The sequence below is a fragment of the Bombina bombina genome, chromosome 9 (assembly GCF_027579735.1).
Source record: "Bombina bombina isolate aBomBom1 chromosome 9, aBomBom1.pri, whole genome shotgun sequence".
Classification (NCBI taxonomy): Eukaryota; Metazoa; Chordata; class Amphibia; order Anura; family Bombinatoridae; genus Bombina; species Bombina bombina.
In genome coordinates this window covers 266,266,064-266,403,563 of record NC_069507.1, presented here as the reverse complement: position 1 = coordinate 266,403,563, position 137,500 = coordinate 266,266,064, and the positions used below count along the sequence as shown (strand labels likewise).

Below are 137,500 nucleotides of genomic sequence, written 5' to 3'. Positions count from 1 at the left end.
AGTATGGTAATATCGTACGCTGCTTAAAAGTGCTATATGGCTATTTACATATGAACTATGGTTTAGCGAAAGTGAAGTTAGTGCACGCAAGAAAACAATCTATCTGCATACTATCAGGATTAGTGTGGTTGACAGAGGGATACTATCTAATAACTCAGTATCCTCCTACACTTTTTCCTGCAATATACCAGTATTTCATTCTTTCCACATGCTGCCCACGGAGGCTGTGTTGACTGTTTGAACCGGTCCGGAAAAATGGCTGACTAACTTTCACTAACATTGCTTGTCCATTCTACTGGCCTTGAAGCACTTACTTTGCCTGCTTTACCTGTTTTACAGCTTTCTAATAACTACCGCTGGCATCTGCATATGTGTATACTAACATAAGACTGTTTGACAATACGCTTCACCTGCTCTAAATACAGTCTGTACCCGGATTTAACAATGTTGCAATAACCAACACAGACATGTTACTTATTACAACCGCTCTTGCAAATTTGTATTCATGCATTATTGAATGTTATGTATGTTTTGCTATAAGTTCCGCTAACATTCCAGTTTATATATATATTTTGAAATGATGTGGTAAGTGAGAACTGTTTATTACGACCTCAATAAGTTCAGTTTACACTAAAACTAATATGGTCTGAACATCTTTTTGAGGAACTAATTTCTCACTTATTTCAAAATTTATATCCTGGTAACGAATTTTGAAACAGCCTACGCTGTTTTTACACCGTATAGGTGATTTGTCATAGGGCCGGTCCTATTATTTATTTACTTATTTGTTTAGATGTCTTCTTAGAAGGCATCATATCTTCACTTTTTTGGTTTTGGTTTATTTTTGTTTAATTCTTTATTCTATTTTGCACTGTGTAACGGCTCGGACCCCTGTGGGGGTGGATGTCTAACTTCTACATAAAACATTGATATTTTATCAAATACAAGTGTCTGAGTATTTTGTAAAAGAGTGCTGAAATCCCTGTCTTTTTAAATGACACTATTATGTGCCATTTTCTCTCTTTCCTTAGATAGTATAGAATAATTATAAGGGTCTGCACCAGGACTTTATTTGTCCTTAATATAATTGGTAGTTGAGCATTTTCAATTCCATATATTTACACTTGTTATACTTTAATATCGCAATTTTTTCCATCCACCACCTGTTATAATCTTTATATATATATATATATATATATATATATATATATATATATACATATACTTCATATACTTCAGGTCTCAAGTCGCGCTAATTCTTCTGGTGCTAGTTTGGCTTTCGCTCAAGCGCAACAAATAACTTTAAAATTTTAATCAGCGCTATTTATTGTGTTTGCAATTTCTTTTGAAAGTAGCGCGCGCACTAGTGCGATGTCGGATGCGTTAACCCATTTCTAGTAAATCTGTTTTACCAACTGACTTGTAATATCAAGTTATGCATTAATTTATGCGATTTTCAAACAATACTGCTTATCGCGTCCCACGCTAGCATTAGCGCACCTCTTGTAATCTGGGACAATGTTAGTTTATTGCAAGAATACAATTTTTTTTTATAATTCTTTATTTATAATCCAACAGTGTAGATATGACACAAAAATATCATTGGCTTTTCCATCACACCACATAGGGTGTCTAAAAAAAAACCAAGAACTATACTTACAGAATATATATTCATATCAATGTAAAAACATAATGAAAATTAGTACAAAGCCAACAAGTTCGTATTTGACCATAGTAGAGAGGATAGAAAAGACCAAAGTAAATAATCTGTAAGAAACTAACATATATTGATTATATAAATATACTCTGTTGGTTATTTTTATTTTTTCCCTAAATTTAAATAAACCCAATCAAAAAACAAACCAAACCAAAACAAAACATAACAAAAAGGGAAGAAAAAAAAAAAGGGGGGGGGGGGGAAGACCCCATTTACCCAGTCCCCCTCCTCCCTTCCCTCCAACCTCCTACCAGTTACCTAGTAGGACTGTTTCTGAATTTTGAAATGGAAAAATTATATGATTTATTTCAGTAGTGGGAAATATCTTTAAAAATATTGCCCATTTGTTAAAGAATTTCCTAATATCCTGTTCATTATCTATATTTGTATCCCTTTGCTCAAGTATACACTGTTTCTTCATACAGTTCTTGACTTCGACAATACTTGGAAGCGCTCGACTTTTCCATTTGCAGATTAAGTATCTGGTAGCAAGAATAGAAGAGATTACTACTTTTTCGCTGGTTTGCTTACCAGATGCCTTATTTAGACAAAATACAATCTGGAAAGGTGATAGGGCCACAGGGGCTATCTTTAATACATTTTTAACCAATATTCTAGTTTAAACCAAAGGTTTCTTATTTTTGGGCATGACCAGAACATATGCGTTAGGTCCGCTGCAGGGTATGAACATTTGGGACATTAATTAAATCCAGGATTACCACAAGAATACAATTTTAAACAACTTTCCAATTTACTTCTATCATTTAATTTGCTTCCTTCTCTTGTTATCCTTTAGTGAAAGTTTTATCTTGGAAAGCTCAGAAGCAGCAGAGAACCTAGGTTCTAGCTGTTGATTGGTGGCTGCATATATATAATGATTGTGATTGGCTCACCCATGGGTTCAGTTAGAAACCATTAATATTGCTGCTCCTTCAACAAATAATACCAAGAGAATTAAACAAATTAGATAATAGAAGGGGGGACTTCCGGGCAGCGGCCATGATCGGTCGCACCTCTGCAAGCTGCTCCAGCTTTCTACTGTAATCTTCACAATACCGTTATCTATAGGAAGCACCTAAAACAGAAGTTGATATGAGAGCAACTTACAAACGAAAAGCTACCTAATGAGACTACTCTCAACAAGATCGCTGCTAGCTTCAGAGCCCGGAGCTACTTTTACAGCTGTGGCCTCTAACATCAGCCACGTGAATTACCTCCCGGCAGTACGCTGTTTGGCTCTTGTCGTTAGTCAGCACAGTAAGTGCAATCATAATATAGACCAAGTTGACAGCTACCTACATAAGCTTTCTGAAGATATAACATGGAGGGCATGTTCTTGCTAAACGGTATTAAAGCGTTGCTAGCGGAGCACTTTCAAAAAATGGAGGAACGCCTGATCACAATCCTACATCCGTACCCAGAGATAAGTGAACTAATCCTCTCTCCCGCTATACGAGATGAGGATCCAGTAGCAGATGATGGCTCCTCAGTAGGGGAGAGCGGGTCTTTTTCATCTCTACCACCCAAATCAGCTAAACGAACAGACACAACTACAGCTGCTCCCACGCCAGAGTGTGCGTTTCCGACCATTGCTCCCAGCGTAACATATGGAACCCAGTTACGGCAAGAACAACATCTAACTAGTGTCCATGAGGAGCCTAGCCTGAGTATATCTATGGAACTCGATGTCCCTATACGCCGCCGCTACACTTGGCGCCATTATGCCTCTGGATGCAGCATGGGACACACACTTCATGTTCCGCACAAGCTCTACCTTAAAAGTGAAGCCGGGACCAACAGTTATCCCTTCTCACTCTTTGATTCACACAGACTGCACCACGAGAGGAGGGCTGGGACCATAAGAGACCTGTTAACCCGCAAGAAGATCGGTACCCTCAGGTTCCCATTGATTCACAGAATCGGTGTTGGTTGAGAGGAGAGAGTTGTTGAAGGTGAAGCGGTACTTACAGGATCCTGAGGTTACGCTTGTAGACTTTTTCTTTGTGACTTATTGCCCCAAAAGTATAAACACCATAGACTTGCTCTATGAAGCCCCCGAGCTGATCATCCTTTGTAACTGCAAGTAGTATTACATTATTATAGTTAAGTGTGCACACTCAGGGTTTTAAACGTGTTTGGGATTTCCCTACTGTACTACTTTTAAACATAAGAGCTGGAGTCTGTTGCGCTCTGCTATTTGCACACTACAATATAAGAGTTAGTCTATCAATTATAATGTGTGCATAAACTCTGACACACAGGTCATAATTACCATATCTTTGTAGATGGATTGTTAGCTGTGAGATGCAGCATGTTACAGTGCTAGTTTTTTGTAAACCCCTTGTTTTTTCATAGAGTACTTATTAATAATGCATGTACTATGGCTCCTATAACTAAAAGAACACTTCCCTTGGGGGAATAGAAGTTTTGTATTTTCACCGGTATGCTTTCTCTTAAAGGCACTCCTGGGACAACTATTCACTATGTTACTCTCTAGCATAAGAGTTTATTGTGGGGTTTCATTTCTTTTTTATTTTTTTCTATTTATCTTTTATTCATGTTGTGTCTGTATTCATGTATATGGCATATGATGATTGTTACCTATTTCACATTCATAGCCTCTTTTAGGCACATTGGCTAAATGATATGCTTACCAGTCTGTTTGTTATTGAGTGCACCACCTAGAGCATCAACCAATCATCTTTGCTTAATCCTCTAATACATTTATTCTGTCGTTGGTGAGGGGCTATTTGAGGCCACAAATAATATTTATTGTCTCTTTCTAAAGTGAAGGCTGAGGTGATTGGAGTGGCTGGGCTGTCTGCGGCCGGGACGGTCTGGTATACTCCCTCTCACAGATCCTAAATACTTACAGCTTCTATAGGCAAATGCTCACAAGTTTCATATGGCCCAATTGTCTGCCAGATAAGTACATCAAACAATTAATAGTATCTACACCTATATAACCCACTGACATATAGTGTAAGTCTAATAACTCTTATTTGCTGACTCTTTTTCTAATGCATAGGAGTCCTGAAGTACTAGCTCTGCAAGCTATAAACCACCAGTAGTGCCCTAATGCTAATACATGGAAATAGATGTCAAGTTATTTAGATATACCATATATTACCAGGATACCATTTAGAGGGAATCTGCAAAGGCAATAACATTGTTCTGCTATAGTTACTAGGTGGCTATTGGCGCTTCTATCACCTTTTACACCTATTTCAGTCCTGTTTATAAGTTCTCCCCTACAATATCCCATAAGTCTAATTGAGTCCTGGACTGATCCTTTAAGAAGTTGGGTAGAAACACATTATATAAAGCAAGAGTTCACTACATGAACTCTAAGAAATAAAAACTAAAATGGAAGTTCAGCATTTGGGATCCAAGGGTGGTCTCTTCCAGCCAGAGGGTTCCTCCTGTAGCTTTGCACTCTCTATATTAATAGGAGGTCCAAGAGCGGCCTCAATTATCAACTAGGAGGTAGACAGTTACGCTAGGCAAGCATTATATCTATACTCCCATGATATGTCATTATTATATACTGTTTACTCTTGTATGTTTATTACCAGTTAATCTGTATGTTTATTACCAGTTAATCTATATGTTTATTACCAGTTAATCTGTATGTTTATTACCAGTTAATCTATATGTTTATTACCAGTTAATCTATATGTTTATTACCAGTTAATCTGTATGTTTATTACCAGTTAATCTGTATGTTTATTACCAGTTAATCTGTATTTTTATTACCAGTTAATCTGTATGTTTATTACCAGTTAATCTGTATGTTTATTACCAGTTAATCTATATGTTTATTACCAGTTAATCTGTATGTTTATTACCAGTTAATCTGTATTTTTATTACCAGTTAATCTGTATGTTTATTACCAGTTAATCTATATGTTTATTACCAGTTAATCTGTATGTTTATTACCAGTTAATCTGTATGTTTATTACCAGTTAGTCTGTATGTTTATTACCAGTTAATCTGTATGTTTATTACCAGTTAATCTATATGTTTATTACCAGTTAATCTGTATGTTTATTACCAGTTAATCTATATGTTTATTACCAGTTAATCTGTATGTTTATTACCAGTTAATCTGTATGTTTATTACCAGTTAATCTATATGTTTATTACCAGTTAATCTGTATGTTTATTACCAGTTAATCTGTATGTTTATTACCAGTTAATCTATAGGTTTTCTTTTCATGACAACATATGCATGTAAGCCTTTCATTGAACTTCAATAAAAATATTAAAATAAAAATAAAAATTAGATAATAGAAGTAAATTAGAAAGTTGTTTAAAATTGTATTTTGTATCTTAATCATGAAAGAAAAAAATTGGGTTTCATGTCCCTTTAATAAACTGCAATTAATTACAAAATGCTTTTCACATATGTGGCTTAAAGGGACAGTCTACAACAAATTATGTTATTGTTTAAAAATATAGATAATCCCTTTATTACCCATTCCCCAACACAGTTATATTAATACACTTTTTACCTCTGCAGACTGCCCCTTATCTCAGTTATATTAATATACTTTTTACCTCTGTGATTACCTTGTATCTAAGTCTCTGCAGGCTGCCCCTTATCTCAGTTATATTAATATATGTTTTACCTCTGTGATTACCTTGTATTTAAGCCTCTGCAGACTGCTCCCTTATCTCAGTTATATTAATACACTTTTTACCTCTGTGATTACCTTGTATCTAAGCCTCTGCAGACTGCTCCCTTATCTCAGTTATATTAATACACTTTTTACCTCTGTGATTACCTTGTATTTAAGCCTCTGCAGACTGCCTCCTTATCTCAGTTCTTTTGACAGACTTGCATTTTAGACAATCAGTGCTGACTCATAAATAACTCCACAGCAGTAAGCACAATGTTATCTATATGGCACACATGAACTAGCAGTGCCCAACTGTGAAAAACGGTCAAAATGCCCTGAGATAAGAGGCGGCCTTCAAGGGCTTAGAAATTAGCATTTGAGCCTACCTAGGTTTAGCTTTCAACAAAGAATACTTAGAGAACAAAGCAGATGTGATGATAAAAGTAAATTGGAATGGGAAGTTGTTTAAAATGACATGCCCTACCTGAATCCTGACAGTGTAATTCTGACTAGAGTGTCCCTTTAAGCTTCTCATGTTTATTAACTCTCTATAAGATTCTAAGCAAACTCACTGACAATCCCCAACCTTCTCCAAATCCCTCCCAGTTCCTGTGATCACCAAACCGATAATCCTGCATTTTGTATTTAAAGAGGAAGTGATTCATAAACTGCTTTATTTTCATTTCTATTTTATTAAAAGAATATAGTGACCATTTAAAGGGACGGTGAAGTCAAAATTATCCTAAGTGTGCTCAGGAGTGTGCACGTGTCTTTAACCATCTGGCAGCAGTGTTTGCAATAATGTGTATATCAATGTTATACATAGTTACAAGCACTGCTGCCACAGAATGATACAGGCACTCTACAGCAGCAAAGTTTGCAACAAAGTATAACACTGATATAAACATTATTGCAAACACTGCTGCCAGATGGCTAAAGACACATGCACGCTCCTGAGCTCACCTAAAATTGCACTTTAACAAAGGAAGTCAAGAGAACTAAGGAAATTTGATAATAGAAGTAAACTGGAAAGTTGTGTAAAATTCTATGCTCTATCCAATACATTTACATTTAATTTTGACTTCACTGTCCCTTTAAGTGTCACAGACAACAATGTAATATCACCTGTTATTTTATAAGTAGGTATGAAGCTACTTTATTGTAAAGACAGTACAATATTCTGATTGCAGCCCTGTCTGGGACCAGTGGCTTCCGTTAAACATTCTCTCTCTTATAAAGGAGGGGTTTCCCTGCTCTGTATGAAGTCTGGCCGTTAATGTATGAAGGCTACATGATTTATTGACTCTGGATTTCACAGACTAACAAAGGATCTGGAGACTGCAAGCCACTCCAAAGAAAACTCGTATTTCTGGTTAGAGCCCTAAATGATTGGCGATAACAAAACGCCCCAGATGTTACATCTCAGGTATCTCAGTTTTGGAGGTTTGCAGGTAGCAGTTTCCTTTGTGAAGAAGCCTGATGAAGCTTTGTCTGAGTTTGCTGTTACCATTAACAAGAAACCCAGAGTGTATGGACGGGTAGGCACCAAGGACTACTGCACAGAAGCAACCTGTCCAACTGTCATCTTTTAGTGTCCCTGACATGCGGATATTGATGGCCACCATATACAGCAAATAAAAAAGGAAGAAATGAAACATGGTCTTAATGGCCCCATAGTGAGCTTTCAGTGAAGGTTCCCTGAACCCTGTCCTCTCCTGCGACTTCATCTTTCTAGTGTGCTTCAGCAGTGAATGTATCACCAGCCAAGCGGTTGTGCAGAAGATGACGAATGGTGGAGTGGATCCCAGAATACAAAGTGAAGACCAAATCACTAAGTCTGTCCCAGAAAAGGCGAAGGGATCAGTGTTATTTTTAGATCCATGACTGTTAAAGCTCCAGTTACCAAACATACTTTTATTGGAAGAAAAAAGAGCAGTGGAGAGGTAAGATATCACAAGAGCAGAAACCAGGAGTGCAGGCACCAAGCGATCAAAATGTGTCTTAATAGTGACAAATAATCTCTGCTGGCTGCTGACTATACGGACACAGTAGAACGTGCAGAGCCAAGTAGCAAACCACAGACAGGTGTTATTGAAAAAAAGGTAGGAGTATGTGAAACCATTAGTTACACTGTCTGAAGTAGCATATGTACTAAAGAAGTAGGACAGTATGTATAGTGTCAGCATCATAAACTGCAAGCAAAAGCGAGATATGCCCAGGCAGGTCAGGATGGAATCACAAGAACCCAGATGTCCTTGAACCCTAAGGTCTATCAGATTTACAGCCACCATGAAGCCATTTATCAGGATTCCAATCAAAGCCTCTAAAAACTGGATTGTCAAGGATATAGTTTTATAAACTGACAGGGATTGATCATGATTTGGTTGCGATTCCTCCTTTGTTTGATTATGCATTGCCCCAATTTCAAAAGAGATTTCTTTCAAGATCTTCCAAAGTCAGTTTGTTTTCCTCTTGATGTTTTCTTCTGTTTTTCACTCGTTTTTTAGCTCTCTCAGTATTTTTCTAATGCTTTATGTATCCAAAGCGTAACATACACCATTAATTCAAATTAGAATACATTTTCCAGCATTCAAAAAATAACAGTGAGTTATTACAGGTTATGCAAACCTCAAGGATTAGTCATCTATGTACCGTGCATACTATTTATGCTTTGCATATAGCAATGGATAGAATTATCTGTAAACTGCATGAAAATGTAAAAGACAAAATAGCCTTAAATGCTCACCAGTCTCTGAGACCTGGATAAAGCATCTTCTAGTTACTTCATACCATGTAGTTTTATATACTATACAGAACATCTATTATAAAGTGGTGTAACATTTATAGACATTCTCACGTACCCACCACTACAGAATTAGGTGGTGCTTTATGAATATACCATAATAACAAAGGTTATCTTGCTGACAAATTATGCTATTTGCAACCCGCCTAATTAAGGGGACATAAAACCCATTTTTTCTCTTTCATGATGCAGAGAGAGCGCATGTAATTATATAAACAACCTTCCAATTTACTTCTATTTTTTAATTTGTTTTGTTATCTTGTTATACTTTGTTAAAAACCACATCCATGAGGGCTCATTGGCTGCTGATTGGCGAGGGCACATATATACCTCACGTTATTGGCTCACCCATGTGTATGATGTTTTTTCTACAAAGAATATCAAGAGAGCAAAGCAGAATAGATAATAGAAGTAAATTGGTAAAATTGTTAAAAATGGTATTTTCTATCTAAATGATGAAAGCCCTTCTATTAAAATAAATAACTTGATTTGAGTTGGATGCAGGCAGCTTATGTACCAGTGATGGTGTTACTGGGTATGAAGAGGGAGCGCACTTCTATTGTAACTTCTAGATAACCCAGAGGTCTCCAGATGTGAATGTGGCCAGCAGTTTAATAACAGTGACTAAACAATGATATTAGCAAATGGCGCTTCTTATACAAATGATAAAATACTGGGAGCGCATCTGCAGATTTGTACTATGCGTGCCACTCACTCATCTCTTTTGTGCCTTCAAGTCTAAGGTATTGGCGTGACATTCCTAATGTAATAACTATATAACTTGTACACAACTTAAATATGGACATCGGAATGTGATTATAATGAAGTATTTAAATGTTTAAAATACATTAATTATAAAATGATGCAAAGTGATATGAAACATTAAACATCATCATTTTCATTATCGTCATCCTTGTTATCTCATAAGGGCTAAGCTCCCATTTGTGACATTCTAAACCTTAATAAATAACCCAAACTAAATACCAACTCCCGATTCAAATAAACACAGAGCTGGGTGAAGGACCATCTCATTGTCCTATTATTTTTCGGGCCAGATTACAAGTGGAGAACTAAATATCACTTTCATGAAAGTTTGCGGTAGCAATAACCACCCACTTTGTTGCTCTCCAAACAAATAGACACAGGCGCCCTAAGGGATCTTCAGTCAGTAGGCCTATGGGGCTGGGCACTTCCCAGGGTACGACCTGGGGACATCACCCCACCTATTAGTTCAAATGTCACACCTTATGGACCCTGTACTCGAAATACAAAAATTTGAATAGCCGAGAGTTTACTAAGATTAAGTACATCCCCTCCCACAAACTAGCAACTAAAGAAAAACACAATAACCACACATGTCACACAATGTACAGACAACACAATACCCGCACATGTCACACAATACCCGCACAGGTCACACAACGTACAGACAACACAATAACCGCACATGTCACACAATACCCGCACAGGTCACACAACGTACAGACAACACAATACCCGCACATGTCACACAATGTACAGACAGCACAATACCCGCACAGGTCACACAACGTACAGACAACACAATACCCTCACATGTCACACAATGTACAGACAACACAATACCCGCACATGTCACACAACGTACAGACAAAACAATACCCGCACATGTCACACAACATACAGACAACACAATACCCGCAAATGTCACACAACGTACAGACAACACAATACCCGCACATGTCACACAACATGCAGAGAACACAATACCTGCACATGTCACACAATATGCAGACAACACAATACCCATACACGTGTCACACAACGCGCAGACAACACAATACCCGCACGTGTCACACAATGCACAGACAACACAATACCCGTACATGTCACACAACGTACAGACAACACAATACCCGTACATGTCACACAACGTACAGACAACACAATACCCGCACATGTCACACAATGTACAGACAACACAAAACCCGTACATGTCACACAACGTACAGACAACACAATACCCGCACATGTCACACAATGTACAGACAACACAATACCCGCACATGTCACACAATGTAAAGACAACACAATACCTGCACATGTCACACAATGTACAGACAACACAATACCCGCACATTTCACACAACGTACAGACAACACAATACCCGCACATGTCACACAATGTACAGACAACACACTATCTCGCACAGCTGCTTGTACATTATGCAAACTGAGAGGAAACATGTAAAAATATCTGAGGGCTTCTTTAGAAATTGGAAAAACTGCCATGTCCTGAAAACTATTTTAATAGAACGTCTTTAGTTACAACTAGTGAATTTTACTCTCAAATGCATCACAATCTGCAAGAAAACTGTGAAAACATTAGTCAAATTTGCTAAACTGTGTTCAGCCAGGCAGAGTGCAATATACAGAAACTTTAGGGGTCTCAAAGCTCTGAGCCAGAGGGCTAGGTGACAAATAAGTTGTGTGTGTATTACAAGTTGAAAGTAATCGGGTGCGCTCAAGTACAAAAAACTATTTTACTTGTCTGGTTAGCATGACTGAAGACCTTGCATATTAATATAAATATTAAAAAATATAAGAGTTAAAAAGTATATGGTATATGACAAGGTGATTGGCTGGAAAGGGTTACAATCTATGTATGGGAAGTGTGCAGTTGAGACGTGTCAGGGCATTTCTCAGACAGGGAAGCTGCATTTACTGAGGCAGATGTGGAAAGAAAATTAAACTCAGGTCGAGGAGAGAAGTAAATTAAACTGAGGTAGAGGAAGGAAGTACTTGAATCTGAGGTAGAGGATGAAAGTAAATGAAACTGAGGTAGAGGAGGGAAGTAAATGAAACTGAGGTAGAGGAGGGAAGTAAATGAATCTGAGGTAGAGGAGGGAAGTAAATGAATCTGAGGTAGAGGAGGAAAGTAGATGAAACTGGGGTAGAGGAGGGAAGTAAATTAAACTGAGGTAGAGGAGGGAAGTACATGAAACTGAGGTAGAGGAGGGAAGTACATTAAACTGAGGTAGAGGAGGGAAGAACATGAAACTGAGGTAGAGGGTGGAAGTACATGAAACTGAGGTAGAGGAGGGAAGTACATGAAACTGAGGTAGAGGAGAGAAGTAAATAAAAGTTAGGTAGAGGAGGGAAGTACATGAAACTGAGGTAGAGGAGGGAAGTAAATGAAACTGAGGTAGAGGAAGAAAGTACATTAAACTGAGGTAGAGGAAGGAAGTACATTAAACTGAGATAGAGGAGGGGAGTAAATGAAACTGAGGTAGAGGAGGGAAGTAAATGAAACCGAGGTAGAGGAGGGAAGTACATTAAACTCAGGTAGAGGAGGGAAGAACATTAAACTGAGGTAGAGGAAGGATGTACATGAAACGTAGATAGAGGAAGGAAGTACATGAAACTGAGGTAGAGGAAAGAAGTAAATTAAACTGTGGTAGAGGAAGGTTGTACATGAAACTTAGATAGAGGAAGGAAGTACATGAAACTGAGGTAGAGGAAAGAAGTAAATTAAACTGAGGTAGAGGAGGGAAGTACATGAAACTGAGGTAGAGGAGAGAAGTAAATTAAACTGAGGTCGAGGAGGGAAGGAAATTAAACTGAGATAGAGGGTGGAAGAACATGAAACTGAGGTTGTGGAGGGAAGTACATGAAACTGAGATAGAGAGGGGAAGTAAATGAAACTGAGGTAGAGGAAAGAAGTACATGAAACTGAGGTAGAGGAGGGAAGTACATGAAACTGAGGTAAAGGAGAGAATTAAATGAATGTGAGGTAGAGGAAGGAAGTAAATGAAACTGAGATAGAGGGGGAAGAACATGAAACTGAGGTAGTGGAGGGAAGTACATGAAACTGAGGTAGAGGAGGGAAGTACATAAAACTAGGATAGAGGGGGGAAGTAAATGAATCTGAGGTAGAGGAGGGAAGTACATGAAACTGAGGTAGAGGAAGGAAGTAGATAAAACTGAGGTAAAGGAGAGAAGTAAATGAAACTGAGGTAGAGGAGGGAGGTAAATTAAACTGAGGTAGAGGAAGGAAGTACATTAAACTGAGGTAGAGGAGGGAAGTAAATTAAACTGAGGTAGAGGAGGGAAGTAAATTAAACTGAGGTAGAGGAGGGAAGTACATGAAACTGAGGTAGAGGAGGAAAGTACATGAAATGGAGGTAGAGGAGGGAAGTACATGAAACTGAGGTAGATGAGGAGAGTACATGAAACTGAGATAGAGGGGGGAAGTACATTAAACTGTGGTAGAGAAGAGAAGTATATGAAACTGAGGTAGAGGAAGGAAGTACATTAAACTGAGGTAAAGGAGAGAAGTAAATGAAACTGAGGTAGAGGAGGGAGGTAAATTAAACTGAGGTAGAGGAAGGAAGTACATTAAACTGAGGTAGAGGAGGGAAGTAAATTAAACTGAGGTAGAGGAGGGAAGTACATGAAACTGAGGTAGAGGAGGAAAGTACATGAAATGGAGGTAGAGGAGGGAAGTACATGAAACTGAGGTAGATGAGGAGAGTACATGAAACTGAGATAGAGGGGGAAGTACATTAAACTGTGGTAGAGAAGAGAACTATATGAAACTGAGGTAGAGGAAGGAAGTACATTAAACTGAGGTAGAGGAGGGAAGCAAATTAAACTGAGGTAAAGGAGAGAAGTAAATGAAACTGAGGTAGAGGAGGGAGGTAAATGAAACCGAGGTAGAGGAGGGAAGTACATGAAACTGAGGTAGACAAGGGAAGTACATGAAACTGAGATAGACGGGGGAAGTACATGAAACTGAGGTAGAGAAGAGAAGTATATTAAACTGAGGTAGAAGAAGGAAGGACATTAAACTGAGGTAGAGTAGTGAAGTAAATAAAACTGAGGTAGAGGAGGGAAGTAAATGAAACTGAGGTAAAGGAGAGAAGTAAATGAAACTGAGGTAGAGGAGGGAAGTAAATTAAACTGAGGTAGAGGAGGGAAGAACATTAAACTGAGGTAGAGAAGGGAAGTACATGAAACTGAGGTAGAGGAGGGAAGTACATTAAACTGAGGTAGAGGAGGGAAGTACATGAAACTGAGGTAGAGGAGGGAGGTAAATGAAACTGAGGTAAAGAAGAGAAGTAAATGAAACTGAGGTAGAGGAGGGAAGTAAATGAAACTGAGGTAAAGAAGAGAAGTAAATGAAACTGAGGTAGAGGAGGGAGGTAAATGAAACTGAGGTAGACGAGGGAAGTAAATGAAACTGAGGTAGAGGAGGGAAGTAAATGAAACTGAGGTAAAGAAGAGAAGTAAATGAAACTGAGGTAGAGGAGGGAGGTAAATGAAACTGAGGTAGAGGAGGGAAGTACATGAAACTGAGGTAGAGGAGGGAAGTAAATGAAACTGAGGTAGATTAGGGAAGTAAATGAAACTGAGGTAGATTAGGGAAGTAAATGAAACTGAGGTAGAGGAGGGAGGTAAATTAAACTGAGGCAAAGAAGAGAAGTAAATGAAACTGAGGTAGAGGAGGGAAGTAAATGAAACTGAGGTAAAGAAGAGAAGTAAATGAAACTGAGGTAGTGGAGGGAGGTAAATGAAACTGAGATAGAGGAGGGAAGTACAATAAACTGAGGTAGAGGAAGGCAGTACATGAAACTGAGGTAGAGAAGGGAAGTACATTAAACCGAGGTAGAGGAGGGAAGTACATGAAACTGAGGTAGAGGAGGGAAGAACATTAAACCGAGGTAGAGGAGGGAAGTACATGAAACTGAGGTAGAGGAGGGAACTACAGGAAACTGAGGTAGAGGAGGGAAGTAAATGAAACTGAGGTAGAGAAGGGAAGTACATTAAACTGAGGTAGAGGAAGGAAGTACAGTAAGGGAAAAAATGATTTGATCCCCAGCTTATTTTGTACGTTTGCCCACTGACAAAGAAATGATCAGTCTATAATAATTTTAATGGTAGGTTTATTTGAACAGTGAGAGACAGAATAACAACAACAAAATCCAGAAAAAAACGCACTTCAAAAATGTTATAAATTGATTTGCATTTTAATGAGTGAAATAAGTATTTTATCCCCTATCTATCAGCAAGATTTCTGGCTCCCAGGTGTCTTTTATACAGGTAAGACTAGGAGCACTCTCTTAAAGGGAATGGTCCTAATCTCAGCTTGTTACCTGTATAAAAGACACCTGTCCACAAAAGCAATCAATCAGATTCCAAACTCACCACCATGGCCAAGACCAAAGAGCTGTCTATGGATGTCAGGGACAAGATTGTAGATCTACATAAGGCTGGAATGGACTACAAGACTATCGCCAAGCAGCTTGGTGAGAAGGTGACAACAGTTGGTGCAATTATTCGCAAATGGAAGAAACACAAAATAACTGTCAATCTCCCTCAGTCTGGGGCTTCATGCAAGATCTCACCTCATGGAGTTTCAATGATCATGAGAACTGTGAGGAATTAGCCTAGAACTACAGGGGAGCATCTTGTCAATGATCTAAAGGCAGCTGGGACCATAGTCACCAAGAAAACAACTGGGAACACACTACAACATGAAGGACTGAAATCCTGCAGTGCCCGCAAGGTCACCCTGCTCAAGAAAGCACATGTACAGGCCCGTCTGAAGTTTGCCAATGAACATCTGAATGATTCAGAGGAGTACTCGTGAAAGTGTTATGGTCAGATGAGACCAAAATCAAGCTCTTTGGCATCAACTCAACGTGTTTGAAAGAGGAGGAATGCTGCCTATGACCCCAAGAGCACCAATCCCCACTGTCAAACATGGAGGTGGAAACATTATGCTTTGGGGGTGTTTTTCTGCTAAGAGGACAGGACAAGGCACAAAACCAAAAACAGGAATCAGCAATTAGTCCCCTTTATAAGTGCACATGCAAAACTAGAAACCCACTGCAGGTCTCCACATAGCATAGAAAACACAAAGTTTCACAGCACTTGAAATATAACTCACTTTATTACAAAGTGTAAGTCCACAAAGTAGCGACGTTTCGGGCTCTCAACCCTTATTCATGCTATAGAGGAAAAATTATGCTTTGGGGTGTTTTTCTGCTAAAAGGACAGTACAAATTCACTGCATCAATGGGACGATGGATGGGGCCATGTACTGTCAAATCTTGGGTGAGAACTTCCTTCCCTTGACCCAAAACACATAGCCAAGGCAACAAAGTAGTCGCTCAAGAAGAAGCACATTGAGGTCCTGGAGTGGCCTAGCCAGTCTCCAGGCCTTAAACCCATAGAAAATCTGTGGAGGGAGCTGAAGGTTCGAGTTGCCAAAGTCAGCTTCAAAACCTTAATGATTTGGAGAGAGGATCTGCAAAGAGGAGTGGGACAAAATCCCTCTTGAGATGCGTGCAAACCTGGTGGCCAACTACAAGAAACACCTTACCTCTGTGATTGCCAACAAGGATTTTTCCACCAAGTACTAAGTCATGTTTTGCAAATGGGTCAAATACTTAATTCACTCATTAAAATGCAAATCAATTTATAACTTTTTTTAAATGCATTTTTCTGGATTTTTTCATGTTATTCTGTCTCTTGCTGTTCAAATAAAACTATCATTAAAATTAGAGACTGATCAATTCTTTGTCAGTGGGCAAACGTACAAAATCTGCAGGGGATCAAATAATTTTTTCCCTCACTGTACAATAAACTGAGGTAGAGAAGGGAAATAAATTAAACTAAGGTAGAGGAGGGAATTACATGAAATTGAGATAGAGGAGGGAAATAAATTAAACTAAGGTAAAGGAAGGAAGTACATTAAACTGAGTTAGAGGAGAGAAGTACATGAAACTGAGGATGAGGAGGGAAGTAAATGAAACTGAGGTAGAGGAGGGAAGTAAATAAAATTGAGGTAGAGGAGGTAAGTCAATAATACTGAGGTAGAGGTGGGAACTACATGAAACTGAGGTAGAGGAGGGAAGTAAATGAAACTGAGGTAGAGGAGGGAAGTATATGAAACAGGTAGTGGGGGTAAGTAAATTAAACTGAGGTAGAGGAGGGAAGTACATGAAACTGAGGTAGAGGAGGGAAGTAAATAAACTGAGGTAGAGGAGGGAAGTAAATGAAATTGAGGTAGATTAGGGAAGTAAATGAAACTGAGGTAGAGGAGGATTGCAGGGCCGTCTTTAATATTGACTGGACCCTGGGTAAAGATTTTCTTGCCCCCCCCATCAAAAAAAAAAGGAAATAAATTGCAATATGTGAAACTGGACCTAAGCAGTACTAATAAGCAAATAAATATATAAATTCATTCAGTGTGGATTAATTTAATATATTTATTTAGTAATTAATTAATAAAATGTTGCTTTTTAATTTATTTATATATTATACAGTATATAATTTTTAAGTACATAAAATTTAATATGATGCACGGCATCACATAGTAAAAATCAGTTGCAGACCTAGGGCGCGATCCGATATAGATCGCAGTTTGCGGCGCAAGCGAGGGAACCCGCGTCGCCCGCAGTTTCAGCTCGCAACTCGAGCCATCCAATATGCGGCGCCGTCACTTGCTAAAGTGGCGCAAGTCTCACAAACCAGCGATGTCCAGAAATCTGCGCAAGTACAAATTTCTGGCGTCGCCAGTGACTTGCGGCACGTTAGAAACTGCCGGCGCCTACAAAACCTGCCTAAAGTCTAAATCACCCGCACTGTCTAACACGCCTCCCAAACATAGCCCGACACGTCTAACACGCCTCCCTAACATAGCCCGACACGTCTAATCCGCTATCCCCCCTCACTAGCCTAACAATAAAATATGTATTAACCCCTAAACCGCCGCTACCTAATAAAGTTATTAACCCCTAAACCGCCGCCAGCTATATTAAATCTATAACCCCCTAAAGTGAGCCCCTAACACCGCCGCCATCTACCTTACCTACCCCCTAAAGTGAGCCCCTACCCCGCCGCTATTTTAAAATTATTAACCCCTAATCTAATCCCCCTACCCCGCCGCCATCTATATTAAATTATTTAACCCCTAAAATACTAAACTATCCCTACCACTAAACCTAAGTCTAACCCTACAAATAGCCCTGAAAAGGGCTTTTTGCGTGGCATTGTCCTAAAGTAACAGCTCTTTTGCCAGCCCTTAAAAGGGCTTTTTGCGGGGCATGCCCCAAAGTAACAGCTCTTTTGCCAGCCCTTAAAAGGGCTTTTGGCGGGGCTTTGTCACAAAGTAAACTGCTCTTTTGCCTACAATCTACATCCCCCTACACCGCGGCCACCTATAATAAATGTATTAACCCCTAATCTAATCCCCCTACACCGCCGCCAGCTATATTAACTATATTAACCCTAATTATATTAGGGTTAATATAGTTAATATAGTTATTATATTATATATATTAACTATATTAACCCTAATTATATTAGGGTTAATATAGTTAATATCGTTATTATATTATATATATATTAAGTATAATAACCCTATCTAACTCTAACATCCTAACTAAACTCTTATTAAAATAAATCTAATATTAATATTAGTAATTAAAATATTCCTATTTAAATCTAAATACTTACCTATAAAATAAACCCTAAGATAGCTACAATATAATTAATAATTACATTATAGCTATGTTAGGGTTTATATTTATTTTACAGGTAAATTGTTAATTATTTTAACTAGGTATAATAGCTATTAAATAGTTATTAACTATTTAATAGCTACCTAGTTAAAATAATTACCCAATTACCTGTAAAATAAATCCTAACCTAAGTTACAAATACACCTACACTATCAATAAATTAAATAAACTACAAATATCTATCTAAAAATACAATTAAATAAACTAAACTAAATTACAAAAAAAAACAAACACTAAATTACAAAAAATAAAAAAAGATTACAAGATTTTTAAGCTAATTACACCTATTCTAAGCCCCCTAATAAAATAATAAAGCCCCCCAAAATAAAAAAATTCCCTACCCTATTCTAAATTAAAACAAGTTCAAAGCTCTTTTACCTTACCAGCCCTTAAAAGGGCCTTTTGTGGGGGCATGCCCCAAAGAAAACTGCTCTTTTTCCTGCAAAAAAAAACACAATACCACCCCCCAACATTACAACCCACCACCCACATACCCCTAATCTAACCCAAACCCCCCTTAAATAAACCTAACACTAGCCCCCCTGAAGATCTCCCTACCTTGTATTCACCCCGCCGGGCAGAACTCCTTATCCGATCCGGGCGATGTGTTCCAGCAAGCGGCAGTGAAGTCTTCTTCCATCCGGGCGATGTCTTGAAGCAAGCGGCAGAGAGTCTTCTTCCATCGGCGACGTCTTCAAGCAAATCGGCATCTTCAATCTTCTTACTTCGCTCCTCCGCCGCGGAGCATCCTTCCGGCACAACGACTTTCCGACGAATGAGGTTCCTTTAAATGACGTCATCCAAGATGGCGTCCGCCGAATTCCGATTGGCTGATAGGATTCTATCAGCCAATCGGAATTAAGTTAGAAAAATCTGATTGGCTGATTGAATCAGCCAATCAGATTCAAGTTCAATCCGATTGGCTGAACCAATCAGCCAATCGGATTGAACTTGAATCTGATTGGCTGATTCAATCAGCCAATCAGATTTTTCTAACTTAATTCCGATTGGCTGATAGAATCCTATCAGCCAATCGGAATTCGGCGGACGCCATCTTGGATGACGTCATTTAAAGGTACCTCATTCGTCGTTCAGTCGTCGGCCGGGATGGATGCTCCGCGGCGGCGGAGCCAAGAAAGAAGATTGAAGATGCCGCCGGAAGGATGAAGACTTTGCTGCCGCTTGGAGGAAGACGTCGCCGGAGGAAGAATTCTTCTTTGCCGCTTGGAGGAAGACGTCGCCGGAGGAAGAATTCTTCTTTGCCGCTTGGAGGAAGACGTCGCCCGAGGAAGAATTCTTCTTTGCCGCTTGGAGCAAGACATCGCCCGGATCGGATGAGGAGTTCGGCCCGGTGTGGTGAAGACAAGGTAGGGAGATCTTCAGGGGGGTAGTGTTAGGCTTTTTTAAGGGGGGTTTGGGTGGGTTTAGAATAGGGGTATGTGGGTGGTGGGTTGTAATGGGGGGGGGTATTGTATATGTTTTTAAATGCAAAAGAGCTGAATTCTTTGGGGCATGCCCCACAAAAGGCCCTTTTAAGGGCTGGTAAGGTAAAGAGCTTTGAACTTTTTTTTAATTTAGAATAGGGCAGGGAATTTTTTTATTTTGGGGGGCTTTATTATTTTATTAGGGGGCTTAGAATAGGTGTAATTAGCTTAAAAATCTTGTAATCTTTTTTTTATTTTTTGTAATTTAGTGTTTGTTTGTTTTTGTAATTTAGTTTAGTTAATTTAATTGTATTTTTAGATAGATATTTGTAGTTTATTTAATTTCTTGATAGTGTAGGTGTATTTGTAACTTAGGTTAGGATTTATTTTACAGGTAATTGGGTAATTATTTTAACTAGGTAGCTATTAAATAGTTAATAACTATTTAATAGCTATTAGACCTAGTTAAAATAATTAACAATTTACCTGTAAAATAAATATTAACCCTAACATAGCTACAATGTAATTATTAATTATATTGTAGCTATCTTAGGGTTTATTTTATAGGTAAGTATTTAGATTTAAATAGGAATATTTTAATTTATAATATGAATTAGATTAATTTAATATAAATTTAGTTAGGGGTGTTAGGGTTAGATAGAGTTAATATAGTTAATATAAATACTATAGTAACTATAGTAACTATATTAACCCTAATATAATTAGGGTTAATATAGTTAATATATATAATGTAATAACTATATTAACTATAATATACTTAGGGTTAATATAGATAATATAGCTGGCGGCGGGGTAGGTAGATTAAATTAGGGGTTAATAATATTAATATAGGTGGCGGCGGTATAGGGGGATTAGATTAGGGGTTAATAATTTTCATATAGGTGGCGGCGGTTTTAGGGGTCAGATTAGGGGATAGATAAAGTAGATTGCGGCGGTTTTAGGGGCTCACAGTAGGGGGTTAGTTTATGTAGATGGCGGCGGGGTCCGGGAGCGGCGGTTTAGGGGTTAATAACTTTATTAGGGATTTCGGGGGGGATCGCGGTTGACAGGTAGATAGACATTGCGCATGCGTTAGGTGTTAGGTTTTATTTAGCAGATCGCGGGTGACAGGTAGATAGACATTGCGCATGCGTTAGGTGTTAGGTTTATTTTCTAGCTAGTTTAGGGAGTTACGGGGCTCCAATAGTCAGCGTAAGGCTTCTTACGGCTGCTTTTTGTGGCGAGGTGAAAATGGAGTAAGTTTTCTCCATTTTCGCCACGTAAGTCCTTACGCTGCATATTGGATACCAAACTGCGCTGGTTTGGTATACCTGCCTATAGCCCAAAAAACTACGGGCGACGGCAGAAATATACGGGCGTAACTTCTAGGTTACGCCGTATATGTGATACCAAACCAGCGCAAATATTGGCGTCGCCGGCTTTTGCGGGCGACGATTTTTATCGGATCGACCCCCTAATATCTACTGGGCCCCGGTGCAAAAATTTATTTCGGGCACCCTAAAAGCATCTCACCAGTTTTTGGGATATTCACTACATATTTATTGTTTAGACAGCAACTGTACAGCAAAATCACCACTTTCATGAATACCAAGGGAATACCTAACATAACACACTCCCCTAACCCATCTACACACACACTCTCCAGAGCATACACATGTACACACACACACTACAGAGCATACACATGTACACACAAACACACACTCTCCAGAGCATACACATACACATGTACACACAATGACACACTCTCCAGAGCATACACATACACATGTACACACAAACACACACTCTCCAGAGCATACACATGTACACACAAACACACACTCTCCAGAGCATACACATGTACACACAAACACACACTCTCCAGAGCATACACATGTACACACAAACACACACTCTCCAGAGCATACACATACACACAAACACACACTCCCCAGAGCATACACATGTACACACAAACACACACTCTCCAGAGCATACACATGTACCCACAAACACACACTCTCCAGAGCATACACATACACATGTGCACACAAACACACACTCTCCAGAGTATACACATGTACACACAAACACGCACTCTCCAGAACATACACATGTACACACAAACACACACTCCCCAGAGCATACACATGTACACACAAACACACACTCTTCAGAGCATACACATACACATGTACACACAAACACACACTCTCCAGAGCATACACATACACATGTGCACACAAACACACACTCTCCAGAGTATACACATGTACACACAAACACGCACTCTCCAGAGCATACACATGTACACACAAACACACACTCTTCAGAGCATGCACATACACATGTACACACAAACACACACTCTCCAGAGCATATATATGTACTCACAAACACACACTCTTCAGAGCATATACATAAACACACACTCTCCAGAGCATACACATGTACACACAAACACACACTCTCCAGAGCATACACATGTACACACAAACACACAATCTTCAGAGCATACACATGTACACACAAACACACACTCTCCAGAGTATACACATGTATACACAAACACACACTCTCCAGAGCATATACATGTACACACAAACACACACACTACAGAGCATACACATATACACACAAACACACACTCTCCAGAGTATATGCATGTACTTACAAACACACACTCTCCAGAGCATATACATGTACACACAAACACACACACTACAGAGCATATACATATACACACAAACACACACTCTCCAGAGCATACACATACACATGTACACACAAACACACACTCTCCAGAGTATACACATGTATACACAAACACACACTCTCCAGAGCATATACATGTACACACAAACACACACACTACAGAGCATACACATGTACACACAAACACACACTCTCCAGAGTATACACATGTATACACAAACACACACTCTCCAGAGCATATACATGTACACACAAACACACACACTACAGAGCATATACATATACACACAAACACACACTCTCCAGAGCATACACATACACATGTACACACAAACACACACTCTCTAGAGCATACACATGTACACACAAACACACACTCTCCAGAGCATACACATGTACACACAAACACACACTCTCCAGAGCATACACATACACATGTACACACAAACACACACTACAGAGCATACACATGTACACAAAAACACACACTCTCTAGAGCATACACATGTACACACAAACACACACTCTCCAGAGCATACACATGTACACACAAACACACACTCTCCAGAGCATACACATGTACACACAAACACACACTCTCCAGAGCATACACATACACATGTACACACAAACACACACTACAGAGCATACACATGTACATACAAACACACACTCTCCAGAGCATACACATGTACACACAAACACACACTCTCCAGAGCATACACATGTACACACAAACACACATTCTCCAGAGCATACACATACACATGTACTCACAAACACACACTCTTCAGAGCATATACATGTACTCACAAACACACACACTACAGAGCATACACATGTACACACAAACACACACTCTCCAGAGCATACACATGTACACACAAACACACACTCTCCAGAGCATACACATGTACACACAAACACACACTCCTCAGAGCATACACAAATACATGTACACACAAACACACACTCTCCAGAGCATACACATGTACACACAAACACACACACTACAGAGCATACACATGTACTCACAAACACACACACTACAGAGCATACACATGTACTCACAAACACACACTCTTCAGAGCATACACATGTACACACAAACACACAATCTTCAGAGCATACACATATACACACAAATACACACTCTCCAGAGCATATACATGTACACACAAACACACACTCCTCAGAGCATACACATATACACACAAACACACTACAGAGCATACACATGTACACACAAACACACACTCCCCAGAGCATACACATACACATGTACACACAAACACACACACTACAGAGCATACACATGTACACACAAACACACACACTACAGAGCATACACATACACATGTACACACAAACACACACACTACAGAGCATACACATGTACACACAAACACACACACTACAGAGCATACACATGTACTCACAAACACACACACTACAGAGCATACACATATACACACAAACACACACTCTCCAGAGCATACACATGTACACTCAAACACACACTCTCCAGAGCATATACATGTACACACAAACACACACTCTCCAGAGCATACACATGTACACACAAACACACACTCTCCAGAGCATATACATGTATACACAAACACACACTTTCCAGAGCATACACATGTACACACAAACACACACTCCTCAGAGCATACACATGTACACACAAACACACACTCTCCAGAGCATACACATGCACATGTACACACAAACACATACTACAGAGCGACACATGTACACACAAACACACACTCTCCAGAACATACACATGTACACACAAACACACACTCTCCAGAGCATACACATGTACACACAAACACACACTCTCCAGAGCATACACATGTACACACAAACACACACTCTCCAGAACATACACATGTACACACAAACACACACTCTCCAGAGCATACACATGTACACACAAACACACACTCTCCAGAGCATACACATGTACACACAAACACACACTCCCCAGAGCATACACATACACACAAACACACACTCCCCAGAGCATACACATGTACACACAAACACACACTCCCCAGAGCATACACATACACATGTACACACAAACACACACACTACAGAGCATACACATGTACACACAAACACACACTCTCCAGAGCATACACATGTACACACAAACACACACTCTCCAGAGCATACACATGTACACACAAACACACACTCCCCAGAGCATACACATACACACAAACACACACTCCCCAGAGCATACACATGTACACACAAACACACACTCCCCAGAGCATACACATACACATGTACACACAAACACACACACTACAGAGCATACACATGTACACACAAACACATACTCTCCAGAGCATACACATGTACACACAAACACACACTCTTCAGAGCATACACATGTACACACAAACACACACTCCCCAGAGCATACACATGTACACACAAACACACACTCTCCAGAGCATACACATGTACACACTACACACACTACAGAGCATACACATGTACACACAAACACACACTCTCCAGAGCATACACATGTACACACTACACACACTACAGAGCATACACATGTACACACAAACACACACTCTCCAGAGCATACACATATACACACTACACACACTACAGAGCATACACATGTACACACAAACACACACTCTTCAGAGCATGCACATGTACACACAAACACACACTACAGAGCATACACATGTACACACAAACACACACTCTCCAGAGCATACACATATACATGTACACACAAACACACACTCTCCAGAGCATACACATGTACACACAAACACACACTCTCCAGAGCATACACATGTACACACAAACACACACTCTTCAGAGCATGCACATGTACACACAAACACACACTACAGAGCATACACATGTACACACAAACACACACTCTCCAGAGCATACACATATACACACAAACACACACTCTCCAGAGCATACACATGTACACACAAACACACACTCTCCAGAGCATACACATGTACACACAAACACACACTCTCCAGAGCATACACATGTACACACAAACACACACTCTCCAGAGCATACACATGTACACACAAACACACACTCTCCAGAGCATACACATGTACACACAAACACACACTCTTCAGAGCATACACATGTACACACAAACACACACTACAGAGCATACACATGTACACACAAACACACACTCTCCAGAGCATACACATATACATGTACACACAAACACACACTCTCCATAGCATACACATATACATGTACACACAAACAAACACTACAGAGCATACACATATACATGTACACACAAACACACACTCTCCAGAGCATACACATACACATGTACACACAAACACACACTCTCCAGAGCATACACATACACATGTACACACAAACACACACTACAGAGCATACACATATACATGTACACACAAACACACACTCTCCAGAGCATACACATGTACACACAAACACACACTACAGAGCATACACATACACATGTACACACAAACACACACTCTCCAGAGCATACACATACACATGTACACACAAACACACACTACAGAGCATACACATACACATGTACACACAAACACACACTACAGAGCATACACATACACATGTACACACAAACACACACTACAGAGCATACACATACACATGTACACACAAACACACACTACAGAGCATACACAAATACATGTACACACAAACACACACTACAGAGCATACACAAATACATGTACACACAAACACACACTACAGAGCATACACATATACATGTACACACAAACACACACTACAGAGCATACACATATACATGTACACACAAACACACACTACAGAGCATACACATATACATGTACACACAAACACACACTACAGAGCATACACATACACATGTACACACAAACACACACTCTTCAGAGCATACACATACACATGTACACACAAACACACACTCTTCCGAGCATACACATACACATGTACACACAAACACACACTCTTCAGAGCATACACATACACATGTACACACAAACACACACTCTTCAGAGCATACACATACACATGTACACACAAACACACACTCTTCCGAGCATACACATACACATGTACACACAAACACACACTACAGAGCATACACATGTACACACAAACTCACATTTTCCCTCTTACACACACATATTTTACAGCATACCTAATAATATAACCACACTTGGCATAACAAACAGCACACGTTTAATAAACAACAACATAAATGGCATCTCACAGAATTCATTTAGATGGGGTGTTTTTTTATTTCCAATGAAAGTGGAATAGACTCTAGGGGAGCGATCCGATATACGGCGTAGTTTGCGGCGTAGTTTGCGGCGCAAGCGAGGCAACCCGCGTCGCCCGCAGTTTCAGCTCGCAACTCGAGCTATCCAATATGCGGCGCCGTCAGTTGCTAAAGTGGCGTAAGTCTGACAAAGTAGCGATGTCCAGAAATCTGCGTAAGTACAGATTTTTTGAGTCGCCAGTGACTTGCGCCACGTTAGAAACTGCCGGCGCCTACAAAACCTGACTAAAGTATGAAATCACCCGCACTGTCTAACACGCCTCCTAAACATAGCCCGACACGTCTAACCCTCTATCCGCTATCCCCCCTCACTAGCCTAACAATAAAAAAAGTTATTAACCCCTAAACCGCCGCTCCCGTACCCCGCCGCAACCTAATAAAGTTATTAACCCCTAAACCGCCGCTCCCGTACCCCGCCGCCAGCTATATTAAATCGATAACCCCCTAAAGTGAGCCCCTAACACCGCCGCCATCTACCTTACCTACCACCTAAAGTGAGCCCCTACCCCGCCGCCATCTATTTTAAAATTATTAACCCCTAATTTAATCCCCCTACCCCGCCGCCATCTATATAAAAGTATTTAACCCCTAAAATACTAAACTATCCCTACCACTAAACCTAAGTCTAACCCTACAAATAGCCCTGAAAAGGGCTTTTTGTGTGGCATTACCCCAAAGTAAACTGCTCTTTTGCCAGCCCTTAAAAGGGCTTTTTGCGGGGCATGCCCCAAAGAAAACTGCTCTTTTACCAGCCCTTAAAAGGGCTTTTGGCGGGGCTTTGTCACAAAGTAAACAGCTCTTTTGCATCTAATCTAAATCCCCCTACACCGCCGCCAGCTATAATAAATGTATTAACCCCTAATCTAATCCCCCTACACCGCCGCCAGCTATATTAAATACATTAACCCCTAATCTAATCCCCCTACACCGCCGCCAGCTATATTAACTATATTAACCCTAATTATATTAGGGTTAATATAGTTAATATAATTATTATATTATATATATTAACTATATTAACCCTAATTATATTAGGGTTAATATAGTTAATATCGTTATTATATTATATATAACCCTATCTAACTCTAACATCCCTAACTAAACTCTTATTAAAATAAATCTAATATTAATATTATTAATTAAAATATTCCTATTTAAATCTAAATACTTACCTATAAAATAAACCCTAAGATATCTACAATATAATTAATAATTACATTGTAGCTATGTTAGGGTTTATATTTATTTTACAGGTAAATTGTTAATTATTTTAACTAGGTATAATAGCTATTAAATAGTTATTAACTATTTAATAGCTACCTAGTTAAAAAAATTACCCAATTACCTGTAAAATAAATCCTAACCTAAGTTACAAATACACCTACACTATCAATAAATTAAATAAACTACAAATATCTATCTAAAAATACAATTAAATAAACTAAACTAAATTACAAAAAAAACAAAACACTAAATTACAAAAAATAAAAAAAAGATTACAAGATTTTTAAGCTAATTACACCTATTCTAAGCCCCCTAATAAAATAATAAACCCCCAAAATAAAAAAATGCCCTACCCTATTCTAAATTAAACAAGTTCAAAGCTCTTTTACCTTACCAGCCCTTAAAAGGGCCTTTTGCGGGGCATGCCCCAAAGAAAACTGCTCTTTTGCCTGAAAAAAAAACACAATACCACCCCCCAACATTACAACCCACCACCCACATACCCCTAATCTAAACCCACCCAAACCCCCCTTAAATAAACCTAACACTACCCCCCTGAAGATCTCCCTACCTTGTCTTCACCACGCCGGGCCGAACTCCTCATCCAATCCGGGCGATGTCTATCCAAGCGGCAAAGAAGAATTCTTCATCCCGGCGATGTCTTTCTCCAAGCGGCAAAGAAGAATTCTTCATCCCGGCGATGTCTTTCTCCAAGCGGCAGCAATGTCTTCTTCCATCCGGCAGCATCTTCCATCAAGCGGCATCTTCAATCTTCTTTCTTCGCTCCGCCAACGCGGAGCATCCATCCCGGCCGACGACTGAACGACGAAAGAGGTACCTTTAAATGACGTCATCCAAGATGGCGTCCGTCGAATTCCGATTGGCTGATAGGATTCTATCAGCCAATCGGAATTAAGGTAGAAAAATCTGATTGGCTGATTGAATCAGCCAATCAGATTCAAGTTCAATCCGATTGGCTGATTGGTTCAGCCAATCGGATTGAACTTGAATCTGATTGGCTGATTCAATCAGCCAATCAGATTTTTCTACCTTAATTCCGATTGGCTGATAGAATCCTATCAGCCAATCGGAATTCGACGGACGCCATCTTGGATGACGTCATTTAAAGGTACCTCATTCGTCGTTCAGTCGTCGGCCGGGATGGATGCTCCGTGTTGGCGGAGCGAAGAAAGAAGATTGAAGATGCCGCTTGATGGAAGATGCTGCCGGATGGAAGAAGACTTTGCTACCGCTTGGAGAAAGACATCGCCGGGATGAAGAATTCTTCTTTGCCGCTTGGAGAAAGACATCGCCGGGATGAAGAATTCTTCTTTGCCGCTTGGATAGACATCGCCCGGATCGGATGAGGAGTTCGGCCCGGCGTGGTGAAGACAAGGTAGGGAGATCTTCAGGGGGGTAGTGTTAGGTTTTTTTAAGGGGGGTTTGGGTGGGTTTAGAATAGGGGTATGTGGGTGGTGGGTTGTAATGTTGGGGGGGGTATTGTATATTTATTTAAATGCAAAAGAGCTGAATTCTTTGGGGCATGCCCCGCAAAAGGCCCTTTTAAGGGCTGGTAAGGTAAAGAGCTTTGAACTTTTTTTAATTTAGAATAGGGCAGGGAATTTTTTTTATTTTGGGGGGGCTTTATTATTTTATTAGGGGGCTTAGAATAGGTGTAATTAGCTTAAAATTGCTGTAATCTTTTTTATTTTTTGTAATTTAGTGGGTTTTTTTTTGTAATTTAGTTTAGTTTATTTAATTGTATTTTTAGATAGATATTTGTAGTTTATTTAATTTATTGATAGTGTAGGTGTATTTGTAACTTAGGTTAGGATTTATTTTACAGGTAATTGGGTAATTATTTTAACTAGGTAGATATTAAATAGTTAATAACTATTTAATAGCTATTATACCTAGTTAAAATAATTAACAATTTACCTGTAAAATAAATATAAACCCTAACATAGCTACAATGTAATTATTAATTATATTGTAGCTATCTTAGGGTTTATTTTATAGGTAAGTATTTAGATTTAAATAGGAATATTTTAGTTTATAATATGAATTAGATTTATTTAATAAGAATTTAGTTAGGGTTAGATAGAGTTAATATAGTTAATATAAATACTATAGTAACTATATTAACTATATTAACCCTAATATAATTAGGGTTAATATAGTTAATATATATAATGTAATAACTATATTAACTATAATATACTTAGGGTTAATATAGATAATATAGCTGGCGGCGGGGTAGGTAGATTAAATTAGGGGTTAATAATTTTAATAGAGATGGCAGCGGTGTAAGGGGCTTACATTAGGGGTTAATACTATTAATATAGGTGGCGGCGGTATAGGGAGGGCAGGTTATAGGGCAAAAGAGCTGTTTACTTTGGGGCAAAGCCCCGCAAAAGGCCCTTTTAAGGGCTGGTAATAGAGTTTATTACTTTAGGGGGATTAGATTAGGGGTTAATAATATTAATATAGCTGGCGGCGGTATAGGGGGATTAGGTTAGGGGTTAATAATTTTTATATAGGTGGCGGCGGTGTAAGGGGTCAGATTAGGGGATAGATAAGGTAGATGGCAGCGGTGTAAGGGGTTCACATTAGGGGATAGATAAGGTAGATGGCGGCGGTTTTAGGGGTTCACATTAGACGATAGATAAGGTAGATGGCGGCGGTTTTAGGGGTTCACATTAGGCGATAGATAAGGTAGATGGCGGCGGTTCTAGGGGTTCACATTAGGCGATAGATAAGGTAGATGGCGGCGGTTTTAGGGGCTCACAGTAGGGGGTTAGTTTATGTAGATGGCGGCGGGGTACGGGAGCGGCGGTTTAGAGGTTAATAACTTTATTAGGGATTGCGGCGGGGGATCGCGGTTGACAGGTAGATAGACATTGCGCATGCGTTAGGTGTTAGGTTTTATTTAGCAGATCGCGGGTGACAGCTAGATAGACATTGCGCATGCGTTAGGTGTTAGGTTTATTTTCTAGCTAGTTTAGGGAGTTACGGGGCTCCAATAGACAGCGTAAGGCTTCTTACGGCTGCTTTTTGTGGCGAGGTGAAAATGGAGTAAGATTTCTCCATTTTCGCCACGTAAGTCCTTACGCTGTATATTGGATACCAAACTGCGCTGGTTTGGTATACCTGCCTATGGCCCAAAAAACTACGGGCGACGGCAGAAATATACGGGCGTAACTTCTAAGTTACGCCGTATATAGGATACCAAACCAGCGCAAATATTGGCGTCGCCGGCTTTTGCGGGCGACGATTTTTATCGGATCGACCCCTAGGAATCTGTAATGGGGCCAGTATTAAAATACAAAGTATGTGTGCACTGTGCAGTATACTGAGGTGTGTCCAGGGCTGGCCATAGGTGTTCAGGCACCCTGTGCAGGCTACTCCCATGGTGCCCCCCCCCCACACACACACACACATTTTTAAAATGTGTTGTTTTCATAAAGAATTGCTCAATACACAAAGATTCCCTTTAAATAAAACTACAAGTCATCTATAATTTGCGGCATTGAGATGCAAACTACATGCAGTTTATTTTTGTATATGCTTTGTCATAAAATCTTTTACGATACACTAGTCTTAAAGCCCGTGTACACAGGCCAAAATGTTTAATGAAAGAAATATACCTATCCCTCTATCTCTTTCTTCCTATCCCTCTGTCCCTATCCCTCTGTCCCTCTATCCCTATCCCTCCATCTCTCTCTCCCTATCCCTCTATACCTATCCCTCTATCTCTCTCCCTATCCCTCTGTCTATCTCTCCCTATCCCTCTGTCTCTCTCTCCCTATCCCTCTATCTCTCTCTCCCTATCCCTCTATCTATCTCTCCCTATCTCTCTATCTCTCTCTCCATATCCCTCTATCCCTCCCTCCCTATCCCTCTATTCCTATCCCTCTATCTCTCTCCCTATCCCTCTATCACGCTATCCCTATCCCTCTGTCTCTCTCTCCCTATCCCTCTATCTCCCTATCCCTCTATCTCTCTCTCCCTATCCCTCTATCTCTATCCCTCTATCTCTCTCTCCCTATCCCTCTATCCCTATCCCTCTATCTCTCTCCCTATCCCTCTATCTCTCTCTCCCTATCCCTCTATCTCTCTATTCCTATCCCTCTATCTCTCTCTTCCTATCCCTCTATCTCTCTCTCCCTATCCCTCTATCTCTCTCTTCCTATCCCTTTATCTCTCTCTTCCTATCCCTCTATCTCTCTCTCCCTATCCCTCTATCCCTCTATCTCTCTCTCCCTATCCCTCTATCTCTCTCTCCCTATCCCTCTATCCCTATCCCTCTATCTCTCTCTCTCCCTATCCCTCTATCTCTCTCTCCCTATCCCTCTATCTCTCTCTCTCTCTCTCTATCCCTCTATCCCTATCCCTCTCTATCCCTATCCCTATCTCTCTCTCTCCCTATCCCTCTATCTCTCTCTTCCTCTCCCTCTATCTCTCTCTTCCTATCCCTCTATCTCACTCTTCCTATCCCTCTCTCCCTATCCCTCTTTAATGAAAGAAATATACATATTTCTCTATCCCTATCCCTCTATCTCTTTCTTCCTATCCCTCTGTCCCTATACCTCTGTCCCTCTATCCATATCCCTCCATCTCTCTCTCCCTATCCCTCTATCCCTATCCCTCTGTCTCTCTCTCCCTATCCCTCTGTCTCTCTCTCCCTATCCCTCTATCTCTCTCTTCCTATCCCTCTATCTCTCTCTTCCTATCCCTCTAGCTCTCTCTCCCTATTCCTCTATCTCTCTCTTCCTATCCCTCTATCTCTCTCTCACTATCCCTCTATCTCTCTCTCCCCATCCCTCTATCCCTATCCCTCTATCTCTCTCTTCCTATCCCTCTATCTCTCTCTCTCTATCCCTCTATCCCTATCCCTCTGTCTCTCTCTCTCCCTATCCCTCTATCTCTCTCTCCCTATCCCTCTATCCCTATCCCTCTATCTCTCTCTCTCTATCCCTCTATCCCTATCCCTCTCTATCCCTATCCCTATATCTCTCTTTCCCTATCCCTCTATCTCTCTCTTCCTCTCTCTCTCTCTCTTCCTATCCCTCTATCTCACTCTTCCTATCCCTCTCTCCCTATCCCTCTTTAATGAAAGAAATATACCTATTTCTCTATCCCTATCCCTCTATCTCTTCCTTCCTATCCCTCTGTCCCTATCCCTCTGTCCCTCTATCCCTATCCCTCCATCTCTCTCTCCCTATCCCTCTATCCCTATCCCTCTATCTCTCTCCCTATCCCTCTGTCTCTCTCTCCCTATCCCTCTATCTCTCTCTCCCTATCCCACTATCTCTCTCTCCCTATCCCTCTATCCCTATCGCTCTCTATCTCTCTCTCCCTATCCCTCTATCTCTCTCTCTATCCCTATACCTCTCTCTCTCCCTATCCCTCTATCTCTCTCTTCCTATCCCTCTATCTCTCTCTTCCTATCCCTCTATCTCTCTCTCCCTATCCCTCTATCTCTCTCTTCCTATCCCTCTATCTCTCTCTCCCTATCCCTCTATCCCTATCCCTCTATCTCTCTCTCCCTATCCCTCTATCTCTCTCTCCCTATCCCTCTATCCCTATCTATCTATCTCTCTCTCCCTATCCCTCTCTCCCTATCCCTCTATCTCTCTCTCCCTATCCCTCTATCTCTCTCTCTCTCTCTCTATCCCTCTATCCCTATCCCTCTCTATCCCTATCCCTATCTCTCTCTCTCCCTATCCCTCTATCTCTCTCTTCCTCTCCCTCTATCTCTCTCTTCCTATCCCTCTATCTCACTCTTCCTATCCCTCTCTCCCTATCCCTCTTTAATGAAAGAAATATACATATTTCTCTATCCCTATCCCTCTATCTCTTTCTTCCTATCCCTCTGTCCCTATACCTCTGTCCCTCTATCCCTATCCCTCCATCTCTCTCTCCCTATCCCTCTATCCCTATCCCTCTGTCTCTCTCTCCCTATCCCTCTGTCTCTCTCTCCCTATCCCTCTATCTCTCTCTTCCTATCCCTCTATCTCTCTCTTCCTATCCCTCTAGCTCTCTCTCCCTATTCCTCTATCTCTCTCTTCCTATCCCTCTATCTCTCTCTCACTATCCCTCTATCTCTCTCTCCCCATCCCTCTATCCCTATCCCTCTATCTCTCTCTTCCTATCCCTCTATCTCTCTCTCTCTATCCCTCTATCCCTATCCCTCTGTCTCTCTCTCTCCCTATCCCTCTATCTCTCTCTCCCTATCCCTCTATCCCTATCCCTCTATCTCTCTCTCTCTCTCTATCCCTCTATCCCTATCCCTCTCTATCCCTATCCCTATATCTCTCTTTCCCTATCCCTCTATCTCTCTCTTCCTCTCTCTCTCTCTCTTCCTATCCCTCTATCTCACTCTTCCTATCCCTCTCTCCCTATCCCTCTTTAATGAAAGAAATATACCTATTTCTCTATCCCTATCCCTCTATCTCTTCCTTCCTATCCCTCTGTCCCTATCCCTCTGTCCCTCTATCCCTATCCCTCCATCTCTCTCTCCCTATCCCTCTATCCCTATCCCTCTATCTCTCTCCCTATCCCTCTGTCTCTCTCTCCCTATCCCTCTATCTCTCTCTCCCTATCCCACTATCTCTCTCTCCCTATCCCTCTATCCCTATCGCTCTCTATCTCTCTCTCCCTATCCCTCTATCTCTCTCTCTATCCCTATACCTCTCTCTCTCCCTATCCCTCTATCTCTCTCTTCCTATCCCTCTATCTCTCTCTTCCTATCCCTCTATCTCTCTCTCCCTATCCCTCTATCTCTCTCTTCCTATCCCTCTATCTCTCTCTCCCTATCCCTCTATCCCTATCCCTCTATCTCTCTCTCCCTATCCCTCTATCTCTCTCTCCCTATCCCTCTATCCCTATCTATCTATCTCTCTCTCCCTATCCCTCTATCCCTATCCCTCTATCTCTCTCTCCCTATCCCTCTATCTCTCTCTCTCCCTATCCCTCTATCTCTCTCTCCCTATCCCTCTATCCCTATCCCTCTATCTCTCTCTTCCTATCCCTCTATCTCTCTCTCCCTATCCCTCTATCTCTCTCTCTCTCTCCCTATCTCTCTATCTCTCTCTCCCTATCCCTCTATCCCTATCCCTCTATCTCTCTCTCTCTATCCCTATATCCCTATCCCTCTCTATCCCTATCCCTATATATCTCTCTCCCTATCCCTCTATCTCCCTCTTCCTCTCCCTCTATCTCTCTCTTCCTATCCCTCTATCTCTCTCTTCCTATCCCTCTCTCCCTATCCCTCTTTAATGAAAGAAATATAACTATTTCTCTATCCCTATCCCTCTATCTCTTTCTTCCTATCCCTCTGTCCCTATCCCTCTGTCCCTCTATCCCTATCCCTCCATCTCTCTCTCCCTATCCCTCTATCCCTATCCCTCTATCTCTCTCCCTATCCCTCTGTCTCTCTCTCCCTATCGCTCTATCCCTATCCCTCTATCTCTCTCCCTATCCCTCTATCCCTATCCCTCTATCTCTCTCCCTATCCCTCTGTCTCTCTCTCCCTATCGCTCTATCCCTATCCCTCTATCTCTCTCTCCCTATCCCTCTATCTCTCTATTCCTATCCCTCTATCTCTCTCTTCCTATCCCTCTATCTCTCTCTCCCTATCCCTCTATCTCTCTCTTCCTATCCCTCTATCTCTCTCTCCCTATCCCTCTATCTCTCTCTCCCTATCCCTCTATCCCTATCCCTCTATCTCTCTCTTCCTATCCCTCTATCTTTCTCTCCCTATCCCTCTATCTCTCTCTCTCCCTATCCCTCTATCTCTCTCTCCCTACCCCTCTATCCCTATCCCTCTATCTCTCTCTCTCCATCCCTCTATCCCTATCCCTATATCTCTCTCTCCCTATCCCTCTATCTGTCTCTTCCTCTCCCTCTATCTCTCTCTTCCTATCCCTCTATCTCACTCTTCCTATCCCTCTCTCCCTATCCCTCTTTAATAAAAGAAATATACATATTTCTCTATCCCTATCCCTCTATCTCTTTTTTCCTATCCCTCTGTCCCTATACCTCTGTCCCTCTATCCCTCCATCTCTCTCTCCATATCCCTCTATCCCTATCCCTCTATCTCTCTCCCTATCCCTCTGTCTCTCTCTCCCTATCCCTCTATCTCTCTCTTCCTATCCCTCTATCTCTCTCTTCCTATCCCTCTATCTCTCTCTCCCTATCCCTCTATCGCTCTTTTCCTATCCCTCTATCTCTCTTTCACTATCCCTCTATCTCTCTCTCCCTATCCCTCTATCCCTATCCCTCTATCTCTCTCTTCCTATCCCTCTATCTATCTCTCCCTATCCCTCTATCCCTATCCCTCTATCTCTCTCTCTCCCTATCCCTCTATCTCTCTCTCCCTATCCCTCTATCCCTATCCCTCTATCTCTCTCTCCCTATCCCTCTCTCCGTATCCCTCTGTCCCTCTCTCCCTATCCCTCTCTCCCTCTCTCCCTATCCCTCTATCCCTATCGCTCTATCTCCCTCTCCCTATCCCTCTATCCCTATCCCTCTATATCTCTCTCCTATCCCTCTATATCGCTCTCCCTATCCCTCTGTCCCTATCCCTCTATCTCTCTCTCCCTATCCCTCTCTCCCTATACTTCTATCCCTATCCCTCTGTTCCTCTCTCCCTTTCCCTCTGTCTCTCTCTCACTATCCCTCTGTCCCTCTCTCCTTATCCCTCTGTCCCTCTCTCCCTATCCCTCTGTCCTTCTCTCACTATCCCTCTGTCCCTCTCTCCCTATCCCTCTATCTCTCTCTCCCTATCCCTCTGTCCCTCTCTCACTATCCCTCTGTCCCTCTCTCCCTATCCCTCTATCCCTATCCCTCTATCTCTCTCCCTATCCCTCTGTCCCTCTCTCCTTATCCCTCTCTCCCTATACCTCTATCCCTATCCCTCTGTCCCTATCCCTCTGTCCCTATCCCTCTATCCCTATCCCTCAGTCCCTATCCCTCTGTCCCTATCCCTCTGTCCTCTCCTTATCATTCTGTCCTTATCCTTCTATCCCTATCCCTCTGTCCCAATCCCTCTATCCATATTACTATGTCCTTATCCCTCTGTCTCTATTTATCTGTCCCTGTTTCTCTGTCCCTATCCCTCTATCCCTGTCCTTATCCCTCTGCCCCTATCTCTTTTTCCCTCTCCCTCTGTCCCTATCCCCATCCCCCTGTCCCTATCCCTCTGTCCCTGACCCCCCTCAAACAGCTCTCTAACCCTCCCCCTCTGTCCTCCTCCCTCTGTCCCTATCCCTCTGTCTCTTTTACTCCGTCCCTATCCCCTGTCTTCCTCCCTATGTCCCTGCCCATATCCATCTCTCCCCCTCCCTTAGTCCCTATCCCTCTCCCTCTGTCCCTATCCCTCTGTATGGCGTGATACTGTGCAATGTCTGCTGACTGCTACTATCTCCCACACTGTGTGAGAGATAGTAGCAGACACCAGCAGAGAAATAAAGCAGGGGGATTCAAGACTTCCCTACACAGAGACAATATGAAGGCCCGCCCCCACCCTGTATGTTACACATACTACCATATACTACTAGTACTAACTTACTAGGCTAGCTAATAAAGCTCTTTCCAGTTTCCACTTTCCTGAATCCTCCTGAGCCTCTCCTTCATCACTGACAGAGAGACATTCCCACCACTCACTAGTACCTCTGCCTCTGAGCGCTGGCCGCTGTGTGCTCACACCCCAATCCCTCCAGTGTTACACTGTCAGTGTGTGTGTACTTACAACACACTTGAGTGTGCACCCGCAGCCCTGCCCCGCCACCCTCAGTAATAATAAAATATGTTTTTATTTTTATTTTTAAACTGCCTTCTGCAAATTTGGTGCCCTGTGCAACCGCAAAGGCTGGCCCTGGGTGTATCTGACCTGTAAGGGGGAATCCTGATATTTGGGGAGAACAAGATCAGCTATGGCTCATCTAATCAATCAAGCTGATTTTTTTAATGTGATTCTGGTGTAAGGTTAGCTGGTTAAAGAGATTTAGAGCTGGTTAAAGAGATTTAGGGCAGCCAACAGAAGCAAAGCAAGGTAAAGACTGAGGAGGAAGCATGGAGGTGCAGACAAATATAAGTTTACTGACTGGAACAGCAGAACTACTATGGGAAGCTGTAAAATCTGAGACAGAGAGAAAAAAATCTATAAAAATAAACCTTACCTTAATGTGTGAAGTATCAGCATAACACTATACATCAGCCACAGCAGCACATGCCACGTTTCTGTTAGGTACAAGTTCCCTCTCACTTACCTTAATGTGTGAAGTATCAGCATGACACTATACATCAGCCACAACAGCACATGCCACTTCTCTGCTAGGTACAAGTTCTCTCTCACCCTGCAGTAGACAATGCTGCATGGGAGAAGGGCGTGTGTGCACTCAATTATTCTTCCCACTGACACCTTTCTACAAAGCACTGTTCCCCTAACAAACTTCAGTTAGTTGATCTGAGGGCCACAGCAGAAAGAGCAGGGCTAAGGGTACAAGCAGACTGGATGATGTTTGTCCAAGGCTGCAGGGATACAGTGTGAGATGAGTCACACAGCCTTAAGACTGAAGAGAGCAGTGTGTGCTGCTGCACAGATGTTCAAATCCTCACGTGCCTGCCGATCCAGCTTTCTGCTGCATGCGCCTACAGTCAGCCCTACCCAGAAACATCCCCACCACCCGAGCAGTTACCTGGTAACAATGGTAACCCCAGCAGGACCTTTTCTGATGCAAAAAAAACAGCACATGATACCGGCACGGTCTGGCACAGTTTCTCACAAACAAATATAAGCAGAAAACTTTTGACTGTGACAGTATTAGGACTGACTGTGTGTGCCCCCCATGTCACATGACATCAGCAGCAGCATTCTTTGTTGGGCCCCACAACAAAGAATGGGCCCTGGGCAGCTGTCCCTTTTGCCCTGTGTTAAAGATGGCACTGTGCGAGTGGGAGCGCTAAATAGCACTAAATAGTGCTCCACTCGTAAACTAGCCTTTAGGGAGCACAAGTAGTGAGTAGTGAATTGTAGTGGGACCTTTTGATATGGCTACTAAATTGGCATTGCTACTTTTTTGTATATTAGCTTATTGCATGTGATCTAACCCCAAGTGCTGTCAGATACCAAAACAAAATGACCACAGAATTGCACATGTAATGAACTGAGACAATCACCAGCAATGACAAATTCATTTTCATGATGTTCTGCCTTCCCATTTTGTACCTTGTGTTCTGTATTGTCATGTAAATATTCCCAATATTCTCAGCTTATCGCTGGCAGACCTAGCGCTTTAAATGATTACACCCCTCCTTAATGACCTGACATTCTGCCACTAAAGACCAAATGACAATATATTTACATTTTCTAATATTTTCTTTCTTTCTGAGTATTTAGTAGAAGACTTCCCACCCCAGACAACTATTCCATGTGCAGCTAGTTGCTATGTCATGTGCAGCTATATCATGTGCAGCTAGTTGCTATGTCATGTGCAGCTAGTTGCTATGTCATGTGCAGCTAGTTGCTATGTCATGTGCAGCTAGTTGCTATGTCATGTGCAGCTAGTTGCTATGTCATGTGCAGCTAGTTGCTATGTCATGTGCAGCTAGTTGCTATGTCATGTGCAGCTAGTTGTTATGTCATGTGCAGCTAGTTGCTATGTCATGTGCAGCTAGTTGCTATGTCATGCACAGGTAGTTGCTATGTCATGTGCAGCTAGTTGCTATGTCATGTGCAGCTAGTTGCTATGTCATGTGCAGCTAGTTGCTATGTCATGCACAGGTAGTTGCTATGTCATGCACAGGTAGTTGCTATGTCATGCGCAGCTAGTTGCTATGTCATGCACAGCTAGTTGCTATGTCATGCACAGCTAGTTGCTATGTCATGCACAGGTAGTTGCTATGTCATGTGCAGCTAGTTGCTATGTCATGCACAGCTAGTTGCTATGTCATGCACAGCTAGTTGCTATGTCATGCACAGCTAGTTGCTATGTCATGCACAGCTAGTTGCTATGTCATGCGCAGCTAGTTGCTATGTCATGCACAGCTAGTTGCTATGTCATGCACAGCTAGTTGCTATGTCATGCACAGGTAGTTGCTATGTCATGTGCAGCTAGTTGCTATGTCATGCACAGCTAGTTGCTATGTCATGCACAGCTAGTTGCTATGTCATGCACAGCTAGTTGCTATGTCATGCACAGCTAGTTGCTATGTCATGCACAGCTAGTTGCTATGTCATGCACAGCTAGTTGCTATGTCATGCACAGCTAGTTGCTATGTCATGCACAGCTAGTTGCTATGTCATGCACAGCTAGTTGCTATGTCATGCACAGCTAGTTGCTATGTCATGCACAGCTAGTTGCTATGTCATGTGCAGCTAGTTGCTATGTCATGCACAGCTAGTTGCTATGTCATGCACAGCTAGTTGCTATGTCATGCACAGGTAGTTGCTATGTCATGTGCAGCTAGTTGCTATGTCATGCACAGCTAGTTGCTATGTCATGCACAGCTAGTTGCTATGTCATGCACAGCTAGTTGCTATGTCATGCACAGCTAGTTGTTATGTCATGTGCAGCTAGTTGTTATGTCATGTGCAGCTAGTTGCTATGTCATGTGCAGCTAGTTGTTATGTCATGTGCAGCTAGTTGCTATGTCATGCACAGCTAGTTGCTATGTCATGCACAGCTAGTTGCTATGTCATGTGCAGCTAGTTGCTATGTCATGCACAGCTAGTTGCTATGTCATGCACAGCTAGTTGCTATGTCATGTGCAGCTAGTTGCTATGTCATGCACAGCTAGTTGCTATGTCATGCACAGCTAGTTGCTATGTCATGCACAGCTAGTTGCTATGTCATGTGCAGCTAGTTGCTATGTCATGCACAGCTAGTTGCTATGTCATGCACAGCTAGTTGCTATGTCATGTGCAGCTAGTTGCTATGCCATGTGCAGCTAGTTGCTATGTCATGCACAGCTAGTTGCTATGTCATGTGCAGCTAGTTGTTATGTCATGTGCAGCTAGTTGCTATGTCATGTGCAGCTAGTTGTTATGTCATGTGCAGCTAGTTGCTATGTCATGTGCAGCTTGTTGCTATATCATGTGCAGCTAGTTGCTATGTCATGTGCAGCTAGTTGCTATGTCATGTGCAGCTAGTTGTTATGTCATGTGCAGCTAGTTGCTATGTCATGCACAGCTAGTTGCTATGTCATGTGCAGCTAGTTGCTATGTCATGTGCAGCTAGTTGCTATGTCATGTGCAGCTAGTTGCTATGTCATGCACAGCTAGTTGCTATGTCATGCACAGCTAGTTGCTATGTCATGTGCAGCTAGTTGCTATGGCATGCACAGCTAGTTGCTATGTCATGCACAGCTAGTTGCTATGTCATGCACAGCTAGTTGCTATGTCATGTGCAGCTAGTTGCTATGTCATGCGCAGCTAGTTGCTATGTCATGTGCAGCTAGTTGCTATGTCATGTGCAGCTAGTTGCTATGTCATGCGCAGCTAGTTGCTATGTCATTTGCTGTAGCCCTCTCGGGCGGATAAAGGTATTGGTTAATGAGTATGTCCCTCTCGGGGCGGATAAAGGTATTGGTTAATGAGTATGTCCCTCTCGGGGCGGATAAAGATATTGGTTAATGAGTATGTCCCTCTCGGGGCGGATAAAGGTATTGGTTAATGAGTATGTCCCTCTCGGGGCGGATAAAGGTATTGGTTAATGAGTATGTCCCTCTCGGGGCGGATAAAGGTATTGGTTAATGAGTATGTCCCTCTCCGGGTGGATAAAGGTATTGGTTAATGAGTATGTCCCTCTCGGGGTGGATAAAGGTATTGGTTAATGAGTATGTCCCTCTCGGGGTAGATAAAGGTATTGGTTAATGAGTATGTCCCTCTCGGGGCGGATAAAGGTATTGGTTAATGAGTATGTCCCTCTCATGCCTGTTATGCCATAGGGCCACTCACAGCAATGCACATGGGGATAGATTCACTGACTGCCTCTTCTGCCTCTACATTTTATAATTCAAGCGTTGCTGAGACTGGAACGGTTACAGAAGCTGTTAACAAACCTACATCAGTGTGTCCATGACTGCTGGTACACACAAGGATTTACCTCAACCACCAGAGCTGTGACATTTGCATGTTCTGATGTCAGTTATTAGCAGAGACAGGGTTAATGTGTGACCTTCTGCGCACTAGGGTTTGACCTCTGTGGGAATCTCACTTTCCTCATTTCCAGAAGTTCCGCCCAGTTTCACTTTATGTCCTTTTGTAAATATTAACAGGTGTAATGGTCTGTGAGACCCCTGAGGGTTGTAATTACATTACGGAGCAGGTAGAACACTCAGTAACAAGCTCCAGCAAGAAGGAAACATTTAATTACCTTGCACTCACCTGTCCTTACTGACAAAACGTATCACTGATTTAACCCCAAGCGCTGGCCACAGTAATATATCATATTCCTTTTCTACCCATCAGCTGTGCTCACATGAACAGTACAGGGGTTAATGCAATACATGAGGCTAACTCTGGGAAGTGCACCATCCTCAGACACAAAGCCATCAAGTTGTTTGTACCTGATCTCTCCCACAAGCTACTTGTGGGCACCTCAGGATCTGCAAGTACACAGTCTTCCCCTGACTGCCCACTGGCTTCAGATCCCTATGCATCAAATCCAGAAGAAGCAGCCCAGCGAAGGAGGATTCAGCAGCACAGATCTGAGGTGAGGAGATGTTATGGTCACCTACACCTTGTGACATTAACCCAAACATTGTAACTGTCATCCACACCATTTAACTGTCACACCTTGTGACATTAACCTAAACATTGTAACTCACCTACACCTTGTAACTGTCACCTACACCATGTAACTGGCACCTACACTTTGTGACATTAACCTAAACATTGTAACTCAACCACACCTTGTAACTGTTACCTATACCTTGCGACAATAACCTACACATTCTGTCACCCATTTGTCTCCCATACCCTGTGACTGTCATTCACACACCTTGTGACTATAACCTAAACTCTTTAAGTGTGACCTACAACTCAAGTCTGTCACACACATTTTGTAGCTGTCACCTACACCTTGTGACAATAACCCACACTATAACTGTCACACAACATTTTAGAATGTCATCCCCACCCTTTGATAGTCACTGATGTTTTGTGGATATGTGAAATTATATGATAAGATAAGTATTAGAGTATTAGATATGTGTAATGATATTAGTATTAGATATGTGTAACTATATGATTAGATAAGATACGTATTAGATTATTATATGTGTAATGATATTAGTATTAGATATGTGTAATAATATGATAAGATAAGATAAGTATTAGAGTATTAGATATGTGTAATAATATGATAAGATAAGTATTAGATTATTATATATGTGTAATGATATTAGTATTAGATATGTGTAATAATATGATAAGATAAGTATTAGAGTATTATATATGTGTAATGATATTAGTATTAGATATGTGTAATAATATGATAAGATAAGATAAGTATTAGAGTATTAGATATGTGTAATGATATTAGTATTAGATATGTGTAATGATATGATTAGCTAAGATAAGTATTAGAGTATTAGATATGTGTAATGATATTAGTATTAGATATGTGTAATGATATGATTAGCTAAGATAAGTATTAGAGTATTAGATATGTGTAATGATATTAGTATTAGATATGTGTAATGATATGATTAGCTAAGATAAGTATTAGAGTATTAGATATGTGTAATGATAACTGTTTGAGTGTGCTGACCCATAATATCACAAATTTCAGGTTACTTCTTATGTTACCATTTGATTTTATTTATTTTATTTTTTTATTAATGAAGAGAATTCTCATTTTGTTTAAGAATAAATCATTTGAGACATTGTAACTTTTGGATTAATTTTTCACTGTTACAGGGCAAGTAAAGCAGGTATTGTTTGTTTCACAATGATGAGCACTCAGTGATGTTATGCTGTAGAAATAAAAACACATTTGTTGTATTTAATTTGTCCAAGAGAAGAAGAAAATGGAAGTGTTTATTGACATGTTGGGGCAAGTTTCTGATATTGTATGTGCTGGTGGTGGTGGGTCAGAAACTTTCAAATGAATACTTAAAGGGACAGTCTACTCCAATTTTGTTATAGTTTAAAAAGAAAGATAATCCCATAATTACACATTCCCTAGTTTTGCATAACCAACATGATTATATTAACATAATTTTAATCTCTGTAATTACCTTATATCTAAGCCTCTGCAGACTGCCCCCTTAACTCAGTTCTTTTGACAGACTTGCATTTTAGCCAATCAGTGCTGACTAAATTACTCCACAGAAGTGAGCATAATATTAGCTATATGGAACACACAAACTAGCACCGTCTAGCTGTGAAAAACTGTGAAAATGCACTACGATAAGAGGCAGCCTTCAATGGTTTAGAAATTAGCATATGAGCCTATCTAGGTTTAGCTTTCAACTAAGAATACCAAGAGAACAAAGCAAATTTCATAAAAGTAAATTGGAAAGTTGTTTAAAATTGAACACCCTATCTGAATCATGAAAGTTTAATTTTGACTAGACTGTCCCTTTAAGGACAACATTCAGAATTTACTCAACGCACTGGCAAGCACTGGTGTGTGCGTAATATGGTATCAGTCCTGTGTGTGTAATACGTTATCAGCCCCGGTGTGTGTAATACGGAATCAGCCCCAAGGTGTGTAATACAGTATCAGCCCCGGTGTGTGTAATACAGTATCAGCCCTGGTGTGTGTAATACAGTATCAGCCCGGGTGTGTGTAATACAGTATCAGCCCCAGTGTGTGTAATACAGTATCAGCCCCGGTGTGTGTAATAAGGTATCAGCCCGGTGTGTGTAATACAGTATCAGCCCCGGTGTGTGTAATACAGTATCAGCCCCGGTGTGTAATACGGTATCAGCCCCAGTGTGTGTAATACGGTATCAGCCCCGGTGTGTGTAATACAGTATCAGCCGCAGTGTGTGTAATACAGTATCAGCCCCGGTGTGTGTAATACAGTATCAGCCCCAGTGTGTGTAATACAGTATCAGCCCCAGTGTGTGTAATACAGTATCAGCCCGGTGTGTAATACAGTATCAGCCCGGTGTGTGTAATACAGTATCAGCCCGGTGTGTGTAATACAGTATCAGCCCGGTGTGTAATACAGTATCAGCCCGGTGTGTAATACAGTATCAGCCCGGTGTGTGTAATACAGTATCAGCCCGGTGTGTAATACAGTATCAGCCCGGTGTAATACAGTATCAGCCCGGTGTGTGTAATACAGTATCAGCCCCGGAGTGTGTAATACAGTATCAGCCCGGTGTGTAATACAGTATCAGCCCGGTGTGTGTAATACAGTATCAGCCCCGGTGTGTGTAATACAGTATCAGCCCCGATGTGTGTAATACAGTATCAGCCCCGGTGTGTGTAATACGGTATCAGCCCGGTGTGTGTAATACGGTATCAGTCCTGGTGTGTGTAATACAGTATCAGCCCCGGTGTGTGTAATACAGTATCAGCCCCGGTGTGTGTAATACGGTGTTACGGTTGCCTCCAGGCTGGCTGGAAGTTGGACCGTAGAAAAGGATGCTCCTAGCGCTCACCAAAGGATCATCAGCACCGTAGACACCATAAGTAATGCAAACTCTACGAACCACCGCTGCTGGGCTGGTATCTCGCCGTCTGCTCTGCGTCCTGGACCTACGACCAGGCTCCAGTAGGTGAACCTCTTCCTTCTGTACAGCGAAGCAGGATCAGGAACAAGAGCTCTTACAGGAGCTCAGTAGCTAAGGGAGTATATAGAGCATAGCAATCCCTGTAGTGATTATAGCTGTCCCCTACAAACATGAGTCAAGGCTGCAAGTTAGAGGGTCAGAATAGGTCTGATGTGCTGGAACACACAGCCTGCTTTTTATTGAGGTTACATGCAAAAAAAAGACACTCTCAGGGGAGGCATAAAATCCCCAATCACAAATTTGATACATTTAGATAGAGACAACGCCCTTTGACAGGCCACAACAGCAGATAACATTACACACAAGAAAACAATGCAGTCCACCTTATCACTACTAGCAGTCTGATTAGACAATGGGAATGTTTATCACTAAACTTAATTAGAGCTGATCCCAGCAAACTTGTATTTAGAATAGGCTCTTGAAGCTGAACAAAATTTAACTCTTTAGTTCTGACCGAAGGGTCTGTCACATAGCACTTAATGGCACACAATGAAAACGAATGCTTTTGTAACAGTGCTCCCTTTCTGTGGAACACTCTGCCTGTGTGGTACTTGGTTCAGTAAGCCCTATTTACTGAACCAAGTGGGAGAAAGCCAGGGACAAGTTATTTTACAGGTATGGGGACATAGTCTTAAAGGGGCATTGTTCACCAAAGTCACATTATGTCCCCAGACGGTTCTTAAAGGGCCATGCACACCCAATAAAAGTTAATATGTTTTCAGGGGTACAATCTTCCAGGGGCCATAGTTATGAGGAAGGAGGCTGGCAAATAGGCTTCTCCAAAATCCAGGGAAGCAGGGCAATTTTCCATTTAAAGGGCCAGTTACAAATAGCAGTTTGTAACATATCTCCCCTTTTGCAGGGAGACTAACCAGGCACCTGACCTTCTGTCAGTCAGTGCCTAAGTTAGTCTCGCAACCCACCCACAAATAAACATTAGCAGCAAAGTAGCCCCCCCCACAATAAGTAGTACTGGCCTGTAGGTTCCAGGTTGTAGGATGAAAGTGTAGCATCCTCGGCCTTCCTGGCGCAGCTGGGCAAATAGCTGATGGTACTTGGGGGGCAGAGGCCAGCGGCACTCTGCCCTGGTGCCAGCGCTTCTGCTGGGGTGAGGGGTTTGCAGGCCAGTCCTGTAACAAGGGGGTCTGTAGGGCAGAGGCCAGCAGCGCTCTGTCCTGATGCCAGCTCTTCTGCTGGGGGAATTGGGGCATAGTCCTGCCCGGTGGCAAAGGGAACGTGGGGGTCAGTGGGGGTTAACATCTCCACTGTTAACCCTGGGCCCAAGTTAGGAGTTAGCTGGGGAGGGGGAGATTGGCTTACCTCCTCCTCCTGATACTCCGGTGGCCATTGGGAAGGGAGGTTGATGCTCTCCGCTCCCTGTGGAACATGCTGCGGCTGGGGAGAGAGACCGGTTGTCTCCTCTCCCTGGAAGGCACACTCCGGCTGGGGAGGGAGGTCGATGCTCTCCCCTCCCTGTAGCTGGGTCTGTCGCTGGGGATCTGGGCCGCCTGCCCAGCATCCCTGTATTGCCGGTAGAGAGACTGCGGTCCCATCTCCACCTGCCTGCTGGGGGTCCTCCCAGGACCAGTCTATGAGGCCTGCTGCCTCTGGTATCTCTGGTTGGGGTTGGGGAAGGAGACCGGTTGTCTCTTCCCTCTGCACGGTATACTGCCGCTGGGGAGGGAGGTCGCTGCTCTCCTCTCCCTGTAACTCACTTTCTCGCTGGAGACCAGGTGTCCATACCCTCAAACTCCACAGTTGGCGCTCAAAGGCTCATGCCGCTTCGTTTTCAGTATCCAATTCCCGGATGATGCGACTGACTACCTCCTGCGCAGGGTCTGGACCATATCGGACTAGCCGCCTCTTTACCTCTGGAACGAAATCAGCGCCCTCATAGCGACGGATCCGGTTGAGGTGCTCTTCACAGGGTTCTGACCAGTATCTTGCCAGCTCCATGCTTCTGTAGGTAGGGACGCTGCGCAGTGGCTAGCGTTGCCCTCAATAACTCTCCTACGATACCAGTGCTGTTGGGGTGCTGCTCCTTGCGCTAGGACGCCATCCCACCGCTGCTGCCAAATGTTACGGTTGCCTCCAGGCTGGCTGGAAGTTGGACCGTAGAAAAGGATGCTCCTAGCGCTCACCAAAGGATCATCAGCACCGTAGACACCATAAGTAATGCAGACTCTACGAACCACCGCTGCTGGGCTGGTATATCGCCGTCTGCTCTGCGCCCTGGACCTACGACCAGGCTCCAGTAGGTGAACCTCTTCCTTCTGTACAGCGAAGCAGGATCAGGAACAAGAGCTCTTACAGGAGCTCAGTAGCTAAGGGAGTATATAGAGCATAGCAATCCCTGTAGTGATTATAGCTGTCCCCTACAAACATGAGTCAAGGCTGCAAGTTAGAGGGTCAGAATAGGTCTGATGTGCTGGAACACACAGCCTGCTTTTTATTGAGGTTACATGCAAAAAAAAGACACTCTCAGGGGAGGCATAAAATCCCCAATCACACATTTGATACATTTAGATAGAGACAACGCCCTTTGACAGGCCACAACAGCAGATAACATTACACACAAGAAAACAATGCAGTCCACCTTATCACTACTAGCAGTCTGATTAGACAATGGGAATGTTTATCACTAAACTTAATTAGAGCTGATCCCAGCAAACTTGTATTTAGAATAGGCTCTTGAAGCTGAACAAAATTTAACTCTTTAGTTCTGACCGAAGGGTCTGTCACATAGCACTTAATGGCACACAATGAAAACGAATGCTTTTGTAACAGTGCTCCCTTTCTGTGGAACACTCTGCCTGTGTGGTACTTGGTTCAGTAAGCCCTATTTACTGAACCAAGTGGGAGAAAGCCAGGGACAAGTTATTTTACAGGTCTGGGGACATAGTCTTAAAGGGGCATAGTTCACCAAAGTCACATTATGTCCCCAGGCGGTTCTTAAAGGGCCATACACACCCAATAAAAGTTAATATGTTTTCAGGGGCACAATCTTCCAGGGGCCATAGTCATGAGGAAGGAGGCTGGCAAATAGGCTTCTCCAAAATCCAGGGAAGCAGGGCAATTTTCCATTTAAAGGGCCAGTTACAAATAGCAGTTTGTAACATACGGTATCAGCCCCATTGTGTGTAATACGGTATCAGCCCCGGTGTGTGTAATACGGTATCAGCCCCGGTGTGTCTAATACGGTATCAGCCCCGGTGTGTGTAATACGGTATCAGCCCAGGTGTGTGTAATACAGTATCAGCCCCAGTGTGTGTAATACAGTATCAGTCCCAGTGTGTGTAATACAGTATCATCCCCGGTGTGTGTAATACGGTATCATCCCCGGTGTGTGTAATACAGTATCAGCCCCGGTGTGTGTAATACAGTATCAGCCCCGGTGTGTGTAATACAGTATCAGCCCCAGTGTGTGTAATACAGTATCAGCCCCAGTGTGTGTAATACAGTATCAGCCCCGGTGTGTGTAATACAGTATCAGCCCCGGTGTGTGTAATACAGTATCAGCCCCATTGTGTGTAATACAGTATCAGCCCGGTGTGTGTAATACGGTATCAGCCCCAGTGTGTGTAATACGGTATCAGCCCGGTGTGTGTAATACAGTATCAGCCCCGGTGTGTGTAATACAGTATCAGCCCCGGTGTGTGTAATACGGTATCAGCCCGGTGTGTGTAATACGGTATCAGCCCGGTGTGTGTAATACGGTATCAGCCCCGGTGTGTGTAATACGGTATCAGCCCCGGTGTATATAATACGGTATCAGCCCCGGTGTGTGTAATACAGTATCAGCCCCAGAGTGTGTAATACAGTATCAGCCCGAGAGTGTGTAATACAGTATCAGCCCCGGTGTGTATAATACAGTATCAGCCCCAGAGTGTGTAATACAGTATCAGCCCCGGTGTTTGTAATACAGTATCAGCCCCGGTGTTTGTAATACAGTATCAGCCCCAGAGTGTGTAATACAGTATCAGCCCTGGTGTGTGTAATACAGTATCAGCCCAGGTGTGTAATACGGTATCAGCCCCGGTGTGTGTAATACGGTATCAGCCCCGGTGTGTGAAATACGGTATCAGCCCCGGTGTGTGTAATACAGTATCAGCCCCAGTGTGTAATACGGTATCAGCCCCGGTGTGTCTAATACGGTATCAGCCCCGGTGTGTGTAATACGGTATCAGCCCAGGTGTGTGTAATACAGTATCAGCCCCAGTGTGTGTAATACAGTATCAGTCCCAGTGTGTGTAATACAGTATCATCCCCGGTGTGTGTAATACGGTATCATCCCCGGTGTGTGTAATACAGTATCAGCCCCGGTGTGTGTAATACAGTATCAGCCTCGGTGTGTGTAATACAGTATCAGCCCCGGTGTGTGTAATACAGTATCAGCCCCGGTGTGTGTAATACAGTATCAGCCCCAGTGTGTGTAATACAGTATCAGCCCCGGTGTGTGTAATACAGTATCAGCCCCGGTGTGTGTAATACAGTATCAGCCCCATTGTGTGTAATACAGTATCAGCCCGGTGTGTGTAATACGGTATCAGCCCCAGTGTGTGTAATACGGTATCAGCCCGGTGTGTGTAATACAGTATCAGCCCCGGTGTGTGTAATACAGTATCAGCCCCGGTGTGTGTAATACGGTATCAGCCCGGTGTGTGTAATACGGTATCAGCCCGGTGTGTGTAATACGGTATCAGCCCCGGTGTGTGTAATACGGTATCAGCCCCGGTGTGTGTAATACGGTATCAGCCCCGGTGTGTGTAATACAGTATCAGCCCCAGAGTGTGTAATACAGTATCAGCCCGAGAGTGTGTAATACAGTATCAGCCCCGGTGTGTATAATACAGTATCAGCCCCAGAGTGTGTAATACAGTATCAGCCCCGGTGTTTGTAATACAGTATCAGCCCCGGTGTTTGTAATACAGTATCAGCCCCAGAGTGTGTAATACAGTATCAGCCCTGGTGTGTGTAATACAGTATCAGCCCAGGTGTGTAATACGGTATCAGCCCCGGTGTGTGTAATACGGTATCAGCCCCGGTGTGTGAAATACGGTATCAGCCCCGGTGTGTGTAATACAGTATCAGCCCCAGTGTGTAATACGGTATCAGCCCCGGTGTGTGTAATACGGTATCAGCCCCGGTGTGTGTAATACGGTATCAGCCCCGGTGTGTGTAATACGGTATCAGCCCCGGTGTGTGTAATACGGTATCAGCCCCGGTGTGTGTAATACAGTATCAGCCCCGGTGTGTGTAATACGGTATCAGTCCCGGTGTGTGTAATACGGTATAAGCCCCGGTGTGTGTAACACAGTATCAGCCCCGGTGTGTGTAATACAGTATCAGCCCCGGTGTGTGTAATACAGTATCAGCCCCGGTGTGTGTAATACAGTATCTGCCCCGGTGTGCGTAATACGGTATCAGCCCTGGTGTGTGTATGTCATGACCCAGCCTGGAATTGAACCTGGGACCTGTTTCTATTTCTGCTGCTGTTCTTTCCCAGCCTGTTGTCTTGCCTCTCTGCCACCAGATGGCTTGATCACAGGGTAAGAATATTGGGTTTTTCTGTTTGCTGCAACTTTGGCTCTCTGGCTCCACCTGCTTTCCAGCTGAAACAAATCATATAATCAGCAGCCTGCTATATCTGGGAGGTTTGTTTTTAGTTCTGGGCCTTGACATTGAGTGTTATACTCTGAAAGACCCTCTGGTCCTGTTTCCTCAGTGAAATACAGATTTGTTTGGATTTCCTGGTTCCTGATTTCTGATTCATTTCCTGACTACTCTTCTGGATATTCCCTTGGCACTGTGTTTCGTTTTTGGACTGATTTCCTGGCAATTGATCTTGCCTAATTCTCTATTTCCTAAAGACTGACTCAGGTACTTTTGCTTGCTTGTTACCTGATACTATAGAGTTCCAGTTTGCAGTTTATGCAAGTTTCCTGTTTGTTACTACAGTGTTCCAGTCTACAGCATATGCAAGTATCCTGTATGTTATTACAAAGCGCTGCATTCCTGCCTGTTATTACACAGTTCCAGTCTACAGCATATGCAAATATCTTGCCTATTATACAAAGCGCTACATTCCTGCCTGTTATTACAGAGTTCCAGTCTACAGCATATGCAAGTATCCTGCCTATTATTACAAAGCTCTGCATTCCAGCCTGTTATTACAGTTCCAATCTATAGCATATGCAAGTATCCTGCCTGTTATTACAAAGATCTGTATACCTGCCTAATACTACAGCCTATGGACATTGCCTTATCTAATTGCATATCTCTGCATTGCTAATTATCCTATAAATAAAACCATCACCTTTATTTCCTAAAATTTTGTACCTGTTTAATTATGCCAAAAAGGAAAGACACACGCAGACAAAACACAACTTAAACCCCAGAACCTGAGAATTTTGTCTGTGGACTCTCATCTATTACAACTTAACCAAATTCTAAAATCACTTCCGGATACATTGAAGTCACTTATCCAAGATTTCACTGCAGGATTCCAGACTTTACAGGATAGCCTGAAAGACTTTATTAATAAAAAAATGTCTGGGTTGGGCACTCCTACTCCTGTGTCCACTACCCCAAAGGCTGTATCCTTATCAATCCAAAGGAGGATATCAACCCCTCTTACCACTCATGAAATGGCCAGAAGGAGAACTAATGGCTTATGTTTCTATTGTGGAGCTACTGGGCATGTAATATCCTTTTGTCCAGTGAGACCCCCTAAGAAGTCTGTTCCGCGGTCTCCACCTCAAAATCCTGATTCATCAAATGGACGGGCTACAGAAAGGAAGTCAAACTTTAATCCCACTTTGGATTCCTCTGGAGATGAGCTCTGCATGGGTTCTATTTTACTTCCCCAATTTGATCAGCCTAGGACTGCACCTTCCAAAGACTCTGATTCCTGTGAAGTACTAACATGTCATCCACAGAATCCTAGAACTACGAATCCAAAGATTTGCCTACCAAATGCAGCTACATTCTAATCTTTGTGCATTTCAGAAGAAATGTCTAACTATTCAACCATTGAAGATGATACTGATTCTGACACTGAAGGGACAGTGCTTCAAACTGCTGTTCAGTCAAAAGGTCCTTTACCTCCTTTTCCTCAGACCCACCTCTTCAGAACCTACAAGTAGTGATGTCGCAAACCTAAAAATTTGGGTTCGTGAACAGCGAACGCGAACTTCCCCAAAAGTTGGTGAACCGGGCGAATCCCCATAGACTTTAATGGGCAGGCGAATTTCAAAACCCACAGGGACTCTTTCTGGCCACAATATTGATGGAAAAGTTGTTTTAAGGGGACTAACACCTGGACTGTGGCATGCCGGAGGGGGATCCATGGCAAAACTCCCATGGAAAATTACATAGTTGATGCAGAGTCTGGTTTTAAGCAATAAAGGGCATGAATCACCTAACATTCCTAAATTGTTTGGAATAACGTGCTTTAAAACATCATGTATGATGTTGTATCGATCAGGTAGTGTAAGGGTTACGCCCGCTTCACAGTGACAGACCAAACTCCCGCAGCGGGTACAACATCATCATCATCACACCGTACGTCCATGTGTGTAATGCTGCCTGACTGAGACATATCCCTGTTATCTACATCCTCTGGCAATAATGGTTGCGCATCACTCATTTCTTCCAACTGATGTGTAAATAACTCCTCTGACAGATCAAGTGAAGCGGCTGTGGTGCTAGTGTTGGTGGTGGCGGCAGGCGGGCGAGTGGTAACTTGAGAGGTGCCCGAAGCTAAGCTGGAGGAGGATGGTGCATCAAGGTTCCGAGCGGAAGCTGTAGAAGATTGGGTGTCCTGTGTTAGCCAGTCAACTATGTCCTCAGAAATGTTGGAGTTCGGGGTACGTGGCCTCTGAACACTGGGCATTATTCTAGGGCCAAAGGGAATCACAGCACTACGAACACGACGGCCCCTGCGGGGTGGCCTGCCTCTGCCTGTCATTTTTTTTTCGATTGGTGGTACTATGCGTGCAAGCTACTGTGACAACAGATATGAGTAGCACTGTGCACTGGCAGAAGTTGGCAGAGTAGACGCTGTAGGCCTGACACACACGCTTGCAGACAACTAACTGCTATTCAATCTATTACAGTCAAAATTGTATTTTTTTTTTTTTAAATGTACACTACTGTTACACCAGATATGAGTTGCACTGGTGTGACACTGTGCCCTGGCAGGCAGGCACTGAAACGCACACGTGTGAAGGAAACTGACTGCTATTATTTAACACAGTCAAAAAAGTGTTGTTTTTTTTAAATCTACACTACTGTTACACCAGATATGAGTTGCACTGGGGTGACACTGTGCCCTGGCAGGCAGGCCCTGAAACGCACACGTGTGAAGGAAACTGACTGCTATTATTTCACAGTCAAAAAAGTGTTGTTTTTTTTAAAATCTACACTACTGTTACACCAGATATGAGTTGCACTGGGGTGACACTGTGCCCTGGCAGGCAGGCACTGAAACGCACACGTGTGAAGGAAACTGACTGCTATTATTTAACACAGTCAAAAAAGTGTTTTTTTTTTTAAATCTACACTACTGTTACACCAGGGGCGCGATCCGATATACAGCGTAGTTTTCGGCGCAAGCGAGGGAACCCGCTTCGCCCGCAGTTTCAGCTCGCAACTCGAGCTATCCAATATACAGCGCCGTCAGATGCTAAACTGGCGTAAGTCTGACAAACCAGCGATGTCCAGAAATCTGCGTAAGTACAAATTTCTGGAGTCGCCAGTGACTTACGGCACTTTAGAAACTGCCGGCGCCTACAAAACCTGACTAAAGTCTAAATCTCCCGTAACTGTCTAACACGCCTCCCAAACATAACCCGACACGTCTAACCCTCTATTCGCTATCCCCCCTCACTATCCTAACAATAAAAAATGTATTAACCCCTAAACCGCCGCTCTCGGACCCCGCCGCCACCTAATAAAGTTATTAACCCCTAAACCGCCGCTCCCGGACCCCGCCGCCAGCTATATTAAATCTATAACCCCCTAAAGTGAGCCCTAACACCGCCGCCATCTATGTTACCTACCCCCTAATGTGAGCTCCTACCCCGCCGCCAGCTATATTAAACTATATTAACCAGTATCTAATCCCCCTACCCCGCCGCCAGCTATAGTATCTATATTAACCCCTAATCTAATCCCCCTAAAATAATTATCTCTATTACCAGCCCTTAAAAGGGCCTTTTGCGGGGCTTTGCCCCAAAGTAAACAGCTCTTTTGCCCTATAACCTGCCCTCCCTACACCGCCGCCACCTATATTAATAGTATTAACCCCTAATGTAAGCCCCTTACACCGCCGCCATCTATATTAAAATTATTAACCCCTAATTTAATCTACCTACCCCGCCGCCAGCTATATTATCTATATTAACCCTAAGTATATTATAGTTAACATAGTTATTACATTATATATATTAACTATATTAACCCTAATTATATTAGGGTTAATATAGTTAATATAGTTACTATAGTATTTATATTAACTATATTAACTCTATCTAACCCTAACACCCCTAACTAAATTCTTATTAAATAAATCTAATTCATATTATAAACTAAAATATTCCTATTTAAATCTAAATACTTACCTATAAAATAAACCCTAAGATAGCTACAATATAATTAATAATTACATTGTAGCTATGTTAGGGTTTATATTTATTTTACAGGTAAATTGTTAATTATTTTAACTAGGTATAATAGCTATTAAATAGTTATTAACTATTTAATAGCTACCTAGTTAAAATAATTACCCAATTACCTGTAAAATAAATCCTAACCTAAGTTACAAATACACCTACACTATCAATAAATTAAATAAACTACAAATATCTATCTACCCAACTCTGTACCAGCCCTTAAAAGGGCTTTTTGCGGGGTATTTACCCCAAGTTAACAGCTCTTTTGCCTGTAAAAAAAAAAAACACCCCCCCCAACATTACAACCCACCACCCACATACCCCTATTCTAAACCCACCCAAACCCCCCTTAAAAAACCTAACACTACCCCCATGAAGATCTCCCTACCTTGTCTTCACCCAACCGGGCCGAACTCCTCATCCGATCCGGGCGATGTCTTTATCCAAGCGGCAAAGAAGAAGTCTTCATCCCGGCGATGTCTTTATCCAAGCGGCAGCAAAGTCTTCTTCCATCCGGCGACATCTTCCATCAAGCGGCATCTTCAATCTTCTTTCTTTGCTCCTCCGACGCGGAGCATCCATCCTGGCCGACGACTGAACGACGAATGAGGTACCTTTAAATGACGTCATCCAAGATGGCGTCCGTCGAATTCCGATTGGCTGATAGGATTCTATCAGCCAATCGGAATTAAGGTAGGAAAAATCTGATTGGCTGATTGAATCAGCCAATCAGATTCAAGTTCAATCCGATTGGCTAATCCAATCAGCCAATCGGATTGAACTTGAATCTGATTGGCTGATTCAATCAGCCAATCAGATTTTTCCTACCTTAATTCCGATTGGCTGATAGGATTCTAACAGCCAATCGGAATTAAGGTAGGAAAAATCTGATTGGCTGATTGAATCAGCCAATCAGATTCAAGTTCAATCCGATTGGCTGATTGGATCAGCCAATCGGATTGAACTTGAATCTGATTGGCTGATTCAATCAGCCAATCAGATTTTTCTACCTTAATTCCGATTGGCTGACAGAATCCTATCAGCCATCTTGGATGACGTCATTTAAAGGTACCTCATTCGTCGTTCAGTAGTCGGCCGGGATGGATGCTCCGCGTCGGAGGAGCGAAGAAAGAAGATTGAAGATGCCGCTTTGCTTGAAGACATCATCGGATGGAAGAAGACTCTCTGCCGCTTGCTTGAAGACATCACCGGATGGAAGAAGACTCTCTGCCGCTTGCTTGACGACATCACCAGATGGAAGAAGACTTCACTGCAGCTTGCTTGAAGACATCGCCCGGATCGGATGAAGAGTTCTGCCCGGCGGGTGAATACAAGGAGGGAGATCTTCAGGGGGGTAGTGTTAGGTTTATTTAAAGGGGGGTTTGGGTTAGATTAGGGGTATGTGGGTGGTGGGTTGTAATGTTGGGGGGTGGTATTGTGTGTTTTTTTTCAGGCAAAAGAGCAGTTTTCTTTGGGGCATGCCCCGCAAAAGGCCCTTTTAAGGGCTGGTAAGGTAAAAGAGCTAACTTTTTTAATTTAGAATAGGGCAGGGAATTTTTTTTATTTTGGGGGGCTTTATTATTTTATTAGGGGGCTTAGAATAGGTGTAATTAGCTTAAAAATCTTGTAATCTTTTTTTTATTTTTTGTAATTTAGTGTTTGTTTGTTTTTGTAATTTAGTTTAGTTTATTTAATTGTATTTTTAGATAGATATTTGTAGTTTATTTAATTTATTGATAGTGTAGGTGTATTTGTAACTTAGGTTAGGATTTATTTTACAGGTAATTGGGTAATTATTTTAACTAGGTAGCTATTAAATAGTTAATAACTATTTAATAGCTATTATACCTAGTTAAAATAATTAACAATTTACCTGTAAAATAAATATAAACCCTAACAAAGCTACAATGTAATTATTAATTATATTGTAGCTATCTTAGGGTTTATTTTATAGGTAAGTATTTAGATTTAAATAGGAATATTTTAGTTTATAATATGAATTAGATTTATTTAATAAGAATTTAGTTAGGGGTGTTAGGGTTAGATAGAGTTAATATAGTTAATATAAATACTATAGTAACTATATTAACTATATTAACCCTAATATAATTAGGGTTAATATAGTTAATATATATAATGTAATAACTATATTAACTATAATATACTTAGGGTTAATATAGATAATATAGCTGGCAGCGGGGTAGGTAGATTAAATTAGGGGTTAATAATTTTAATATAGATGGCGGCGGTGTAAGGGGCTTACATTAGGGGTTAATACTATTAATATAGGTGGCGGCGGTGTAGGGAGGGCAGGTTATAGGGCAAAAGAGCTGTTTACTTTGGGGCAAAGCCCCGCAAAAGGCCCTTTTAAGGGCTGGTAATAGAGCTTATTACTTTAGGGATATTAGATTAGGGGTTAATAATATTAATATAGCTGGCGGCGGTATAGGGGGATTAGATTAGGGGTTAATAATTTTTATATAGGTGGCGGCGGTGTAAGGGGTCAGATTAGGGGATAGATAAGGTAGATGGCGGCGGATTTAGGGGTTCACATTAGGGGATAGATCAGTTAGATGGTGGCGGTTTTAGGGGCTCACAGTAGGGGGTTAGTTTATGTAGATGGCGGCGGGGTCCGGGAGCAGCGGTTTAGTTGTTAATAACTTTATTAGGGATTGCGGCGGGGGATCGCGGTTGACAGGTAGATAGACATTGCGCATGCGTTAGGTGTTAGGTTTTATTTAGCAGGTAGTTTAGGGAGTTACGGGGCTCCAATAGTCAGCGTAAGGCTTCTTACGGCTGCTTTTTGTGGCGAGGTGAAAATGGAGTAAGATTTCTCCATTTTCGCCACGTAAGTCCTTACGCTGTATATTGGATACCAAACTGCGCTGGTTTGGTATACCTGTCTATGGCCCAAAAAACTACGGGCGACGCTAGAAATATACGCGCGTAACTTCTAAGTTACGCCGTATATAGGATACCAAACCAGCGCAAATATTGGCGTCGCCAGCTTTTGCGGGCCACGATTTTTATCGGATCGGCCCCCATATATGAGTTGCACTGGGGTGACACTGTGCCCTGGCAGGCAGGCCCTGAAACGCACACGTGTGAAGGAAACTGACTGCTATTATTTAACACAGTCAAAAAAGTGTTGTTTTTTTTAAAATCTACACTACTGTTACACCAGATATGAGTTGCACTGGGGTGACACTGTGCCCTGGCAGGCAGGCACTGAAACGCACACGTGTGAAGGAAACTGACTGCTATTATTTAACACAGTCAAAAAAGTGTTGTTTTTTAAAATCTACACTACTATTACACCAGATTTGAGTTGCACTGGGGTGACACTGTGCCCTGGCAGGCAGGCACTGAAACGCACACGTGTGAAGGAAACTGACTGCTATTATTTAACACAGTCAAAAAAGTTTTTTTTTTTAAATCTACACTACTGTTACACCAGATATGAGTTGCACTGGGGTGACACTGTGCCCTGGCAGGCAGGCACTGAAACGCACACGTGTGAAGGAAACTGACTGCTATTATTTAACACAGTCAAAAAAGTGTGTTTTTTTTTAAATCTACACTACTGTTACACCAGATATGAGTTGCACTGGGGTGACACTGTGCTCTGGCAGGCAGGCACTGAAACGCACACGTGTGAAGGAAACTGACTGCTATTATTTAACACAGTCAAAAAAGTGTTGTTTTTTTTAAATCTACACTACTGTTACACCAGATATGAGTTGCACTGGGGTGACACTGTGCCCTGGCAGGCCCTGAAACGCACACGTGTGAAGGAAACTGATTGCTATTATTTAACACAGTCAAAAACGTGTTTTTTTTTTTAAATCTACACTACTGTTACACCAGATATGAGTTGCACTGGGGTGACACTGTGCCCTGGCAGGCAGGCCCTGAAACGCACACGTGTGAAGGAAACTGACTGCTTTTATTTAACACAGTCAAAAAAGTGTTGTTTTTTTAAATCTACACTACTGTTACACCAGATATGAGTTGCACTGGGGTGACACTGTGCCCTGGCAGGCAGGCACTGAAACGCACACGTGTGAAGGAAACTGACTGCTATTATTTAACACAGTCAAAAAAGTGTTGTTTTTTTTAAATCTACACTACTGTTACACCAGATATTAGTTGCACTGGGGTGACACTGTGCCCTGGCAGGCAGGCCCTGAAACGTACACGTGTGAAGGAAACTGACTGCTATTATTTAACACAGTCAAAAAAGTGTTTGTTTTTTTTAAATCTACACTACTGTTACACCAGATATGAGTGGTGGCACTGGGCAAGTGGGCACAGTATACGCTGTGAGCCTGACACACACGCTGGCAGGCAGGCAACTGCGATTAGATTACACAGGGAAAAAAAAAAAAGCAGACTGGTGTTCTAGCCCTAAAAAGGGCTTTTTGGGGTGCTGTCCTTACAGCAGAGATCAGATGAGTCCTTCAGGACTGTAGTGGACACTGAATACACTAGCCTAGCTATCAATTTCCCTATTAAATCAGCAGCAGCTACAATGTCCCTCCTCTCACTAAGAATGCAGCTTCCAAATGAATCTAAAATGGATGCTGTCCAGGAGGTGGGAGGGTCTGGGAGGGAGTGTCTGCCGCTGATTGGCTGTAATGTGTCTTCTGACTGTGAGGTAAAGGGTCAAAGTTTACTCAATGATGAAGAATAGGGGGTGGAACGAACATTGCATATGTTCGCCCGCCGCGGCAACGCGAACATGCTATGTTCGCCGGGAACTATTCGCCGGCGAACTATTCACGACATCACTACCTACAAGCCTAGAACTGCACAGAAACCAAAGATCAGTCCTGTTGGGGCCCTCTATACTAATTCCAGTCCGCAGAATCCTCTTCTGGAGAGCCCTTCAAAAAAGATAATACCCCCTGATTGTACTTATGCCTCTGATGGCACGCTAGTACGCATTAAACATCTGGAGCTATGCAAGAATGCTAAGTCCGCCCAGAGGTCGTCCTTCAGGAGGGGGTACTGTCATGACCCAGCATGGAATTGAACCCGGGACCTGTTTCTATTTCTGCTGCTGTTCTTTCCCAGCCTGTTGTCTTGCCTCTCTACCACCAGATGGCTTGATCACAGGGTAAGAATATTGGGTTTTTCTGTTTGCTGCAACTTTGGCTCTCTGGCTCCACCTGCTTTCCAGCTGAAACAAATCATATAATCAGCAGCCTGCTATATCTGGGAGGTTTGTTTTCAGTTCTGGGCCTTGACATTGAGTGTTATACTCTGAAAGACCCTCTGGTCCTGTTTCCTGAGTGAAATACAGATTTGTTTGGATTTCCTGGTTCCTGATTTCTGATTCATTTCCTGACTACTCTTCTGGATATTCCCTTGGCACTGTGTTTCGTTTTTGGACTGATTTCCTGGCAATTGATCTTGCCTAATTCTCTATTTCCTAAAGACTGACTCAGGTACTTTTGCTTGCTTGTTACCCGATACTATAGAGTTCCAGTTTGCAGTCTATGCAAGTTTCCTGTTTGTTACTACAGTGTTCCAGTCTACAGCATATGCAAGTATCCTGTATGTTATTACAAAGTACTGCATTCCTGCCTGTTATTACACAGTTCCAGTTTACAGCATATGCAAGTATCCTGCCTGTTATTACAAAGCGCTGCATTCCTGCCTGTTATTACACAGTTCCAGTCTACAGCATATGCAAATATCCTGCCTGTTATACAAAGCGCTACATTCCTGCCTGTTATTACAGAGTTCCAGTCTACAGCATATGCAAGTATCCTGCCTATCATTATCAGCCCCGGTGTGTGTAATACGGTATCAGCCCCGGTGTGTGTAATACGGTATCAGCCCCGGTGTGTGTAATACAGTCTTAGCCCCGGTGTGTGTAATACAGTATCAGCCCCGGTGTGTGTAATACAGTCTTAGCCCGGTGTGTGTAATACAGTATCAGCCCCAGAGTGTGTAATACAGTATCAGCCCCAGAGTGTGTAATACAGTATCAGCCCCAGAGTGTAGGGTTGCCACCTCAGCCATGTTTTCCTGGACACTTATGAGTTACACATGCTGCAGAGAGGAACTTGTATTGTGTTTCTGGACAGCACTATTCATATTCCTCCCGGCACACCCTGCAGCATGTGTAACTTATAAGTGTTCTGTATTTTAAGGGACGGGTGGCAACCCTACCAGAGTGTGTAATACGGTATCAGCCACGGTGTGTGTAATACGGTATCAGTCCCGGTGTGTGTAATACGGTATCAGTCCCGGTGTGTGTAACACAGTATCAGTCCCGGTGTGTGTAATATGTATGGTATCATCCCCGGTGTATGTAATACGGTATCAGTCCCGGTTTGTGTAATACAGTATCAGCCCGGTGTGTTATACGGTATCAGCTCCGGTGTGTGTAATACAGTATCAGCCCCGGTGTGTGTAATACAGTATCTGCCCCGGTGTGTGTAATACGGTATCAGCCCTGGTGTGTGTATGTCATGACCCAGCCTGGAATTGAACCTGGGACCTGTTTCTATTTCTGCTGCTGTTCTTTCCCAGCCTGTTGTCTTGCCTCTCTGCCACCAGATGGCTTGATCACAGGGTAAGAATATTGGGTTTTTCTGTTTGCTGCAACTTTGGCTCTCTGGCTCCACCTGCTTTCCAGCTGAAACAAATCATATAATCAGCAGCCTGCTATATCTGGGAGGTTTGTTTTCAGTTCTGGGCCTTGACATTGAGTGTTATACTCTGAAAGACCCTCTGGTCCTGTTTCCTGAGTGAAATACAGATTTGTTTGGATTTCCTGGTTCCTGATTTCTGATTCATTTCCTGACTACTCTTCTGGATATTCCCTTGGCACTGTGTTTTGTTTTTGGACTGATTTCCTGGCAATTGATCTTGCCTAATTCTCTATTTCCTAAAGACTGACTCAGGTACTTTTGCTTGCTTGTTACCCGATACTATAGAGTTCCAGTTTGCAGTCTATGCAAGTTTCCTGTTTGTTACTACAGTGTTCCAGTCTACAGCATATGCAAGTATCCTGTATGTTATTACAAAGCACTGCATTCCTGCCTGTTATTACACAGTTCCAGTCTACAGCATATGCAAGTATCCTGCCTGTTATTACAAAGCGCTGCATTCCTGCCTGTTATTACACAGTTCCAGTCTACAGCATATGCAAATATCCTGCCTGTTATACAAAGCTCTACATTCCTGCCTGTTATTACAGAGTTCCAGTCTACAGCATATGCAAGTATCCTGCCTATTATTATCAGCCCCGGTGTGTGTAATAAGGTATCAGCCCCGGTGTGTGTAATACACAGCCCTGGTAGACTGGTATCAGCCCGGTGTGTAATACGGTATCAGCTCGGTGTGTGTAATACAGTATCATCCCCAGTGTTTGTAATACGGTATCAGTCCCGGTGTGTGTAATACGGTATCAGCCCGGTGTGTAATACGGTATCAGCCCCGGTGTGTGTAATACAGTATCAGCTCGGTGTGTAATACAGTATCAGCTCGGTGTGTAATACGGTATCAGCTCGGTGTGTAATACGGTATCAGCTCGGTGTGTAATACAGTATCAGCTCGGTGTGTAATACGGTATCAGCTCGGTGTGTGTAATACGGTATCAGCTCGGTGTGTAATACGGTATCAGCCCGGTGTGTAATACAGTATCAGCCCAGTGTGTAATACAGTATCATAGGGCCTTAGTGAACTTATGTTTTATATATTTGCATACACAATAGAGTCATTTAAATAATCATGTTATTAGAAACACTTGAATTCATTTTTGGTCCAGAGACAATCCCCTGGGTATGTTTAACTTTTCTCCTCTATTGTGGCCAGCTAGAAACAGATACACAATGAGCTCCTGCACTTGTTGCAGGATCACTTTATTGGAGACAGTGGAAAAAAACATTTTCAGAGTTAAGTTACAGCAAAAACAAGCAAAATATCAATGAATATATTTCAGTTTTTTTACACACTGTAAACTAGAATTCAGTTTTACATTTAATGTCCCTTTAAGTCTGAACCCTTGAGGGACCCGGTATCTCTCGTCTAAATTAATAACCAAACTTGTGTTGCAGGATCACAACAGCAGCTATTAACTACAACAACAAGAAGCCATTTTATTACATTGTTTTTTTCAGGTTTTACTGGAGTGTAAACATGAAAAGTCAAATAACTCTATGTGTGATCACTGGACTCTACCTGGTAATGTTATATACAGAGCCATATACTGCGCTAGACACCAGCACTGACACACACTGCGCTAGACACCAGCACTGACACACACTGCGCTAGACACCAGCACTGACACACACTGCGCTAGACACCAGCACTGACACACACTGCGCTAGACACCAGCACTGACACACACTGCGCTAGACACCAGCACTGACACACACTGCGCTAGACACCAGCACTGACACACACTGCGCTAGACACCAGCACTGACACACACTGCGCTAGACACCAGCACTGACACACACTGCGCTAGACACCAGCACTGACACACACTGCGCTAGACACCAGCACTGACACACACTGCGCTAGACACCAGCACTGACACACACTGTGCAAGGCACCAGCACTGGCACACAGAACAGTAGGCACCAGCATTGGCACACAGAGCAGTAGGCACCAGCATTGGCACACAGAGCAGCAGACACCAGCATTGGCACACAGAGCAGCAGGCACCAGCATTGGCACACAGAGCAGCAGATACCAGTATTGGCACACAGAGCAGTAAGCACTAGTGTTGGCTCACAAAGCACTAGGCACCAGCATTGGCACACAGAGCAGCAGATAGCAGTATTGGCACACAGAGCAGCAAATACCAGTATTGGCACACAGAGCACTAGGCACCAGTATTGGCACACAGAGCACTAGGCACCAGTATTGGCACACAAAGCACTAGGCACCAGTATTGGCACACAGAGCAGTAGACACCAGTATTGGCACACAAAGCAGTAGGCACCAGTATTTGGCACACAGAGCAGTAAACACCAGCATTGGCACACAGAGCAGTAGGCACCAGCTGGCACACAGAGCAGCAGGCACCAGCATACGCACACAGAGCAGCAGACATCAGCATACGCACACAGAGCAGCAGACACCAGTATTGGCACACAGAGCAGCAGAAACCAGTATTGGCACACAGAGCAGCAGGCACCAGCTGGCACACAGAGCAGTAGGCACCAGTATTGGCACACAGAACAGCAGACACCAGTATTGGCAAATGATTTTGTGGTGTTAGTGTTTTACTGTTGTGTATGTTTGTGTGATAATTACATGTGTACTGTGCAGGTCTTACTCACGCTGGTTATGTTACAGGTTTCCCCAGCAAGTTGTGAATCTGACTGTGAAAACTCAAGACAGTGAGTAATGAGACCATCAAACAAAATACTCATGATTACCTAGGGTGGCACAAGGACTACCTGATTATCTGATAAGTTACATGTGTATATATATATGTGTGTGTGTGTATGTGTTTATATGTATGTGTGCAGTATAATATACTGTATAAATGTGTGTGTGTGTTTATATTTATGTGTGCATAATATAGATATATATGTGTGTGTGTGTTTATATGTATGTGTGCATAATATATATATATGCAGTATATACACACACACACACACATATATATCTATATTATGCACACATAAATATAAACACACACACATTTATACAGTATATTATACTGCACACATACATATAAACACATACACACACACACATATATATATACTGTATATATAATAACTAAATTATGGGGAGTTGAAAAGTGAGATTAAAATCCACTATGCACAACATGTAGAGAGAATAAATTATATATATACTAGTGTTAAAGCCTGTGTACACGGCCAAAATGTTTAAGGAAAAAAATATACCTATTTCTCTATCCCTATCTCTCTATCCCTATCTCTCTATCCCTATCTCTCTATCCCTATCTCTCTATCCCTATCTCTCTATCCCTATCTCTCTATCCCTATCTCTCTAACCCTCTCCCTATCCCTTTCCCTCTAAACATCTATCCTTCTCCCTCTATCCCTCTATCCTTTTATCCCGACCTCTCTATCCTTATCTCTCTATCCTTATCTCTCTATCCTTATCTCTCTATCCTTATCTCTCTATCCTTATCTCTCTATCCTTATCTTTCTGCAGTGTAGTATCCCCCTTACCCTCCAACCTCCCTGATCCCCCCCCCCCCCCCCTCTAACTATTGCCACCATCTTAGGTACTGGCAGCTGTCTGCCAGTACCTATAAACCCCTTTTTTTATTTTTTTTCTGTAGTGTAGTGGTCCCACACACTCCCCCTCCCGCGATCTTGATTTAGTACCCCCCCGCACCCGCAAACCCCTTTTCTGTAGTGTAGCTGCCCCATCCCTCCCTGCCCCTTTTTTGTATAGCAACCCCTTTTCTGTAGTGTAGCTGCCCCATCCCTCCCTGCCCCTTTTTTGTGTAGCAACCCTTTACTGTAGTGTAGCTGCCCCATCTCTCCCTGTCCCTTTTTTGTGTAGCAACCTCTTTTCTGTAATGTAGCTGCCCCATCCCTCCCTGTCCCCTTTTTTGTGTAGCAATCCCTTTTCTGTAGTGTAGCTGCCCCATTCTTCCCTATCCCCTTTTTTGTGTAGCAACCCCTTTTCTGTAGTGTAGCTGCCCCATCCCTCCCTGTCCCTTTTTTTGTGTAGCAATCCCTTTACTGTAGTGTAGCTGCCTCATCCCTCCCTGTCCTTTTTTTGTGTAGCAACCTCTTTTCTGTAGTGTAGCTGCCCCATCCCTCCCTGTCCTTTTTTTGTGTAGCAACCTCTTTTCTGTAGTGTAGCTGCCCCATCCCTCCCTGTCCCTTTTTTATGTAGCAACCCCTTTTCTGCAGTGTAGCTGCCTCATCCCTCCCTGTCCCTTTTTTTGTGTAGCAATCCCTTTACTGTAGTGTAGCTGCCCCATCCCTCCCTGTCCCTTTTTTTATGTAGCATCCCCTTTTCTGTAGTGTAGCTGCCCCATCCCTCCCTGTCCCTTTTTTATGTAGCAACCCCTTTTCTGTAGTGTAGCTGCCCCATCCCTCCCTGTCCCTTTTTTTATGTAGCAACCCCTTTTCTGTAGTGTAGCTACCCCATCCCTCCCTGTCCCCTATTTTATGTAGCAACCTCTTTTCTGTAGTGTAGCTGCCCCATCCCTCCCTGTCCCCTATTTTATGTAGCAACCTCTTTTCTGTAGTGTAGCTGCCCCATCCCTCCCTGTCCCTTTTTTGTGTAGCAACCCCTTTTCTGTAGTGTAGCTGCCCCATCCCTCCCTGTCCCTTTTTTATGTAGCAACCCCTTTTCTGTAGTGTAGCTGCCCCATTCCTCTCTGTCCTTTTTTTTTGTGTAGCAACCCCTTTTCTGTAGTGTAGCTGCCCCATCCCTCCCTGTCCCCTTTTTTCTGTAGCAACCCCTTTTCTATAGTGTAGCTGCCCCATCCCTCCCTGTACACGGGCCATTTTCTGCAGTGCAGCAGTCCCATCCACCTGGCCCAGCCCCCGTCACGCCCTCGTCTGCCATGTCCCGCCCACTACCACCCACCATTCTCACGGCAGACAGAGACGCGCTACTGATTGATCCTAACACGCCACTGCCTCACGCACAGTCTATTACGGATCAGGTGCCAGGTGCGTTTTTCTAAGGCCAGGTGTGTTTGTCCTCACGCAGTCTCTACTGTGCATTACAGCTTCAGACAAACACACCTGGCCCTTTATAATATATATATATATATATATATATATATACACATTTAGTTAAATTATGGTGGGAATAAAAGCATGAGATTAAAATCCCCCATTTTTTACAGAATTAATTGTATTGGCAATTAGCACTTTAAACAAGTAAAGGCAAGCAGGAATACTTGCTTAGATGTGCTTTTTGCCTATGCTATAATTTCTATTAATATATATATATATGTGTGTTTCCAACAAAGTGCACTCCAGAACTAAATCCACAACAGCCTTGGGTGCTATTCAAAAGCAATGTATATAGACGAACAGGTAGCACTCCAAAGGTCTTGCATATATTAATCACTTTATTAGTGAACGTTTTCGGGCCCAAAATGACCCGTCCTCAGACTTACAGAGATCTCTAAGTCTGAGGACGGGTCATTTTGGGCCCGAAAACGTTCACTAATAAAGTGATTAATATATGCAAGACCTTTGGAGTGCTTCCTGTACATATATATATATATATATCTATCTATCTCTCTCTCTCTCTCTCTCTCTCTCTCTCTCTCTCTCTCTCTCTCTCTCTCTCTCTCTCTCTCTCTCTCTCTCTCTCTCAAACAACAACTTTTAAAATTATGGGGAGGCGAAAATTAAGATTAATATCCACTATGCACAAAATGTAGCGAGAATAAATCATTATGTATTTGATTAACAAATCTAGATAAGTCCGAAGAATTGTTTTCCTACAGAAAAACTCTAGATGCATTGTTTCCAATGAAGCAAAGGATTCTGGGTAATCTAAGCAAATGAGGTCCACTCACAATGTCTTTCCTTTTACTTCAATCTGCTTATAGACAAATTCCCTTAACCTTAAAAAAAGTTTGCATTAACCAAAATACAAGTGAAATTCCTTAAACTTACAACTGTTCATGGCCGGTTTGTTTCTAACGTTTTCAATCTTCTAGCAACTACTGAAAACTGGCTATCGTCTTCTGACACTGCTTCCATTGCTGATCTCAAGAGGTCACCACTTTAGCCTTACACTTAGGCCAGGTGAGAGACACGGTGGCGGTGTTGGAATCTTAGTCTCCCCCTCCTGCTCTTATCAGCACCTGCCTCCTCATCAATCTCTCTCCTTTTCCTACTTTGTAGTCCGCTGCATTGGCCTGTTCTCCCCCCTCTCCCTCAGAGTGGCACTTATCTATCGCCCCCCTGGACTGACCTCCCAATTCCTTGACAACTTTGCCACCGGGCTTTCTCACTTTCTCTCTACAAATATACCTGGGGGAATTCAACATCCCCATTGATAAGCCATCTAGCCCTGCTGCCTCTAAACTTCTCTCACTCACAAACTCCTTTGGTCTCTCACAATCCACCCTATTCCCTACTCACCAAGATGGACACTATCGATCTGGTATTCTCCTAGCTCTGCTCTCTCTCTGATGTCACCTGTCGCCCATTTCCCATCTCAGACCACCATCTGCTCACCTATAATGTTAATCAGAAATGGAGGCGCTTCATAGGGTGAGTATGTTAGGACAAGTGAAATGCTGCAAGAAACAGACAAATGGCAACTCACGTGTTTGCAGGCACCACCAGTGGTGCGTGAGAGGCGAGCTGGGGCACACCGGTCCCCCCAGCGAGACAAACCCTGGTTATTTCAGGAAGCTTGAGTGGAAACAGATCCCCAACACAGCATCAGCACAGTTCTGTAGAAAGGAGTCCTGCAGGGTGTCAGCTCAATTAGCTGAATGTGCAAACAGTTTAGCCAGACAGGCTGGAAGGCAGTGCAAAAGAGCACTCAGGTTGCCAATTAGGCAATAAAAGGGATAAAAAGTGCTGCTGAGATTGTATATAAAGTATACAATAAAATGATAGTTCCAGTTAACCCCTTAATGACCGCAGCACTTTTCCATTTTCTGTCCGTTTGGGACCAAGGCTATTTTTACATTTTTGCGGTGTTTGTGTTTAGCTGTAATTTTCCTCTTACTCATTTACTGTACCCACACATATTATATACCGTTTTTCTCGCCATTAAATTGACTTTCAAAAGATACCATAATTTTCATCATATCTTATAATTTACTATAAAAAACATTATAAAATATGAGGAAAAAATGGAAAAAAAACACATTTTTTCTAACTTTGACCCCCAAAATCTGTTACACATCTACAACCACCAAAAAACACCCATGCTAAATAGTTTCTAAATTTTGTCCTGAGTTTAGAAATACCCAATGTTTACATGTTCTTTGCTTTTTTTGCAAGTTATAGGGCCATAAATACAAGTAGCACTTTGCTATTTCCAAACCACTTTTTTTCAAAATTAGCGCTAGTTACATTGGAACACTAATATCTTTCAGGAATCCCTGAATATCCATTGACATGTATATATTTTTTTTTAGAAGACATCCCAAAGTATTGATCTAGGCCCATTTTGGTATATTTCATGCCACCATTTCACCGCCAAATGCGATCAAATAAAAAATTTTTTTCACTTTTTCACAAATATTTTCACAAACTTTAGGTTTCTCACTGAAATTATTTACAAACAACTTATGCAATTATAGCATAAATGGTTGTAAATGCTTCTCTGGGATCCCCTTTGTTCAGAAATAGCAGACATATATGGCTTTGGCTTTGCTTTTTGGTAATTAGAAGGCTGCTAAATGCCCCTGCGCAAAATACGCGTATTATGCCCAGCAGTGAAGGGGTTAATTAGGGAGCATGTAGGGAGCTTCTAGGGTTAATTTTAGCTTTAGTGTAGTGTAGTAGACAACCCCAAGTATTGATATAGGCCCATTTTGGTATATTTCATGCCACCATTTCACCGCCAAATGCGATCAAATTAAAAAAAACGTTAATTTTTTCACAATTTTAGGTTTCTCACTGAAATTATTTACAAACAGCTTGTGCAATTATGGCACAAATGGTTGTAAATGCTTCTCTGGGATGCCCTTTGTTCAGAAATAGCAGACATATATGACTTTGGCGTTGCTTTTTGGTAATTAGAAAGTCGCTAAATGCTGCTGCGCATCACACGTGTATTATGGCTAGCAGTGAAGGGGTTAATTAGGTAGTGTGTAGGGAGCTTGCAGGGTTAATTTTAGCTTTAGTGTAGAGTTCAGCCTCCCACCTGACACATCCCACCCCCTGATCCCTCCCAAACAGCTCCCTTCCCTCCCCCACCCCACTATTGTCCCCGCCATCTTAAGTACTGGCAGAAAGTCTGCCAGTACTAAAATAAAAGATTTTTTTTTTTTTAAAAAGAAAAAAAAAAAAGCATATTTACATATGCTGTGTTTAGGATCCCCCTTAGCCCCCAACCTCCCTGATCCCCCCCAAAACAGCTCTCTAAGCCTCCCCCTCTGCCTTATTGGGGGCCATCTTGGGTACTGGCAGCTGTCTGCCAGTACCCATTTTTCACAATCAAATATTTATTTAATTTTTATTTTTTGTTATTTCCCCCCACCCCCCCCCCCCCCCGACCAACCCCCACCACCTAAATACCGAATAAGGTGTTTTTTTTTAAAATTACTTGTCCCACTTTTATTTTGGGACACATTTTTTTCTGTAGTGCAGCGGTCCCCACCCGGTCCCTGCCCCGGCGCGCCCCCGCGCGCGCCCCCTCGTGCACGTGCGCGCGCCCCCGCGCGCGCCCGGACTTGCACGCCCACGATCCCGCCCCCCTCCACATGACAAGGGCCATCGATGGCCGCCACCCACCTCCCACACCGGCTCCCACCCACCAACGATACCGGCCATCGATGTCCGGTGCAGAGAGGGCCACAGAGTGGCTCTCTCTGCATCGGATGGCCATCTAAGGTTATTGCAGGATGCCTCCATATCGAGGCATCACTGCAATAACCGGAAAGCAGCTGGAAGCGAGCAGGATCGCTTCCAGCTGCTTTCCACACCGAGGACGTGCAGGGTACGTTCTCAGGCATTAACTGCCTTTTTTCTGAGGACGTACCCTGCACGTCCTCGGTCATTAAGGGGTTAAAAGGGGTTTATTTAAAAGCAACGCGTTTCTCAGTGGATATACCACTGTTTCATCACCATCTGATTAAAGGAACATTACATTGCACATTTCATTCATATAAGGACATATTTTGTTATTCCCTGATCATGCACTTGTGGACTCTCTTTAACTGTGCCCAATTGTGTTTTTATTTTTATTTTTACACTTTCTAATGTTGTAGTGATTAATTAAACTCTACCTTATTGCTATTAGTTTTATTTTTGATATTTTATTTGTAATTGATTTTGTCACATTTTATCTAATCTATGTTACCTAGATTGGATATTGTTACAGTTACATCATATTCACTACCTGTTGCACTTTTTATTATTGCATCTTACATTGTAGCACTTTCTATTAATACTTCTTGTAGTGTTATTTTATAATTTTTTCACACCATTTTAGCCACATATATTCACATACAGTATGCACATGTATTTTTAGGTATGTATATGTGTATATTTATTTAGCTATACTAGGTTCCTTGTGTGTCTCACATACTGGTATCACTGAATATTGGTGGGCGCCCCCTAATTTGTTGCAGTGCGCCATTGGTACCCCATCTGGTGCACTTACATACAATTGTTTTCGCTATAATCTTAATGTACAGGCTAAACCTTCTTCTTGTCCTTGCACTTGTAGAAATCTGCACTCTGTGGATCATCTTTAACTGTCCAACCTTATTAAAAACTCCCCTCTACACTTCCACAATATCCTGCCCTGACCTTGCTACAGCCACTATAACAATACTCTCTCCTCTGCACTTGACACTCTTGCTTCTCCACAACTACGCAAAGCCCCACGTCGTCAGCTCCAGCCCTGGCACTCTCAGCAAACACGCTACCTACAAAAATGCTCCCGTGCTGCTGAGCTTATCTGGCGGAAATCCCACTCTGATCCCAATTTCCTCCACTATAAGTTCATTCTTTATTCTTACACCTCTGCCCTTCACTTATCTAAGCAATCCTACTTCTCTTCTCTTATATCCACTCACTCCTCAAACCCTAAACGACTCTTCTCCGTTTTCAACTCTCTCCTCTACCCGCCTGCACCACCCCCTTAATCTGATTTTAGTGCTCAAGACCTCGCTGACTACTTTTTAAAAAAACACTTACCATACAAAGCAACATCCAAAACACAAGACTGCAACATTCCATCTCCACCCCCAGTCACCCCCTCCCCCACTCTCTGCACCCTCCCCCCAACCAATGAGAATGTAGTAGGTTCCCTATTGTCTTCCTCACACCTCACTACCTGCCCACTTCTAATATCTTATCTGTCTTCTACACTCACTCCAGTTCTTACCCACATATTTAACCTATCCCTTACTACTAGTTCATTCCCATCTTCCTTCAAACATGCAAAGGTCACCCCCCATCCTCAAAAAACCCTCAGCTGACCCAAATTCTCCTGCAAACTACTGCCCCATATCACTGCTTCAGCTAGCTTCAAAAGTCCTGGGAAAACTAGTTTTCGATGACCTAACCAACTTCCTGTCCTCCAACTCATTGCTTGACCCACTGCAATCTGGCTTCCGCCTCCAACACTCAACTGAGACTGCCCTCACCAAGGTTAATAACAATCTTACTTGACCTGTCTGCTTTCTTTGACACTGTTGACCATCCCCCTGTATTTGTTTGTTAAATTTTGTCCGGTATCTTATATTGTATTGTACTTTTATCTTTGTACCCATTGACAGCGCTGACGAATCTACTACTAATAATAATAATAATAAACTTCATAATATTCGGCACTTTCCGTTTAATTGTTTACTGTTTTGCCACAATCTTGATTGCAAAATCCTCCCATTTTCAACCCCCCGGGGTACTTATTCACTGAGGTAGGAATATGACAGATTTTAGCCGTGTTCAAATCAGCCAATAGGATTTCAGTAGCTCTCATCCTTTTGACTGATTTGAATTTGAAGATTCAAATCAGCCAATAGGAATGCAAGGTACGCCATATTTAAACATGTAACTTGCATTCAATATTCAGTGTACGGCGGTGTTCGTACGAAGAAGATCCTCCACGCTCCATGGCTCCGCAGTCGCCGGTCTTCAGTTCTGCGGTCCTGGATGAAGATAGAAGAGGTTGCCGTGATGGAAAAAGATGTTGCGGCTTTGAAGAAGACTTCACCGCTGGACCTCAGGAACCATGAGTACCTATCTGGAGGTTAGACTTAGCCTTTTTTGGGGGGGGTTATTTTTTAGATTAGGGATTTTATTTGGCGCTAAAGCTAAATGCCCTTTTAAGGGCAGTAAAAGAGCTAAATGCCCTTTTAAGAGCAATGCCCATGCAAATGCCCCTTTATGGGCAATCGGTAGTTTAGGATTTTTTAGTGTTAGTTTTTTTTATTTTGGGGGGGTTTGATGAGTGGGGGGGTTACCGTTAGGGGGAACCTAGTTTTTTTTAAAAGCAAAAGAGCTGTTGGTAGTTTAGTTTAGATTAGGGGGTGTTTTTATTGGGGGGGGGGGCTTTTTTATTTTCATAGAGATTAGGTTTAATTTTTTTATTTTTGCTAATTTGGTTTAATATTTTCTGTAATGTTAGACTTTTTTAATTTTTTGTAATTTTAAGTTAATTTAAACTTAGTTTTTTTATTTTTAAAGTAATAGGTTTTTTATTTTAATTGTAACTTAGTATTTTTAATTTTAGGTAATTGGGGTTAATTTAGGGGGTGTTAGGGGGCTTAGTAATTTAATTAGTTTTTGCGTTTTGGGGGTTTGGCAGTTTAGGTGTTAAAAGTTTATTTAGGCATATTGGGATGTGGGGTTTTGGAAGATTAGGGGTTAATATACTTTATTAGGTAGTTTGCGATGTGGGTGAATGACGGATTAGCGGTTAATAGTTTAATTCAGCATATTGCGCTGTGGGGGTTTGGCGGATTAGGGGTTAATATACTTTATTAGTTATTGCGGTGGGGTATTGCGGTTGACAGGTAGATATTGTGCATGTGTTAGGTGTTAGTTTCTATTTTCAGGGAGTTACGGTGCTCACATTTTCAGCGTAAGACTTGATGCGCCTGCCTATGTGTGGGGAGGTGAAAATGGAGTAAAATGTCTCCATTTTCGCCGTGTAAGTCCTTGCGCTGAATATGTGATACCAACTTGCGACGTGGTTCTGTTAGCTTATGGAAGTAAAAGTAGCGGGCGGCGGGTGAAATATACACGCCCCATTTATATGCGGCACCATATATGTGATAGCTAAACCGGACTAAACACCGGCGGCATCAGTTTTTGTGGGCGACGCTGCATATGTAATATCGCCCACAGTATCTAGAGGTTTTCATTCTTCTTACTTGTCTAGATTTATTAATGAGCAAGGAGTTATTCTTTCTATATTGTGTGCTTAGTGGAGGATTTTAATCTCATGTTTCGCTCCCAATAATAAAAAAAAAAAAAAGCATATCAGGGCATTGTACAGTACACAGATCATATCACAGCACTGTACAGTACACAGATCATATCACAGCACTGTACAGTACACAGATCATATCACAGCACTGTACAGTACACAGATCATATCACAGCACTGTACAGTACACATAGTATATCACAGCACTGTACAGTACACAGATCATATCACAGCACTGTACAGTACACAGATCACATCACAGCACTGTACAGTACACAGATCACATCACAGCACTGTACAGTACACAGATCATATCACAGCACTGTACAGTACACAGATCACATCACAGCACTGTACAGTACACAGATCACATCACAGCACTGTACAGTACACAGATCATATCACAGCACTGTACAGTACACAGATCACATCACAGCACTGTACAGTACACAGATCACATCACAGCACTGTACAGTACACAGATCATATCACAGCACTGTACAGTACACAGATCACATCACAGCACTGTACAGTACACAGATCACATCACAGCACTGTACAGTACACAGATCATATCACAGCACTGTACAGTACACAGATCACATCACAGCACTGTACAGTACACAGATCACATCACAGCACTGTACAGTACACAGATCATATCACAGCACTGTACAGTACACAGATCATATCACAGCACTGTACAGTACACAGATCACATCACAGCACTGTACAGTACACAGATCATATCACAGCACTGTACAGTACACAGATCACATCACAGCACTGTACAGTACACAGATCACATCACAGCACTGTACAGTACACAGATCATATCACAGCACTGTACAGTACACAGATCATATCACAGCACTGTACAGTACACATAGTATATCACAGCACTGTACAGTACACAGATCATATCACAGCACTGTACAGTACACAGATCACATCACAGCACTGTACAGTACACAGATCACATCACAGCACTGTACAGTACACAGATCATATCACAGCACTGTACAGTACACAGATCACATCACAGCACTGTACAGTACACAGATCACATCACAGCACTGTACAGTACACAGATCACATCACAGCACTGTACAGTACACAGATCATATCACAGCACTGTACAGTACACAGATCACATCACAGCACTGTACAGTACACAGATCACATCACAGCACTGTACAGTACACAGATCATATCACAGCACTGTACAGTACACAGATCACATCACAGCACTGTACAGTACACAGATCACATCACAGCACTGTACAGTACACAGATCATATCACAGCACTGTACAGTACACAGATCACATCACAGCACTGTACAGTACACAGATCACATCACAGCACTTTACAGTACACAGATCATATCACAGCACTGTACAGTACACAGATCACATCACAGCACTGTACAGTACACAGATCACATCACAGCACTGTACAGTACACAGATCATATCACAGCACTGTACAGTACACAGATCACATCACAGCACTGTACAGTACACAGATCACATCACAGCACTGTACAGTACACAGATCACATCACAGCACTGTACAGTACACAGATCATATCACAGCACTGTACAGTGCACAGATCATATCACAGCACTTACACACCAGTGCTATATGACTTTGATCTCCCTCCAATTTCTTTGACCCTTTAATTTTTTTCACTGCAGCTGCTCCAAGACGGACTGGGTGAATCAGTGGTACATATGGTAAGGCTGCGATACTCTGCAGGTTTGTAGTAAAGAAGTGAGTGTAAAACAGACTATGTGAATCAGTGGTTTATATGGTAAGGCTGCGATACTCTGCAGGTTTGTAGTAAAGAGGAAATAGACTATGTGAATCAGTGGTATATATGGTAAGGTTGCGACACTCTGCAGGTTTGTAGTAAAGAGGTGGGTGTAACAGACTATGTGAATCAGTGGTATATATGGTAAGGCTGCGATACTCTGCAGGTTTGTAGTAAAGAGGTGGGTGTAAAACAGACTATGTGAATCAGTGGTATATATGGTAATGTTGCGATACTCTGCACATTTGTAGTAAAGGGGTGGGTGTAAAATAGACTATATGAATCAGTGGTTTATATGGTAAGGCTGCGATACTCTGCAGGTTTGTAGTAAAGAGGTGGGTGTAAAATAGACTATGTGAATCAGTGGTTTATATGATAAGGCTGCGTTACTCTGCAGGTTTGTAGTAAATACATATTCTGCTATGTGCAGAATATTAAGATGTGAAATATTTACAGTAAATACACAACATAACATTTTATTAAATATGAATATTGCATAAAATATGTTTTACCTGTTTCCATCTGCAAAGGGTTCCAATGCACTTATATATATGTCTATATGTGTATACATATGTATTTATGTGTTTATATGCGTATATATGTCTATATGCGTATATATGCGTATATATGTCTATATGTGTATACATATGTATTCATGTGTTTATATGCGTATATATGTCTATATGTGTATACATATGTATTTATGTGTTTATATGCGTATATATGTCTATATGTGTATACATATGTATTTATGTGTTTATATGCGTATATATGTCTATATGTGTATACATATGTATTTATGTGTTTATATGCGTATATATGTCTATATGTGTATACATATGTATTTATGTGTTTATATGCGTATATATGTCTATATGTGTATACATATGTATTTATGTGTTTATATGTGTATATATGTCTTTGTGTATACATATGTATTTATGTGTTTATATGTGTATATATGTCTATATGTGTATACATATGTATTTATGTGTTCATATGTGTTTATATGTGTATATATGTCTATGTGTATACATAGGACATATTTATGTGTTTATATGCATATATATGTCTATATGTGTATACATATGTGTTTATGTGTTTATATGCTTATATATGTCTATAATACATAAATGCATACACACACACATATATATATATATATATATATATATATATATATATATATATATATATATATAAATAACAAGAGTATTGCATTGAGCAATGATACTTTTTTATTATTGGACACTATACATTTATAAGTTGACAAGCTTTCGGACTAATAACTTCCCTTTTCAAGTCTGAAGCAATACTGACGAATTCAATGGAATCTACAGATTATATCTTGAAAGACTAAATGGCTAAAAAGGACAGAAAGTGTTACAGAGGTCTGAGTGCAAGGAGAGGAGGGGGTGTTGTAAAATCATGAGGGGGGCTTAGGTGACAGAGGCAGACAGTGTCCAGTGTAGGACAGCAGACAGGGGAAATATAGTTTTACATAGAGCATATACTGACATGAAGTTATATATCAACATGGAATCAAAGAAAGAAAAAAATATATATATAATAATAATAATAATAATAATGGCAAAAATATGGACATAGAGGCCTATTTATCAAATGTCTGTCGGACCTGATCCGACAGTGCGGATCAGGTCCGACAGACATCGCTGAATGCGGAGAGCAATACGCTCTACGTATTCAGCATTGCACCAGCAGCTCTTGTGAGCTTCTGGTTCAATGCCGCCCCCTGCAGACTCGCGACCAATCAGCCACCAGCAGGGGGGAGTCAATCAACCCGATCGTTCTCAATCGGGTTGAATTGTGGCGATCTCTGTCCACCTCATCAGAGCAGGCGGACAGGGTTATGGAGCAGCGGTCTTTAGAAGACTCGCCAGAAACACGGGCCCTCAAGCTCCATTCGGAGCTTGATAAATGGGCCAAAGGCTTACCTGTGTACCGATGCATAAAGGGTATGGAATATACAATGTAATTGACTATATGAAAGTACATTACTAAAATTTTTGATAATGTGTTAAGAACCCAGAGTCCACATTTCATCCAAAATTTAGCAGGTTGAAGAGCATTATCATTTTCATTTCAAAGGTTTTTCTTTCCATGGTGTTTTTGAAGTTGCCTCTGAGAATCTTGATTTTGAGGTTTTGGATGGAGTGGTCAGGTTGGGTGAAATGGTGACCAACAGGGGTGCAGTATTTTGTTTCACAGTGGTTTTTGATTGAGTGTCTGTGTAAGTTCATCCGAAGGTGAAGTTCTTGGCTAGTTTCTCCAATGTAACATCCCACTTCACATGCAGGGCAATGTATCATGTATACCACATTTACAGATATACATGAATATGCCCCTTTAATGTTATAGGATTTACTCTTGTGATTTGCTTTGCTGCTTTCACAAATGTGTTGACATAGTTTGCAGAGAGCTTTATAGCAGCGCTTGGTTCCATTCTGGGTGTTCTTTTTAACAAGGGGTAGCTTTCTTTGGACCAGTTTCTGTTTTAGGTTGGGTGGTTGTCTGAATGCCAGGATAGGGGTTGTTAAAATATTTTTTTGAGTGTGGGATCCTCTGAGTAGTGGCTGTAAGTCTTTTATGTCCCTTCTAGAGCAGGGCTATATTTGACTACTAGTGGGATACGTGATATGTTTTCCCTGTATTGTAGTAACTGTTCATGTGGAGTATTAAGAGCAGAGTTATTTTTTTTATTTATAACCCTTGTTTTCTAACCCTTTTCTCAGAAATTGGGACAGTGTGATGAGGTGATTGTCACGATCCTTGGTATCTGAGCAAATTCTGTGATATCTGGTAGCCTTACTGTAGATTATGGATTTTTTAATGTGATTGGGGTGGGAGCTGGAGCTGTAGAGGTAGCTGCATCTATCTGTTGGTTTCCTGTATACAGATGAGTGCAGTTTGCCATTTATGATGGATGTATGGCTGTATCCAGGAAGCTGACACAGTCTTTAGAAAAGTTCATTTTAAGTTTGATTGATGCATGAAATAGATTAAATTATTTATGAATATGTTCTAGTTTTTTTCTCCTTTTGTAAATATATCATCCATGCAGTAAAAGTATTTGAAGGGTTTGTGAGAGTGACTAGCTAGGAATCTCTGTTCTAAATCAGCCATAAAGAGGTTTGATTACTCTGGTACCATTTTGGTTCACATGGTTTGTAGATAGATGGAGTTGTTGAAGATGAAATAATTGTGGGTTAGTATATATTCTGTAAGTTTACTGACTGTAGAAGCACTATATGTCTGGCTAGAGCTGTCTAAGGAAAGAAAGCTTAATCAGCATCAATACCATCTTTATGTATAATATTTCTGTACAGGAATTAGACATCTATTGTCACAAGTATAGTATCCTCTGGCAATTCTGTTATCTGGCTGATTTTGCTAAGAAAATCAGTGGTGTCTTTTATAAAGCTAGTGGTGTTAATAACTAAGGGCTTAAGAATATTCTCCACTAGGCCCGATATTTGCTCAGTCAGAGTGTCCATGCCTATTATTATTGGTCTCCCTGGGTTCCCTGATTTGTTGATTTTTGTGACATGTAGAATGTCCCTATGCTAGGGTTAGAGGGCAACAATTTGTCCAGTTTTTTTTTAGTGTGTTTAGGTAATGTTTATATTAGTTTTCTAAGTTGCAAAGTGTATTCCTAGGTGGGGTCCTTTTTCAGTTTTTTTGTAATAAGTTTGATCTGATAATTGTCTATTTCCCTCTGTGATGTAGTCCTGTGTATTCATGATCACCACTGTTCATCCTTTGTTCTCAGGCTTAATGGTAATATTTTCATTATTTCTTTGTTTTTTTATAGTGTTTTTTTTCTAAATGTGAGAGGTTATACATTATTTTTTTCTGTTGTGTATTAATCAGGGATGTAGTTCTCAACCAGAAGCTTTCAATATAGCTGTCCAATTTGGTGTTGCGTCCTGATGCAGGTGTAAAGTTTGTATTATTTTTTGCTTCCATTGTAGTCCTACATAGTGCTGGTATTTTCTGTGTCATAGAAAAAATCCTTTAGCCGCAATCTCATGAAGAATTCTTCTAAGTCTGAGTACAGTTGTTTATTGTCTAGATTTGTACTTGGTCAGAATGATAATCCTTTAGACAGTATTGAAATCTCTGGTTCTGACAGGTGGTAGTTTAAAAGGTTCACAATCCCCTGAGTTTTCTGTATGGTTTTCTTGGTTGGTGACAGTTTGTGTTTTGAATGAGGTGCTGTTATTGTCAGTGGATGTTTGGTCATTTGTTGTAGTTGATCTGTCACCTGGAGCTCTATTTTCTTGCATTTGGTGTTTGCTTCTGTTTTGTGACAGGCATGCAAGTTTCTTCTTTTTCTTCTTGATACAATTTTGTTGTTGTGTTTTGTGAAGTGTTGCATTTCTTTCTTAATTTCTTAATTAAACCCATTATTTTCTTGTAGTTTTTGTAGAAGAAGCTGCTTATGGTATTTTATTTGTTGCTGCAATAAAGCTCTCTGCAAACTATGTCAACACATTTGTGAAAGCAGCAAAGCAATTCACAATAATAAATCCTATAACATTAAAGGGGCATATTCATGTATATCTGCAAATGTGGTATACATGACACATTGCACTGCATGTGATGGTGGATGTTATAGAAACTATTATATAACTACTATAATATAGATATTGACGGCAGATAAGAGCCGTAGGCCCAGCAAGTCTGCCCGATATTACCTAAAAGTATAAACCTATCTAGTGCATAGAAGAGCCTTTTGCTTGTCCCATGCATTTTTAAAGTCCCCCACAGTGTTTGTCATTACTACCTCTTGAGGAAATTTATTCCATAAATCAATCACTCTTTCTGTAAAGAAGCTTCCTCAAATTACTCCTAAATCTACTGCCCTTTAGCTTGAGCTCATGACCCCTTATTCTTGAATTTTCCATTTTAAATAAAGTACCCACAGCCTCAGTTTTACTAAACCCTTTAATATATTTGAAAGTTGCTATCATATCACCTCTTTCCTGGGACATCCTAAAACATTTAATGTGAAAATGGCTTAATGAAGCTTAATGAGTAAAACAGTGGCCAAATGTTAATCAATTGCTGCATAATTTTGCACAACGCAAAAAATGTTTTCATGGATTTTGGTTTCCCACAAGGCAAATGAGTGACATTAAGCTTGTTTTTTGGGGAGCTTAATGTGGCTTAACGTACAAAATTGAACTTAGATGTTAACCAATTTCCCCAAACTTCTCACAATACATTAATCTATCGATTCAAACATATTCTGAAAATTTAAGGACATTTGATAAAACATACCAAAAGTTACTCACTTTTAACAATATTTTTACAATCCTAAAACATTTCATGTGAGCAGCTTAATGTAAAAAGAGCTTAATGTACCAAAATTCACCTAAACATCAATCAATTGACTTGAAACTTGGCAAAAACTTATGGCTAGATTACGAGTTTTGTCGGTAAAGCTGTGCTTTGCTAACGCTCAGTTCCAGCTCACCACTCACCTACAAACAACGCTGGTATTACAGGTTTTCAACCCGGCGTTAGCCTCTAAAAAGTGAGCGTTGAGCAAAATTTAGCTCCACATCTCACCTCCATACCAGCGCTGCTTAAGGTAGGGGTAAGCTGGCTGAACGTGCTCGTGCACGATTTCCCCATAGAAAACAATGGGGCAGATTCGGCTGAAAAAAAACCTAACACCTGCAAAAAAGCAGCGTTCAGCTCCTAACGCAACCCCATTGTTTCCTATGGGGAAATACATTTTATATAAAAAGCATAAAAAGGACAAATGAAAAAGCTCAACCTATCTTATGACTTATATAGGGATATGCTTCCTGGTGGAATCTACTACAATAAAACTATGAAAAGAGAGAAGGCTGTACCGGTATAAAGTGCAACCACAAAGACCGGGACAACAAGCAATCCCTTAAATAAATAAAATACCAATGGATATCATAAAGTTGCAATTTAATCAAAAATTCATAAAGCAGAAAACATCCTAAATAAATTTAAATTAAACACATAACATTAAGACACACACAGAACAGACAAACAAATCACATGGGCCCCTCATTCAGCTCCTAAACAATGACCTAAGCCGGCAATACAGTCCAGTTTCAAAGTAATATTAAGCACAATTCAAAGCCACAACAGTTGTAAATCCACATCTGAATGTAAATGAGTGAGATGAACACATGAAGTATATCCGTTATGACGAATGATACTGATGGTAAATGAAGGTGAGGGGGGATTAGATTAGGTGTAATTAGTTTAAAAATTTGTAATTTCTTTTTTATTTTCTGTAATTTAGTGGGGCGGGGGGGGGGTTTCCGTAATTTAGTTTATTTTATTTAATTGTAATTAATTGTAGTTAATTTAGGGATTTAATTTAATGATAGTGTAGTGTTAGGTGTTAGTGTAACTTAATTTAGGATTTATTTTACAGGTAAATTTGTATTTATTTTAGCTAGGTAGTTATTAAATAGTTAATAACTATTTAGTAACTATTCTACCTAGTTAAAATAAATACAAACTTGCCTGTAAAATAAAAATAAACCCTAAGATAGCTACAATGTAACTATTAGTTATATTGTAGCTAGCTTATGGTTTATTTTATAGGTAAGTATTTAGTTTTAAATAGGAATAATTTAATTAATTGTAGTAATTTTATTTCATTTTATTTAAATTATATTTAAGTTAGGGGGAGTTAGTTTTAGGGTTAGACTTATGTTTAGGGGTTAACAAATTTAGTATAGTGGTGGCGACATTAGGGGCGGCAGATTAGGGGTTAATAAATGTAGGATGTAGGTAGGTGTCGGCGATGTTAGGGACGGCAGATTAGGGGTTAATAAAATTGAACTAGTGTTTGCAAGGCGGGAATGCGGCGGTTTAGGGGTTAATACATTTATTTAAGTGGCGGCGATGTCCGGTCGGCAGATTAGGGGTTAAAAACTTTAAGTGTTTGCGACGTGGGGGGGGCTCGGTTTAGGGGTTAATAGGTAGTTTATGGGTGTTAGTGTACTTTTTAGCACTTTAGTTAAGAGTTTTATGTTATGGCGTTAGCCCATAAAACTCTTAACTACTGACTTTTAAATGCGGTAGGAGTCTTGACAGGAGAGGCTGTACCGCTCACTTTTTCCAGCAATCGTAATACCGGCGTTAGGAAAATCCCATAGAAAAGTTAGGATACGCAATTGACGTAAGGGGATTTGCGGTATGTTAAAATTGTGGAAAAAAAGTGAGCGGTACACCTTTACCTGTCAGACTTGTAATACCAGCGGGCGTTAAAAAGCAGCGTTGGGACCTTTCAACGCTGCTTTTTAAGGCTAACGCAAGACTTGTAATCTAGGTGTTAGTTTTTCACTTTCCAAGTCTGTCCTAGAAGATTCATGGATTTTGGTTTCCCACAAGGCAAATGAGTGACATTAAGCTTGTTTTTTGGGGAGCTTAATGTGGCTTAACGTACAAAAAAGAAATTAGATTTTAACCAAATTCCCCCAAACTTCCCACAATACAAAAATCTGTCTATTCGAACATATTATAAAAATTTCAGGACATTTGATAAAACACACCAAAAGTTATTCACATTTAACTATATTTTTACAATCCTAAAACATTAAAGGGCCTATCTATTAAAGTGTCAACCCCAAATACGCCGGAATTCTGCATCGTAATTGTTGCGAGATTGATCCGACCTAGTTATCAAAGCCTCAAGACCGGCAAATGTTGAAATTTGTGACGTAACACACGATCTGTCGGTCTCAATCCGATGCAGATCGATGCTTACGTCATTACAGATGTTCCGAATACACATTTGGCTCTATTTGACACTTTTTCCCATTTATCAAACTTCTAACAGGTACTTTTGCGGCTATTCGGACGCAGAGTACCTGGTTTTCAATCCACCACCCTTGAGGCCGTGGATACCATAGAAATCAATGGGAGTATGAAAGCACCGAAAGCTTATGTTCGATGCTGCAGGATAATGAACCATACCCCATTGATTTCTATGGTAGAAAAATAGTTACGTTTACACCTAACACCCTAACATAAACCCCAAGTCTAAACACCCCTAATCTGCCACCCCTGATATCTCCGCCACCTACATAATGTTATTAACCCCTATTCCGCCGCTCCCCGACAACGCAGCAACATAAATAAACTTAATAACCCCTAAACCTCTGGCCTCCCACATCACCACCACTAACTAAACCTATTAACCCTATTAACCTAAACCTAACAACCCGCTAAATTTAAATTAAAATTACATCCCTATCTTCAAATAAATTAAAACTAACCTGTAGATGAAAAATAAACTAATTTTAAACTATTAATTAACCTACCCTAACTATTATACTAAAATTACATTAAAATACCAATTAAATAAACTAAATTACATATTAAAAACCTAACCCTACTAAAATTATTTAAATATACAATTAAACATTATTACAAAGTCCTAAAGTACAAAAGAAAAACCCACTAAATTACGAAAAATAACAAACCAAATTATCAAAAATAAAAAATGTTACACCTAATCTAATAGCCCTATCAAAATAAAAAAGCCCACCCAAAAATAAAAAATAAACCCTAGCCTACAATAAACTACCAATGGCCCGTAAAAGGGCCTTTTGTGGGGCATTTCCCCAAATATATCAGCTCTTTTACCTGTAAAAAAAATACAAACAACCCCCCAACAGTAAAACCCACCACCCACCCAACCAACCCCCCCAAATAAAATAACTATCTAAAATACTAATATAACCATTGCCCTGAAAAGGGCATTTGTATGGGCATTGCCCTTAAAAGGGCATTTAGCTCCTTTTTCATGCCCTAAAAATGGCAATAAGCTCTTTTATGAAAAGCCCAAACCCTAAGCTAAAATAAAAACCCACCCAAAAAACCCTTAAAAAAACTTAACACTAACCCCTGACAATCCACTTACAGTTATTGAAGTCCCGCTTGAAGGATCCATCCAGATGGCAAAGCCCAGGCGGCAAGAAGCCTTCATCCAGGCGGCCTCTTCGATCTTCATCCAGCTGGCAAAGTCTTCATCCAGACGGCATCTTCTATTTTCATCCATCCGGCACGGAGTGGGTCCATCCTGAAGACATTCGGTGCAGAGCATCCTGATTGGAACAGCCAATAGGATGAGAGCTCAATCCTATTGGCTGATTGGAACAGCCAATAGGATTTTAGCAGCTTTAATTCCTATTGGCTGATAGAAATCTTTCAGCTAATAGGAATGCAAGGGACGCCATCTTTGATGGCGTCACTTGCATTGAAGTTCCAGTGTACGGCGGCAACTGTATTAAGATGATGCTCTGCACCGGATGTCTTTAGGATGGACCCGTTTTGCGCCGGATGGATGAAGATAGAAGATGCCGTCTGGATGAAGATTTCTTGCTGCATGGATGCAGACTTCTTGCCGCCTGGATGAGGACTTCACCGACTGGATGGATTCTTCAAGTGGGACTTCAAGAACTGTAAGTGGATCGTTGGGGGTTAGTGTTAGGTTTTTTTTTTAGGTTTTTTTGGGTGGGTTTTATATTTAGATTAGGGTCTGGGCAGTAAAAGAGCTAATGCCCTTTTAAGGGCAATGCCCATACAAATGCCATTTTCAGGGCAATGGGTAGCTTAGGTTATTTTAGATAGTTTTTTTATATGGGGGGTTGGTTGGGTGGTGGGTTTTACTATTGGGGGGTTGTTTGTATTATTATTTTTTTACAGGTAAAAGAGCTGATATCTTTGGGGCAATGCCCCACAAAAGGCCCTTTTAAGGGCAATTGGTAGTTTATTATAGGCTAGGGTTTTTTTTTATTTTGGGGGGGCTTTTTTATTTTGATAGGGCTATTAGATTAGGTATAACATTTTTTATTTTTGATACTTTGGTTTGTTATTTTTCAAATTTAGTGTTTGTTTTTTTTGGTAACTTAGTGGGTTGTTTTTTTTGTACTTTAGGACTTTGTAATAATGTTTAATTGTATATTTAAATAATTTTAGTAGGGTTAGGTTTTTTAATATGTAATTTAGTTTATTTAATTGGTAGTTTAATTTAATTTTAGTATAATAGTTGGGGTAGGTTAATTAATCGTTTAAAATTAGTTTATTTTAATTCTACAGGTAAGTTTTAATTTATTTGAAGATAGGGATGTAATTTTAATTTAAAGGGGTTGTTAGGTTTAGGGTTTAATAGCTTCATTTAGTTTTTTGCGATGTGGGGGGCTGACGGTTTAGGGGTTAATAGGTTTAGTTAGTGGTGGTGATGTGGGAGGCCAGAGGTTTAGGAGTTAATAAGCTTATTTAGGTTGCGGCGGTGTTGGGGAACGGCGGAATAGGGATTAATAACTTTATCAACAACAAGTTCAAGGAAGCCTTGTTTTGTTCTTGTGTTGTGTCCGTTAAGGATAAATCACGATACTGGATTTCCTATGTAACGAAAGGATACCAGCTGCTTTTCATGCTTTTCATCCTATCAGCCAATCGGATTGAGCTTGCATTCTATTGGCTGATTGGAACAGCCAATAGAATGCAAGCTCAATCTGATTGGCTGATTGAATCAGCCAATCAGATTTTTCCTACCTTAATTCCGATTGGCTGATACAATCCTATCAGCCAATCGGAATTCAAGGGACGCCATCTTGGATGACGTCCCTTAAAGGAACCTTCATTCGTTGTTCAGTCGTCGGATGAAGAGGATGGCTCCGTGTCGGCTCCTTTGAAGATGGCTCCGCTCCGCTCCAGATGGATGAAGATTGAAGACGCCGCCTGGATGAAGACTTCTACCGGATGAAGGACCTCCTCTGCGCACCTTGGATGAAGATTTCGGCCTGTTTGGGTGAAGACGGCTCAAGGTAGGATGATCTTCAGGGGGTTAGCGTTAGGTTTTTTTAAGGGGGGTTTGGGTGGGTTAGAGTAGGGGTATGTGGGTGGTGGGTTGTAATGTTGGGGGGGTTGTATTTTTTTTTACAGGTAAAAGAGCTGATTACTTTGGGGAAATGCCCCGCAAAAAGCCCTTTTAAGGGCTGGTAAAAGAGCTGGTTACTTGGTAATTTAGAATATGGTAGGGCATTTTTTTTATTTTGGGGGGCTTTATTATTTTATTAGGGGGCTTAGATTAGGTGTAATTAGTTTAAACTTCTTGTAATTCTTTTTTATTTTCTGTAATTTAGTGTTTGTTTGTTTTTGTACTATAGTTTAGTTTATTTAATTTCATTTTAGGTAATTGTAGGTAATTTATTTAATTTATTTCATGATAGTGTAGTGTAGTGTTAGGTGTATTTGTAACTTAGGTTAGGATTTATTTTACAGGTAATTTTGTAAGTATTTTAACTGGGTAGTTATTAAATAGTTAATAACTATTGTACCTAGTTAAAATAAATACAAAGTTGCCTGTAAAATAAAAATAAATCCTAAAATAGCTACAATATAATTATTAGTTATATTGTAGCTATCTTAGGGTTTATTTTACAGGTAAGTATTTAGTTTTAAATAGGATTAATTTAGTTAATACGAGTAATATTATTTAGATTTATTAAAATAATATTTAAGTTAGGGGGGGTTAGGGTTAGTGTTAGACTTAGGTTTAGGGGTTAATAATTTTAATATAGGTGGCGGCGGTATGGGGGGGGTAGGATAGGGGTTAATAAGTTTAATATAGGTTGCGGCGGGGTCCGGGAGCGGCAGTTTAGGGGTTAAACAATTTATTTAGTTGCGGCGGGGTCCGGGATCCGCAGGATAGGGGTTAATAAGTTTATGTAGGTGTCGGCGGTATAGGGGGCGGCAGATTAGGGGTTAATATGTATAATGTAGGTGGCGGCGGGGTCACGGAGTGGCGGTTTAGGGGTTAACATGTTTATTATAGTTGTGGCGGGGTCCGGAAGCAGCGATTTTGGGGGTAATAAATGTATTCAGTTGCGGCGGTGTGGGGGGGGGGCAGATTAGGGGTGTTTAGACTCGGGTTACATGTTAGGGTGTTAGGTGTAGAAGTTTCCCATAGGAATCAATGGGATATCGGGCAGCAGCGAACATGAGCTTTCGCTATGGTCAGACTCCCATTGATTCCTATGGGATTCCAGGGTGGCGGATTGAAATCCAGGTACGCTGGCCCTGAATAGTGGCGAGCGTACCTGGTAGTAGTTTGATAACTACCAAAAGTAGTCAGATTGTGCCGAACTTGCGTTCCGAACATCTGTAGTGACGTAACCATCGATCTGTGTCAGACTGAGTCCGGCGGATCGAAGCTTACATCACTATATTTTACTTTTGCCGGGCAGTAGGGGTTGATAACTAAGGCGAATCAGCCTTGCCACAAATATGCTGCGGAATTCCAGCGTATTTGCGGTTGACGGCTTGATAACTAGAGGCCATGGCCTCCAGAACTGCACACAATACTCAAGATGAGGCCTAACTAATGATCTATAAAGTGGCATAAGAACTTTACTATTTCTGCTGCAAATGCCTCTATCAATACATCCAAGCATTCTGCTGGCCTTACTCGCTGCAGTACTACATTGTTTACTAAGTTTTAAATCATCTGAAATAATAATTCCCAAGTCCTGCTCCTCATTTGTAACATTCAGTAAAGTGAGTCTGTAATTAATATTTAGATTTTTCTTCACTAAATGCATTATTTTACACTTTGCTGTGTTAAACTTTAGATCCCAGTCATTTATCCAAATCCTCCAATTGTTCTATATCACTTCTCATTTTGTCTACACCCCCTGAAACATCCACCCTGTTACAAATTTTTGTATAATCTGCAAACAGACAGTGTATCCCTGGAAGCAGGCTGAGCTGGATGGAAGGGAGCTTGACCTGTGGGAGGAGAGAGCCCCGTGGATTTGCTTTAAGGGAAGAAAGGGGGTTGAGTATTTAGGCTCAATAGAGGAACAAGTTTGCCGGCTCCTGGAGGACCAATCCCTGGAGGAGGACCGGGTGGCTCCTTCTGTGCGGAGCCGTCCGTTGAGGAAGTCCAGGCCACCTAGAAGATTGAGCCCAGAAGTTTCTGGTGGATCCAGAGTAGCCGTAAAGAGAAGAGGGAGTTCTGGCAGGAAGAAGAGTGGAGTTCCGGTGACCGGAATAGCGGCGGTTGAGGCTGTGAGAATAGGGTAGTTGCAGTTGGAGCACAGCAGGGATCCGGAGGTACAGGCCGCACCTGTTTTGTCTGTGAGGGGTAAGGTGTCATCGCAGGTGGCGGTGCAGGGCCTGGCTGGGCCTGTTGAGCAGAGGGGAGGAGTTTTGAGGCTGCAGAGGCCGGATGAGTTTAGCGGCCTGGTTGGGCCTGACGGAGAAGGAGGAGGGGCGTCTAGGCAGCTGGGAGGAGATTGATGGTCCAGAGGGGCCTGCTGAGCCCTTTGGTTCTCCTCCCCTGCCTAACTTGAAGGTGGGTGGTACCCAAGAAGGAACCTGGAAAGTTTAGGATGATACACAACCTATCTTTCCCTAAGGGTCATTCGGTAAATGACGGCATTCCAGAGGACATGGCGTCTGTTTCGTATACCTCTTTCGAACAGGCCATACAGCTCATTCGGGAGGCTGGGGCTTTTGCGTTGCTGGCGAAAGTTGATATTGAGACGGCTTTTCGGGCTTCTGCTGGTGAAACCTAAGTCTCATCACCTGTTGGGTTGCTTCTTTGAGGGTGCCTATTATGTGGACCTGTGCCTTCCAATGGGCTGTTCCATTTCTTGTTGCTGTTCGAGTACTTCAGTACGTTCTTGGAATGGATGGTTAAGATTGTGTCGGGTTCCCAGTCTGATGTTCACTACCTGGACAACTTTTTATTTGTAGGTCCCGCTGGGTCTGAGGGGTGTAAGGGGTTACGTGATGCTTTTTATAAGATAGCTAAAGAATTTGGGGTCCCCATAGCGATGGACAAATCTGAGGGGCCTGTGACTGCTCTCAGTTTTTTTGGGTATAGTGACCGACTCAGAGAGAATGGAGTGCAGGTTTCCTATTGATAAAGTTTCTGACATAGTGGGCCTGATTGAGCGATTTTTGGTTGCCTCCAAGGTGACCCTGAGGGAATTGCAATCGTTGATTGGCAAATTTAATTTTGTTTGCCGGATCATCCCGATTGGAAGGATTTTTTGCAGGAGGTTGTTTTTGGCTACTGCCCGGGTGGTACGGCCTCATCATTTCGTGAGGCTAACTAGGGAGCTCAAAGATGACTTGCGGTTTGGATTTGTTCTTGAGAGAGTTCAATGGAGCTGCCTTATTTCAGGACGTTAGGAGGTCCAATGAGGACCTGGGCTTAGTTACCGATGCCTCGGGCTTGTGTGGGTTGGGGGCTTATTTTCAGGGGCACTGGTGCGCAGCCGCGTGGCCAGAATCATGTGCGGGAGTGAACTTGTAAGAGATTGGTATTTTTTGAGTTATTCCCAATTGTGGTGGCGATGTTTCTTTGGGAAGAGGAACTGGCGAACAAATCGTTTTTTTTTACACGGACAACATGGGGGTGGTGGCTGCTTTGGACTGACTGTTGGTGTCATTGCTTCCTGTCCTTAGATTGTTGAGGTTGTTAGTCCTAAAGTGCTTGCGTATGAATGTGCTGGTGAGGGCAAAACATATTCCAGGAGTGTGCAATTATATAGTCAATGCTTTGTCTCGTTTTCAGTGGCAGCAGTTTCGAGAATTGGCACCAGAGGATGATGTTGAGAGGCAGCAGTGTCCGGTTCACCTCTGGAGGCTTGGAACGGAGGATTGACTGGAATTGTGAAAGAGTCTTTGGCCTCAGGTACTTGGGTTTCTTATGTTAAGGTCTGGGTTGAATGGGAGGCGTGGTTGTTGTTGAAAGGGGTTTGTGAACTGGAGGATGATCTGTGTGGTCCTTTGTTGGAATGGTTGTGGCATTTGAGGTTTGAGGGTATGTCAGCATCGGCATTGGAGAAAAAGATGTCTGCATTGGCGTTTAGACTGAAGTTGCTAGGTTTACAGGATGTGACGAAAGTTTTTTGTGTGAGGCAAGTCCTTAATGGTTTGAAGAAGAAAGTAAAGAGTTTGGACGGTAGGAGACCCATTACCTTTTATCTACTGCTCCGTATTTGCAATGTTTTACATGATGTGTGTTCGTCACAGTTTGAGGTTAGCCTTTTTAGGGCTGTTTTTATAATGGCATTTTTTGGGGCTTTCAGAATATCGGAGTTGGTGTGCAAGAGTAGGGTTTCTCCAGGGGGGTTTGTTGGTGGAAGACATGTCGGTATCTGGGTCCAGAGTTGATATTTTGTTAAGGAGGAGTAAGACTGATCAGATCGGAAGAGGAAGGAATATTGTACTGTTTGCAAATGATGGTGAAGTTTGCCCTTGTAAAAGTTTGGGAGCATTTCTGTTGTTACTGCCTCAAGTGCAGGGCCCTTTGTTTATTCATTTGGATGGGTCCTTCCTATCCCAATTCCAGTTTCGGGCGGTGTTGTGTAAAGCCCTGGGGTGTTTGGGAATGGGTCCATCAGAATTTGGGTCCCATTCATTTAGGATTGGGGCAGCTATGAAGGCGTCTCTACAGGGCCTGAGTGAGAGGGCGGTCAAGCATATTGGGAGGTGGAGATCTAATAAGTATTGGTTATATGTGTGGCCTGATTTGAGAGTTTAGGTTTGTGTCAGGTTTTTAATGTTGTGTGTTTTCTTTTTGTGTTTTAGGTATGAGAAGGATATGGATTGTTGTGTATTCATTCGTCTATTTGGCAAGGAGAGTGGCTGCTATGAAAGAGGATGGTTTATTGTTAGGTTTCCCTTCAGATGCTTGCGAGGTAAAATGGTTTGGGGTCAGGGGGCTCAGATGGGAAAGGTTTTGTTGCTACTTGTTGATTATTGCAATCAATTTCCACCCCGGATGTGTTGGTGGTCCATGCTGGAGGGAATGACTTGGGTTTTATGTCCCAGCAAGAGTTAGTCAGAAAAATTAAGAGGAATTTGGGGAGATTGCAGGATTTGTACCCCAGGATGAGGATTGTGTGGTCCGACATTGTTCCCAGGCAGCTGTGGAGGGCAGCGTGGGACCTGGTTAGGTTGGATAAGAGTAGGAGGAAGATAAATAAACTGATTGGATCTTTTGTTCGAAAACTTGGGGGTGTGGTGTCTCATCACCCTGATTTGGAAGAAGTGGGCTGAGGTGAATTTTACTTGGGTGACGGGGTCCATCTCAACGATTTTAGCGTGCAGCTGTTCATTTTGGATTTTAAGGAAACACTGAGGGGTTTGGCGAGCCAGTCGTTGGCAGGGGTTCTAGTTCTTTACACGTGTCAAGAAATATGGTCAAGTAGAAAATGGGGGAAATTGGTGCCTCTCCACGGGGTGAGAGAGCACGTGTAGGGTGTCTAGGGGCAAGGGGTTCCCTAGAGCCAGGTGTTAAAAGATAGGATTGACGGGCTCAACAGATATTAAGTTGTGTCCAAAGGACTGATGGCCATATTATTAAGGGAATTTAACTAGCACCGCAGTTTAGGACAAAAAGGTGTGAGAAAGTTGATCTGGTTATAAGTTTTAAAATGATTGGTTATTATTGGATGTTTATATGTTATGTAAAGTTATAGAAAATATGTATATTTAATAAAGGAGCTGCAGCCAAAACATTTTTTACTAACATGTGAGTCTTGTGTCATTATTTATAATATAAAGTGAAAAGTTGGTAATGAGGATAATAAGTTACGGAAAAATAATAAAAGGGGCGGAAAGTTGACGACTCAAAAGGTCAATACTTTTCCCTGTAGCCCTTTGCTGATATCACAGATAAATATGTTATATTGGAGAAACAAGCCAAAAACTGCACCTTCAGATAAACCTACACAGACACTCAATCAAAAATCACTGTGAAACAAAATACTGTACCCCTGTTGGTCACCATTTCACCCAACCTGACCACTCCATCTAAAACCTCAAAATCAAGATTCTCAGAGGCAACTTCAAAAACACCATGGAAAGAAAAACATTTGAAATTAAACGGAGACTAAACTTCAACTCAATAAATTCTGGACTAAATGTGGACTCTGGGTTCTTTTTTTTGTTTTTGTTTTGAAACAGCTTTATTAAAGGTAAAGCAAACAATATAAACAAATCAGTATGACTGAGACCAGCTGAAAGAAGGTCACATTACAAAGTTGTTTGCGATGACACAATACATAACAGTGAAATACAAAGAACAAAAACAACATAAGATAAATATTGTGCAATGCTGTTCTCGCAGAAAAGCATTAAAGTGTCAGCTGTAAAGGAGTTGGGATATATAATAAACGTTCATTAATAGGATAATCCTTCAACTAACTGATTCCAAGCATACCTAATGCTATCTGGTTTGCAAGCTGCTGGGCAAGTGGTTGAGAAGTTATATATGCATTTAGTCTAGAGTGCTTTTTGGTACGAGAGGGGACGTGAGGAAGATGAAGTGTATTCAGGTTGGTGGTGGTGCTTGATTTAGAAATTCATCCCAGAGGAAGCAAATGGATTGATAATCATCCAAACATTTACTGTGTGTGTAGTGGTGTTTTTCTAGCTGGAGAGATTGGGAGGTTATCTCTCTCCAAGTGTTAACTGATGGGAGGTGTGGTGATTTCCAATTTTTTGGGATAAGTCTTTTTGCTGAGTTGACCCTAATGGTCAGCAATGTGAGTCTCAATTTACATTTAATCTTAGTAAATTTGTTAAAGAGGAAAAACCAGATGTTTAGGTCTAGAGTCATTGAAAGTGCCCTTTCCATTTCAGTCTTAATCATCATCCAGTAGGATTGAGCGATGGGGCAAGCCCACCAAATGTGAGTGGGAGTACCTTCTGTGTTACAACCTCTCCAACAAGTTGGGGAGGATGTGGGGAAGATTATGTGCAGTTGGGACGGTGTGTAGTACCATCTGCATAAGAATTTAACATTCATCTCTAGTGTGTATATAGAAGATGAGGATTTGGTCATGGATGAGAAGATGTGATACCATGTTTTTTGGGATTGTTGTGCATCAATCTCTTTTTCCCATTTGTCTACATAGGAAGGGAGTGAGGTAGTGTATGGGTGCATAAGAATTTGATATGAGGTTGATAGGAGACCTTTGTTTACGGCATCTCGGGTACAGATACTTTCGAAATTAGTTAGGTTGTGCATGAGTTGGGTTTTGTGTGGATGTCTCATGAGAAAATCCGACATTTGAAGGTAGCGAAACCAATTTTCATATGCGGGACCTAGATAGGGGGTAATCTCAATTTGAGTTTTGGGTTTACCGTTATCTATGAGGATATGGCAAGGGATGGACTTGGTTATGTGAGGTTTCAACACTGCTTGCTTTGGTTGTTGAAAGGGGAAATCTAAGTTTTCTAAAATGTGGGTCAAGGGAGAGGGTATTGTGGATATGTAACTTATTTTTTAATTAATGTATCCCATAGGTGAAAAGTTTCAGCAATTATTTTGGGGAGAGCCAACACTTGCTCCCGAGATGGTTAGTGTTGGATAGGTGATGTTCTAAAAGAACCCACTCTTTGTGTTGGGAATGCTTGCACCAATTGATAATTATGGTAAGGAATGTGGCCAATCTGTACTGTTGCAGGTTTGGGATCCTCAAGCCTCCTAAGTCCTTCGGGCGGTACAGTGTTGCAGTTGCAATTCAGGGATGCTTATGTTGCCAGATATATTTCATGATTAGTTTTTGCAGATTATGTATTAGTGGTAACAGTAAGGGAATGGGTAGGGTCTGGAAAAGATACAATAGTTTTGAAGAAGTATCATTTTAACAGCATTGATCCTGCCAACCCATGATAGAGGTTTGTTACTCCAGGAGTGTAGGAGAGCTTGTGTCGTTATGGTTATGGCTTTGAAATTTGCATTTAGTAACGTGGGCTTGTAAGGGGAGATGTATATTCCTAAGTATTTAATAGATTGTTGCTGTGTGCGAAAATGAGCAAGTGATTGTATTGTTTTCAGTACATCTGCCTGAAGCCCAATGGGAAGGAGTTCTGATTTGGAAATATTAATTCTGAAATTGGAGAAAGAACCATAGGTATTTAAAGTTTGGAGGAGAGGAGGAATCGAAGAGGCTGGCTGTGTGAGTATTAAAAAGATATCATCCACATATAGAGAAGTTTTATATTCATATTGATCAAATTTGAAACCTTGGCTAGCAGTATTTTTTGAAAATGGGAGGCCAAAACCTCCATGGCATATACAAATAGTATGGGAGAAAGGGGCAGCCCTGTCTTGTACCATGGGAGATCTGGAATGGGTGGGATAATTTATTGTTTAATTTGACTTTGGCTAGTGGTTGATTGTATATAGTCAAGTCGGCTGAAGGATTTATTGTAAAGTGTAATCACGTGTTTCTTGGTGAATAAAACGCCAAGTATCATACAGATTGAGATTTCTCATTCCCTTCCAAAGAGTGTTTGTTATTTTTTTTTTATATTTTAATGTTGGGGTTTGAGCTATCCTTAGAGGGATGTAAGGGGATTTTAAAGTCCCCAGCCATAAAGGTAGGTCCTTTAGTGATATCTGTTATTTTGTTAAGGATATTTTTGAAAAATGCAGTTTGATTAGTGTTCGGGGCATATATATTTAGTAGTATGTTGGACCTGCCATAGAGTAAGCCTACCAGGCCTAGGTATCTGCCTTCAGTGTCTTTAGCAGATTGTATAAGTATGAAAGGGATTGATTTATTAATGAGAATGCTGACTCCGCCCTTTTTAGAACTGTTGGAACTATGGTAATGGGTGGTAAAGGTCTTGCCGAAGTATTTGGGCTCTTTGTTATGTTTAAAGTGTTTCTCCTGAAGAAACAATATATTCACTTGTCTTTTAGATAGATCGAGCTGAGCTTTCGATCTCTTATGGGGTGAGTTCAAACCTTTTGCATTTTGGGTAAGAAGGGTTAACTTCTGCACTGCCTCTTTGGTGTTGTTATCCATAACTATTACAGGTAAGGTGGAGGGATATCTGGTGATTGGGGAGGGGGAACATCTCAGTGGTGTAATGTATATAAAGGAGCAAGTGGGTTCCTGCAAATGAGAACAATATATTCAACAAACATTTTGGTGATGAAAAAGTCATAAAAAACAATGAAATATTAACAACAATGTTAAACATGAAATTATCAACAAGGTGAACAAAAGGGCATAAATGAGAGTGGTTAGGGGGTATGACCACTACTGGCCCTATGATATGTGGGTTAAGTTGTTTTGGTGGAACCGGATACCCTGGCCAGAGGGGGTTAAGAATGGAAGGGGTAGGGGGGGTATAGGGTATGGGAGGGATGGAAAGTTGGAAAAGGGAGAGGAAGGGGGTTGGGAGGGTGGCAATAGTTGTAAAGAGATGTAAATACAGTCATTGATAAGATATCGAGAGATTACAAACACATAGTACAATTACTTGCCCAATCTGATGGGGGACTTCAGTCACAGGTCTGTACAATGTTCAAAGTCTTTGCAAACTAAAGGTGAAGAAGTTATTAGGTGGCATGAGGTGAAGAAGCAGGACTGGAAGCGGTTTGGCTTCCAGGTGAGGCCATGGCTGGTTTATTCTTCTTTTGTAGGACGGTGTGCCAAGAGTCGGCTGGTGGGTTTCGCGTCTTGGGTGGAGGGAGGAGGACCCAGAAGGGGGGTCTAGGTCCAGTGTGGAGCAAAAGTTTGGGATATCTTCTGGAGTCCTACATATGTGGTGGGAATTGTTCCTGATGGTCCAGATGTGCGTCGGGAATCCCCAGCGATATGAAATCTTTTTATTCCGTAGCAAAATGGTGATTCGGGAAAAATCTTTCCTCCGCTGCAAATCCATGTCGAAAGGTCCTGAAAAAATTGCAGAACATTACCTCTGAACCGTAGAGGTTGATTCCTTCTGGATTGAGATAAGAGCATCTCTTTTTCTTGGAAATTCATAAAACGAATTACAATATCTCTGGGTGGCGCTGAGTCAGGAGGTTTAGGTCTTAAAGTCCTGTGTGCTCTAACCCTCTCCATTGGAAAAGATGGGTCCTTTAGATGTTGAAATAAGGCTTGAAGGTAAACCGGAAAGTCTCTTGGTAACACAGACTCAGGTACACCTCTAATGCGCATGTTTTTGCATCTACTGCGGTTCTCTGTTTCGTAGGGAGATTCTGTAAGAATGTAGCTGGTAACTGGTAATCTGCTGTTTGGGGAATACAGTGCTGCAAGTCCTGAGTGGCATTTGCTGCAAGTTTTTCTTTTTGCTTTTGATTAGTAGGAGACATTTCTGCTGTGTCTGAACCTTGTAGGAATGAGGTCATTGTTAAAAGTTTAGCTGTCGCAGGTTTCACCAGCTTATCTTGTTTTAAAGTGCGTCTAGTTGACATGTTAGATAACATATACGTTCACCTTAATAATTCTAATTGATATGTGAGGGCTTCCAGTCTCGGGAAAGTATTTATTGAAAGTTCCAATACGGTTACAAGTAAAAAAAAAAGCAACTTTTGCTATTTTGATCTTATTGACAGTCACTATTGCAGTAAACAAAGATCCCAATAGTTAGGGCACAGGCTAACCCCTTTTTTTTTCTGTGCAGGGAGTGGATGTTTGTAAAGTGATGCTTTGTAGGCCTCAACTATTCCCTGAGCTGGAGACTGATTACTGATAGATTTTAGGGCTTCTTTGTTCTGTGATTAGCACCAATACACTGAGTTGGAGAGGGAGTAGGGTAAGATAATATCTCTTGAATTATATGTGCATAAATTGCTGAGGTGCTGGTTCAGATAGCTCATCCTTTCCGGTCCGTTGTAGGCCCAAGCCGGGGACTAAATTTGAAACTGGTATCCGGATCTAAGCATACACCCTCCGGATCGCAACCGGTTCATTTTTGAGGTCCCTGAACTTCCGGATTGCAGATTGGGGCTCCTTTCTGTGTAGGCTAATGGCTGAAATGTCCCTAATTCGTGCTGGTTGTGTTGGCAGCCACCATTACGGCCTGGGAGGGCCGGGTAGGCCAAAATAGGCCGGATTCAAAAAATGATTGATTTTCGTCCAATCTTCGTTGGAGCAGTTGCTGGGTGATAGACGAGTTAGGTTAGGGGGCTTTAGGGGTGTTTGGGAGCAGGATTGCCAGGATAAACAGCTGGATGTTGGGCTTTAGTGGCGGAGCTCCGGTGTTATGCTGCTCTCATGTCAGCAGCCGGCTCCGCCACCCGTGGACTCTGGGTTCTTAGCACATTAATAAAAAATGTTGTAATGTACTTTCATATAGTTTTTACAGTGCATATTCCACACTCTTTATACATAGGTACACAGGTAAGCCTATGTCCATACTTTTGCCATTATAATTATTATTATTATATATATATTTTTTATCTTTATCTTTGATTCAATGTTGATATATAACTTCATGTCAGTATATGCTCTATGTAAAGCTATATATTTCCCCTGTCTGCTCTCCTACACTGGACACTGTCTGCCTGTTACCTAAGCCCCCCTCATGATTTTACAACACCCCCTCCTCTCCTTGCACTCAGACATCTAACACTTTCTGTCCTTTTTAGTCATTCAGTGTTTAAATATATAATCTGTAAATTCCATTAAATTGGTCAGTATTGCTTCAGACTTGAAAAAGGAAGGAACTCTTCCGTAAGTTTGTCAACTTATAAATGTATAGTTAGTCCAATAAAAAAGTACCATTGCTCAATGCAATACTCTTGTTATTTTGTTATCTAAATCACTGGACAAACACGGCTACTCCAATCAACGAATATAAATAAATAAATATATGTGTGTGTGTATTTACAAATCCATACGGTTTAGCACACCTTTCAAAATTATTTGTATTACTTCTTAGTGATGCAGCCAACAAAACCAAATAATTATACAATATAGAATATTGGCGCACATTCACTTCAATATTATCAAAACATTTTAAATATTGCAAAAATCACCTATACTTATATGGGTAAATCTCACATACTCAGTATTGGGTAAATCTCACATACTCAGTGCTGGGTAAATCTCACATACTCAGTACTGGGTAAATCTCACATACTCAGTGCTGGGTAAATCTCACATACTCAGTGCTGGGTAAATCTCACATACTCAGTGCTGGGTAAAGCTCACATACTCAGTGCTGGGTAAAGCTCACATACTCAGTGCTGGGTAAATCTCACATACTCAGTACTGGGTAAATCTCACATACTCAGTACTGGGTAAATCTCACATACTCAGTACTGGGTAAATCTCACATACTCAGTGCTGGGTAAAGCTCACATACTCAGTGCTGGGTAAATCTCACATACTCAGTGCTGGGTAAATCTCACATACTCAGTGCTGGGTAAATCTCACATACTCAGTGCTGGGTAAATCTCACATATTCAGTACTGGGTAAATCTCACATACTTAGTGCTGGGTAATTCTCACATACTCAGTGCTTGGTAAATCTCACATACTTAGTACTGGGTAAATCTCACATACTCAGTGCTGGGTAAATCTCACATACTCAGTGCTGGGTAAAGCTCACATACTCAGTACTGGGTAAATCTCACATACTCAGTACTGGGTAAATCTCACATACTCAGTGCTGGGTAAATCTCAGATACTCCGTGCTGGGTAAAGCTCACATACTCAGTACTGGGTAAATCTCACATACTCAGTACTGGGTAAATCTCACATACTCAGTGCTGGGTAAATCTCACATACTCAGTGCTGGGTAAATCTCACATACTCAGTGCTGGGTAAATCTCACATACTTAGTGCTGGGTAATTCTCACATACTCAGTGCTTGGTAAATCTCACATACTTAGTACTGGGTAAATCTCACATACTCAGTACTGGGTAAATCTCACATACTCAGTGCTGGGTAAATCTCACATACTCAGTGCTGGGTAAATCTCACATACTTAGTGCTGGGTAATTCTCACATACTCAGTGCTTGGTAAGTCTCACATACTTAGTACTGGGTAAATCTCACATACTCAGTGCTGGGTAAATCTCAGATACTCAGTGCTGGGTAAAGCTCACATACTCAGTACTGGGTAAATCTCACATACTCCGTGCTGGGTAAATCTCAGATACTCAGTGCTGGGTAAAGCTCACATACTCAGTACTGGGTAAATCTCACATACTCAGTACTGGGTAAATCACACATACTCTGTACTGGGTAAATCTCACATACTCTGTACTGGTTAAATCTCACATACTTAGTACTGGGTAAATCTCACATACTCTGTACTGGGTAAATCTCACATACTCTGTACTGGGTAAATCTCACATACTCTGTACTGGGTAAATCTCACATACTCTGTACTGGGTAAATCTCACATACTCTGTACTGGGTAAATCTCACATACTCTGTACTGGGTAAATCTCACATACTCTGTACTGGGTAAATCTCACATACTCTGTACTGAGTAAATCTCACATACTCTGTACTGGGTAAATCTCACATACTCAGTGCTGGGTAAATCTCACATACTCAGTGCTGGGTAAATCTCACATACTCAGTGCTGGGTAAACCTCACATACTCAGTGCTGGGTAAATCTCACATACTCAGTGCTGGGTAAATCTCACATACTCAGTGCTGGGTAAATCTCACATACTCAGTGCTGGGTAAATCTCACATACTCTGTACTGGGTAAATCTCACATACTCTGTACTGGGTAAACCTCACATACTCTGTACTGGGTAAATCTCACATACTCTGTACTGGGTAAATCTCACATACTCTGTACTGGGTAAATCTCACATACTCTGTACTGGGTAAATCTCACATACTCTGTACTGGGTAAATCTCACATACTCAGTGCTGGGCAGATAACCATGGCCTAGCATGGAATAAAATATGCATTATTTTACCCTTGTTTTTTACTGTAGGATTTCATGCAGCACATGGTTATTAGATCATTGGTCTAACACATACTTATTGCAGGAAATGACCCTAGTGTACTAGGTCCTGTGTAACCTCCAGTAATACAGATTCTACCAGAATATTGCAGCAGCGAATCAGCATAACCACAATATGATCCAAGAAAGTCTCCTGTGCAGGAATAAAAAGCAAACTCTTGTTAACCTTTTGTCTGCCAGAGAGACTGGTTCTTAGTGCTAAGCAATCCTCTGTGGTATGTAACCCTTTCACCATAAGCTACACACTGTTCAGCTGTGCGCATTATATAGAGAGAGCAGTACGAATCTGAAGTATTTTACAAGTGTAGGGATCTGGGTGAGGGCATGAGCTGATAATAGATGCATTGGGTGTTCCTTATTATGTCTCCCAGATGTTGCTCAGTGTAACCTGTACGGCACTGTCATCTGGTGAAGGCACCAAACAGCACACAGGCCCCAGGGACAAGAGAGACAAGTAAAACATGCAGACAAGGCCACAAATATCACCAGGCCGGCTCTCATCTGGGGCCCACAGGCAGCAGTTACCCTGTAAGGAACATTTCCTCTTCCTGTGGCCCCTGACGTAATGACATAGATGCAGCCTCTGGTTAGTGACCCAGCATGTGGCTGATCCCCTAGGCATTGTGCTGCCTCAGACTGATATTGCTGGAAGCTGTACAATATAGGATAACAGGGTGTGGGTTACACAGGCGCTGTAAAGGTGTATCTCTGTGAGTGAAGGTACCCTTGGGCAGCTGCCTACTCTACCTCATGATAAATCTGTCCCTAAATACATTGTATGACAGTATGAGGCCCCAGTATCTTGCAGGTGAGAATTATTTTTCATTTCCTTTTGTCTCAGGTTGGTGGTCACCAGTGGGGCACTGCTCCTCATATTTGGGGTCACCTGTGCCTGTCTTCGCTGCTGCTACCTAAGCCAGCAACGTCACCCAGAGAGGGCAGGAGAGCGGCCGTGTGAGGTGACGGTTATTGCTATTGACCATGACAGCACCATCCAGAGTACCATCACCTGTGAGTATGTGACTATTATACACAATAACAAGTACCATCACCTGTGAGTATGTGACTATTATACACAATAACAAGTACCATCACCTGTGAGTATGTGACTATTATACGCAATAACAAGTACCATCACCTGTGAGTATGTGACTATTATACACAATAACAAGTACCATCACCTGTGAGTATGTGACTATTATACACAATAACAAGTACCATCACCTGTGAGTATGTGACTATTATACACAATAACAAGTACCATCACCTGTGAGTATGTGACTATTATACACAATAACAAGTACCATCACCTGTGAGTATGTGACTATTATACACAATAACAAGTACCATCACCTGTGAGTATGTGACTATTATACACAATAACAAGTACCATCACCTGTGAGTATGTGACTATTATACACAATAACAAGTACCATCACCTGTGAGTATGTGACTATTATACACAATAACAAGTACCATCACCTGTGAGTATGTGACTATTATACACAATAACAAGTACCATCACCTGTGAGTATGTGACTATTATACACAATAACAAGTACCATCACCTGTGAGTATGTGACTATTATACACAATAACAAGTACCATCACCTGTGAGTATGTGACTATTATACACAATAACAAGTACCATCACCAGTGAGTATGTGACTATTATACACAATAACAAGTACCATCACCTGTGAGTATGTGACTATTATTTGGGGTCACCTTTGCCTGTCTTCGCTGCTGCTACCTAAGCCAGCAACGTCACCCAGAGAGGGCAGGAGAGCGGCCGTGTGAGGTGACGGTTATTGCTATTGACCATGACAGCACCATCCAGAGTACCATCACCTGTGAGTATGTGACTATTATACGAAATAACAAGTACCATCACCTGTGAGTATGTGACTATTATACACAATAACAAGTACCATCACCTGTGAGTATGTGACTATTATACACAATAACAAGTGCCATCACCTGTGAGTATGTGACTATTATACACAATAACAAGTGCCATCACCTGTGAGTATGTGACTATTATACACAATAACAAGTACCATCACCTGTGAGTATGTGACTATTATACACAATAACAAGTACCATCACCTGTGAGTATGTGACTATTATACACAATAACAAGTACCATCACCTGTGAGTATGTGACTATTATACACAATAACAAGTACCATCACCTGTGAGTATGTGACTATTATACACAATAACAAGTACCATCACCTGTGAGTATGTGACTATTATACACAATAACAAGTACCATCACCTGTGAGTATGTGACTATTATACACAATAACAAGTACCATCACCTGTGAGTATGTGACTATTATACACAATAACAAGTACCATCACCTGTGAGTATGTGACTATTATACACAATAACAAGTACCATCACCTGTGAGTATGTGACTATTATACACAATAACAAGTACCATCACCTGTGAGTATGTGACTATTATACACAATAACAAGTACCATCACCTGTGAGTATGTGACTATTATACACAATAACAAGTACCATCACCTGTGAGTATGTGACTATTATACACAATAACAAGTACCATCACCTGTGAGTATGTGACTATTATACACAATAACAAGTACCATCACCTGTGAGTATGTGACTATTATACACAATAACAAGTACCATCACCTGTGAGTATGTGACTATTATACACAATAACAAGTACCATCACCTGTGAGTATGTGACTATTATACACAATAACAAGTACCATCACCTGTGAGTATGTGACTATTATACACAATAACAAGTACCATCACCTGTGAGTATGTGACTATTATACACAATAACAAGTACCATCACCTGTGAGTATGTGACTATTATACACAATAACAAGTACCATCACCTGTGAGTATGTGACTATTATACACAATAACAAGTACCATCACCTGTGAGTATGTGACTATTATACACAATAACAAGTACCATCACCTGTGAGTATGTGACTATTATACACAATAACAAGTACCATCACCTGTGAGTATGTGACTATTATACGTGTACCCGGATAACAAGTACCATATGTGTCTGGGTAATATCTTACATGAGACTCTCCTGATGTGAATATCTTGCTGAACAGTATTCACTAGTAGGTCTCACCAACCGCTCCAGCTTTACCTAATGTTATTATAGGCACCTGACTAGTAAAGGAATGAAGAGAAGAGCTTTAGTGAATCTGGTACTTACATTGGGATACCAACTAATAGATATGATGCTGGGAAGCGGAAATATCTGTTAGTGAATGTTGCTCTGGTGCTGTATTATTAAGAAGAGGATATGGTTAGAATAGAGACAAAGGGGCCTATCTATCAGTCTCCGAAAGGAGCTTGACGGCGTCACGGCCCGTGTTTCTGGCGAGTCTTTAGACTCACCAGAAACACAAGTTATGGAGCAGCGGTCACAAAGACCGCTGCTCCATAACCCTGTCCGCCTGCTCTGAGCAGGCGGACAGGAATCGCAACAATTCAACCCAATCAAGTACGATCGGGTTGATTGACACCCCCTTGCTGGCGGTCTATTGGCCGCGAGTCTGCAGGGGGCGGCGTTGCACCAGCAGCTCTTGTGAGCTGCTGGTGCAATGTTAAATGCGGAGAGCGTTTTGCTCTCCGCATTCAGTGATGTCTTGCGGACCTGATACACACTGTCAGATCAGGTCCGCAAGACATTTCTTAAATAGGCCTCAATGGGCCCAGTTTACAAGTGGTGCACTATTTTTTTTTCGGCTAACTGTGCTCATTATAAAAAGAATATCATAGCTGGATTTGCATGTGCACTAACTTCAGGACTTCAGATATTCCCACAGCGATAACTTCCCCTTATAGACTTATATTGGACACACCACAAAAAAACTGCACTAGATCAACCATGATAAATTAGAGCTCCACTTGTAATTTAGCCCATTTTTGCCTAGAGTACGAGTTTTGCGCTATAGAGGATGCACAACAAACGCAACAAAAGTTACGTTATTTCACCCCCCATAGCGCTGCCATTAGGAGTTTCTGAAAAGCCTCCTTGTGCGTGCGATACGGTGGTGTTAAGCTCCATACCGTGCAAAATCTAAGGGCTGCTTTGACGTGCTCGTGCACGCTTTCCCCATAGACATCAATGGGGAGAGAGTGTTAAAAAAAACTAACACCTGAAGCGCGGAATGGCGATTGCCGTAACGCAACCCCATTGATGTCTATGGAAAAAAAAGTTACGTTTAAACCTAACACCCTAACATAAACCCCAAGTCTAAACACCCCTAATCTGCCACTCCTGACATCACTGCCACTAATAAAAGTTATTAACCCCTAAACCTCTGGCCTCCCACATCACCGCCACTTAATTAACCTATTAAACCCTAAACCGCCAGCCCTCCACATTTCAAAAAACGAAATTAAACTATTAACCCCTAAACCTGACAACCCCTAACTTTATATTAAAATTACAACATCCCTATCTTAAAATAAATAAAAACTTACCTGTGAAATTAAAAAAAAACTAAGTTTAAACTATAAATTAACCTAATTTACGGCTAGATTACGAGTCTTCCAGTATGAGTAAAAAAGCAGCGTTAAGCTTCATAACACTGCTTTTTTACTACCACTGGTATTACGAGTCTTGTAGGTACAGCTGTCCCGCACACTTTTTTGGCCTTACCGCAAATCAACTTACGCAAATTGCGTATAGTCTTTTTTTCTATGGGACTTCCATAGCACCGGTATTACGAGCTTGTCCTGGGAGGTCAAAAAGTGAGCAGTACAGCCTATACCATCAAGATTCGTAACGCAATCTAAAGTCAGTAGTTAGGAGTTTTACACTCATAAACATATTAACCCCTAAACAGCTGCACTCCCGCCTCGCAAACATTAGTTAAATATTATTAACCCCTAATCTGTTGTCCCTAACATCGCCACCACCTACCTACATTTATTAACCCCTAATCTGCCGCCCCAACGTCGCAGCCACTATATTAAATTTATTAAACCGTAAATCTAAGTCTAACCCTAACCCTAACACCCCTTAACTTAAATATAATTAAAATAAATCTAAATAAAACTTACTATTAATAATTAAATAATTCCTATTTAAAACTAAATACTTACCTATAAAATAAACCCTAGCTGTGCCGGGAGTAGAAGCGGGCCTGCTGCTGGAGGCGGGTGTGCCGCATTGGAATCTGCAAGGGTCTCCGGAGCCTGCATCCCCTCTGGCTACTCAAGGAGAGGTCGTTGCCATAACCGGCCTCGTATCTGCCACTGGCCAGCCATTAGACCGGACCGGAGATAAGGCACCGGGGTTCTTCAATTCAGGTACTCTGTGTTCTATCTATATTGCTCCTCCGGGTAGGAGCTCCCCCGGTTAGATGCCAATCTCTCCTAGGCTTAGCCTAGCTCCTTAGGCACTCTGCAAGTTACACAGGATATAGACTCTTTCACGGTACCTGGTCCCTGGGATATAAAGAGCCTAAAGGTGACTATATCAAGAACTAATATTTCTCCTGTTTGGGATTTCTCAATTTCCTCAGAAGGGAAGCTGTAGGCCTGGCAGTGTATGATATAAGGCCGCGAAGTCCACTGGGCCCTATGAACTCTTAAAGGACTCTGCTTGGGGCTTAGGCAGAGTGGGGGCTGTCACCCTGGGTCTCATTTCAAATTTAACATTACACATTCTGTTTGTTTTGCTGGAAGGTATAACAGGACAATGATTCTTTACATAGGTGCTTATTTTGTCGTTCTCATAAGAATATAAAGGGGTGTTTTTTTTTGGTTGCTTGACTTATAAAGGTGCAGGCATTTGTTTGTGGGCTTTTCCCCAAGGCACTGCTCTTTTTTAGATTACACTAACACTGTTTATTGGTATTAGGCTCCATTCTGAAAGTCTATATATTATAATTTTTTTAGGGGCTTTTTTTTAACCTTCATCATATACATTATATCCACGCACGAGCACTAATGTAAGTGTGCACTTAAGTTAAGGAAGGGAGAGGAAGGAAATAGTAGAGAGAAGGGGGGGGAAGGAAGAGGAAAGAAAGGGAAAAAAAAACAAAAAGACAAATTTTTGTGTGTTTGGTTTTTTTTTCACTGAGTTTGGTTTCACTATTGTTCTCCCCCACAGAGGGGACCTATATTTTGTTGATTGTGCACAGTATTTGTTTTTGTTATTATTTTGCACTTGTCACTATTCATGGAAAAATTTATAACTCACGGTAACAACACCACACCCAAAATGCCTGCTAAACCTAGGGATAAAAAAAACTCTAAATGTGGCGACACAAGTGTAGATATATCCACAGAAAGTGCACCTACAGTAATTGATACCCAGGTTTTGATTACTCAACTTACAGCAATCTTCTCTCCCCAGTTTGAGGGTATTAAAAAAGAATTGGGAGGTATTTCTTCAGAGCTAGTCACACTCTCAGTAGAAGTCAAAACATTTTCGCAGAGAATTGGAGAAGCAGAAAATAGAATTTCTGCTACTGAAGATAGGCTGACAGCCCAAGGGGCTATTATCCAGGCCCAGGAAGTCAAACTCAATAGCATGCAGTCGCGCCTGGAGGATCTTGAGGATCGCTCCAGGCGCAACAACATCAGGGTTATAGGACTCCCTGAATCGCCAGAATTTGAGGATCTTGTTAAATTCACTTCCTCCACTCTCCCCCTTGCCATTGGTTTTACACCCCAGTCTCTCCCTCTAGCAATAGAGAGAGCCCACAGAGTGGGTCCCAGAAGGGAATCAGCTAGCGGTTTAGGTAAACCCAGGATGTGTATTTTTAAGTTGTTAAAATTTCAGGATAAGCTTGAGATCCTAAAGTTAGCGAAGAAAGCTGGTTCATTAGAATTTGGGAACAGCAAGATTTTGCTGTTCCAGGACTTCTCGGCGGAGACCTCCGCTCGTAGAAGACTTATGGCCCCGTACTGTTCACAATTGATTTCTAAAGGTATTAAAGCTAGCTTATTTTATCCGGCCAAAATTATAGTGGAAAATAGGGGAGCCAAATTTATTTTTAACGAAGTTGCGGAGGTTAAAGAATTTCTGAGAACCCTTGAGTCCTAGATTTGGGCTCGCTATTAAGCTAGGTCTTGTTTGTAGGCCAGTTTAGGTCTATATATTCTCATAGGAAAGTTTTGATTTTTCTGGTTTTTGGCTTACTTTCTGATTTTTATCTTTTTTTTGTTTTTTGTTTTTTTGTTAGGTAATTGCAATGTCTAGCACCTGTATTTCAATGTTGTTTGAGAAACATGTATATGCTAAATCTGTTCTGCGAAAATTACTGAAAATGAGATCGCTGACAAATATTTTTTTTTTTTTATTTATTTATTTTTTTTATTATTTTTTTTTCCTCCCTCCCGCGCCCCCCCCCCTTTTTTTTTCTTTTTTTGTCGGTTGTTACCGCCAGTTACATGTCCTCTATAGGGTTTGTGGTGCGAGTTAGATTAAAGAATAGTGGTGGGCTGTAGAATTCTTTCATGGAATGTGGGGGGGATATCCTCTCCCGCGAAGCGCAAATTGGTTATTAAAACATTGGCTGTAGAAAATCCAGATGTCGTTTGTTTACAAGAGACGCACTTAGACGCAATAGAAGCTGTAAAGCTCAAAATGAAATGGGTCGGCGAGGTATTAGCCTCATCTTCTCCATCTAAAAAACGAGGAGTTGCGGTCCTATTGCATAAAGATTTGGATTATCAAATTATCAAAGTGGAGTATGACCCCTCGGCCCGATATATGTTGCTACAGGTGTTGATAAATTCTGTCAAATACATATTTTGTAATATTTATGCCCCCAATAAATTTTCAGTAAAATTTTGGGACCGGATTCAAAATATAATTTTTCCCTTTCAAAGGGAGAATTTAATTATTTGTGGGGATTTTAATGTTACTCTGTGTCCGGAATTGGACCGTTTCTCAAAAAAGAATTACGTTAAATATAAGTATCAAGCTAAATACTTTAAAAATTTCTGTAGTAAGTTGACATTGACAGATATTTGGCGTTTACAAAATCCGTTAACTAGAGCATATACATGTGAATCTAAGTCGTGCAGGACCTTCTCGAGGATAGATTTTTTTTTAATCTCTGAAGCGTTGACAGTCTTCCAGTTTAAATCTGGAATTGGGGAATTCCAGATATCAGATCACGCTATAATTTCTTTATCTATTCTCGACACGAATGAGGCACGTTTACCAACACAGGTCTTTGGTTTCCCCCGTTTCTTATACACTAACCCGAGCTTCTTATCTTGGATTAAGACTATCTGGCATGAATATGTATTATTTAACTCGAATTACAGTTATAAAACGGAGGTTTATTGGGAGGCGGCCAAAGCTGTGATCCGAGGTAAAATTATAGCTTATATGAGTGTGCGCTCGAAAAAAATTAAGGAACAGGGGAGTTCCCTTGTTACAAGAACTAGAGCAGCGTACAGGGATATTCAGTCGGATCCCTCTTTAAGGAACTGGGCAGTGTATCTTGAGGCCAGAAAGGAGAGAGAGATTTTTATAAAACAGAAATCTTTGGAGGAAGAAGCTAGATTGAACCTTAAATATAGGAGTTTTCACGGGTGTTCGGCGAAGCATCTATCTCGCTTGGTTAAGAATAGAAAAAAGAGAAATTATATTGCAGTAATAAAAAATGGCGAGGATAGGTTTTTTAAGCCGGCAGAGATTGCTCAGGAATTTTACAGGTATTATCTAGAACTATATTCGGCCGTCGCCTTCGACCGTGACAGTCTAGAGTCTTTCTGGTCTGCAATAAGTATTCCAAAGATACAAGCAGAAGAGTTGGCTAGGCTGAATCAGCCGATATCGCGTGAGGAGATTGGTATTGCTATTGATAATCTTAAGCTTAATAAAGCCGCCGGCCCTGATGGGCTACCGGCCGAATTTTATAAATTATTAAAGGAAGAACTGCTATCACCATTAGAGGCTATATTCAACAATTATTATCTTTCGGATAACGGGATTTCTGATAATTTTGCGGCAGCTAATATTTCACTCATTGCGAAAAAAAATAAAAATCCTGAGGATATGGCCTCTTACAGGCCAATATCAGTACTTAATACTGATTACAAGCTTCTCGCTGGTATTATTGCTTCCAGATTGAATCGCTGTCTGCAGGATCTGATCCATCAGGATCAGACTGGCTTTATGACCTCTAGAAACTCGTCGCGGAATATACGCAAGGTTATTACGTTTTTAGATTTTATGTCGAATTTGGAACCAGAGCCTCGTAATGACGGAATTCTTGATTCAGCAGTCTTAACCCTCGACGCAGTCAAGGCTTTTGACTCCATTGTCTGGGAGCATTTATTCTGCTCATTGCAGAAATTCGGCTTTTCTGGTAACTTTAATCTCTTCATTCATAAGATTTATTGCAAACCGATTTATTTTCTTTTGGTTAATGGGATCCGCTCACAGGGGATTGTTTTACAGCGTGGCACCAGGCAGGGGTGTCCATTATCCCCCCTCTTGTTTAACGTGGCTTTAGAACCCTTAGCGGTCAGATTCCGTGAGGTCTTAACAGGAATTTCTCTGGGTCCTCACCGTTTAAAAACTCTGCTCTATGCGGATGATATGTTGATTTTTGTAGATAAGCCTTTGCAATCGATTCCAGTTATTCTCCAACTCCTGGCCCAGTTTAGTTCCTTCTCCGGTTATCGGGTGAATCTGGAGAAGAGTGAACTCATGTATATGGGTAATAACGCACTTTGCCTGGAAAAATTCCCTTTCAAAGCTGTTAATGCAATTAATTATTTGGGGCTTGAGTTGCATAAAAATCCGAAATTATGGTATATTGCGAATGTTGTCCCTTTGCTGAAAAAAATTAAAATAGATCTGCAATTATGGGCTTCATTTCCTTTATCAATTTCGGCAAAGGTAAATCTAATAAAAACGATTGTTTTTCCCCGTCTTCTTTATGTGTTACAGAATCTTCCTCTCTTTATTTCCAATGCAGATATTAGGAATTTATATAGTTGTTTTTCCAAATTTATATGGAAAGATAAGAGACCCAGGATAGCATTAGCTAAGCTTATGCAGAAATCAAACCGCGCCGGGTTGGCTCTGCCTGATGTCAGGCTTTATAACACGGCGGCGTTGGTGACATTCGCCTTGGATTGGGTAGCGGATTCCGACAGGTTAGCAGTTAGTCAAGAGGAAGCCTTTTATACTCGCCCATTTGCGCTCAGAGCACTGTTACATTGTAATACAAAACAGCTGCCCTCTAACATTAGTAGAATGATATCTTTTAAAAATGTTGTAGTTGCGTGGCGGAAGTTTTGTATTTGTCTTGGAGTAGATCCCTCTGTCTCAGAATACCTTCCGATTCAGGGTAATCCGAACTTCATCCCGGGCTTATATCATAAGGTGTTTAAAGCTTGGGGAAATAAAGGCTTGTTGTTGGTTAAGCAATTATTGGGGGCTGATAATTTGATCCAGTCTGCTGAGTCTTTGTTTCAAACTTATGATCTTCCGAGGTCCGATTTATTTGCCTATTTCCAGATTCGCCATTTCATGCGTGAGCAAAACTGGGAGAATAGTGTGCCACTAGAATGGTCTCTCATCAGAGCTTTAATTAAGAAATGTAGTATGGGAAGCTCCTCTATCTCTTTAATGTATGATATTATGCTTTCTAAACAAAGTGATAAGTATCTGCACAATATAAGTAATTGGTTGCTTCCGGCTATTACTGATATTACCGTTGAGAGGATCATACAGAGTTGTAACATGGCTCATAAATGTAGGGTCTCGATGTCCTGGAAGGAATCGCACACGAAGCTCTTGAATAATTTTTATTTGCATCCCCTGAAACTACAAAAATTTTCTGATATTGGAACGAATAACTGTCCCAGATGCTCAAATTCTAGGGCTGATTTATTTCATATGTTTTGGTCCTGTCCCAAAATTAATCAGTTGTGGCGTAAATTGGGTCACTGGTTTAATACATTATATGGGGTAAATTTTGCTTTTACACTCCAAGATGTGATTTTACTAATTACAGAAACACATAGAAACTTGGGGTCATTGACTTGTATTTTGAATACGATTATTTTAGCCGTGCGTCATCTTGTCTTATTAAATTGGAAAGCGAAGAGAGCACCGAGCCTTGAGAGGTCTTTTAAAGAAATCCAAGGTCAAATCATATTTGAGTCATATCATCTTCTGGAAGCATCTGAGAAGAGAACCAAGGAGTTCTTGCAGGGATGGTTACCAATTATCTTGTCATATCCACTTCGGATACAAAGGCAGATTCTCGCCCCGGTGCGATCTACGGCCTGCTTTGCTGAATTAGTGTTACTAGGGAAATTCCCGGCATCCTGGTTAGACTCGGCGGTATAATAGGGCGTATATTTGTAGTTGTATCTTGGCTAGGGAGCTGGGCGCAAGGTATTATCTCGTCCGTGGGGCGCGTAGAGGGGGGATTTAGGGGCTCTTTTCCCCTTTTTTTTTTTTTTTTTTTTTTTTTCTTGTACACTTTGATATTGCAGGTGTAATGTTTAATTTAAAAAAAAAAAAGACAGGCTGATGATATATAATGCAACAGTGTATGTATTATTTAGTGATACAGAGTGTACATGTTTTCAACATAAGAAATACCAGAAAATGGAGATTGTGTTATTGATTGATTCGTTTCACTGCTATTGTATTAATGTTTTTTTTTTCGTTTTTTTTGTTGTTTTGTTTGTACCTGTACACGTCAGCCTTGTTTTTCTTTGTATAACAAGAATTGATAAATCAATAAAAAGAATTAAAAAAAATAAATAAAAATAAACCCTAAGCTAGCTACAATATAACTAATAGTTACATTTTATCTAGCTTAGGGTTTATTTTTATTTTACAGGCAAGTTTGTATTTATTTTAACTAGGTAGAATAGTTACTAAATAGTTATTAACTATTTAATAAACTACCTAGCTAAAATAAATACAAATTGACCTGTAAAATAAAACCTAACCTAAGTTACACTAACACCTAACACTACACTATAATTAAATTAATTCCCTACATTAAATACAATTAAATAAAATGAGTTAAAGTACAAAAAAACCCCACTAAATTACAGAAAATAATAAACAAATTACAAGATTTTTAAACTAATTACACCTAATCTAATCCCCCTAACAAAATAAAAAAGCCCCCCCAAAATAAAAAAAGCCCTACCCTACACTAAATTACAAATAGCCCTTAAAAGGGCCTTTTGCGGGGCATTGCCCCAAAGTAATCAGCTCTTTTACCTGTAAAAAAAATTACAAATCCCCCCCCAATATTAAAACCCACCACCCACACAACCAACCCTACTCTAAAACCCACCCAATACCCCCTTAAAAAAAACTAACACTAACCCCTTGAAGATCACCTTACCGGGAGAAGTCTTTATCCAACCAGGCCGAAGTCCTCAACGAAGCTGGGAGATGTCTTCATCCAAGCCGGGTGAAGTGGTCCTCCAGACGGGCAGAAGTCTTCATCCAGACGGCATCTTCTATCTTCATCCATCCGGCGCGGAGCAGGTCCATCTTCAAGACATCCGACGCAGAGCATCCTCTTCATCCGACGGCTCTTCTGGAATGAAGATTCCTTTAAATGACGTCATCCAAGATGGCGTCCCTTCAATTCCGATTGGCTGATAGAATTCTATCAGCCAATCGGAATTAAGGTAGAAAAAATCCTATTGGCTGATGCAATCAGCCAATAGGATTTTTTCTACCTTAATTCCAATTGGCTGATAGAATTCTATCAGCCAATCAGAATTGAAGGGACGCCATCTTGGATGACGTCATTTAAAAGAACCTTCATTCAGTGTTAGCCGTCGGATGTAGAGGATGCTCCGCGTCGGATGTCTTGAAGATGGACCCGCTCCGCGCCGGATGGATGAAGATAGAAGATGCCGTCTGGATGAAGACTTCTGCCCGTCTGGAGGACCACTTCACCCGGCTTGGATGAAGACTTCTCCCAGCTTCGTTGAGGACTTTGGCCCGGTTGGATGAAGATGTCTCCCGGTAAGGTGATCTTCAAGGGGTTAGTGTTAGGTTTTTTTAAGGGGGTATTGGGTGGGTTTTAGAGTAGTGTTGGTTGTGTGGGTGGTGGATTTTAATGTTGGGGGGATTTGTAATTTTTTTTACAGGTAAAAGAGCTGATTACTTTGGGGCAATGCTCCGCAAAAGGCCCTTTTAAGGGCTATTTGTAATTTAGTGTAGGGTAGGGCTTTTTTTATTTTGGGGGGCTTTTTTATTTTGTTAGGTGGTTTAGATTAGGTGTAATTAGTTTAAAAATCTTGTAATTTGTTTATTATTTTCTGTAATTTAGTGTTTTGGGTTTTTTTGTACTTTAGCTAATTTTATTTAATTGTATTTAATTGTATTTAATTTAAGGAAATAATTTAATTATAGTGTAGAGTTAGGTGTTAGTGTAACTTAGGTTAGGTTTTATTTTAAAGGTAAATTTGTATTTATTTTAGCTAGGTAGTTATTAAATAGTTAATAACTATTTAGTAACTATTCTACCTAGTTAAAATAAATACAAACTTGCCTGTAAATTAAAAAAAAAAAACTAATCTAGCTGCAATGTAACTATTAGTTATATTGTAGCTATCTTAGGGTTTATTTTATAGGTAAGTATTTAGTTTTAAATAGGAATAATTTAGTTAATGATAGTAATTTTTATTTAGATTTCTTTTAATTATATTTAAGTTAGGGGGGGTTAGGGTTAGACTTGGATTTAGGGGCTAATAACTTTAGTATAGTGGCAGCGACGTTGGGGGCGGCAGATTAGGGGTTAATAAATGTAGGTAGGTGCCTGCGATGTAAGGGACGGCAGATTAGGGGTTAATAATATTTAACTAATGTTTGCGAGGCGGGAGTGCGGCGGTTTAGTGGTTAATATATTTATTATAGTGGTGGCGATGTCCGGTTCGGCAAATTAGGGGTTAATAATTTTATTTTAGTGTTTGCGATGCGGGAGGGCCTCGGTTTAGAGGTTAATAGGTAGTTTATGCATGTTAGTGTACTTTTTAGCACTTTAGTTAAGAGTTTTATGCTACGGCTTTGTAGTGTAAAACTCTTAACTACTGACTTTAAAATGCGGTACCAGTCTTGACAGAAGAGGGTCTACCGCTCAATTTTTGTCAGACTCGTAATACTGGCACTATGCAAGTCCCATTGAAAAAATAGGATATGCAATTTACGTAAGTGGATTTGCGGTATTGCCAAGTCTGGACAAAAAAGTGAGCGGTACACCTGTACCTGCAAGACTCGTAATACCGGCGGGCGTTAAAAAGCAGCGTTAGGACCGGCCAACGCTGCTTTTTAAGCCTAACGCAAAACTCGTAATCTAGGTGCTTGTTTGTTATTTTTCGTAATTTAGAATTTTTTATTTTTTGTAATTTTAGACTTAAATTGTTTAGTAGTGTTAGGTATTTTTTAATGTATTATTTAGTTTTTTTTAATTGGTAGTTATTTTAATTTTAGTATAATAGTTATGTTAGGTTAATTGTTAGTTTAAACTTAGGTTTTTTTAATTTCACAGGTAAGTATTTATTTATTTTAAGATAGGGATATTGTAATTTTAATTTAAAGTTAGGGTGTGATAGGTTTAGGGGTTAATAGTAAAATGTATTAGTGGGGATGTGGGGGGGGCTGGCGGTTTAGGGATTAATAGGTATAGTTAGTGGTGGCAGTGGCGGGTAACAGGCGGAATAGGGGTTAATAACTTTATTATAGTGGCAGAGATGTGGGTGGGCGGGCGTCAGATTAATAGCGTTTGCGATGCGGGGGCCTCGGTTTAGGGGTTAATAGGTCGTTTTTGGGTGTTAGTGTACTTTGTAACAGTTTAGTTATGAGTTTTGTGAAACATTTTTGTTACACAAAATCCATAACTACTGCTCTCAGATGGTGGTATGGATCGTGGCGGTATGGATCGTGGCGGTATAGGCTGTAACGCAAGCATTTTAGCCTCACTGCACAACCTGTAATACCGGCGCTATGGAAATCCCACGCAAAAATGACATTTTTTTTAATTCGGGATTGACGTTTCCTTACAAGCTAAAATGCTTGCGGAAAAGCTATATCAACAAGACTCGTAATGGTTGCATTACTGTTTTTAAGCTGAAATGGCAATTTTTTCAGCGTTAAAACCGTAAAGCAAAACTCATAATCTAGCCGAATGTGAAGAACCGCTTTATATTTAGTCAAATTTCTATTTATTGAAAATGAAATTTATAAAATGAACACTAGATGGCAGTATAGATAAACATGAAAGTTTAACTGGAAGCAATTAGTTCACTAACTTGAGCTTCCCCTCATTCCTGATACACTATAATTCATTCAGTAATATGTCCCACTATTATGACTCCCAGGCATGAGCACCTATAAGCAAAACACTCACACTCCAAGGCATGAGCACCTATAAGCAAAACACTCACACTCCAAGGCATGAGCACCTATAAGCAAAACACTCACACACCAAGGCATGAGCACCTATAAGCAAAACACTCACACACCAAGGCATGAGTACCTATAAGCAAAACACTCACACTCCAAGGCATGAGCACCTATAAGCAAAACTCTCACACTCCAAGGCATGAGCACCTATAAGCAAAACACTCACACACCAAGGCATGAGCACCTATAAGCAAAACACTCACACACCAAGGCATGAGTACCTATAAGCAAAACACTCACACTCCAGGGCATGAGCACCTATAAGCAAAACACTCACACTCCAAGGCATGAGCACCTATAAGCAAAACACTCACACACCAAGGCATGAGCACCTATAAGCAAAACACTCACACAACAAGGCATGAGTACCTATAAGCAAAACACTCACACTCCAGGGCATGAGCACCTATAAGCAAAATACTCACACTCCAAGGCATGAGTACCTATAAGCAAAACACTCACACACCAAGGCATGAGCACCTATAAGCAAAACACTCACACACCAAGGCATGAGCACCTATAAGCAAAACACTCACACACCAAGGCATGAGTACCTATAAGCAAAACACTCACACTCCAGGGCATGAGCACCTATAAGCAAAACACTCACACTCCAAGGCATGAGCACCTATAAGTAAAACCCTCACACTCCAGGGCATGAGTACCTATAAGCAAAACACTCACACACCAAGGCATGAGCACCTATAAGCAAAACACTCACACTCCAGGGCATGAGCACCTATAAGCAAAACACTGACACTCCAAGGCATGAGCACCTATAAGTAAAACCCTCACACTCCAGGGCATGAGTACCTATAAGCAAAACACTCACACACCAAGGCATGAGTACCTATAAGCAAAACACTCACATTCCAAGGCATGAGCACCTATAAGCAAAACACTCACACTCCAAGGCATGAGCACCTATAAGCAAAACACTCACACTTCCAGGCATGAGCACCTATAAGCAAACCACTCACACTCCAAGGCATGAGCACCTATAAGCAAAACACTCACACTTCCAGGCATGAGCACCTATAGGCAAAACACTCACACTCCAAGGCATGAGCACCTATAAGCAAAACACTCACACTCCAAGGCATGAGTACCTATAAGCAAAACACTCACACACCAAGGCATGAGCACCTATAAGCAAAACACTCACACTTCCAGGCATGAGCACCTATAAGCAAAACACTCACACTCCAAGGCATGAGCACCTATAAGCAAAACACTCACACTCCAAGGCATGAGCACCTATAAGCAAAACACTCACACTTCCAGGCATGAGCACCTATAAGCAAAACACTCACACTCCAAGGCATGAGCACCTATAAGCAAAACACTCACACTTCCAGGCATGAGCACCTATAGGCAAAACACTCACACTCCAAGGCATGAGCACCTATAAGCAAAACACTCACACTCCAAGGCATGAGTACCTATAAGCAAAATACTCACACTCCAAGGCATGAGCACCTATAAGCAAAACGCTCACACTGCAAGGCATGAGCACCTATAGGTAATAACACCCCAGGCACGAGCACCTACAGATAATGACACCGCATGCACAAGCAATTACAGATAACACACCTCAGGCACAAGCACCTACAGGTAATAACACACCAGGTACAAGCACCTACAGGTATTAACACCCCAGGTACGAGCACCTACAGGTATTAACACCCCAGGTACGAGCACCTACAGGTAATAACACACCAGGTACGAGCCCCTACAGGTATTAACACCCCAGGTACGAGCACATACAGGTAATAACACCTCAGGTACGAGCACATACAGGTAATAACACCCCAGGTACGAGCACATACAGGTAATAACACAGCAGGTACAAGCACCTACAGGTAATAACACACCAGGCACGAGCACCTACAGGTAATAACACACCAGGTACGAGCACCTACAGGTAATAACACACCAGGTACGAGCACCTACAGGTAATAACACAGCAGGTACAAGCACATACAGGTAATAACACACCAGGTACGAGCACCTACAGGTAATAACACACCAGGTACGAGCACATACAGGTAATAACACACCAGGTATGAGCACCTACAGGTAATAACACACCAGGTACGAGCACCTACAGGTAATAACACACCAGGTACGAGCACCTACAGGTAATAACACACCAGGCACGAGCACCTACAGGTAATAACACACCAGGCACGAGCACCTACAGGTAATAACACACCAGGTACGAGCACCTACAGGTAATAACACACCAGGTACGAGCACCTACAGGTAATAACACACCAGGCACGAGCACCTACAGGTAATAACACACCAGGTACGAGCACATACAGGTAATAACACACCAGGTACGAGCACCTACAGGTAATAACACACCAGGTACGAGCACATACAGGTAATAACACACCAGGTACGAGCACCTACAGGTAATAACACACCAGGCACGAGCACATACAGGTAATAACACACCAGGTACGAGCACCTACAGGTAATAACACACCAGGTACGAGCACCTTACAGGTAATAACACACCAGGTACGAGCACCTTACAGGTAATAACACACCAGGTACGAGCACATACAGGTAATAACACACCAGGTACGAGCACCTTACAGGTAATAACACACCAGGTACGAGCACCTTACAGGTAATAACACACCAGGTACGAGCACCTTACAGGTAATAACACACCAGGTACGAGCACCTACAGGTAATAACACACCAGGCACGAGCACCTACAGGTAATAACACACCAGGCACGAGCACCTACAGGTAATAACACACCAGGCACGAGCACCTACAGGTAATAACACACCAGGTACGAGCACCTACAGGTAATAACACACCAGGTACGAGCACCTTACAGGTAATAACACACCAGGTACGAGCACATACAGGTAATAACACACCAGGCACGAGCACCTACAGGTAATAACACACCAGGTACGAGCACCTACAGGTAATAACACACCAGGCACGAGCACCTACAGGTAATAACACACCAGGCACGAGCACCTACAGGTAATAACACACCAGGTACGAGCACCTACAGGTAATAACACACCAGGTACGAGCACCTACAGGTAATAACACACCAGGTACGAGCACCTACAGGTAATAACACACCAGGCACGAGCACCTACAGGTAATAACACACCAGGTACGAGCACCTACAGGTAATAACACACCAGGCACGAGCACATACAGGTAATAACACACCAGGCACGAGCTCCTACAGGTAATAACACACCAGGCACGAGCACATACAGGTAATAACACACCAGGCACGAGCTCCTACAGGTAGAAACACCCCAGGCATAAGGACCTACAGTAGGGTTGCCACCTCAGCCATGTTTTCCTGGACACTTATAAATTACACATGCTACAGGGTGGGCAGAGGGAAACATGCATAATGCTGCTTGACAGCACAAAAATTGTGAACCTGGACAGCATTATTCATGTTCCTCCCTGCACACCCTGCAGCATGTGTAACTCATAAGTGTCCAAGAAAACATGGCCGAGGTGGCAACCCTAACCTACAGGCCTTTACAGCCTGACATATGTGCATTTTACGGCACATGCACATGTATAATAGATGTACAGATTTTACATTAATGCCAGTGCTACCTTCCCAACCTCTCTGTATATTATATATATTTTAAGTTACAGAAAAGAACACTAAGCGCTGCCTCCTTCAATGAATAGGTGGTTAGAGGTAGAATGACCAATATCACTTATATTCACTGTATGAAGAGATATATATATATATCAGTATGTCTAATCACATAAAACAATCAGTGTGGTGTTCACAAGTATACCTCAGTACAATACATCAGTATGTCTAATCACATGTAACAATCAGTGTGGTGTTCACAAGTATACCTCAGTACAATACATCAGTATGTCTAATCACATGTAACAATCAGTGTGGTGTTCACACAAGTATACCTCAGTACAATACATCAGTATGTCTAATCACATGTAACAATCAGTGTGGTGTTCACAAGTATACCTCAGTACAATACACCAGTATGTCTAATCACATGTAACAATCAGTGTGGTGTTCACAAGTATAGCTCAGTACAATACACCAGTATGTCTAATCACATGTAACAATCAGTGTGGTGTTCACAAGTATACCTCAGTACAATACATCAGTATGTCTAATCACATGTACCAATCAGTGTGGTGTTCACAAGTATACCTCAGTACAATACATCAGTATGTCTAATCACATGTAACAATCAGTGTGGTGTTCACAAGTATACCTCAGTACAATATATCAGTATGTCTAATCACATAAAACAATCAGTGTGGTGTTCACAAGTATACCTCAGTACAATACATCAGTATGTCTAATCACATGTAACAATCAGTGTGGTGTTCACAAGTATACCTCAGTACAATACACCAGTATGTCTAATCACATGTAACAATCAGTGTGGTGTTCACGAGTATACCTCAGTACAATACATCAGTATGTCTAATCACATGTAACAATCAGTGTGGTGTTCACGAGTATACCTCAGTACAATACATCAGCATGTCTAATCACATGTAACAATCAGTGTGGTGTTCACAAGTATACCTCAGTACAATACATCAGCATGTCTAATCACATGTAACAATCAGTGTGGTGTTCACAAGTATAGCTCAGTACAATACATCAGTATGTCTAATCACATAAAACAATCAGTGTGGTGTTCACAAGTATACCTCAGTACAATACATCAGTATGTCTAATCACATGTAACAATCAGTGTGGTGTTCACGAGTATACCTCAGTACAATACATCAGTATGTCTAATCACATGTAACAATCAGTGTGGTGTTCACAAGTATACCTCAGTACAATACACCAGTATGTCTAATCACATGTAACAATCAGTGTGGTGTTCACAAGTATACCTCAGTACAATACATCAGTATGTCTAATCACATGTAACAATCAGTGTGGTGTTCACGAGTATACCTCAGTACAATACATCAGTATGTCTAATCACATGTAACAATCAGTGTGGTGTTCACGAGTATACCTCAGTACAATACATCAGTATGTCTAATCACATAAAACAATCAGTGTGGTGTTCACAAGTATACCTCAGTACAATACATCAGTATGTCTAATCACATGTAACAATCAGTGTGGTGTTCACAAGTATACCTCAGTACAATACATCAGTATGTCTAATCACATGTAACAATCAGTGTGGTGTTCACACAAGTATACCTCAGTACAATACATCAGTATGTCTAATCACATGTAACAATCAGTGTGGTGTTCACACAAGTATACCTCAGTACAATACATCAGTATGTCTAATCACATGTAACAATCAGTGTGGTGTTCACAAGTATACCTCAGTACAATACATCAGTATGTCTAATCACATGTAACAATCAGTGTGGTGTTCACAAGTATACCTCAGTACAATACATCAGTATGTCTAATCACATGTACCAATCAGTGTGGTGTTCACAAGTATAGCTCAGTACAATACACCAGTATGTCTAATCACATGTAACAATCAGTGGGTTGCCACCTCAGCCATGTTTTCCTGGACACTTATAAATTACACATGCTACAGGGTGGGCAGAGGGAAACATGCATAATGCTGCTTGACAGCACAAAAATTGTGAACCTGGACAGCATTATTCATGTTCCTCCCTGCACACCCTGCAGCATGTGTAACTCATAAGTGTCCAAGAAAACATGGCCGAGGTGGCAACCCTAACCTACAGGCCTTTACAGCCTGACATATGTGCATTTTACGGCACATGCACATGTATAATAGATGTACAGATTTTACATTAATGCCAGTGCTACCTTCCCAACCTCTCTGTATATTATATATATTTTAAGTTACAGAAAAGAACACTAAGCGCTGCCTCCTTCAATGAATAGGTGGTTAGAGGTAGAATGACCAATATCACTTATATTCACTGTATGAAGAGATATATATATATATCAGTATGTCTAATCACATAAAACAATCAGTGTGGTGTTCACAAGTATACCTCAGTACAATACATCAGTATGTCTAATCACATGTAACAATCAGTGTGGTGTTCACAAGTATACCTCAGTACAATACACCAGTATGTCTAATCACATGTAACAATCAGTGTGGTGTTCACGAGTATACCTCAGTACAATACATCAGTATGTCTAATCACATGTAACAATCAGTGTGGTGTTCACAAGTATACCTCAGTACAATACATCAGTATGTCTAATCACATGTAACAATCAGTGTGGTGTTCACAAGTATACCTCAGTACAATACATCAGTATGTCTAATCACATGTACCAATTAGTGTGGTGTTCACAAGTATACCTCAGTACAATACATCAGCATGTCTAATCACATGTAACAATCAGTGTGGTGTTCACAAGTATACCTCAGTACAATACATCAGTATGTCTAATCACATGTAACAATCAGTGTGGTGTTCACAAGTATACCTCAGTACAATACACCAGTATGTCTAATCACATGTACCAATCAGTGTGGTGTTCACAAGTATACCTCAGTACAATACATCAGTATGTCTAATCACATGTAACAATCAGTGTGGTGTTCACAAGTATACCTCAGTACAATACATCAGTATGTCTAATCACATGTAACAATCAGTGTGGTGTTCACAAGTATACCTCAGTACAATACATCAGTATGTCTAATCACATGTACCAATTAGTGTGGTGTTCACAAGTATACCTCAGTACAATACATCAGCATGTCTAATCACATGTAACAATCAGTGTGGTGTTCACAAGTATACCTCAGTACAATACATCAGTATGTCTAATCACATGTAACAATCAGTGTGGTGTTCACAAGTATACCTCAGTACAATACATCAGTATGTCTAATCACATGTAACAATCAGTGTGGTGTTCACAAGTATAGCTCAGTACAATACATCAGTATGTCTAATCACATGTAACAATCAGTGTGGTGTTCACAAGTATACCTCAGTACAATACATCAGTATGTCTAATCACATGTAACAATCAGTGTGGTGTTCACACAAGTATACCTCAGTACAATACATCAGTATGTCTAATCACATGTAACAATCAGTGTGGTGTTCACACAAGTATACCTCAGTACAATACATCAGTATGTCTAATCACATGTAACAATCAGTGTGGTGTTCACAAGTATACCTCAGTACAATACATCAGTATGTCTAATCACATGTAACAATCAGTGTGGTGTTCACAAGTATACCTCAGTACAATACATCAGTATGTCTAATCACATGTACCAATCAGTGTGGTGTTCACAAGTATAGCTCAGTACAATACACCAGTATGTCTAATCACATGTAACAATCAGTGTGGTGTTCACAAGTATACCTCAGTACAATATATCAGTATGTCTAATCACATGTAACAATCAGTGTGGTGTTCACAAGTATACCTCAGTACAATACATCAGTATGTCTAATCACATGTACCAATCAGTGTGGTGTTCACAAGTATAGCTCAGTACAATACACCAGTATGTCTAATCACATGTAACAATCAGTGTGGTGTTCACAAGTATACCTCAGTACAATATATCAGTATGTCTAATCACATGTAACAATCAGTGTGGTGTTCACAAGTATAGCTCAGTACAATACATCAGTATGTCTAATCACATGTAACAATCAGTGTGGTGTTCACAAGCATACCTCAGTACAATACATCAGTATGTCTAATCACATGTAACAATCAGTGTGGTGTTCACACAAGTATACCTCAGTACAATACATCAGTATGTCTAATCACATGTACCAATCAGTGTGGTGTTCACAAGTATACCTCAGTACAATACATCAGTATGTCTAATCACATGTAACAATCAGTGTGGTGTTCACAAGTATACCTCAGTACAATACATCAGTATGTCTAATCACATGTAACAATCAGTGTGGTGTTCACAAGTATACCTCAGTACAATACATCAGTATTATAATGTCCACAAACTCAAATAAAAGGCACCAAAAGATTAAAACACAAGAAGAGCGCAGAAACGCATGTAAGTGCATTATAACAAAAATCTTTTATTACAGCCCCTCGTAAATAGGCTGCTACTTACAGGAATAAACTACTTTACAGGCACATATACTGTATATAGTGTAGACAGTCAGTGGCTGATCACCTCGTTATCTGTGAGGGTTCAACTCAAACCTCCGTGGGATCATCAGTCCGGATATTTAACTTTGTAGGAAACTTTGTTTCCTTTCTCCTGGGCTGAATTCTTCTGTGAATAAAAACCAGCTAAAAAGTCCCTTGGCTGCAACGTCTCTGTAACCATATTTACCCAGTAACCAGTGCATAAATCACACGCTATAAACCAGCCCATGACTGATAAAGCCCTGAGACACGGGCAAAATGCATTGACAAACTGTCTAGTGCCTATGGGATACTATGATATACGGATGGAATAGAATTGCTAAAATTCCAAAACACTTTCTCAACTGCAAAACGTAATAGCCAATTAGAACTGCAACAATTGGTCACATGACCGGGACCGCAACCAGCTGTTTGAAATGCCAAACAAGGAACTGTGTGGAGATGGAGAGTGCATCGCCTGTGTCTTAAATGAAGTTGTCTACCATAGGAATGTGACGACCTTGTCACTTCCGGTGACGTGTAAACAGCTGCTGGAGGTTTGTGCCGCTCACTGCTCATGCGCTAGAGGCCCAACCTCCTACAAACAGCTGTTTAAGGCAGAATAGGTGACAACTTATTTTAGAACACCGTAAAGTTGTCACAAATTCTGCCTTAAACAGCTGTTTGTAGGAGGTTGGGCCTCTAGCACATGAGCAGTGAGCGCCACAAACCTCCATCAGCTGATTAAAGTCACCGGAAGTGACGCGGTAGTCACATTTCTATTTCCTACGCGGTAGACAACTTAATTTAGAACACCTGCTGTAAGTAATGGTCGGAGAGATACCCCAAACTACTGAAGGTCTGTAAAAATGCGAAACAGGGTGCGGATAAAGGTACTGTGAGCAATTCTTATGTTTGTGCTACACACGCTGGTTTTCACTGTGCTAATGTTTGCAGAAAGTTTACACTGTACACAAACCACCTGTCAGAAATAGCGGTATCTTTGGTTGCTCAGGATATTTTCATATTTTACATAAACTTTAAGTGATCTACTCAAGGGAAATTAGAAATACAGGGAGACGTCCCTTTTATCTTTTCTTTTATTATGGTTTTATAGAAATGTTTTTATAAACCTTGTTTTTGCTGCTATAAATATATTTAAAATTCAGATTGATTCTGAGCTAGTTACTGTTGAATAAATCTTTTCCTTTTTCCTTACATCACACTGATTTTGAATTATTGCATTTTTTAATCTTTGACCATATATTAGTTGGGACAGTCTCTCTCTCTCTCTGTCTGTCTGTCTGTCTGTGTGTCTCTCTCTCTCTCTATATATAATTTTACTTATGTTGTGTTAGCTGTTAAAGTGCCCTCTTCAATTTCTTATTTTCAAAATACTATAATAACTACTAGCTAACTGGTGCAGACCCATCCCTGCAATATCTCTGTAACCATATTTACCCAGTAACCAGTGCATAAATCACACGCTATAAACCAGCCCACACCATTTCTAGGGAACCATTTAGAAGTATTACTTTATTCAGCAGATATTATTGTATTAAATACATTACATGATTAGTTACATGGTTTGGGCACCTCACCATATAAAGGTTATGTATATAAACTTCTTGTGCAGAAGTAGTAGATTATTTTCCTATTAAAAAGGTCTTAGAATAAACTCAGACCCCCTTCCCCATGCACACGCATCATGCATTGTATGTTCTTTTCTTCCCTCTTTGCAGCCCTGCAGTCCGTGTTCGGCCCAGCTGCGCGCAGGATATTTACTGTGTCCCACTGCCACGGAGCCATTCCCCCACCTGGGCCTGAGACGCCCCCTTGCTACGAGGAAGCTCTGAGAATGAGTAGATTTACTGTTGCTCACAGCAACCACAAAGCTCCCTCTCTGGCTGCGGTACCTGAGGAGAGGACAGAGGCTCCCCAGTTCTAAGATACATCCAAACCTCAGCAAGTGACAGATGAGATGATGGGGAAGGATGTGACTGCGTTAGCAGACTACTATCTCAGTCTATAGCTCACTACACTGGGAACCCAGAACCTGCATATAGGAACACCACTGTCACCTGATAAGCATTGTATGATAAGGCATTAAAGTGTCCCTCAGAGAATATTGTCTAATTTCTATTAAACTGACCAAGCTTTGGGCACAGGAGTGCTTAGAAATAAGTGAAAATATGTATCTTGCCTGCATTTACTACACAGTTAGGCCTAGAATCCATTCAGGTGGTAAAGTGTGGTGATAAAAACATTTATCTCCAATAAAGTCTGAGAAGAATTTTTATGTTACCACCAGTTTCCACACTTTACCTCGTCAATGGAAACTAGGCCTATCTCAGAGCCTTAACAGAGAGACAGAACCTGCTGGTGAGGCAACAATAAAAGTGAGCAGTGTAATTCATAAGACTGACACAAGGGGCACCCTGCTACACCATGTAATACAACAGTCAGGTGCCCAGCTCTGGTTATACCAACTACAAACACTAACGGCTAGATTACGAGTTGTGCGTTAAGGTAAAAAAGCAGCGTTAACAGGTAACGTTGCTTTTTTATGCCAGCTGCTATTACGAGTCTTGCAGATTTAGGGGCACCGCTCACTTCTTTGCCCTTAACGCAAAACGACTTACGTAAACTTTGTAAAGTCTTTTTTCTATGGGACTTCCATAGCGCCGGTATAACGAGTCTGTCCTGGGAGGCCACAAAAGTGAGCGGTACACCCTCTACTTCCAAGATCCGTAGCGCATTCTAAAGTCAGTAGTTAAGAGTTTTATGGTACAACGCCGTAGCATAAAACTCATAACTAAAGTGCTAAAAAGTACACTAACACCCATAAACTACCTATTAACCCCTAAACCGAGGCCCTCCCACATAGCAAACACTAAAATAAAATTTTTAACCCCTAATCTGCCGCTCCGGACATCGCCGCCACTATAATAAATATATTAACCCCTAAACCGCCGCACTCCAGCATCGCAAACACTATTTAAATAATATTAACCCCTAATCTGCTATCCCTAACATTGTCGCCACCTACCTACATTTATTAACCCTGAATCTGCCGTCCCCAACGTCACCGCCACTATATTAAATGTTTTAACCCCTAAATCTAAGTCTAACCCTAACACCCCCTAACTTAAATATAATTAAAATAAATCTAAAGAAAATTACTATAATTAACTAAATTATTCCTATTTAAAACTAAATACTTACCTATAAAATAAACCCTAAGCTAGCTACAATATAACTAATAGTTACATTGTAGCTATCTTAGGGTTTATTTTTATTTTACAGGCAAGTTTGTATTTATTTTAACTAGATACAATAGTTATTAAATAGTTATTAACTACAGTATTTAATAACTACCTAGCTAAAATAAATACAAAAGTACCTGTAAATTAAAACCTAACCTAAGTTACAATAACACCTAACACTACACTATAATTAAATAAATTTACTAAATTAAAAACAATTAAATAAATTAAATTAGCTAAAGTACAAAAAAAACAAACAGTAAATTACAGAAAATAATAAACAAATTACAAGATATTTAAACTAATTACACCTAATCTAATATCCCTATCAAAATAAAAAAGCCCCTCAAAATAAAAAAAACTCTAGCCTAAACTAAACTATCAATAGCCCTTAAAATGGCCTTTTGCAGGGCATTCCCCAAAGTAATCAGCTCTTTTACCTGTAAAAAAAAAATACAAACAACCCCCCCAACAGTAAAACCCACCACCCACACAACCAACCCCCCACATAAAATACTAACTAAAAAAACCTAAGCTCCCCATTGCCTTGAAAAGGGCATTTGGATGGGCATTGCCCTTAAAGGGACAGTTAGCTCTATTGCAGGCCCAAACCCTAACCTAAAAATAAAACCCACCCAATACATCCTTAAAAAAACCTAACACTAACCCCCTGAAGATCGACTTACTGTTCTGAAGACTGGACATCCATCCTCAAGGAAGCGGCAGAAGTCTTCATCCAACCGGGCCGAAGTCCTCAACAAAGCCGGGAGAAGTCTTCATCCAAGCCGGGCGAAGTGGTCCTCCACACGGGCAGAAGTCTTCATCTAGACGGCATATTCTATCTTCAGCCATCCAACGGGTCCATCTTCAAGACATCCGACGCGGAGCATCCTCTTCATCCGGAGTCTTCTTACTGAATGAAGGTACCTTTAAGTGACGTCATCCAAGATGGCGTCCCTTAGATTCCAATTGGCTGATAGAATTCTATCAGCTAATTGGAATTAAGGTAGAAAAAATCCTATTGGCTGATACAATCAGCCAATAGGAATGAAGTTCAATCCTATTGGCTGATCCAATCAGCCAATAGGATTGAGCTTGCATTCTATTGGCTGATTGCCCTTTTAAAGTGCAATGCCCATCCAAATGCATTTAGGGCAATGGGGAGCTTAGGTTTTTTTTAGTTAGTATTTTATTTGGGGGGTTGGTTGTGTGGGTGGTGGGTTTTACTGTTGGGGGGGTTGTTTGTATTTTTTTTTACAGGTAAAAGAGCTGATTACTTTTGGGCAATGCCCTGCAAAAGGCCCTTTTAAGGGCGATTGATAGTTTAGTTTAGGCAAGGGTTTTTTTTTATTTTGGGGGGGCTTTTTTTTTATTTTGATAGGGCTATTAGATTAGGTTTAATTAGTTTAAATATCTTGTAATTTGTTTATTATTTTCTGTAATTTAATGGGGGGGGTTTTGTACTTTAGCTAATTTAATTTATTTAATTGTTTTTAATTTAGTAAATTTATTTAATTATATTGTAGTGTTAGGTGTTGTAACTTAGGTTAGGTTTTATTTTACAGGTACTTTTGTATTTATTTTAGCTAGGTAGTTATTAAATAGTTAATAACTATTTAATAACTATTGTACCTAGTTAAAATAAATTTTATAGGTAAGTATTTAGTTTCAAATAGGAATTATTTAGGTAATAATATTAATTTTTATTTAGATTTATTGTAATTATATTTAAGTTAACGGGTGTTAGGGTTAATACGTTTAGTATAGTGGCGGCGACGTTGGGGGCGGCAGATTAGGGGTTAATAAATATAATGTAGGTGTCGGCGATGTTGGGGGCAGCAGATTAGGGGTTAATACATATAATGTAGGTGGCGGCGGTTACTGAGATTTACGCTGCTTTTTTGCAGGTGTTAGACTTTTTCTCAGCCGGCTCTACCCGTTGATTCCTGCACGAGCAAGTACGACCAGCTCACCGCTGACTTAAGCAGCGCTGGTATTGAAGTGTGGTAAGGAGCACAATTTTGCTCAACGCTCACTTCTTGCCTTTTGTAAAAACCCGTAATACCAGCGCTGCAGGTAAGTGAGCGGTGAGAGAAAACTGCTCGTTAGCACCGCATAGCCTCTAACGCAAAACTCGTAATCTGGCTGTAATAAATTAGAGAATACCCTACTTTAATGTGAAGGAAACATTACAAATATTACATATGAAAGGTTGCTCATTTTGGAATTTCAATATAATTCTAAATTTTTATGCAACTGGTTAAGATCAAATGTTAAACAGTCTGCTTCATTGTTGTAATAAAAAAAGCACTAAGCTGTGTCTTATGCTTAATAGAAATAATTGTGTAGAATATGTGTGTGTTGCACATATAGATAGATACGTGGGGGTGGATGTAAGTGGGCGGAACAGAACGTGGAGTAGTAGTGAAAATGCTAGAAGCAGTGTCAGAGGTTTAATGGAAATTATCATATTAAATAATTTCATTACCAGTTCATCAAATGACTCCTAACTGCTTGTGAACATCTACATGGTGTCAGAAGTGGGGTCGCTGACAAAACATGGCTCATAATTTACAGTGCATAGAACCCCTTGTTGTAATGCTTGTGGGATATTCCTCTATCAGACCAAACTTGGCCAGTAGTCTTCTTATCCCGGTGTCAAGTGGAATGATAGGAAATATCCCAGAGCAGAGAGAGTTTGTAAAATGAGGTAAGCAGTACTCACAATAGGCAGGGTAGTCCTTGGCGGCAACAGGAAGACAATCCAACAGTATAGCAGTTCAGGGGTAAACCAATAGAAGGACCAGGAACAGGCAGGAGTCAGCAACAAAAGGAAATCCAGCTGTATGACTGTTTAGGGGTAAACCAATAGAAGGACCAGACAGGCAGAGTTCAGTATCAGTATAGCATTTCAACAGTTCAGGGGTTAAGCAGGCAGAGTGGTCAGACAGGCAGAGTTCAGCAACAATATAGCAATCTAGCAGTTCAGGGGTTAAGCAGGCAGAGTTCAGCAACAGTATAGCAATCCAGCAGTTCAGGGGTTAAGCATGCAGAGTGGTCAGACAAGCACAGTTCAGCAACAGTATAGCAATCCAGCAGTTCAGGGGTTAAGCAGGCAGAGTGGTCAGACAAGCAGAGTTCAGCAACAGTATAGCAATCCAGCAGTTCATGGGTTAAGCAGGCAGAGTGGTCAGACAAGCAGAGTTCAGCAACAGTATAGTAATCCAGCAGTTCAGGGGTTAAGCAGGCAGAGTGGTCAGACAAGCAGAGTTCAGCAACAGTATAGCAATCCAGCAGTTCAGGGGTTAAGCAGGCAGAGTGGTCAGGCAAGCAGAGTTCAGCAACAGTATAACAGTCTAGCATAAAGTGATATAAAACCCAGGAGCACACTAAGCAACACCTATAGGTGCAGGATTCGCACCACAGGAGATTCGGACCGGCTTCAGAGGGGGAGAGACGTGCAGCGATAACGTCATCGCTGCACGCTCACAGAAACCACCACATCCCTGGCAACAGCCAGAGCAACAACGGCCGTGTCCCTGGCAACAGCCAGAGCAACAACGGCCGTGTCCCTGGCAACAGCCAGAGCGGCACGGTGTGACACTTGTCTTTGATGACAACATCAACTGGTTGAAATTCAAGAGGGAATGGGAAGTGTAAAGCAAACAGCACTATAGGACAAATCAAAAAAGGTGCAAGCTTACACTTTTTATCAATTTGTCTGGTTCAGATGCACTAGATAAATATGAGCCATTTTACTTTCAAATGGGTGAGGACAAAAAGGATCCTGGTGTTCAAAAACCTGACAAAGGAATTGAATCCTATGTGGCCACATTGAGACCGCTGGCCACCACTAGATTTGTTGTTTTAGCAAAGTTTTAATGATCATCCATATTTATTTTTTCAATCTCTTTATTAAGATACAAACAGAAAACAATTTAAGAACAAAATGGCTTCTTCAGGCAAAGGTCAGTATTTAGTGTGACATCCTTATTGGCACTAAGCACATATTGAACTCTTTGGGGAGACTGTGCTGAAGTTATCTGAAGTTATCTTCTGGTATATTACAGGTGAAACTCGAAAAATTAGAATATTGTGCAAAAGTTAATTTATTTCACTAATGCAACTTAAAAGGTGAAACTAATATATGAGATAGACTCATTACATGCAAAGCAAGATAGTTCAAGCCGTGATTTGTCATAATTGTGATGATTATGGCTTACAGCTCATGAAAACCCCAAATCCACAATCTCAGAAAATTAGAATATTGTGAAAAGGTGCAATATTCTAGGCTCAAAGTGTCCCACTCTAATCAGCTAATTAAGCCATAACACCTGCAAAGGGTTCCTGAGCCTTTAAATGGTCTCTCAGTCTGGTTCAGTAGGAATCACAATCATGGGAAAGACTGCTGACCTGACAGTTGTGCAGAAAACCATCATTGACACCCTCCATAAGGAGGGAAATCCTCAAAAGGTAATTGCAAAAGAAGTTGGATGTTCCCAAAGTGCTGTATCAAAGCACATTAATAGAAAGTTATGTGGAAGGGAAACGTGTGGAAGAAAAAGGTGCACAAGCAGCAGGGATGACCGCAGCCTGGAGAGGATTGTCAGGAAAAGGCCATTCAAAAGTGTTGGGGACTTTCACAAGGAGTGGACTGAGGCTGGAGTCAGTGCATCAAGAGCCACCACACACAGACGGATCCTGGACATGGGCTTCAAATGTCGTATTCCTCTTGTCAAGCCACTCCTGAACAACAAACAACATCAGAAGTGTCTTACCTGGGCTAAAGAAAAACAGACCTGGGGTGTTGCTCAGTGGTCCAAAGTCCTCTTTTCTGATGAGAGCAAATTTTGCATCTCATTTGGAAACCAAGGACCAGAGTATGGAGGAAGAATGGAGAGGCACACACTGCAAGATGCTTGAAGTCCAGTGTGAAGTTTCCAAAGTGTTGATTTGGGGAGCCATGTCATCTGCTGGTGTTGGTCCACTGTGCTTCATTAAGTCCAGGGTCAACGCAGCCGTCTACCAGGAGATTTTGGAGCGCTTCATGCTTCCTTCCGCAGACGAGCTCTATGGGGATGCTGACTTAATTTTCCAGCAGGACTTGGCACCTGCCCACACTGCCAAAAGCACCAAAACCTTGTTCAATGACCGTGGGATTACTGTGCTTGACTGACCAGCAAACTCGCCTGACCTGAACCCAATAGAGAATCTATGGGGCATTGCCAATAGAAAGATGAGAGACATGAGACCGAACAATGCGGAAAAGCTGAAGGCCGCTATTGAAGCATCCTGGTCTTACATAACACCTCAGCAGTGCCACAGGCTGATAGCTTCCATGCCACGCCGCATTGAGGCAGTAATTGCTGCAAAAGGGGCCCAAACCAAGAACTGAGTACATACAGTATGCATGCTTATACTTTTCAGAGGTCCGATATTGTTCTACAGGTATGTACAATCCTTGTTTTATTGATTGCATGTAATATTCTAATTTTCTGAGATTGTGGATTTGGGGTTTTCATGAGCTGTAAGCCATAATCATCACAATTATGACAAATCACGGCTTGAACTATCTTGCTTTGCGTGTAATGAGTCTATCTCATATATTAGTTTCACCTTTTAAGTTGCATTAGTGAACTAAATGAACTTTTGCACGATATTCTAATTTTTCGAGTTTCACCTGTGTATCAGGCTTCTTTCAGCACTTCCCAGAGTTATTCTTTAGATTTAGGTTGTCTTTTATTTATTTCTCTGTCCAGGTGATTCAATACTGCCTCTATAATATTCAGATCTGGACTCTGTGGAGGACAGTCCATGACTGTCAGTGTTTTATCAGCTGTTCTTCTCTCCAAATATGATTTCACTGCATTAGCAGTATGCTTAGGATCGTTATCATGCTGAATAATAACATCATTCCCAATCAGGTGCTTTCCAGAAGTAATGACATGATGAGTTAAAAACTGTCTGTACTTTTTAGCATTCAGGATCTCATCAATTCGGACAATATCACCAACATCACTGGCAGAAATGCAGCCCCAAACAAGGACAGACCCTCCACCATGTTTCACTGAAGGCCACAAGCACTCATTCTTCCATCTCTCTCCAACTCTTCTTCTCACATATTGTCGACGATTGGACCCAAAGATTTCAAACTTGGATTTGTTACCACATAATACTCTTTTAAAACTGATCTTCATTTCAATCTTTGTGAGTTTCTCTTTTCCCACTGATCTTCATTTCAATCTTTGTGAGATTTAGCATATCATAGCTTTTTTGTTCTGAAAATTGTTTTTTTTTTTATTTTGTGTACATATTTCCTGTATTTTCTGTTTATCTTAATATAGAGACCGATAAATAAATATGGATGATCATTAAAGCTAAAACAACAAATCTAATGGTAGCCTAAGACTTTTGCACAGTACTGTGTGTGTGTGTGTGTGTATATACAGTGTGTGTATATATATATATATATATATATATATATATACATATATATATATATATATATATATATATATTATTTTTTCTACTGTTTTATGCATGTTTGTTTGTATAAGTATTTATATTTATGTGTGTGTGTTTGTTTATATGTATTTATGTGTATGTGTGTGTTTTTATATATATATATATATATATATATATATATATATATATATACATCTACAGTATATATGTGTATGTGTATTTATATATATATATATATATATATACAGTATGTGTGTGTTTATATGTATTTATGTGTATGTGTGTGTTTATATATATATATATATATATATTTTTTTATATATATATCTACAGTATATATGTGTATGTGTATTTATATATACAGTATGTGTGTGTTTATATGTATTTATGTGTGTGTGTATTTATATTTATATATATATATATATCGCCCCAACTGTCCCGATTTTCGGGAGACAGTCCCAATTTTGGGGGTCTGTCCCACTGTCCCGGGATGCTTGCCATCTGTCCTGAATTGCCCAATGCATTTTTTCTCCCGGGGTTAGATACCTGTTAGATTCCCTGTGGAAAAGGGAATGGTGTGTGGGTTAAGTAGGAGTAAGAAGGCTGTATACTCACTGACCTCAGGTAATGGTGACCTCTAACCTCTAGTAGCGATGACCTCTAACCCCTGGTGATAATACTAGCATGCCTTCAGTTTTATATGATGAGCAGTGCTAATACCAAGGTAACAAACAGTGGCAGCCGCAGACTGCCAGCTAATGTGCTTGCCAACCCCAGGACCCCATTACAATAAATTTACAGATACCCATATATGATGTAGTGTGTGTGTATCTGCATGTATAAGTGTATGCTATGTAGTGTCTGTATCTGCATGTATAAGTGTAAGCAATGTAGTGTGTGTGTATCTGATCTGTGTGTATAAGTGTATGCTATGTAGTGTGTGTATCTGCATGTATGAATGTAAGCTATGTAGTGTGATAAAAAATGGGAAAGATGCACTATTGCAAATCTGTATGTATAAGTGTGTGTGTATCTACATGTATAAGTGTATGCTATGTAGTGTGTGTATCTGCATGTATGAATGTAAGCTATGTAGTGTGATAAAAAATGGGAAAGATGCACTAATGCAAATCTGTATGTATAAGTGGGTGTGTGTATATCTGCATGTATACGTGTATGCTATGTAGTGTGTGTGTGTGTGTGTATCTGCATGTATAAGTGTAAGCTATGTAGTGTGTGTTTGTATCTGTATGTAAGTGTATGCTGTGTAGTGTGTGTGTATCTGCATGTATAAGTGTAAGCTATGTAGAGTGTGTGTATCTGCATGTATAAATGTATGCTATGTAATGTGTGTGTGTATCTGTATGTATAAATGTAAGCTATGTAGTGTGTGTGTATATCTGAATGTATAAGTGTATGCTGTGTAGTGTGTGTGTATCTGCATGTATAAATGTAAGCTATGTAGTGTGTGTATATATCTGAATGTATAAGTGTATGCTGTGTAATGTGTGTGTATCTGCATGTATAAATGTAAGCTATGTAGTGTGTGTGTGTGTATCTGCACGTATAAGTGTATGCTATGTAGTGTGTGTGTGTATCTGCATGTATAAGTGTATGCTATGTAGTGTGTGTGTGTATCTGCATGTATAAGTTTAAGCTATGTAGTGTGTGTGCGTATCTGTATGTATAAGTGTATGCTGTGTAGTTTGTGTTTATCTGCATCTATAAGTGTATGCTATGTGGTGTGTGTAGCTGCATGTTTAAGTGTATGCTATGTAGTGTGTGTGTGTATCTGCATGTTTAAGTGTAAGCTATGTAGAGTGTGTATCTGCATGTGTAAGTGTAAGCTATGTAGTGTGTGTGCAGGGACAGAACTACAGGGGGTGTAGAGGTCGCAACTGCGCCCTGGCCCCTCGAGGGGGGGCAGCTTTTTTTTTTTTTTTCATTAAAAAATGTTGACCTGCCACTGTCTGCACTGATATCATGTGAGTGTGATGTGATGTTTCACTAGTGTCTGACTACAGGGGTTAGTGTTTCTGTTTTACCCATTGGTGTTTATGTGTGTGTGTATGTATGTATGTGACTGTGTGTGTATTTATGCATGTATGTGTGTGTATGTTTGTGGAACCAGCAAATTACAGACCTTGTTACTACAGCATGGGGGGCAGGGGGTAAACAGTGTCACTACAGAGTACCACTATATACAGTATGGGGGGGTTGTACCATGTCACAGACTACTGTGGTAACTTTATAAAGTACTAGGGCGGGTAGGGTCAGGCAAGCTATCTCAGCGGCAGATTACAGACTGTGTCACTATCTCACTATATGCAGTACTGGTGGGTTAAACAGTGTCAGTAATAGGGGGTCAGACCATCTTACAGACTGTGGGCACAGGGTACCTCCTTTTGCAGACATGTAATCTGATTTATATATTTTTTTTTTGTTAAATCTTAAAAAAAAAAAAATGTATCAAATTCATCTTTTTTTGGTGGGGGAGGTGGGCGAGGAGGCCCTTCTTAGATTCTTGCACCTGGGCCCTGTGGTCTCTAGTTACGCCTCTATGTTTGTGTGTGTATATCTGCATGTATAAGTGTATGCTATGTAGTGTGTGTGTATATCTGCATGTATAAGTGTATGCTATGTAGTGTGTGTGTGTATCTGCATGTATAAGTGCAAGCTAT

General features: G+C 41.1%; 2 protein-coding genes across 2 annotated transcripts; one reads left to right on the top strand and one right to left on the bottom strand.

Annotated features, from left to right (window-relative positions):
* Positions 1-7,755: 7,755 nt before the first annotated feature.
* LOC128640573 (taste receptor type 2 member 40-like) lies at positions 7,756-8,754 on the bottom strand. Its single transcript, XM_053693044.1, has one exon. It carries the CDS (start codon positions 8,752-8,754, stop codon positions 7,756-7,758), a length of 999 nt encoding a protein of 332 aa, XP_053549019.1.
* A 34,198-nt stretch (positions 8,755-42,952) lies between these two features.
* Positions 42,953-127,036, top strand: TMEM52B (transmembrane protein 52B). Its single transcript, XM_053693043.1, has 6 exons — positions 42,953-43,158; positions 64,006-64,069; positions 65,192-65,235; positions 76,625-76,663; positions 102,377-102,546; positions 126,831-127,036. The coding sequence occupies exons 1-6, from the start codon at positions 42,953-42,955 to the stop codon at positions 127,034-127,036; spliced, it is 729 nt and encodes a 242-aa protein (XP_053549018.1).
* Positions 127,037-137,500: the final 10,464 nt, after the last annotated feature.

Coding starts and splice junctions, on each gene's coding strand:
- LOC128640573 (XM_053693044.1), bottom strand. CDS start 8,754: ATGCATAATCAAACAAAGGAGGAATCGCAACCAAATCATGATCAATCC.
- TMEM52B (XM_053693043.1), top strand. CDS start 42,953: ATGAGGCTAACTCTGGGAAGTGCACCATCCTCAGACACAAAGCCATCA. Junction 43,159..64,005: donor TTCAGCAGCACAGATCTGAG/GTGAGGAGATGT, acceptor TGTTTTTTTCAG/GTTTTACTGGAGTGTAAACA. Junction 76,664..102,376: donor GTGAATCAGTGGTACATATG/GTAAGGCTGCGA, acceptor CTTTTGTCTCAG/GTTGGTGGTCACCAGTGGGG.